This window comes from Cibotium barometz, chromosome 15, assembly GCF_041138505.1.
Source record: "Cibotium barometz isolate CiBa-2024 chromosome 15, ASM4113850v1, whole genome shotgun sequence".
Classification (NCBI taxonomy): Eukaryota; Viridiplantae; Streptophyta; class Polypodiopsida; order Cyatheales; family Cibotiaceae; genus Cibotium; species Cibotium barometz.
In genome coordinates this window covers 13032950-13162475 of record NC_141060.1, presented here as the reverse complement: position 1 = coordinate 13162475, position 129526 = coordinate 13032950, and the positions used below count along the sequence as shown (strand labels likewise).

General features: G+C 39.9%; 2 protein-coding genes across 3 annotated transcripts; one reads left to right on the top strand and one right to left on the bottom strand.

Moving 5' to 3' along the window:
* Positions 1–9539: 9539 nt before the first annotated feature.
* Positions 9540–11287, bottom strand: LOC147630983 (pentatricopeptide repeat-containing protein At4g33990-like). Its single transcript, XM_086809120.1, has 8 exons — positions 11188–11287; positions 11005–11076; positions 10820–10896; positions 10680–10773; positions 10459–10537; positions 10192–10304; positions 9756–10122; positions 9540–9654 (listed from the first exon to the last, which is right to left on the bottom strand). Exons 1-8 carry the CDS (start codon positions 11285–11287, stop codon positions 9540–9542), a joined length of 1017 nt encoding a protein of 338 aa, XP_086665246.1.
* A 26193-nt stretch (positions 11288–37480) lies between these two features.
* LOC147630982 (fe(II)/2-oxoglutarate-dependent dioxygenase 4-like) lies at positions 37481–67101 on the top strand. Of its 2 annotated transcripts, XM_086809324.1 has the most exons (4): positions 37481–37891; positions 38028–38272; positions 65471–65795; positions 66770–67101. In XM_086809324.1, the coding sequence occupies exons 1-4, from the start codon at positions 37592–37594 to the stop codon at positions 67019–67021; spliced, it is 1122 nt and encodes a 373-aa protein (XP_086665450.1). In that variant the 5' UTR covers positions 37481–37591; the 3' UTR covers positions 67022–67101. The 2 variants fall into 2 exon arrangements, with proteins under 2 accessions (XP_086665450.1, XP_086665451.1); XM_086809325.1 differs by lacking the exons at positions 65471–65795; positions 66770–67101 and adding an exon at positions 53180–53571 and having other exon boundaries at positions 37482–37891.
* The last annotated feature ends 62425 nt before the right edge of the window (positions 67102–129526 follow it).

Here is a 129526-nt window from a genome sequence, read left to right as displayed (position 1 = left end):
GAGCTACCGAGCATGAAACAAAAACCACTTGTGGACACTCTTGTGTCATAGCAACCAGCCCAATCTGAGTCCGAAAAAGCATGTAAATCTGGCGGCAACGATCCCCCCTTGGGATAAAACAACCCAAGATGTATGGTGCCACTCAAGTAGCGAAAGATGCATTTAACTGCCTTCCAATGCTGAGACCCTGGGCTATGCATAAACCTGCTCACCTGTGAGACTGCAAACTGAATGTCCGGCGGCCTCGTAATGCATACATAAATGAGGCAACCACTAATAGAGTGTGACATCAAAGTGATCTCCAGCATCATGAAGAGTCAACTTCAAACCTGTCTCCATTGGAGTAGCAATAGGCTTGCAGTCCTCAAGGCCAAATCTCCGCAACAATGTCTCAATATACTTTGTCTGACACAAAGCAATACCTCCATCACACTGCTTAAATTGTATCCCCAAATAATGATGCAAATGTCCCAAATCTGACATCTCAAAAGAGGCATTCAAATCAGCCTTAAAATCAGCAATATGACTCTCATTTGGTCCTGTGAGCAGCATGTCATCGACATAGAGAGCAATGATTAGATGTACACCATCCACACGTTTAACATACAAAGTGCTTTCTGTTGGACGATTCTGAAACCCATGTGCAGTCAAATATGCATGTATCTTTTCATACCAAGCTCGTGGAGCTTGCTTTAAAGCATATAAAGCCTTTTTCAACCTGCACACTTTGTTTTCCTGCCCTCTTTAAACAAAACCACAAGGCTGTGATACATACACCTCATGCAAATCTCCATTCAAGAAGGCAGTCTTTATGTCCAGCTGATGTACATTCCAACCATTATGAGCTGCCAATGCACAAATGCTACGAATGGTAGTCATACGACAAGTGGGAGCAAAGGTCTCATCAAAATCAATGCCCTTTTCTTAAGCATAACCCTTTGCAACAAGTCTAGCCTTATAGCGATCAACACTGCCATCTGGCTTTCGTTTCAATTTAAAAACCCACTTACATCCAATGGCCTTTTTACCAATAGGCAAATCACACAAAGACCATGTACCATTCTTCATTATAGCATCATTGCAGCCAACCAATTTTCTGATTTTTGTGCCTCATCAAATGAAAGAGGTTCTTCCTCTTCACACATACTAGACACAGCCAAAGCATAACAATCTGATGTATAAGAGGCATGCTGAAAACCTGAACGAGTATGACTAGTCATAGGTGCATCAATCTTACTATCACGCAAGGTTTGCACCAGCCATTTAGGCATATCTCTAGCCTGCTCATTTTCAGCCCTATCCTCAGAAATTACATCCTGTAAATCTGCATCAGAAATAGGCTGATCTATGATGTCGTTTGAAATCTGCATAGGCTGAATATTTGCCTCATTAGGACTTACATTTGAATTCCCACCTGTAAAGAGAGGCAACAACGTATCAAATACATCCCGTGAGCTCACACCTGTCTCTTTGGTACATGATAACAAGGGCTGCACAGCATCTTCCACAAAAACAACATCTCGACTAATCAAGATACGCTTTGACTGCAGATGATACAATCTATAACCCTTGCTTTCAGCACTGTAACCAACAAAAATGCATTTGACAGCCTTATCATCCAATTTTCTGCGTTGTTGCACAGGCACTAAAGCATAGGCCAAGTAACCAAAGACATGCAAGTGAACAATAGAAGGCTTCCTGCCATGCCAAGCTTCGTATGGAGTAATAGACTGCAAGGCCTTAGTGGGACACCTGTTGAGTACATATGCAGCACACATGACAGCCTCAAGCCAAAACGCATGTGGCAAAGCTTGGCTCTTGACCATACATCGTGCCATCTCCATAAGTGACCTGTTTTTCCTCTCAGCAACACCATTTTGCTGAGGGGTATATGGCACTGTACATTGGTGTTTTATCCCACGACTAGCCAGAAATGCATCAAACTCTTTAGACATGTACTCCCCCCCTCGATCAGTATGGAGGGTGCCCACAGTACAATTGGATACATTTTCAACCATAAGAAAAAACTGTTTGAAGCACAAAAACACTTCGGACTTTGCCTTTAGTGGATATACCCATGCATGCCTTGAGTAATCATCAATGAAAGTCACGAAGTACAAGTGTTTACCAAATGACGGAGTTTGCATAGGCCCACATACATCACTATGTACAAGCTGCAATTTGCGAGTGGCCCGCACAGAACCATTCTTTGGAAACGCAGAACGCTGCATTTTGCCCAAAATACAGCCTTCACAAACATGTTTCAATGGTGCCTCAAGAGGGGGCAATGAAGCAACCATATCAAATTTCTGCAAACGCAGCAAACTAGCAAAGTTCAGATGACCAAAACGAGCATGCCATAGTTTTGCATCTGAAACTGCCTTTTCATCAGAAATTGCATTTGCTGAATCTTCCACACACTTGTCATAAGAATTGAGCCTATATAGCCCACGAAACAAGGTGCCAGATACAATAATCGTATCACCAGAAGTCAAATCATGAACAGTACATCTGTCATCCACCAATTTGACTACAAGTCCAAGTCTAGCAAGCGCACAGACAGACAATAGATTCTTCTTTATCCCTGGCACATACAAAGCATCTGAAAGTGTGAAAGCGCTGCCATTTGCAGCAGTAAGCATAATTTTACCAATGCCCTTCACACTGGGTAAGAAGCATTATTGGCACATGTGACAGTATTCCCATTAGGGACAGCCTCAAGAGAAGTGAACATATCACGATGTGAGGTAATGTGCTTTGTAGCACCACTGTCAAAATACCATACATGAGAGTCAACAGAAACTGCCAAACATGCATCATGTACAGATGGGTCATACTGGCAATACACGCTAAACGCCCATTCTGTATCCTGCACAACATTTACAGAATCTGCATTTGTAGAAGCATCCGCTATTGTGGCTGCATTTGACTCTTTCTTCTTTGCCTCTTTAGCCTTTAGCTTAGGGCAATTCTTAATGACATGATCATTTGCCTTACAATAGTTGCACCTGGTCTTTTTCTTGCCTTTATCAAGAGCCTTCTCAGACTTATTGTTGCTACCTGTGGAAGGAGAAGAAGTTGCAGACCTACTACTAGGAGAAGAAACAGTGGAAGGGGCTGCCTTACCACTTCTTCTCTGCTCTACTGGGCAACAATAAATGCTTGATCAACTGCACGCTGCCTGGCCCTGTTTTGCCTGGACTGCGCTTCTTGCAAGAGCTTGTTGACTAAAGTATCATACTTGACAGCATCAGGTCTGTCCTCATTAAGAAGTCTCCACATGGAAGCAAAAGTCTGATATGTCTCAGGTAAAGCATCAAGAACAGTCTGCACAAGAGAATGATCAGGAATAATCTCACCTGCAGAAATCAACTGTTCTTTGAGATCTTTAATCTCAGCAAGAAAAACATTCATGTCATCATCTTCTTGCATAATCTTCAATTCTAGCTCTTTAAGCAGGTAAGCAATTTTTGCCTCGTTATGACCTGCATACAAACCAGCTAGAATATCCCAAGCCTGTTTTGCTGTTTTAGCTGAACGAATATGTGGGGTGATGTTACGTTTGACAGAAAGTGCAATCAAGGCATGAGCCTGCGCATCTTTACCATCCCAACGAGCTTGTTCAGCAGTGGGTAAAACAGCAGCAACAGTAGAGCTGCTAGAACCTGTAACATCCTCAACAGATCCTACATCCACAGAACCTGGACGTACATCCGTACCCTGCACAATGTTCCACACTCCTTTTGCAACCAAAACATGCTGCATCATGTATGCCCAAAGTGGGTAGTTGTTGTCTCCATCCAGTTTGTCATCAGCAGATAACATGCGAAATACATCATTGCTGTTATCAACCATGGCCACTGACTGAAACTGATGCAAAAGCTACCTGTAATGAAGCAAAGACTGAACAGAAAACAACTCGTGCTATGTAGCACGGTCCACAATAGAGTACGTATGCCTGTTTTGCAGAAAACTGCACTGTCAAAATTTCTGCAAAAAATGACGAAAACACCTGTGCAGAACTTGAAATGCAAAAACGGAGCCCGAAACGACCTCAGATGCAAATTTTGAGAACTGCAGAGTATAGGGACCTGCAAGCGCTCGTGAAAGCTCACCTCAATCGGAGAACGTGAGTCGGAGGGTGCCGGCGGCGTAGCCCTGGGAGCCGATGCCTGCTCTGATACCAATTGTTGGAATTAGGGTTGCAGGAAAGCACACAAAGCTTGGAGAAGAAGGAGCAAGAATGCACACAACACAAAGTGTATTAGATTGTGTCAATGTACAAAAGATAAGTTAGCCCTAGAAGGATGGGCGTATATACAAGCCGGGGGATAAAAACCTCCTAAAGAGGGAAAAAGTGCCCCGGCGGTCCTAAGTGTGTTCACACACATCACTACCTATATATATATGGCAACAATTAAGTCCGTCCGTGGAAAACATTTTCATCGACGGAATTTTTTTAGTTGATGAAAAAATTTTCATTCAGCGATGAGAAAAAAAATTTTCATCGAGCGATGAGAATTTGGATTCGAGAATCCACTTGGATTTTGGAATCCGAATTTCCGTTGATGGTTTAAAGTTTTTGTCGATGAAATTTTTTTCGTCAAAAATTTTGTTGATGGAAAAATTCGGTCGACGAAAAAAAAATTTCGTTGATGGAAAAAAAATTTCGTTGATGGAAAAAAAATTCCAACGAGAATTTCGTCGAAGGAATCCAAATTCTCATTAACAATTTTTTTTTTTTGTCGAAAATTCTGTCGACGAAAAAAATTTCCATAAAAAAATTCGTTGATGAAAATTTGGATTCTAGAATCCAAATTTTGGATTGTAGAATCCACTTGGAATGTAAATTGTATCGACGGGAAAAAAATTCGTCGATGAGAATTTGGATTCTAGAATCCAAGTTTCCATCAACAAATTGAAATTTACGTTGATGGAAATTTAGATTCCAGAATCCAAGTGACTTCTGGAATCCAAATTCTCATCAACGGAATTTTTGTTCCCATCGACGGCTTTTTTTCATCTCGACGAAAATTTTTCATCAACGAACTAAATTGTTCGTCCTATAAAAATGAAAATTTTGTTCATTATGGACCAAAATTTCTCTTTTTCGGATGGAAATTTCACGCTCATGATAGAAACGTCAATCTTTTGGATTCCAGTATCTACTTTGTCAACAAGGTGGATTCTATAATCCAAATTTCTATCAATTTTTCAAAACGACAACTGTTGTCATTTTCATGGTTCAAAATCTAAATGTTATAAACTAAAATTTGTGTTTTTGCAAAGACTATAACTCTAAATCGAACTACTGTATTAAATTAAAGTAAATTAATAAATTATAGTACTCACTACCATCTAAAATTTGATCGTTTGGATTTTCTTTTGAATCTAAAGAAATCGTTTCTTTGAATCTATGGCCATGGACTCCATGTACCTTCTTATCTTAATATCAAATATATGCTCTAATTCAATGATTGGGATAAAGTGCAATGATTGGGATGAAGTTAGTTAAATTCTTATAGAAGAAAAAGCACATTTTTGTAATTCTAAGTAAAGAATGTATTATAGATTACATAGACATGCGTGAATTATTAGTAGTTTTAAAGAATATTAGATCTTGTCATTGACCTTGTTTTTTCTATTTTGTTATTTGACATAAAAAGTGAAGAAAATTTCACCTTTAACTTAGCAATATGTACATATTTTAAAAGAAGTTTGAAACTATGCTTATTTTGCAAAAGTTATAAAAAAAGTTCTCTTTAAAGTCTCCAAAAGATTGTAAAATTGATCAATATTTAGGACTACTGAAAAATCAAGATAGCCTGTTGTTGCAAACACTCACTCACGACTCATGAACATTTTCACGACTTGTTGTTCTTCGCAAAACCCACTTAGAAAACAAGAGATGGAGCACCATATCTCACACCTGAACAAGGTGTGATGATGACCAAACTTTGCAAGTGTGTATAGGAGTAGGAGCATCCCCCACACACATGCAAAGTTTGGTCGCTAACATCGGATGTTTGAGTACGATAGGGTCGATAAAATTTATATTTTGGGAATTTGGGTCCTCTTGTTGATACTCGCATATACAAACCTTGAGATAGAGCACCATATCTGCTGACTTGAATGACGTGCGATGGTGAGTGAACAAACTTTATAAGTGTGTGGAGAGGGGTACTCCCTATATACTTGCAAAGTTTGGTCACCACCCATAAGGAGTCATTCAAGAATAATGGGGTCGAGAAAACCTGCATATTTGATATTTAGACTCTCTTGGGGGACACAACCCACATAGAAAATGTGAGATGGAGTACCATATCTCACCTGATGGTGGTCAAACTTTGAAAATATGTGGAGAGGGGTCTCACTACACACTTACTAAGTTTAGTCATCTCATGACCATTGATTTCTTGATCACAATAAGGTCGAAAAGTTTTCTCAATGAAGGTATATCTCATAAAAAATAAGCATCTTCACCAAGTATATCATAATGTGAGCTCACCAAGCTAGTTTTCTCAATGAAGGTATATCTCATAAAAAATAAGCATCTTGACCAAGTATATCATAATGTGAGATCACCAAGCTAGTCTTAGTTTGATGTGAGCTAAGCCAATCATAAACCATAAATATCAACCAAGTACATCATCAAGTGAACTAACCCAAGTACATCATAATGTGAGATAACCTAGTTAGTTTGAGTCTAGTCATTGTCTCACAATAGATCTCTCTAAGTACATATCTCATAAAACATAATCATCAACTACGTACATAATAATAATATGAGCTAACATAGCTACTATGAGTTTAATCACTATTAATATATATCTCCAAAGTACAAATCATTAGAGTGATAAGCCTGCTCCAAAGAACTTAGCCATCACCACCCTTGTGCTTTCAAATTATCTAATATGCCCTCATGATTGGCTATTGTAAGGTGACAATGTGGTCGAGATCCATGTTTAGTGTTGTGAACTCGATCAAGATTAATCTTGATCACAACCACTAAATGGGAAAGTGAAAGGCCTCTAAATCTCACTTCCAATATTGGGAGTGAATAGATCTCCCTATATAGTTACCTATGCATCTCATGAGATAATAATTGACCCCATCCTTGTTATCCTCATTAGCAACAATGAGTGCAAAAACCTCACCCTCCTAACATAAATCGATTAATGTGTCATTGTCTACCGAACAAATTGGGCATGTTCTATAGGTGCTAGGGGCGATACAGGATGTGGATTGGCATGGGAGTCAATACCTGCTCAAAACAATGATCACCCATGTTGACATAGTATAATATATGTAGTCACCTTCTATACATGCCATCCATGTATGCCCCCCAAAATATGCCCCATAAAAGCATACAAAATGTAGAGAAAAGATCCTAGGGTCTATCACCATCGTGCTCCTAATGCAATGGAGTCCAAGAATGCATACAATTGTCTCTCACAATCATGTGATGTGAGATCAATCATGGTATCATCCCCACACAACCAAAATGCCTCCTCTTAACCCTGGTCTCATAGTAGGGATATGAAGATGACATATTCCTTGCATGATCACAATCTGATGGGGGGCGAGCAGTGTGGGGAGGGTTGCAAATTAATCAATAATTACTAATATTATAATAAACAAATTTAAAAAAATTAAAAATTACTTTCTAATGCATAGAAGTAGTACCCCGTCCGAATCTCTTCATATGGTGTAGACGTGTAGTTCTCTAAAAATCCACTTTAGAGACAACTACACCGGGACAAAACTCTGTCTCGATAGCGGCTCAGAACTATCGGTCTTGCCACTTAGTAGTATATGTGTGTAGTATGTATGGATACACGTGCTCCTTGAAAGTGCGTGTGAATAGTACACATGGTGTATGATGATCCACAAGATTCTGGATCACCCACCACCCTATAGTATTTGTGATGCACACCATACTCATCGCATTACCTGGAAATGGAGGAGGTGGATTTAAATGTACTAAGAGGGAGAGAAAAATCTTGTTGAAATAATCATGGCTCTAGCTTCTCGAACAATGGATACTAATATAACAGTTATTATTATATTTATTATAATATAGTACTTAAGTTACTTAGTCTTTAGTAAAAAATAAAGACTAACTACCACTTTCAACATCTACCATATTTACATTGTTCATTGGAGAGATTTTCCTTGCCATGGGAATTTAAAAAGAAATGATACTATTAAGAACCTCTTCTAGCTCAACACAATATTACAAGAAACGATACTAGGAAACCTTTACCTAGTTCAACATAATTAATGACTAGAAAATAGTAAAACAAGAAATAACACTAGCAAGCTTTACTTGAGGAGGTTTAGAATTTGAGCTTGGCTTGCGAGCATATGGCCTTGGATTCGCTTTCACATCTCACATTAAGAATAGAGACAACTCACTTAGAGATCAACACTGCCTTATAATTTTTGATAATATTAGAATAATTACAAATTACCATCCAAAAACATACATAATTTCAGTATAATTACCATCCAAATAAAATAATGTTTTTCTCTCTTTTCAGTAAGTAGCTGGCCACGCACTGTCCGAATTGAAGAGAAGGGGGGGAGAATTTTGTGCTGCCCAAGTTAAAGAGAAAAGAAGGAGAAGCTTAATTAATTGAGCTTTAATAATAAAAAAATCAGTGTGTAAGCAATTAGCTCTTCTTCTTTTCATTTTCCCATCCACCCAATTGATTTGAAGATAAACAAGGGCCCTCCATAATGGATTTCTCTCGGGGGGTCCACCTTAAAAAATCACATGTATCACGTGCGTTCAAAGGCATATTTTAAAACCCCTCTGTAACCTCTTTTTCCCTATTTTATGTATACCTCCTGTTACTTTTGTGGTATATTATTATAACCCTCCTGTTTTTTTAAAATTTTAAGCTTATACATTTTTCTCCTCCATCCTGTAGATTTAAGATCTTCAAAACGTAAAGATTGGTATTATGGACTACGTCATAGGAAAAATTGATAAGACTTTGGTATCTTGCATAGGCTATTGCATTTCAAAGAATGCCCTCATGTTACGTGCATTCCAAAAAGTTTAGAGTTTGCTTATCTTGACCCTCTCATGCAGCGTACGGCTGCATGTTGGGTACGGCTGCGTACCCAACATTAGTGCATTCCAAGAGATATCTCCCTAAGAAGGGAGTTTTTGTGCCACAACACTGGTCCCTTTACCCTATGCCATGGTATATTTCATGTTTTGTTCCTATTTCTTAACTGCAATGTTTTCTGCTTTATATTGCATGCAAACTATATGTATATGTTTTCCATGAGGGCATAAATTGACCCATTGCTTTTATTCACTACCCATGTCCCATCTCCCTACATTAGCATCTCCCCATTTTCAACAAGCACCCAATTGGCAAGCCAAATTGCAGAATAATAAAAAGTGGCGCTTCTTGAACCATCAAGAAGCAACATTAATGCCTTTTCTTGATTCCCTAAATGCCAATGGTCAACCATGCTAGTATAAGACTCTACATTTGGCTTAACAACATATTTCACCCCTTTCAACTGCATATGAAGATCACTGCATCTGGAAGGATGCCCTCACGCTGCATCTCTTCAAAGCAGCCAAGTGCTTCCTCGGCGTGACCTTGTGCATATCTTGTCATCACTGCACTCCTAGAGACAACATCTCGAGAAGGCAGCACGTCAAGCACTTGTCACGCCTTTGAAACAGCACCGCACTTGGCATACATGTCCACTAGAGCACCGCCCAGTACAATTCGATCTTCAGCAACCCCTGCCTTGCAATGTCACCATGGATTTTATTCCCCTTGTCAGCTGCTCCGATCGTGGCACATGCTTTCAACAGGCATGCGTAGTTAACTGCATCTGGAAGGATGGCCTCATGCTGCATCTCTTCAAAGCAATAAGGTGCTTCCTTGGTGTGACCTTCTTGTGCATATCCTGCAACCAATGCACTCCAAGAGACAACGTCCTGAGAAGGCAGTCCGTCGAGCACTTGTCGCGCCTTTGACACCACACCACACTTGGCATACATGTCCACTAGAGCACCGCCTAGCACAATGTTGTTCTTCAGCAACCCCTGCCTTCCAATCTCTTCATGGATTTGTTTCTTCTTGTCATCTGCTCAGATCGTGGAACATGCTTTCAACATGCATATGAAGGTCACTACATCTGAAAGGATCCCCTCACACTGCATCTCTTCAAAGCAGTCAAGTGCTTGCTCAACGTGACCTTCTTGTGCATATCTTGCAATAAGTACACTCCAAGATACGACATCTCGAGAAAGCAGCCAGTTGTCGCACCTTTGAAACAGCACCGCACTTGGCATACATGTCCACTAGAGCACCGCTCAGCACAATGTCGTTCTGAGCCAAACCCTATCTCGGCATGGATTTGTTTCCTCATGTCAGCTGCTCCGATCGTGGCACATGCTTTCAAGACGCATATGAAGGTCACTGCATCTGGGAGGATGCCCTCATGCTCATCTCTTCAAGGTAGTCAAGTGCTCGCTTGGCGTGACCTTCTTGTGCATATCCTGAAATCAGCATACTCCAAGAGACATGATCCCAAGAAGGCAACCCATCGAGCACTTGTCACGCCTTTGAAACAACACCGCACTTGGCATGCATGTCCACTAGAGCACCACCCAGCACGAAGAGTTCTACAGCAACCCCTACCTTGCAATCTTGTCATGGATATGTTTTCCCTTGTCAGCTGCTCCGATCGTGGCACATGCTTCAATCTCTTCATGGATTTGTTTCCCTTTGTCAGCTGCTCAGATCGTGGAACATGCTTTCAACATGCATATGAAGGTCACTGCATCTGAAAGGATGCCCTCACACTGCATCTCTTCAAAGCAGTCAAGTGCATGCTCGACATGACCTTGTGCATATCCTGCAACCAATAAACTCCAAGAGACAACATCCCGAGAAGGCAGCCCGTCGAGCACTTGTCGCGCCTTTTACACCGCACCACACTTGGCATACATGTCCATTAGAGCACCGCCTAGCACAATGTTGTTCTTCAGCAACCCCTGCTTTCCATTCTCTTCATGGATTTGTTTCTCCTTGTCAGCTGCTCAGATCATGGAGCATGCTTTCAACATGCATATGAAGGTCACTGCATCGGAAAGGATCCCCTCACAATGCATCTCTTCAAAGCAGTCAAGTGCTTGCTCAACGTGACCTTCTTGTGCATATCCTGTAATCAGTACACTCCAAGATACGACATCTCCAGAAAGTAGCCAGTCGACTACTTGTCGCACCTTTGAAACAGCACTTGGCATACATGTCCACTAGAGCACCGCTCAGCACAATGTCGTTCTGAGCCAAACCCTGCCTTGCAATCTCGGCATGGATTTGTTTCCACTAGAGCACAATGTCGTTCTGAGCCAAACCCTACCTTGCAATCTCGGCACAATGTCGTTCTGAGCCAAACCCTACCTTGCAATCTCGGCATGGATTTGTTTCCACTAGAGCAGCACCGCTCATCACAATGTCAATCTGAGCCAAACCCTGCCTTGCAATCTCGGTATGGATTTGTTTCCACTAGAGCACCGCTCAGCACAATGTCGTTCTGAGCCAAACCCTGCCTTGCAATCTCGGCATGGATTTGTTTCCTCATGTCAGCTGCTCCGATCGTGGCACATGCTTTCAAGATGCATATGAAGGTCACTGCATCTGGAAGGGTGCCCTCATGCTCATCTCTTCAAGGTAGTCAAGTGCTTGCTTGGCGTGACCTTCTTGTGCATATCCTGCAATCAACATAGTCCAACAGACATGATCCCAAATGTCTAGAGCTGGCAGGACTCTGCTCCATTGCTGTTGACTTTCCTAAAATGGGAGTCGCTGCTGATTTACCAATGTATCTCAGACCATCTAAGTATCTGTTACATCCTAAGAATGGAGCTTATCAAGCATGTCTCGTGCCTTTGAAAGAGCACCACAACTGGCATACATGTCACCGAAGTTGGCTCGTCATCCCAAGTGTCTAGAACTAGCAAGACTCTGCTCCAATGTGCATGTCGTCTTTGCTGACATGTCACCGAAGATGGCTTGTCATTCCAATCTGCATGTCGTCTTTGCTGACATGTCACCAAATATGGGTATCATCCCAAGTGTCTAGAGCTTGCAAGATTTTGCTCCATTGCTGTTGACTTTCCTAAAACAGGAGTCGCTGCTGATTTACCGACGTATCTCAGACCATCTAAGTATCCAGATTTTATGGAAAAAACTGATACATCCTGAGAATGGAGCTTGTCAAGCATGTCTTGTGCCTTTGAAAGAGCACCACAGCTAGCATACTTGTGACCGAAGATGGCTAGTCATCCCAAGTGTCTAGAGCTAGCAAGACTCTGCTCCAATGTGCATGTCGTCTTTGCTGACATGTCACCGAAGATGGCTCGGCATAGGCAATCGACACCCAAGCCCCAACATAGAAAACACAACATTGTCCTCACACAAAGTTTTAGATAAAACTAGAAATTCATGCACATGCCAAAAAGCAATTAAGCAGCAAAGATTACGACAGAGGTGGTATGCATGCAAAAACTTGTAGGTTATCCATGACAAGAGACCGACAAAAGATGACATTTTTGAATTTTTGAAAATAGAGCTCATTACAATAATTATGATTACATCTTGCATAATGTCTCTGATCAAGACCATTCTTTTGAGGAAAAGACAATGGCTGGAAATTACATGTTCTTCAGAAGATCTTGCTAGCGTTTGTCCTCCTGCATACTACACTTGCATATGGCGAGTTCGTACATAGTCTCCGTATACAGGCGGATGTAGCATTTGTCTTCCTACATACTACACTTGCATATAGCGAGTTCATACGTAGTCTTTGCATAAGTTGTAGCCACCAAGTCTTGGAATCTCGACCAAAAAAACTTCAACCTTGCAAAAATTCAGCCCATGTCATTCAACTCCCAGCCTCTCTACAAGATCAAGGATGTGTTGCCTGCAAGTAGATCATAACCAAAAGACTTGTAGGTTATCCATGACAAGAGAGACAAAAGAAGACATTTTTGAATTTTTGAAAATTGAGTTGATTACAATAATTATGATTACATCTTGCATAATGTTTTTGATCAAAACCATTCTTCCAGGAAGAGACAATGGCTGGAAATTACTTGTCATCCGGATACTCTTGCTAGCATTTGTCTTCCTGCATACTACATTCGCATATAGCAAGTTCGTACATAGTCTTCGTATATAGGCGGATGTAGTATGGGTGCAAAAAGCATGAGCATGCATAAGTCGTAGCCACAAAGGCTTGGAATCTGGTCCAAAAAAACTGCAGCCTTGCAAAAATTCAGCCCATGTCACTCAACTCCCTGCCTCTCTCCCAAGGTGGAGGATGTGTTGCCTGTAAGTAGATGACAACAAAACAAATGAGGCCACAAGTGTTATAACATGACAAATAAACAACCAAATAGTTCCACACTTACATGAAGTATATGAACAACTAATCAGCAGACTTCACAAAATCGTTAAAAAGCCGGTAGTCATTTTGATCTAGTACATATCTATCACTAGCTTCATTGTATGTTAAATGTGCCAATGTGATAACCGACTCAATACCAATCATGTTTAAGTCTGTCACATCACAAGAGTATGTCTGGCGCCCTTTCACCTTTTGATACCAACCGAGTTGAACCTCCACCCCTTGTGGGCGATCTACCAAGTCAAAACCCCGCTTGTAATCTACATATTTGCCACCCACCTTCTTTCGCATCTTCTGGACTCTTCCAAGGTACCAAGTGCTATGAAGAGTTTGCATCTTCTTCAACGTTGTGTCTTTTCCAATTCTCTTTGAAATTGTGCCTCCTTCTTCATGTGTTTCATCATGGAAGTAAACCGCACAATCTGACCCTATTCCAAAGAAATTCCCATTACTTCTTAATGTTGACTTTGTTTCGTTGTTGAAATACACTCCTTGTCTTACCCTAGTCAACCTATCCTTTGACAGTGTTGAGTTTCCATTGAGTTGGCTCACCAATGTAGACTTGAAGATGAATTTCTTATCAACCTCCACCACGGGTGAGATAGTCTTCTTCCCGGCCTCACTACTTGCCTCGTCTAGTATCCCATCCACCTCATGTCGAATCTCACTCAAAGCGATAATCTCGTCATCTCCATCGCTGCCCTCACCAATGGGCCCGTCTTCGCCGCAAGGCTCCACAAAGTCATCATGTTCATCTGCCGCACCCATCTCAGCATCTATCCTTAACCACGTTGATTTTGTATCTATCCAAGGCTCTGTCCACCATTTAAGGCCTTCAATTGTGCTAGGTTTGAGGCCCAATGACTCACAAAGATCTTGTGCCTGCTTTAATCCCTCTTTTAATGCATCTATTACCTTTTCATCAGAGGAGACACTCTCATAGTTCCCAAGATCTATTTCCAAAACGCCTTCACGCTTGTTCAACTCCTTCCATATGTGTTCCTGTTTCTTATGTGCCCTTGAAAAAGTCACCCCATTTGAGTTACATTCATGCACGGCAATCTTGTTTAGACTTCCAACACAATGCAAAATATCTCCAAAATCAAATGCTCTTTCTTGCCCAACCATACCTCCGATCTTGCTGAAATAGATCTCTGCTGCATCAGATCCTGTGAGATGTAAAGGGCACTTGAGACTTGGGTAAAATTCTCGGAACATCTTTATAAGTAGAACCACAAAATGACAAGAAAGCTGGATATCTGTGTACGCCTCTTTGCTGATGAAGTTTTTCTTGAGAGTGTATGTAGGATGGTGATGAATCCACAATCTCCACAACTTGAAGAAGAAGACCACTTTAGCAGCAAGCACCACACGCTCTCCCAAGTCTAAATGTGGAGATAAAAAAATGTCTATGTAATCAGCAACAACCTGCAAATATGCCCCAGTCCCGTGCATGCTCCTCTCTTTCTTTTGCATTTCCCTCATACATTTTTGTACTTGTCTAGAGACAATCATTTGGGCCGCTCTCCAGTTCTGACATTCATTTCGTTGTATATCCCCTTCTCGTAACTTGTGTTGATCAACAGAGAAGGTATTATACACCATAGCAACATGATTGAGCGTAATCCATACTTGCCCAATTGCTAGTTGCCGAGTAGGACTATCAAGAGGGCTCACAAGCTTCTTTCCACAATGCACAAAATCTTGATCATGCAACCCATACACCTCGCCTCCTACCATTCTCCCTTTGAGCTTCCATCCACCCCATTTGATGTCAAATTGTCTATCACTCTTTTTTAGGTAGTCTTCAAGCATAAGCTTACGACGTCTACTATCACCATCTGAAGCATGTCCAATTATTGGCCCTAGGCTGTCCTTCCACTTTGCATTCCACATTTGCTCCACAAGAGTCCATTGAGTTCTGATGAAATCACTATCAAAGCGGTTACAAGTGCAATGCACAACTATAGCCAACCGCGGAAGACTCTCTTGAAGAGGGTTGACAATGAGGAGTCTTGCATAGTGCCCCACCACGTGGTTTTGGAAGGCATCCACTATGGTATCATATCCTTGAGCTCCATCGCCAACGATGATAGCATCATTTGAGGAGCATTCATGATCCTCTCCCTTTCTTCCACAAAACCCAATCAAAGTGTCATCCTTTGCATTCCACCTACATAACCATGAAGCTCCATTTTAACGTCTTTATTTCAACATAAATAAATTTCAGATTTGACACTAAAACAAAGAGAGAGAAAATCAACCGAGCTTTTACCTGATGCGGCGCTTGATGGTCGTTTCATCTTCAGCAATAATGAATGGCACCCGTGATGCTATTCCATGTTTGAACTTCGCATCTTTGTATATTTTACCAATATACTCATGCTCCCCCGATTGAAATTGAGTTGCCTTTCTTCCGTGCCTCCTTATGGTTGACATGGATGGCCCTCCAATGTTTACACTCAGGAAATCATGTAAGCGCGGCCCGCCCCATAGCTTTGCAACCTCAAAAATGGTCTTTGTGGATTCTGTAAATCTTTGCCCCCTTTTTGGATCTTAATGCATTATTTGCAATGTCTTGAAGAAAATCCCATATAGCTGGCTTGCCTCCAAACTTTCCTTGCTTGTGAGCCTCAATAATGTTATTGCAAAAACGCCGCACATCCCTCCTATTAATAGCTTCATAGTTTGCTTCTTTTTAAGGACCTGATTCTCACTGAAAGCACCACAATCTTTGCCTTCAACCACCATACCTTTCTCCCTACCTCTCGCAAGTTTTTCTTTGTCTCAACTGCGACACTTTTTAGCTCCTCACCGGAAAGGAAATCCAATCGCCTTCCTTGACCTGTTTGTCTCTCTCCCCTCTTCTTAATCGCAATACTCTCTCGATACACCCTCATGCGAAAATCATTGTAAGTTGGAATTTTCTTGCAATACTCGCATGTGAAACTTTCAAAGGGCATTCCAATTCTCACGATACGAAGACAACACACATGCCTAAAGCACCCATCTATCGTGTATTCTTTTTTTCCATCATACAAAGTAGCTTTTGTATGCGGCTCACAAAACCACTCTTTTCCCATCTTCAGGTCTTGTAGAAGAGGTTTTATATAAACCGAACTACCATTAACATCAAGTGTACATTGCCATAAGCCCCAGCACAACAGATTTAGACTTGATGAAGGCAAGCTTGAATCACCTGTGGGGACGGAAGCCTCCGTACGCATGGTTGATGTGAGGAATGCACCCAAAGTTTGTTGACGTGGATCCTTTTCAAAATGCTTTTTAGGCCGCCCACTAGCTCCTGTCAAGAGGGGAGATGCTTGATTTGGTGTGGTCTTGCTCCATGCATTGATGTGAGATTTTGCGTTGATATGTTCTGTTAGGATGGTATGTGTGAGGTGAAAAAAAGAAGAAAGAACCTGCCTCTATAGCTCTTCCACCTCCCAAACTTGGAAACACTACCACGAACGGGGCACCACCAGCCACCGACTGGAACACTCTCTCAACATTCGCCACCCACCCACACCATAAAGACAGCTCAGAACCACGAAGGACAGATGATCATTTAGTAAAAAACACAACACGATACACACTGTATAAACACAGCAAATACACCAAACACCAGGACTCTGGCCAGGATTTACTGCCAAGGGAATACACCCTTGCGTCTAACGACCAAGCCTCTGTCTCCCGGTCCCTGTAATCCCCAGAGGGCGCCCACACCAGCAACCCTTCTTCACTTCCTCTGTAGCCTGGCTACTCTCTGTCTGCTGCTACCTGCCAATTGTTGTAGGCGAGCCCCACTGTCTCCAGCCCACACATCAGCACCACTTCTGCATCCAACCCACACAAAAACCCAAGGCTCCCTCTCTGGTCAGCATCCACGCACTGCCTGCAATCATCGCCCACACAAGACCAGCTACTCTCACCAGAAGGCGCCCACACCAGCTAACCTTCACTCAGCAGCTCCCACTCTCTGTATGTCGTGACCAGCAGCTTCACCAACCACCAGAGCCTCGCAACAATCCTCAGCACCACAACCCACTGCTCACCGCAGCATCCTAGATACCTAGCCCAAAGCCACATCTCACCACTTCGATCTCACAGCAGCCCTCTCTGCTGCTTCAATCATCAACCCTCGACCCAACAACCAAGAGACCTGCAGCCTCTTTCTCTTGTTCACCCGGCTGTACTCCAGCCAACACACAAGCGCCCCCAGCTTTCAGTTACCAGGCGGCCATTTCCTTCTCTTCGATCACCTCCAATCCCTCACAATTCCCAGCAACAGTCGGCTCCCTTTCTAAGACCTGCGGCTGCTTCAGCCCTTGCACTTTGACGCCGGCACTGCACACACACAGCAGCCATTCGCCTCTCCCCTGCTTTCGAAACCACTGCGCCAGAGGGAGCCCCAGGCGACTCTCCTACACTGTCAGCCTGTCTGCCACTGTAGCAGCTCACCAACACCATATGAGGCCCCCACACACAAAGGGCAGCCACTTGCCTGCACCTCAGGCTCTTCACTGTCAGCAAGGCGACTCTCTCCTGGCGTTGCAGCCCACTCGCAAGGCGACTCTCTCCTCTCACGCCACAACACGGCCGCCTTCTCTTCCGTCTCTTTCCTGCAAAGCGACGACCCCCGCCTGGAGCTCCACTCTGGATGGCTGCACACGCCTCTCTCTCAAGGCGGCCTCTTGTACTCAGCTCCCAAGCTTCCCCAGTCGCCAGGCGGTCTCTCTTCTGCCTTCCGCAGCTACAGCCCTGAGCGAAGGCGATGACTCCCTGGCGTCTGCAGAACACTCTTCGCCTGAGAAGCCTCTCCTACAACAAGGCGACGACCTCTCTGTTGAGCAGCCCACTCACAAGGCGACTCTCCTGGCCTCGGTCACTTCTCTCTGGCGACTCCTCTGGCGACCTCCTTTCACACTTTCTGGCGATGCTGCAGGCGCCTCTCACTTAGCGGCTCCCAGGCCTCTTCTCCTCTGCAGCAACTGGCGACCTCTTCTACTCGTCAAAAGCGGCCCAAATTTTTTCCCCGGCTCTCCTCTTGCTACTACACCAACCCGTCACCTTCTAGATTACCAGCTGGCCGCCACCTTTACTCTTCCATGTGGCCTTCTAAATTGGCCATGTGGATTTATTAATATCATTTTTTTTAAAGGCCTCAAGCACAAAATGATGGCCACCCTCAAATATAAAAGAGCCCCTTTTCTCCTTTCATCTTCAGAAAATACGGTGCCAACCCTTCCAAAACCAGAGCTGCCTGCAGCTGCATCATTAACTTGCCAAACACGACGATCAAATTCCCAGTCGGTGCTCTGCTTAGTAACCATCTGCACACCGCACAATTGCCATAAAAACTCCAGATCTCCAGCATTTTCTCCAGAAAAAACACGTGCATGTACCCACTCACGACCAAACCGCTCGGCCTGTACACTTGCCAGGGCATTCAGGGCAAAATTTATTTGCAAACCACACGCACCATATGTACACTGATCCAAAATACCTCTCAGATTTTAGCCTGACATACTTTGCCCAACCCCTAGCCTGCTGAATCATTTATGATCAGCAGAAAGCATATGACCACGTTTCCCTCCGTCAATTCTCTGAGCATCATACAGTGTAACCAGCACATCTCTGTTCCAGGTAATCCAAGAAACTCTATCATCTTCCACAGGCATAATCTTCCTGTTACCATATTATAGTAGTGATGTGTGTGAACACACTTAGGACCGCCGGGGCACTTTTTCCCTCACTAGGAGGTTTTTTCCCCCGTGCATTGTATATACGCCCATTATCTTCTAGGGCTTGTAATCTTTCATTTTTGGCACTCATAATACACTACTGTGTTGTGCTCAAGCTTCCTCATCTTCTTGAAGTTGTGTGTGCATTCCTGCAACCCTAATTCCAACAATTGGTATCAGAGCAGGCTTCCTTCTCCCGGGCAGCATCACCGACACCTGCCGCTTCATCTCCTCCGATTGCAACGAGGTTTCACGAGCGTCTGCAGGTTAGTATATGCCGTGGGAGAGCCCGTAGGGCTTGGTCGTTTCAGAATTTTGATCTGAAGTCATTTCGCCCTCCGTTTTTGCATTCCAAGTACTGCGCAGGCAAAATCGTCCTACTGTGCAGATTTTCTGTCAAGATTAAAATCTGCAGGACAGGTGCCCATTCGTCTGTTTTGGGCTGTGCTATATAGCACAGGTCGATTTTATACAGGTTTACCTCTTGCAGACAGCATTTACATCTAGTAGTACAGTCATTGGCCATGGCTGACAACAATGATGTATTCCGCATGTTGGCTGCTGAGGATAAGTTGGATGGCACCAACTATCCATTGTGGGCATATATGATGCGACATGTATTGGTAGCAAAGGGGTTATGGAATATTGTGCAGGGTATTGATGCACGTCCTATTGTGGCTGGGAATGCTGCAAACACATCAGAAACAGGTACTGTTGATGATGGTGCAGGCACAAGTGCTGTAGCAGCTGTTCGAGAACCACCACTTTCAGCAGAGCAGATTCGTTGGGATGGTAGAGATGCGCAGGCTCATGCCTTGATTGCGCTGTCTGTCAAACGTACCATTATCCCACATATTCGCTCCTGCAGGACTTCTAAGGATGCTTGGGATGTACTTGCCACATTGTATCAGGCAAGAAATGAGGCTCGTGTTGCTTATCTCCGAAAACAGTTGGAGAATGAGCATATGAACGAAGGTGATTCTATGGATAGCTTTTTGACAAAGATCAAGGATTTCAAAGAGCAGCTCATTTCTGCAGATGAAATCCTGTCAGACAGTTCACTTGTGCAGACTGTTTTGAATGGTCTACCAGATTCTTATCAGGGTTTTGCTTCCACTCTTCGCTTGATGATGAAAGGCAATCCCAATGCCTTATCATTTGAGGAGTTAGTTTCTGTTTTGCTGCAAGAAGACCAGTCAAGGCAAAACAGGAATAGTATGCGTGTCGCAGATCAAGCTTTCGGTGCTAGTCAGAGAAGCGGGAAAGGTAAAGCTGGCTTTTCTTCTAGTAAGCAGAAATCTGCAAATGCTGCGCAACCAAAGAAGGAAGACAAAGATGAGAAGAAGGGTGACAAACAGAAGACATTTTGCAAGTACTGTAAGGGAAATGATCATGTCATCAAAGCGTGTCCTAAGCTGGCTGCGAAAGAGGCTAAGAAGAAAGAGGCTGGTATGGCTGTTGCAGATGCCTCTCCTTCTAACAATGAATCTGCTAATGTTGTGCTAGATACAGAATGGGCATTCAATGCGCAGTGCAGTTATGACCCATCTTTGCATGACACATGTATGTCTGCAGTAGATTCAGATGTATGGTACTTTGACAGTGGTGCCACTAAGCATATCACCTCGCAGCGCAGTTTATTCACTTTCCTTGAGTCTGCTCCCACAGGGAATACTGTCACTTGTGCCAATAACTCCTCTTATCCCGTTAAAGGAGTTGGACAGATTGTGCTGAATGTTGCAAATGGCAACACCTTTACACTTTTTGATGCATTGTATGTGCCAGGGATCAAAAAGAATCTGCTGTCAGTCTCCGCATTTGCCAAAACAGGTTTGGTTGTAAAATTTGTGGATGACAGATGTACTGTTCATGATCTCTCTTGTGGTGACATCATTGTAGCATCTGGTTCACTATGTCGAGGGCTGTATAAGCTCAATATGGATGGCAAATGTGTAGAGGATTCAGCATGTGCTATTATGGATACGCAGGCTATTTCAAATGCAAAACTGTGGCATGCACGTTTTGGTCATCTGAATTTTGCAAGTTTGCTGCGCCTGCAGAAATCTGAAATGGTGTCTTCTTTGCCTAAGCTTGAGGCACCTGTCAAGCATGTTTGTGAGGGCTGCATATTGGGTAAAATGCAGCGTGCTTCCTTTCCCAAAGATGGATCAGTGAGAGCTGAACGCAGATTGCAGCTTGTTCACAGTGATGTTTGTGGTCCCATGCAAACTCCATCATTTGGAAACTACCTTTACTTCGTGACTTTCATTGATGATTTTACCAGGCATGCATGGGTATATCCTTTGAAGGCAAAGTCCGAAGTGTTTTTGTGCTTCAAACAGTTTTTGGTTATGGCTGAAAATGTGTCAGAAAGTAAGATGGGCACCCTCCGTTCAGATCGAGGGGGGGAGTATATGTCTTCAGAATTTAATGCATTTCTGGCTGAGCGTGGGATAAAACACCAATGTACAGTGCCGTATACACCACAACAAAATGGTGTGGCTGAGAGAAAAAACAGGTCTCTCATGGAAATGGCAAGATGTATGGTTAAGAGTCAAAGTCTACCACATGGTTTTTGGCTTGAGGCTGTCATGTGTGCCACTTATGTACTAAACAGGTGTCCCACCAAAGCATTACAGGTTGTCACTCCATATGAGGCTTGGCATGGCCGCAAGCCATCTGTTGGCCATTTACGTGTTTTTGGTTGCCTGGCATATGCATTAGTGCCTGTGCAACATCGCAGAAAATTGGATGACAAAGCTGTCAAATGTATTTTTGTTGGATATAGTGCTGAGAGCAAAGGCTATCGTTTGTATCATCCACAGACAAAGCGCATTTTGGTTAGCCGTGATGTTGTATTTGTGGAAGATGCAGTTCAGCCCTTGGTTTCATGTACTAAGGAGACAGATATCAGCTCACGTGATGTCTATGATACATTGTTGCCTCTTTTCAGTGGTGCACAGTCAAGTGCAATACCTCATGAGGCAGTTTTTCAGCCTATGCAGGTTTTAAATGATGGCACAGATCAGCCTATATCTGATGCAGATGTGCATGATGCACTTGAGGATGAGAGACAAGAGATTGAGGGCTCTAGGAATATGCCTAGATGGCTGGTGCAGACTTTGCGTGACAGCAAGTTGGATGCCCCTTTGTCTAGTCGCACTCGTTCTGGCTCTCATGGTGCCTCTTATACGTCAGATTGTTATGCATTGGCTGTTTCTAGTATGTGCGATGAAAGTGAGCCTGTTTCATTTGATGAGGCACAAAGTTCAGAAAATTGGATGGCTGCTATGCAAGCAGAATACGATGCTATTATGAAGAATAGTACATGGTCTTTATGTGACTTGCCCCCTGGCAAGAAGGCCATTGGCACTAAGTGGGTATACAAATTGAAGCGTAAGCCTGATGGCACAGTGGATCGCCATAAGGCTAGGCTTGTTGCAAAAGGTTATGCTCAAGAGAAGGGCATTGATTTTGATGAGACTTTTGCTCCCACATGTCGTATGACCACTGTTCGTAGCATCTGTGCATTAGCAGCTCATAATGGTTGGAATGTACATCAGCTGGACATAAAGACTGCGTTCTTAAATGGAGATTTGCATGAGGAGGTGTATGTATCGCAGCCTCGTGGTTTTGTTCAAAGAGGGCAGGAAAACAAAGTGTGCAGGTTAAAAAAGGCTTTATATGGTTTAAAGCAAGCTCCACGAGCTTGGTATGAAAAAATACATGCATATTTGACTGCACATGGGTTTCAGAATAGTCCGACAGAAAGCACTTTGTATGTTAAACGTGTGGATGGTGTACATCTAATCATTGCTCTCTATGTCGATGACATGCTGCTCACAGGACCAAATGAGAGTCATATTGCTGATTTTAAGGCTGATTTGAATGCCTCTTTTGAGATGTCAGATTTGGGGCATTTGCATCATTATTTGGGGATACAATTTAAGCAGTGTGATGGAGGAATTGCTTTGTGTCAGACAAAGTATATTGAAACATTGTTGCGGAGATTTGGCCTTGAAGACTGCAAGCCTATTGCTACTCCAATGGAGACAGGTTTGAAGTTGAGTCTTCATGATGCTGGAGATCACTTTGATGTCACACTCTATCAGACAGCTGTTGGTTGCCTCATTTATGTATGCATTACGAGGCCAGACATTCAGTTTGCAGTCTCACAGGTGAGCAGATTTATGCATAGCCCAGGCATTAAGCATTGGCAGGCAGTGAAGCGTATCTTTCGCTATTTGAGTGGTACTCGGCATCTTGGGTTGTTTTATCCCAAGGGGGGATCATTGCCGCCAGATTTACATGCTTTTTCAGATTCTGACTGGGCTGGTTGTTATGACACACGCGTGTCCACGAGTGGTTTTTGCTTCATGCTTGGAAGCTCATGCATATCATGGTTGAGCAAGAAGCAGCCTACTGTGGCCACTTCTAGTTGTGAAGCTGAGTACAGGGCAGCTTTCACAGCTACGGTTGAGTGTGTGTGGCTCAGACGCCTTATGGCTGATTTGGGTGTTGGGCAGCCATCTGCCACCACCATCTTCACTGACAGTCAGAGCGCATTGGCAGTTGCGCGGAACCCAGTGTTCCATGCTCGTACGAAGCACATTGAGGTGCACTACCATTATGTCAGGGAGAGACTCTCTGCAGGAGAGATCAGTTTGGCTTATGTGCCAACACAGGATAACCTTGCAGACCTTTTCACAAAGGCTCTGCCTCGTGAGAAGTTCGAAGCTTTTCGCAAAGCTTTGGGCTTACTCCCTTTTGTGGATTCGTCCACATAGCTAGACACTTCCCTATACATGAGTGCTAGCTCTTGTTCACCGCATCACTCCAGGGGGGATTTGTTACCATATTATAGTAGTGATGTGTGTGAACACACTTAGGACCGCCGGGGCACTTTTTCCCTCACTAGGAGGTTTTTTCCCCCGTGCATTGTATATACGCCCATTATCTTCTAGGGCTTGTAATCTTTCATTTTTGGCACTCATAATACACTACTGTGTTGTGCTCAAGCTTCCTCATCTTCTTGAAGTTGTGTGTGCATTCCTGCAACCCTAATTCCAACACTTCCATCCCACATCCCACAACACAACACCAGAGCTTCTGGAGACAAAGCTCCTGAGATACACACTACCCCGTCTCATCTCAATCCCAATATCCCTGATACGATCAGCACCAATATCGGAGAACCAGTGCAGCAACTCCTGCTGAGGGTAAAAATTGATGAAAGCTTCATCAAGAAAAACCTGCTGTACCATAACACTTTCCTGTCCATCCACATAAGAAGCCTCACCATCAAAACTAGCCACCACAGGCAAAACAAACTCCTCTTCAACAGGCACCATTGCCAAAGCATCCACCTCAGTTCCTGTATCCTCACCTTCATCAAGGTCACCAAGAGATTCATCCATTACAGCATCCATAGACTCATCAATAACAGCAGCATCATTCAAAGTCTTCTGGTGTTTCTCTTTCTTCATAGCCTCAATTCTGGTCATGGCCTTTTTAACATTAATGCACATCTCATCATCCAGCTCCAATTCAGGCTCCTCATCCTGTAGACTGTCTATTTCCCATTCATCCCACACAGATTCATTATCCAAAGACTTAAAAGCAAGCTCTTTCACATCACAGGCATACCTTTGTTCAGGATTCACTTGTACCTCCTCGCATTCCTTATGTATGGCTTCTTCCTGTTCAGCAACCTCATCAGCAAGCACTTCCTCATCAATAACCACAGCATCCATCTCTGCATCCTCCTCACTCGATGAAGTATCCTCTGTTTCCTCACTAGTAGTGGTGCTGGTCGTATCATCACTCGAATCAGTTTCACTTTCCTCTTCATCATTGACAGGCTTCTGGTTATCCATATTAAACTTCTTTTTATCCCCTCTCCTGTCATACAGGGTAATGACCCCTTTCCTCCAGTCCTGAACAGCCTTTACTGCTCTCAGCCATGGTCTTCCCAAAATAATGGGGAATGCACCCATTCCTGCAGGCATAACATGACAATCTACAAGCACCTTCACATCAAAAGCTTCCAATTCTAATTCCTTAACCATACCTAAGCATTTGACTTTCTGATGATTAGCCAGCCGAATTCGAAATCCAGATGCTTCAGTAAAATCAAGACCAAGCCTCTCCACAGCTGCCAATGTGATCACACAAATCTGTGCTCCACCATCTATGTATGCCTCTCCGAGATTCTTCCCTTTATACCACACATTCACCACAGGACATATGTCACGTAACTCCTGGACAGATAGAATAGTCACTATCCCTTTGGCCGGCTCCTTCTCTCTCAGATTCACAAGTCTTTTCCACTGACGCTTCAAATTGGGAGCTAACTCTATCAATTGCCCAAAAGTAATGTTAGCCTTCCTTCCAGCCATGTCCTCTTGTAAACTGTAGCTATCCTGCCCACCCCCTAGTGGAAAATCAGTTACCTGAAACTTCCTACGAGACCTCCTCTTCTGCTTGACCTTCACATCTTCTCCTTCTTTCACTTTTCCTTTCTTCTTGCTGGGCCCTGCAGCATCCTTGCTTTCCCTTTCCTGTGGCATCCGTTTCTCTAAAGGCATCACATCAGCTTCTGCCTCTTCCATCTTTTCAAGGGTGACCACATCTATCACCTTAGTTTTTCCTTTCTCTTCAGCTGTAATTCCACTCGGACCTGCTTGATCCCTGATATCAATACCATAATCATTTGACCTATCCGGTAACTGTGAAGGTAGTGGGTACATGTCACCACCCATTCGTTGAGGCTTATCACAATCTGTACTCAGATGACCTAGCTCACCACAATTCCAGCATGTAGGAATGAAATGACGGCCCCTACCGCGACCACGTCCATATCCTGCTTGTCCATCTCCCCCTTCATAATTACCTCGGCCTCTACCACATCCACCACCTGTACTTCCCATTAAATTTAAGCTCAAATTCTTCATAAGATCAACCATCTGTTTCATATCCTGCCGCAATCCCTCATCAGAACCTACAGAAACCATAGGTACTCCCTGACTAGCTTGTGGCACCATCTGCATAGCTTGACCTTCAGTGGGCTTCATCCTCTCCATCACTACACTCATGGGTGTAGCCTCCACTCTATGAATCTCCGGCTGTGCTACAACTGGAATCATCCCCAGCTGATTCATCCGCTGCAGTTTCCAATCTTTTGACTTAGCAATCTCTACCACATCCTCAAAAGACCTGGGCTTCTTCAATTCCACTTTCCAGCGAATACTCCTCTTAAGCCCGGCTACAAACTTGTTTTTCTTCATCATATCAGGCGGTACCTGATCTTCTCCCAAAGCCCTGCATAGAGTCCCCCATAGCAAAGAAAATTTCTTCATATAATCATCTATTGATTCAAACTCACCTTGTGTCAGAGCTTGCACCTCATGCCAAACCTTGTCTGGGTCTTCCACCTTCTTGAACCTGTTGCTAAGTGCTGTCTTCAGTCCATCCTCAGTCATCTCAATGCGTGGAACAGCATCCCTTAACGACTCCTCATAAGCCCTGTACCAGCTCCTTGCATCCCCTTTCAAACAGATGCTCAATAGCCGCAACACCTGTATCGACTCGCTGATATGGTTGCTTATACATGCAACCTCCATCCTTTCCAAGAAGTCTGCCACATCCTCATTCGGACCACCATAAAACTCTGGATAAGACATCATCTTGATCCCCAAACTTCACTTCAATCCCAACAAAAACCCAAACACACTTTCCTTCAATCTCTCACTCTGGGGCATACACCCTCGTAAGAGAAATCCCTGAGCTATCCTCTGCTGTCAACTGAGCCACTCCTCAGTCACACAATGTCTGAGCAACTCCTCGCTGGGGGCACCAGAAGGATGTGAGGTGAAAAAAAGAAGAAAGAACCTGCCTCTATAGCTCTTCCACCTCCCAAACTTGGAAACACTACCACGAACGGGGCACCACCAGCCACCGGCTGGAACACTCTCTCAACATTCGCCACCCACCCACACCATAAAGACAGCTCAGAACCACGAAGGACAGATGATCATTTAGTAAAAAACACAACACCATACACACTGTATAAACACAGCAAATACACCAAACACCAGGACTCTGGCCAGGATTTACTGCCAAGGGAATACACCCTTGCGTCTGACGACCAAGCCTCTGTCTCCCGGTCCCTGTAATCCCCAGAGGGCGCCCACACCAGCAACCCTTCTTCACTTCCTCTGTAGCCTGGCTACTCTCTGTCTGCTGCTACCTGCCAATTGTTGTAGGCGAGCCCCATTGTCTCCAGCCCACACATCAGCACCACTTCTGCATCCAACCCACACAAAAACCCAAGGCTCCCTCTCTGGTCAGCATCCACGCACTGCCTGCAATCATCGCCCACACAAGACCAGCTACTCTCACCAGAAGGCGCCCACACCAGCTAACCTTCACTCAGCAGCTCCCACTCTCTGTATGTCGTGACCAGCAGCTTCACCAACCACCAGAGCCTCGCAACAATCCTCAGCACCACAACCCACTGCTCACCGCAGCATCCCAGATACCTAGCCCAAAGCCACATCTCACCACTTTGATCTCACAGCAGCCCTCTCTGCTGCTTCAATCATCAACCCTCGACCCAACAACCAAGAGACCTGCATCCTCTTTCTCTTGTTCACCCGGCTGTACTCCAGCCAACACACAAGCGCCCCCAGCTTTCAGTTACCAGGCAGCCATTTCCTTCTCTTCGATCACCTCCAATCCCTCACAATTCCCAGCAACAGTCGGCTCCCTTTCTAAGACCTGCGGGCTGCTTCAGCCCTTGCACTTTGACGCCGGCACTGCACACACACAGCAGCCATTCGCCTCTCCCCTGCTTTCGAAACCACTGCGCCAGAGGGAGCCCCAGGCGACTCTCCTACACTGTCAGCCTGTCTGCCACTGTAGCAGCTCACCAACACCATATGAGGCCCCCACACACAAAGGGCAGCCACTCGCCTGCACCTCAGGCTCTTCACTGTCAGCAAGGCGACTCTCTCCTGGCGTTGCAGCCCACTCGCAAGGCGACTCTCTCCTCTCACGCCACAACACGGCCGCCTTCTCTTCCGTCTCTTTCCTGCAAAGCGACGACCCCCGCCTGGAGCTCCACTCTGGATGGCTGCACACGCCTCTCTCTCAAGGCGGCCTCTTGTACTCAGCTCCCTGGCTTCCCCAGTCGCCAGGCGGTCTCTCTTCTGCCTTCCGCAGCTACAGCCCTGAGCGAAGGCGATGACTCCCTGGCGTCTGCAGAACACTCTTCGCCTGAGAAGCCTCTCCTACAACAAGGCGACGACCTCTCTGTTGAGCAGCCCACTCACAAGGCGACTCTCCTGGCCTCGGTCACTTCTCTCTGGCGACTCCTCTGGCGACCTCCTTTCACACTTTCTGGCGATGCTGCAGGCGCCTCTCACTTAGTGGCTCCCAGGCCTCTTCTCCTCTGCAGCAACTGGCGACCTCTTCTACTCGTCAAAAGCGGCCCAACTTTTTTCCCCGGCTCTCCTCTTGCTACTACACCAACCCGTCACCTTCTAGATTACCAGCTGGCCGCCACCTTTACTCTTCCATGTGGCCTTCTAAATTGGCCATGTGGATATATTAATATCATTTTTTTTAAAGGCCTCAAGCACAAAATGATGGCCACCCTCAAATATAAAAGAGCCCCTTTTCTCCTTTCATCTTCAGAAAATACGGTGCCAACCCTTCCAAAACCAGAGCTGCCCGCAGCTGCATCATTAACTTGCCAAACACGACGATCAAATTCCTAGTCGGTGCTCTGCTTAGTAACCATCTGCACACCGCACAATTGCCATAAAAACTCCAGATCTCCAGCATTTTCTCCGGAAAAAACACGTGCATGTACCCACTCACGACCAAACCGCTCGGCCTATACACTTGCCAGGGCATTCAGGGCAAAATTTATTTGCAAACCACACGCACCATATGTACACTGATCCAAAATACCTCTCAGATTTTAGCCTGACAGTATGCAAATCTGAACCTCGAGGGCATAGGTGCAACCACTTTCCATCATACTTACACACCACTCTGACAACATTTTTATCTTTGTAATCATGCAAGGTTGCTTCAATCAGCTGAAAATCAGCCCCTACACGAGGACAAAAAGAGCGTAAAAAATTAGCTGAAATTAAATCTGATATGCATAGGCAAAAGCCCTTAAAATAAGAACCAAAACAAGGGGCTGAAAATTCTGTCTTGCATGAATCTGTCATAAAAGGAGAGAATGGTTTAATTGTAAAGCACGAAGCAAGAAGTTGATGCTTACGTTCATGAGTGCTATTGAACTTAGTCATCTCCTCGATAGCCGCCAAGATCGTCACTGCATGATCATAATCATCCTCGTTGCCTTTTGTACTACTTCCACGAGTACCATGAGTAGGAAATGCATCAAACTTCAACCCTCGGTTGGATAGGTATCGTTTTTGATGTGCTTGACCATCTAGAATGTGAAATCTCATGAAGTTTGACAAGCATGAGTATGCTGATTGCTTGCCACCAATCACTCCCGATCCATAAGCACTTCCACATTCGTTGCACCACACTCAAATCAAAGAATGGTCATTGACATCTTCCGTGATAAGTTGAAACTTATCATCTCTTGGTGGCTTTCTCTCACTCAACTTCTTGCGAGTCTTCTCACATTGGAGCTCCCAAAGGTCGAGAGCTACTTTTGATACGAAAACACTCTTGAGCATGTTGACTTTCCCACCTTCAAGATTATATATCCTTTTATCACCCTCTTCCCTCGTTTCATCACCCTCTCCCCTTGCATCCATATCACTAGCTTCTATTGCAACATTCGAGCTTCTACAAACACGCTTCGAGGGCCCACCACCATCGACCGCAGCTGATATCCTTTTTATGCCAACACTTTTATTGTTCTCAACTTGCCAACGCTCTTCTTGTAATGCATTCAATATGCAAACTTCATCATCTTCTTCATCTTCAAGAACAAACTCGAATGCTTCACTTATAATGCCATCTTGCATGATCTCTTTGCGTATAGCACTCTAAGTGCAATCTCCCATCACTCTAACATAACCCAACAGCTTCTTCTCACTACTCCCATGATCGAGCACCTTGATACGAGCCTTAGATGCCATCAATGATCAACTCTCTATGAGCTCTCTATTCAAAATAAGCATATAAGAAAAAATATTACACGAATGTACATAACAAAACATGCATACAAATAGAAAAGTAAATGTGCAGAAGTAAATTATTCAATCAAAGGCTCAATAATATGGATGCTTAAGCAATGTGAAAATTCTTTTCTCTTAATCATATCAAAGAAACCATAAACATCATAAAGAACTCCAAAGCACACTCATCTTCTTAGCGACTAGTCATGAAACTTGAAATAAGAAAGTTATCTCAGCTTGTAGTTCCAAAGCTTGTAAATAAAAAGCATTAATCAGCCTGCGCAATAAGAGAATCAAGCTACGAGAATAAATATCAATACATACATAAATTAATGAGCTTATGTACTTGGTAAATCAATGAGAAATGGAAAGTAAAAGAAAGGACAAGGAAGAGGCTGCATAGTCATTGATTTAGTGACTTGCCAACATAGATGGGATCCCGTTGGAAACTTTTTTTACCTGTAGAGAAATGAAAGTAATCACTAATTGATCAACAAACATGCACACTGTATCTCTCATCTTTCATACCACTCACACAGATGCCTCCCTATCTTTGCCCCTCTCTCTCTCTCACATCAAAACACTAAAACTTGGTGTCTTCTTTTCGAATACGGCCTCTCTGTCACACACACCCTCTCTCTAATACACACACACAAACTCATGCATATGTACGTGGTGCACATGCACAATTTTGTCTCTCTCACATACACATACACACACGCACATACACACAAACATAAACACTTGTACATAGCTCGTATGCTCATATACACACACACACATATACACACAAACATAAACACTTGTACATAGCTCGTATGCTCACTGCACAACTCTCTCTCTCTCTCTCTCTCTCTCTCTCTCTCTCTCTCACTGAGACACACACCAACATACATGCACATATACACATCTCATATGCATATTGCATAACCTCTCTGCGGTGTATTCATATACACACACTCTCTCTCTATCGATCATTAACCTCCATCTTCCTAGATCCTTGCTATGATACCACTATCATAGATCTAGATTTCTAGGAAAATAGAATTAAAAGAAACGTGCAAGAATTTGATTAAACCAAATAATTCATGAAATACTACATGTTCAACATATTCAATATTTGAGTGAAAGACTACATGTTCAACATATTCAATATTTGAGTGAAAGACAAATAATACTTAGCTCACAAAGCATGACTCCAAGATTGGGTGCAATCATCCCCCCTCATGTGTGTGGCCTCTCCCCACACATGAGTATTTGTAAGATACTTTATTCCAAATTAGGCCATCGCCTCCAAAAATACAAAAAGGTGCTTTTCTTGAATGACACTCTCTTATATGCTCAAAGTAGAGTGCCCACAAAATGAGGCTAGGGTTTAAAGTGTATCACACTTTACAAAATATTAAAGTTCAAGTCTAGCTTTTCAAAAAAATCAAAATGTGCACAAGCTAGCACATGTATATACAAAGCTTGTTCACAAAAATGGTGTGCCAAAAGTAATAAATATGTTTAATCTTCAAAATCCCCTTTACCTATAAATAAAAATCAATTGGTTTAGATTTTTGAGTCTACGACTTTACATAATGTAGTTTATTATGACCCTACTACTTTACATACTTTAGTTTATTGGTTTGTAGACATTCAAGAAGTTTTACCTCATCTTTGTAGGAAGAACTTTCATTTCATATTATTTGTATCAAGGCTTTGCTATTTGAGTCCAGAAATAGATTCAAGCATGATTGTAGGGCCTTTTGTAAATTATAGATCTTATGATGTTATCTATTCTAATCTTTTTTATCACTTGTCAAATAATGTGTATATTTGTGTATAGTGGTAAACTTCCAAGAAAGTTAATTAAAAAGTCTATTTTATTCATGAAATTTATAAGATAAATTTTAATTTAAACAAATTTGGTATTTCTTTAAGTTGTGGGGACTTCTTCTATCCCATTTAAAAGTCAAGTTGTTTTTATGTCAAACATTATCAGTTTAAAAATCTATGGGGGTCACCACGTGTTCTCTCTTGAAAAAAGTGTCAAAATTCATGTAGTTTTTTAATGTACACATGGAATTCTAGATGTGCTTTTAAAAAAAGTGTGTTTTTAAGCTATTTTTGAGCTTTCATGCATTTTGAGAGGGAATCTTTTTAGGTAACCCTTGTGAGTTGCCTATTTTTCATGCAACAGTGTTGGGAGAGAGAAAAGCTTGTTGAAATAATCATGGCTCTAGCTTCTCGTTTGCTCTAGAAAAAATCAGGGTAAGAAAAACTCAAATTAAAACAATGGATACTAATAAAAAAATTATTATTATTTTAATTGTAATATAGTACTTAAGTTACTTAATAGTAAAGACTAACGACGACCACTTTTAATGTCTATTATTTTTATTGTAATATAGTACTTAAGTTACTTAGTCTTTAGTCAATAGTAAAGACTAACAACCGCTTTTAACGTCTACCATGTTGACATTGTTCATTGGAGAGATTTTCCTTGCCATGGGAATTTAAAAAGAATCGATACTATTAATAACCTCTTCTAGCTTAACACAATATTGCAAGAAATGATACTAGGAAACCTTTACGTAGTTCAACATAATCAATGACTAGAAAATAGTAAAACAAGAAATAACACTAGCAAGCTTTACGTGAGGATGTTTAGAATTTGAGCTTGGCCCTTGCGAGCATATGGCCTTGGATTCACTTTCACATCTCACGTTAAGAATAGAGACAACTCACTCCTAGATAATTTTTTTAAGAAATTAAAAACATCTTAATTAAAAGTAATTTAAACTATATCCTAATTACATTAAATACTTGACAGTAATTTAAACTATATCCTAATTACATTAAATACTTGAAATTAGGATCAAGATAAGTAATTATTATCATTTTTCTAGTCAATGATAATAATATAATTCCAAATCAATCTATAATCATAAAGACTAAATACCATAAAACATTATGCACTATTTCAAATGCTATATTAATTTTTTTTGATAATATTGGAATAAATACAAATTACCATCCAAAAATGTTCATAAATTTAGTATAATTACCATCCAAAAGTATATATAACTTTATCAGCATAAAACTTAATAATTAATTGAATTTCTAAAACCTTATAATTTTTTAGAAGGGGAGGAGAATTCTACGCTGCCCGAATTGAAGAGAAAAGAAGGAGAAGCTTAATTAATGAGCTTTAATTTCAAAAAAAGAAGAAGCCTATGATTAGTGCTTCTTCTTTGTATTTTCCCATCCACCCAATTGATTTGAAGATAAATAAGGGCCCTCCATAATGGATTTCTTCATCTTGAAGTGGTTTAGCAATGTGATTAAGGGATTCAAACCTCCTTGAGAACCTCATTCAATCCATGCGATTGGATCATTGAGAGGTTTTGAATTAGGGAAAACCACTTTTGAAGAAGAAGATGGTTTCACATTTTTTTGCAGAGTGGTTTGCCACCCTGTTTATCCTTTTGGTCTTTCACCGTGGATAATAGAGTGCAACTCTTCAAAAACCTTTGAATCAAGCTTTCAAGCCTTCAATTCTTGCCTCCATCTTCCTAGATCCTTTCTCTGATACCATTTTCATAGATCTAAACTTATAGGAAAATAGAATAAAAAGAACCTTGCAAGAATTTGATTAAACCAAATAATTCATCAAATACCACATGTTCAACATATTCAATATTTGAGTGAAAAACAAATAATACTTAGCTCACAAAGAATGACTCCAAGATTGGGTGCAATCATCCCCCCTCATGTGTGTGCCCTCTTCCCATACGTGAGCATTTGCGAGATACTTTATTCCAAATTAGGCCATCGCCTCCAAAAATACAAAAAGGTGCTCTTCTTGAACGATACTCTCTTATGCTCAAAATAGAGTGCCCATAAATTGAGGCTAGGGTTTAAAGCATATGACGCCTTACAAAATATTAAAGTTCAAGTCTATTCTTGATAAACTAAGGCTTTCCAAATAAATCAAAATTTGCACAAACTAGCACATGTATATACAAAGCTTGTTTATAAAAATGGTGTGCCAAGTAATAAATATGTGCAATTTCTCTCAATATTCAGAATCCTCTTCACCTATAAAAGAACCAACAATAAATTGGTAAACAAATATTCCATATGTATACAAACCACACACATCTTTGCTAGGCATAAGAAACCCCAAAATCACCCTTTCATACAAACCAATTGAAACAAGCATTGGAGGTCTCAAACATACGTCTATATCCACCAAACGTATTAATATTTATAATGGCATCACCCATGATATTAACATAATTTGGCTTGACGCAAAGATAATCCAAGCATCCTCGAATTATCTAAGAGAATAGAATAATATTTTTAATGGCATCACCCATAATATTAACATGATTTGGCTTGATGCTTGAAGATAATCCGAGCGTCCCTGAATTATCTGAGAAGGCTTAAATATATATTCCCATAACAAGTTAAGAGAAAGAGAAACTGCATTGCAATTGAAAAGGGTGAGAACCAAGTAGCCTTTATTCCTATGTGTATAAAGGGTGCTATATGGAACTACCAAATGAAGATCAAGAGGTGGGAGCGGTCTCCATTGATGCTAATGAGAAGTTCCAGTTAGCATCAAAAAAACCTATGCCTCCCCTCTCTGATGAGACTAGGGAAGTAGCATCTCTACTAGAAAATGCGAATCTTACTTTGATGCTTCCTAGTCCCCAAGGAGAAGAAAATAATGACTAATCCAATAAAGAAGAAGAGGAAGATCCAGATCAAGCACTAGATGTTTAGATTTTTGAGTCTACTACTTTACATAATTTAGTTTATCATGACTCTACTATTTTACATACTTTAGTTTTTTTGCTTTGGAAACATTCAAGAAGTTTTACCTCATCTTTGTAGAAAGAATTTTCATTTCATATTATTTGTATTGGCTTTGCTATTCGGGTTTGGAAATAGATTCAAGCATGATTGTAGGGTTTTTCGTAAATTATAGAGCTTATGATGTTATCTATTCTAATCTTTTTTTTTCACTTGTCAAATAATGTGTATATTTGTGTATAGTGGTGAATTTTGTTCCAAGAAAGTTAATTAAAAAAAGTTTCTTTCATTCATGAAATTTATAAAATAACTTTTAATTAAAACAAATTTGGTATTTCTTTAAGTTGTGTGGACTTCTTCTATCCCATTTAAAAGTCAAGTTGTTTTTATGTCAAACATTATCTATTTACAAATCTATGGGGGTTACCACATATTCTCTCTTGAAAAAAGTGTCAAAGTTCATCTAAATTTTTAATGTACACATGGAATTCTAGATGTGCTGTCAAAAAAGTGTGTTTTTAAGCTATTTTTGAGCTTTTATGCATTTTGGGAGGGAATCTTTTCAAGTAACCCTCGTTAGTTACCTATTTTGCCCGCAAATAGTGTTGGGAGAGAGAAAAGCTTGTTGAAATAATCATGGCTCTAGCTTCTCGTTTGCTTTAAAAAAATTAAGGGTAAGAAAAACTCAAATTCAAACAATGGATACTAACATAACAATTATTATTATATTTATTGTAATATAGTACTTAAGTTACTTAGTCTTTAGTTAATAATAAAGACTAACTACCACTTTTAACATCTACCATGATGACATCGTTCGTTGGAGATATTGTGTTTACTCCCATGGGAATTCTAAAAGAAACGATACTATTAAGAATCTCTTCTAGCTCAGCACAATATTGCAAGAAACGATACTAGGAGACCTTTACCTAGTTCAACATAATCAATGTCGAGAAAATAGTAAAACAAGAAAGAACACTAGCAAGCTTCACTTAGGGAGGTTAAGAACTTGAGCTTGGCCCTTGCAAGCATATGGCCTTGAATTTGCTTTCACATCTCATGTTAAGAATATAGACAACTCACTCATAGATATAGAAAAATATAAGAAATTAAAAATATCTTGATTAAAAGTAATTTGAATTACATCCTAATTATATTATATACTTGAAATCAAGATCAAGATAAGTAAATATATTATCTTTTTACTAGAGTCAATGATAATAATATAATTCTAAATAAATCTATAATCATAAAGACTCAATACCATAAAATATTATGCACTATTTCAAATGCTATATAGAATAATTTGTGATAATATTAGAATAAATACAAACTACCATCCAGAAATGTACATAGTTTCACTATAATTACCATCCAAAAGTATATATAACTTTATCAGCATAAAACTTAATAAGTACTTGAATTTATAATTATAGTAATTACATAACTTTTACTTGTTAACACTAGAATACATTTAACAATTAAAACAAAAAAGTTTCCTGTTATTGTAAATTTAAATAAATATTTTTATCTAAAATAAGCTAAATAGAATACTACATATTCCAAATATAATATGTAAGAATATGATTCACATTATTGAATATGATTTGCATTATTGAATATGATTCAAGCCAGCTCTTGCAATAGAGAGGGCTTCCAACTATCCACTTGATTTCATGCGCAATGCATGTGGTTCCTAGAGCCACCCTTGGAAATATTTTCTATGTCACCCCTTCAACAAGTACACGTGCATTTTCAATTACCTAGTGATCGATTAAAAGCAATGCATGTGGATTCAAAAGCTACCCAAATTTTCTCTACACCCCCACACTCAAGAAGCAAACAAAATAGCCTTAAATAAATACACACACAATTTATTATTCAAAGTTGAAAAAAAACCCATCAAGATGTTGACAATATGAGGGTTGATTGAACAAAGAAACTCACCTTACCCCACCCATTAAGAAACCCACTTTACCCCATTATCTTGCAAATGGACCAAAAAGTTAAAAGGATAATCTCCAAAACACACTCACACTCTCTCTCTCTCTCTATATATATATACTCTCTCTCTCTCTCTCTATATATATATATAGAGAGAGAGTGTGAGTAGTGTGGTTGGAACTTGGGGTAGCCAACATCGATAAAGACACAAATCTACGCTAGATAGGGATAGGAGAGAGAACTGACACAAAAGTATACCATCACATAAACAGTCGTCACGTGGGTCGCTAACCAACATCGAAAAGACACAACCTATAGATAATTTTGATAAGCTTTACTTTAAGCTTGGTAAAGTAGGACAAGCGTGGTATTATACGGTAGAGGATCAAGCTTCAGTCCATCTCTCCCCCTCTCTCTCTCTCTCACACACACACACACACAAAGGTGCGCACACTTCCTTCGATCAACACCATGGTAACCCTAGGTCGACCAGCCTCATCAGGTGATGATCATGACGAGTTGGATGGAGTGCAAGGAGTTAAAGAGCTGGTGGACTCAGGTGTCATTGCCCACCACAAGCCTATCCCTGCAAAATACGTCCGCTCACCCGCCGACAGGCCGTGCCTCGACCCAGCCCAACAACAAGCCGCACAGCTCCTTGATTGCAACTTAAAATTTCCCGTCATCAGTCTTGTCGGCTTGCTAGGCCTCGACAGGAAGAAAACGGTGGAAGAGATCGGCCGTGCATGCGAGGAGTGGGGCTTCTTCCAGGTATAAGGGCCTGCAGTCTGCAGCCTGCAGCCTAGCATGACATTTTGTGTGTGTGTGTGTGAGAGAGAGAGAGAGAGAGAGAAAGAGCGAAATTTCTTCTCTCTCTAAAGCATTTTATCGCGTGATGTTTCTGCAGGTGGTCGATCACGGCGTTTTGCCAGAGGTTCGTGAGAGGATGTGGAGAGCAGCCCGAGAGTTTTTCGATCAGCCAGCACAGGAGAGGATGCGGTGGCTCACCACCGACTTCAGCAATCCCGTGGGGTACTGTACCAGCTTCAATCCCAGTAAAGAGACTGTGCACGAATGGAGGGATAATCTTGTTTTAAGGCGGGGTCCAGGCTTCAGATTCGATGGTTTCAAGTATGCTCCTCATGTTGTGAGGTAAGAAAGGGTCATGATATGCAGGCGAGAGTTCAGATCTTTGAAATTCAAAAACTAACCCATATCCTGCAATTTATGTGATGCATCATCTTTCAAATCTTTAGCCAGAAGAAGACAATATATATATATATATATATAGAGAGAGAGAGAGAGAGAGAGAGAGATCAGTTGACTCTCTCTCTCTCTCTCTCTCTCTCTCTCTCTCTCTCTCAGTTGAGAAAGAGAAAGTCCGAGAGAGAGAGAGAGAGAGAGAGAGAGAGAGAGAGAGAGAGAGATGAAGATTTGCTCGTCGCCGCGATGAAGATCTGCTCGTCGCCGGGGATTGCCACGCCTCCTCTCTGTTTCATTACCAAATCTTCTCAGCACACATCTCAGGTCAGTGGACTCAGAATCACTAGCTCTTGATTGCTATGGCTTCTGCTGGCTCATTGCCCTCAGCTTTTAGGGTCAATCCTAGGGAAGAGGCTCAAAGCCTTCTGAATAATACATCTGACTCGTCTCCCGCTTTGAATACCTCCGTCTTGGCTGACATACTGCATAATTCTGTTTCGCCTGATGAATCTATTAAAGGAGAACATAAAGTAGTTTTGGACACTAATGTTGTATGGCAGCAAATCTCTGTGTTTAAAGCCCGGGCTGTTGTTATGCTATTCTCTAGTAGATTACCCCCAATAAAAGATATTGCATTAGCCATTGATAATGGATTTGGAATGCCTGTCATAGATAAAATTTTCTATGCTGGGCAAGGTCTTTATGAAGTGCTTTTTGCTAAGAATGAGAACAGGGATGCTTTCCTATCTCAACCTACTGTCATTTTATTTGGAGAAGTTGTCCATGTTCTTGACTGGCAACCCATAAAACAAATTAAAGAAGCATTGTTGTCACAGAGTCCTGTTTGGGTAGAATTCATTGACTTGCCTTCTTACCTGTGGCCATGTATTAAGGAGATAACTGGCTCCTTAGGTCAAGTGCTTTACTCTCCCACCATAAACTCCCCCAATAGGAACAAAGCCTGTTTGTTATGGAATACTGATAAGCCCTTTCCTGCTACAATTGAGTTGGACATTCCTCTCATTGGAAGTATTGTGCTGTACCTCAAATGGGGAAATCTCATTGGGGCTTGTTTCCACTGCAATAAAGTGGGGCACTTCTCAAGAAATTGTCCCACCATATCACCTCAAACTAACCTTATCCCATCCTACCCTGGTAGCAAAATTTTAGTTCCCAAAGAGCAGATATTTGGGAAATCTTCCTCAGCTCACCCATGGGGTGACAAGATAGCATCTACACCTACAGGGCAGTCTGCAATTCCTGTTGGAGGAGATGCTGTATCTCCTTCATATGCTCAACCTCCAGGTGTTAACAATGCTGCTAACAGAAATGTGCAAAGACCCTTGTTTAAACCTACACAAGGAATAGGGAATGCAGGAAACCAGGCAAACACCAATGCAGCACCTTCATCATCCAGGCCTCTCCCTGGGATCAGAGGTGGAGATAGAGGGAAAAGAGCCATTGATGCTGAAGGGTTTCAGCTGGTAGCTTCTAGGAAATCATTCAGAGCCAAGCAACAATCATCTGGGTATATTAGTCCTAATGTTTTTGATCTACTTAAAGAGATGCCATCACCTGAAACTTTGGCTGCACTTGAGGAAGCTTGTAATACAGCTAAAAAGCAAATACAGGATCCTAAAAATATAGATAATCTGGAAATTAACATGACAGATTCTGAGAAAAGTTCTCAGGGATTGAATTCCACTCAGGTGGTGCTTGATTCTCAGTAATGAAGATTGCCTCATATAATGTTAAAGGTCTAAATGACCCAACTAGACTAGGCATATTCAATAAATGGGTTCTACAAACTGATAGTGACATTGTGTTTGTCCAAGAGCATAAAATGCATTCTAGAGGTGGAGCCACTTTCCACTTTAAAGGCTATTCTTGTTTCTATGGAGGTAAAATGGGAGAGTACTCTGGAGTACTAACTCTCATTAAAAATTCTCTAAACCCACAATGGGTCACAGATCACAGATCTGGCAGAGCTTCTGTCTTCTTAGTAGATAGCCCATGGGGCAGATTAGACATTCTAAATATTTATGCAAGTAACAATTGGCAAGAGAGGGCAGATCTCTGGTCATGGCTTGAATCAGTGCCTGTGCAGCAAGGTATATGGGGGGGAGATTTTAACATGGTGCTCAACAGTCAAGATACTACTTCTATGCAATCTATCATATCCTCTCAAGAAAGCAGTAGTTGGCTACAGGTTGCAAATGAACACCATCTTGTAGATGCATGGAGCTCAGGCCAGAATTCCCCTGGCTATACTTTTCACTCTAAATCTCATCTCATGTCTTGGTCGAGGCTTGATAGAATCTATTTCATTAGGGACTCTTGGCTCCCTGCCAAATGCAAGATGCAAGTGCAAATTCAAATGGCTATGTCTGATCACTTTCCTCTCATATTGAAATTTTCTGATGCTGATGCACTCACTAAGCAAGTTGGTGATCACAGAGGGTTGATGGTTAATAACTCTTTATTAAATATTGTCTCCTTTCAAAATGATGTTAAAAAACTGATTAAAGCAGTGCTTGAAATGAACCTATCACATCTGGAAGCATGGGTCTCTATCTGTAAGGGTATGCAACAGTGTATCAGAAAGGTAGGCAAGTAGCATGCTCAGCAACAAAGAGTCAGACTTGTTAATCTACAAAATAAACTGGTTCCTCTGCTATCCTTGGTACATACAGGGCATGTTACTGTTCAGGTATGCAGGGAAATTGAAAACATAAGAGGATCATTGCTTGAGATTGCTCAGAGGGAAGTCTCTAAATCCAGACACAAATGCAGAATCAGAGAACTTGCAGATTGCAATGACACTAGCAAGGCATTCTACAAAAAACTCCAAGCAAAACATAGAAGGGAAGGGTTCAACATGCTCATCTCTGAGGATGGTTCTGAGAGCACAGATAGCCAGTACATTATGCAAGAAACAGTGTCATACTTTGAAAAAATCCTAAACCCCCCTGCTGATACATGTGCAGAAAGACAAGCTGCTATTGATATTTTGTTAGCAACAGTGGACACCTCCATTTCTGGAAGTGATGCCCAGAGAATGGAGATCCCCTTTTCTGCTAATGAAGTATTCTATGCTCTCAGTAAAATGGGAGTAGACAAGACTCCTGGATACTGTGGTCTCTCTAAAGAATTTCTGATCTGTTTTTGGCAAGAACTTGGTCCAACTGTGGTTTCTCTTATCAATGATATTTGGGCACAACAGTATATGCACCCAGATCTTAAGCAGGGGGTAATCAAATTGCTGCCTAAGCAAACCTTCTGTAATCAACTTCATCATTGGAGGCCCATAACTATGATGGGACTCTTATATAATGTAACGTACCCATCTTCACTAATAAAGAAATGTCCATGTAATTATGAGTTTTTATAGTATAAATATCAATAATTTTATTATTTGAGTCATTTCCAATTAGAATCTTCAAATTTTGAGCCCAAATTTAGAATCTGCGCGCGATTTTACCCTAATATAGGATTTTACAGCATCCAAAACGGACACCGGATCAAGCCTATACGCTAATTTCAATCATTTTAGTTATAAAACGGCGACCTTTAAACCTTAATAAATGCACGACCGCACGTCCGTTTGACGAACGGTCTGAACCCCTGCGACCAGGAGAACCTCCCGGACAAAAAAATTTTTCGCCCCCCGGGGCGGTCCGGCACGCAAATCGAGGCGGGCGCCCCAAATTTGGGTACCCCGCCCCAAAATTTGGTCCGTACACACTTACTAGGGCGCCCGTACAATGGCCGCCCAAGAACCAAAGGACGGCCGCCCACTGTTTGGTCCACGCGTACCTTTGGGCGGACACCCAGACCGGATAAGGTACATGCGTACCACTCCTTTCCTAGACAGCCAGCACCGTACCTTTCCCGTAGACCCATGCAGACCACTGGTCCAGAGCCTTTGAAGGTACACCGTCCTTTCGTCCCTGCTTTGCGCAGCGCCCGCACCCTCACCCCTCAGCTATATAAACCCCCGGGGTGCTCCTCAGTCGGCACGCACTTCTGTGTAGCGTATGCCCTGTTGTGCTGCTGTCCGTACCGTCGTAGCGTACTTGCTGCAAGTACAGCCGCCCTTGCAGCCACCCCTCTCACAGCCCCTCATTTGGCTCTTTTCAGATAAGCCAATTTTCCTCCATCCTCCTCTTGCCATGGACCAGTGTCCTTAACTCTTCTCCCCCCCCCCCCCCCCCCCCCCCGTGTGAATAGACTTACAGAGAGGCTTGCAGCCACCCCTCCCAGCCCTCTCCACGTTTTTACCTTTGCCCTTAAGGACACCCTCACAATTCCCCCCCCCCCCCCCCCATTTGCGTAGACTTTAGTAAGGGATTTTTTACTCAAGCGAGGGTTCGTGCGCCATTTTTCTTTTGCTCATACGGTGAGCAAACGAGCTCGGAATTCAGATCCGACTGAAGCGTTTCGATCGCAGCAGCGAGCTCTGCAAGGCGACACCTACGATGGCCTCATCCCGGAGACGGCAAAATATTACCTCAAGAGGCGCACGTAACAACGAGATGGAGGGAGATGCGCCCAACGCGGCTCCAGTCCCTTTTCAAGCCGCTCAAGGAAACGGTGGCCAGGTTAGATTGGTTAATTTTCAAAAGAAGAGATTTTTTTTCTTAAAATTAGTATTAATGAATGGTGTCTTTTCCTCTTAAAATGACGACATAAAAATTATATGAAATTATGAATTATGTGATGTTGTTTTCGATAAATTACGTTGAAATTGCTATCTTCATGAATTGTGAATGCTATACTTAGAAAATTGCATTGAAGTTGTTATCTTTGGAATTCAAGATTTTTTTTTGGCTTTAACGCTAACTCCGTTCCGTGCTTGTGTAGCCGGGCGGCGTCGTTAGTAAAGCCCGGTAATGGTCCAGGGTATCCCTCATACCTTTGGAGGAATAAGGATCGCCGATTGAGGCGAGAGATTATGAGGCTGCCTAGTTCTGAGGGCCCAGGCTAGTGCGGTAAATAAGCCCACCCTAGTGCGCAGACATCCCTCTGAGGGGCGGGAGGATCAAGCGATGGAGCCTGAGAGGGCGACAGGCCGGCTTGAGTCCTCGCCAGCGGCCGACGATGAGGTGTATGGTCCCGTAGGGTTTTGCCCAGCATGTAGAGGCTGGAAGGCCGAATTCTAGATCATCGACAGAATAAGAATAAGAGAGCCGGATTGGCTTGTATGGAAATGGATTCATGTATAAACTTTTTATATAATTGCATCTTGTCTTTGGTATGATTGTATTGTGTAAGAAGGCTGTTATAACGAACCTTGTGAAGAAGGGCCCTAATTAAGGAATATGCTTATTTATGTCAAACAGTGTGGTAGTATTAATTAGAAAACAAATTGATGCGTGAGTAGGGTGGAAAGTGGGAGGATGGAATGCCCTGACGGCACCATCCTACGGATGGGTGGACCCGATTAGTCGGGTAGCTTTCCAACAAATTAAGTGGAAGCCCTACGTTAGATAGTTAGGTTCTTGGGCAACTCTATTCAAGAGACTAGGTCAGCGGCTGTGCCTTGCATAAGATGAGGAAAAAAGCGTTGTCCCTAGAAATCAAGTCTAAGTAGTTGCCCAATTTTTGATCAATTGCCCTATGGGTGATTTGATGTTTAGGAAATCACGCTCCCCCTGCGGGATAGAGCTAGGTCATACCTATGAATCGTATCCTTGAATCTCTACAGGGTCAAGGTGTCGATGAATAGGAAATTTATCCTAAGATAAGACTTAGCGGACTATCTTAAGTGTTTCTCCCATTTTTAGAGGGAGGAACCTTACAATTGGTATCAGAGCAAGTTTGACTCCTAGGAATTGCAGTTTAAGGATTGTTTTGTAATAAACGTTTTACCTAACATAATGCTAATTAGTAAAGACATCCTACTAAAACAAATAAGATTGAAATGATGTTTGAATGCTTGTAGAAAGAGGAAGATGCCTACTCCAAATTTCTAGTTTTCCAATGCATCTTCGAGACTGCTAGTCACTCCTCGAATTTCGAGTTTCGCGACACCATGATGCAGATATTAAAGAAGATATCCCTCCCTCATTTCTCTCGTATTCAGAGAGGATGGGGCAGAGATTTCTGGAGTCGTGGGCCGAGATACTTCTTCATCCGAGCAGATCAGACTGGGAACCTCACCACCGACCTTAAGCGGATTCGTTGGATTGAGAAGCTGAAGATGGTCCGCTTATTTTGGTTCGTCGGTACCCCCAGGGATGACACCTCGGTGACTATAGATGGGGTTCGCATACCTCAGGATCGTTGGGTGTATGACAAAGTGATGCAGGTCTTACCTGCTGATAGAGTAGCAGTGTTAGGACCCACCCCAATCCAGAGTTTACCACCCTTACCATCAGTTTTTAGAGTCTTAGAAACTACAGCGGAACCCCCATATTTCACATATGTGGACCGCTCTACCCTTATGTCACAGTGAAGCCTAGGAATTTCCCTTGATGTCAAATAAGACTAATTATATTAGTCTCAGATCTTTGTAATAAAACTTGTCCTTGTAAATATTTGGAAATAAAATAATTTCAATGTTTTACTCTCCAAAAATTAAGCGTTGTGCAAATATGAATCTTGTAATCTTAAAAATTGTTTTTACGATGATGGCCATGATGACCACCCTCCTCTTCCCAATGCGCTTTATACCGATACCCAGGAAAAGAAGCTCCTGCTCAAGCAAATGCAACCTCCCTCCTTTAAAGGAGAAGGTTCAAAGGTTGAGAAGGATGCTGAAGTCTGGATTGAGGCGATGGACGATTATTTCTCTGCTGCCGGTACTGGAGTAGCAAATCAGTCTATGCTCGCACGGTTTCGCCTCACTGGAGATGCTAAACTCTGGTGGAAACAGTGGTGCCGTGACAAGGAGGTCACCGAGCATTCTCAAACGTGGGAAGACATCAAGCAGGCAGTGAAGGAAAGATATCTTCCTCCATCCCATGAATCCATAAAGATGAATGAGTTTTTTAGCCTTAGACAGTGCACCTTAACTCTTGAGGATTATTATTCCAAATTTATTACCCTTCGGAAGTATGCCCCAGCTATGACTACTTCCCAGCAAGTGGCTCGTTTCTGCCAAGGGCTAAATGAACCCCTAGATTCCCGCCTTGAAGCAATGAGGCCAACCACTTTACAGGATGCTCTAATACGGGCAAAGCCCCTTGTGAAAGAAATGAAGGCTAACAAACCGAAGAATCAAAAGAGATCTTACCCTGAGGCAAACCTTAGAGATCAACCCTACAAGAAACCTCAACAGAATTTCCCCTACTACAACAGAGGGCGACAAGGCAACTCTTTTGCCCCCCGCTCGTATGCTGCTTCTTCTAGAGAAGGCCCTCTGTGTTTTGAGTGCAATGAGCCGGGACACTTTAGAGCCAACTGTCCCAAGTTGGCAACATCATTCCCCCAAGGTAACAGAGGAAATCAAGGCCGTGGAACCCCTACCCACCAAGGTGCAAGAGGCAGTGGTCGTGGCAGAGGCCGCGGAGGAACAGTTGCTAGAACTGCCTGTGTTATAAGTGAAGAACCAACCTTGGAAGAGGCTGAAGAAGAGCGCGCCACCGTCCATGCGGCGGTAGAACACCAAGGTCCGAATAAACAATTTGGTGTAATCCAAACCCCCGCCACTCATCACGGTAAGCCATTTCAGCTTTTGATTGATTGTGGCAGTACCCATTCATTCCTTTCTCCTAGGTGCTTGCAAAAATTAAACTTGAGTCAAAAATCAGCTAGAAAAATGATTGTAGAGTTAGCCAGTGGGAAAGAAGTAATATCTCGCCACTCTATAGGAAACCTTGATTTTGAGCTGGGTAATGAGCAAACTCACGGTCACTTTAGAGTCTTGCCATTAGGAATTTATGATGGAATCCTTGGGATGGATTGGTTAATTGCAAACAAAGCTAGCATTCATTGTAACCAGGGGAGTATCACTTTTGAAAATGAGCATGGCCAAGTAATATCTGTTCAGGGGATCACAGGAAAACCTAAGTCTAGAGTAGTCAAGGCAAAACATCTTCTCAAGGGAACACGTAAGGGTCAGCAAGTTTTCTTAGTCAAACTCAACAAAGTCATTGAACCTAGTATGGAGACAGAACCCTCTTGGCTCCAAGAATTCTCTGACATCTTCCCTGACGAGCTTACAGGGTTACCGCCTCCTCGAGAAGTCGACCATGAAATCGAGGTGATCCCTGGAGCTCAACCCGTCTCAAAAACTCCCTATAAAATGTCCCTTCCTGAAGCCATTGAACTTAAGGAGCAACTTTCCCAACTCATTGAACAAGGATTTGTACGCCCCAGTAGCTCTCCTTGGGGAGCACCTGTTCTTTTCCAAAAAAAGAAGGACGGGACTCTCCGCCTCTGCATAGATTATCGAGGGCTAAATCAAGTCACTGTCAAGAATAAGTATCCTATCCCTCGCATCGATGAACTTCTTGATAGGCTTCATGGGGCCAAAGTCTTCTCAAAAATAGATTTGAGGTCTGGTTACTATCAGATCAAAGTCAAGGAAGCAGATATACCCAAAACAGCCTTCAATACCCGTTATGGCCACTATGAGTTTACTGTAATGTCATTCGGGTTAACCAATGCTCCTGCAACCTTCAACCGCCTAATGCAAGATATATTCCGCCCGTACTTGGATGAGTTTGTGCTTGTTTTCTTTGATGACATCCTAATCTACTCCAAATCAATGGAAGAGCATGAGGAGCATGTGCGTAGAGTTCTGCAATTGCTGCGCAGACACAAACTCTATGCCAAGAAGAGCAAATGTACCTTCTTTACTCAACAAATTGAGTATCTTGGATTCATCGTCTCCAAGGATGGCATCTCAGTAGACCCCGCCAAGGTCAAGGATATTCTAGAATGGCCACCCCCTAAATCAGTTCGTGAAGTTCGTGGATTCTTGGGAATCACGGGTTGGTATAGGATTTTTATCAAAGATTATGCCTTGGTAGCTGCACCCTTGACAGATCTTCTTAAGAAGGATTGCAAAATAGTGTGGCTGCCAATCCATCAAAACAGCTTTGATCAGCTGAAAGTCATTATTACTTCTGCCCCAGTCTTAAAGCTTCCTGATTTCTCCAAGGAATTTGAAGTGGTTACCGATGCTAGTAGTCTAGCACTTGGTGGTGTCTTAGGCCAAGAAGGAAGACCAGTCGCTTATACTTCCCGCAAGCTGAAGCAATATGAAGCAAACTATGCCACCCATGATTTGGAACTCTTAGCAGTTGTTCATTGCCTCAAATTATGGAGACATTATCTCTTGGGAGGCAAATTCCAGCTTGTAACTGACCACAAAAGTCTAAAGTGGATCTTCACCCAGCCTAACCTCAACATGCGGCAAAGGAGATGGATTGAAATTCTACAAGAATATGATTTCGACATCAAATTCCGCCCTGGGAAAGATAATGTGGTAGCTGATGCACTTAGCCGCAAATCTTTCTTGAATGCAATTTCAATGCCAAATAATCCCATACTGGTCAAGGTGGAAGAAGTCTCATCTCATGACCCAGATTATCAAAGGATGATAAAGTTAGTAGAAGAAGGGGGACATTCAGAGAAAGAGAAGAATCTAATCAAGGGATACTCCACTCATGAAGGAAGCCTCTACTTCAATCACAAGCTATGTATCCCTAAGGATCCTGCTTTAAAGAAACTAATCCTCCATGAAGCTCATGATAGCCCTGCTGCAGGACACCCAGGTTATGCAAAAACATTAAATGCAGTAAGAAGGAGCTTTCATTGGGCAGGCTTGAAAAATGATGTGCTTCGGTACTTGAAACAATGTCTCTCATGCCAAAGGATCAAGGCTGAAAGAGTCAAGATGCCTGGAAAGCTTCAACCCTTAGATATTCCCCAAATGAAGTGGGAGTGCATTAGTATGGATTTTGTCACAAGTCTCCCCACTGTTCAAGGAGGATATGACTCCATTCTAGTAGTAGTGGACTTACTTACCAAAGTAGCTCACCTTATACCAGCAAAGAAGACCTTCAAAGCTTCTGATGTTGCTCGTATATTCATCAAGGAAGTCTTCAAACTTCATGGTCTCCCAAAAAGAATAGTAAGTGATCGGGATTCTGACTTCACCTCAAAATTCTGGCAGTCTTTATTTCAAGCTCTGGGGACCCAACTTTGCTTTAGCACAGCTTATCACCCAGAGACCGATGGCCAGACTGAAAGAGTCAATCAAGTAATTGAAGACATTCTCAGAGCATACTGTGGACGGGAACCCAGAAGGTGGATTCAATACCTTCCTCTGGTGGAATTCGCCTACAATGCGTCTTATCATCAAAGCATAGGAATGTCACCATTCAAAGCACTCTATGGGCAAGAATGCTTGTCTCCTCTAAATTTCTCTGATCCGACCATAAGAGTTGAGGCATCCAGGAAAATGCTCGAAGAGATGGAGGAACAAACCAAAGCTATCCAAAGGGATATTAAAGCTGCCCAAGATCGACAAAAGCATTATGCTGACAACAAAAGGTCTGAAAGGATCTTCAAGGAAGGAGACAAAGTTCTTCTACGAGTGCGCCCCAAACGAAGTTCTCTATCACTTGGGAAATATAAGAAGCTCAGCCCTAGGTATTGTGGTCCTTATACAGTTATCAAGTGTCTAGGTAAAAGTGCCTATAAACTCCAACTTCCAGCCCATATCAAAGTCCATAATGTATTTCATGTAAGTCTGTTAAAGCCATATGTCCCCAGTCTCGATCATATTCTTGATGATGAACAAGTTGTAATCCCTACTCAAGGAGTCCTTGAATTACAGCCCAATAGCATCATAGATTCTAGGGAAAGGCAACTCCGAAATAGAACTCTTGTAGAACATCTAGTTCAGTGGAAAGATTACCCTGAAGAAGATGCAACTTGGGAAGATGAAGCTACACTCTTAAAGGATTATCCCCAATTCATGACGAGATGAGGACATCTCGATTTCTTTAAGGGGGGAAGGATGTAACGTACCCATCTTCACTAATAAAGAAATGTCCATGTAATTATGAGTTTTTATAGTATAAATATCAATAATTTTATTATTTGAGTCATTTCCAATTAGAATCTTCAAATTCTGAGCCCAAATTTGGAATCTGCGCGCGATTTTACCCTAATATAGGATTTTACAGCATCCAAAACGGACACCGGATCAAGCCTATACGCTAATTTCAATCATTTTAGTTATAAAACGGCGACCTTTAAACCTTAATAAATGCACGACCGCACGTCCGTTTGACGAACGGTCTGAACCCCTGCGACCAGGAGAACCTCCCGGACAAAAAAATTTTTCGCCCCTCGGGGCGGTCCGGCACGCAAATCGAGGCGGGCGCCCCAAATTTGGGTACCCCGCCCCAAAATTTGGTCCGTACACACTTACTAGGGCGCCCGTACAATGGCCGCCCAAGAACCAAAGGACGGCCGCCCACTGTTTGGTCCACGCGTACCTTTGGGCGGACACCCAGACCGGATAAGGTACATGCGTACCACTCCTTTCCCAGACAGCCAGCACCGTACCTTTCCCGTAGACCCATGCAGACCACTGGTCCAAAGCCTTTGAAGGTACACCGTCCTTTCGTCCCTGCTTTGCGCAGCGCCCGCACCCTCACCCCTCAGCTATATAAACCCCCGGGGTGCTCCTCAGTCGGCACGCACTTCTGTGTAGCGTATGCCCTGTTGTGCTGCTGTCCGTACCGTCGTAGCGTACTTGCTGCAAGTACAGCCGCCCTTGCAGCCACCCCTCTCACAGCCCCTCATTTGGCTCTTTTCAGATAAGCCAATTTTCCTCCATCCTCCTCTTGCCATGGACCAGTGTCCTTAACTCTTCTCCCCCCCCCCCCCCCCGTGTGAATAGACTTACAGAGAGGCTTGCAGCCACCCCTCCCAGCCCTCTCCACGTTTTTACCTTTGCCCTTAAGGACACCCTCACAATTCCCCCCCCCCCCATTTGCGTAGACTTTAGTAAGGGATTTTTTACTCAAGCGAGGGTTCGTGCGCCATTTTTCTTTTGCTCATACGGTGAGCAAACGAGCTCGGGATTCAGATCCGACTGAAGCGTTTCGATCGCAGCAGCGAGCTCTGCAAGGCGACACCTACGATGGCCTCATCCCGGAGACGGCAAAATATTACCTCAAGAGGCGCACGTAACAACGAGATGGAGGGAGATGCGCCCAACGCGGCTCCAGTCCCTTTTCAAGCCGCTCAAGGAAACGGTGGCCAGGTTAGATTGGTTAATTTTCAAAAGAAGAGATTTTTTTTCTTAAAATTAGTATTAATGAATGGTGTCTTTTCCTCTTAAAATGACGACATAAAAATTATATGAAATTATGAATTATGTGATGTTGTTTTCGATAAATTACGTTGAAATTGCTATCTTCATGAATTGTGAATGCTATACTTAGAAAATTGCATTGAAGTTGTTATCTTTGGAATTCAAGATTTTTTTTTGGCTTTAACGCTAACTCCGTTCCGTGCTTGTGTAGCCGGGCGGCGTCGTTAGTAAAGCCCGGTAATGGTCCAGGGTATCCCTCATACCTTTGGAGGAATAAGGATCGCCGATTGAGGCGAGAGATTATGAGGCTGCCTAGTTCTGAGGGCCCAGGCTAGTGCGGTAAATAAGCCCACCCTAGTGCGCAGACATCCCTCTGAGGGGCGGGAGGATCAAGCGATGGAGCCTGAGAGGGCGACAGGCCGGCTTGAGTCCTCGCCAGCGGCCGACGATGAGGTGTATGGTCCCGTAGGGTTTTGCCCAGCATGTAGAGGCTGGAAGGCCGAATTCTAGATCATCGGCAGAATAAGAATAAGAGAGCCGGATTGGCTTGTATGGAAATGGATTCATGTATAAACTTTTTATATAATTGCATCTTGTCTTTGGTATGATTGTATTGTGTAAGAAGGCTGTTATAACGAACCTTGTGAAGAAGGGCCCTAATTAAGGAATATGCTTATTTATGTCAAACAGTGTGGTAGTATTAATTAGAAAACAAATTGATGCGTGAGTAGGGTGGAAAGTGGGAGGATGGAATGCCCTGACGGCACCATCCTACGGATGGGTGGACCCGATTAGTCGGGTAGCTTTCCAACAAATTAAGTGGAAGCCCTACGTTAGATAGTTAGGTTCTTGGGCAACTCTATTCAAGAGACTAGGTCAGCGGCTGTGCCTTGCATAAGATGAGGAAAAAAGCGTTGTCCCTAGAAATCAAGTCTAAGTAGTTGCCCAATTTTTGATCAATTGCCCTATGGGTGATTTGATGTTTAGGAAATCACGCTCCCCCTGCGGGATAGAGCTAGGTCATACCTATGAATCGTATCCTTGAATCTCTACAGGGTCAAGGTGTCGATGAATAGGAAATTTATCCTAAGATAAGACTTAGCGGACTATCTTAAGTGTTTCTCCCATTTTTAGAGGGAGGAACCTTACATATAAAGTGCTGGCTAAATCTGTTGCTCTCAGAATTGCTCCTCAGTTGAGGAAACATGTACACAAAAACCAATCTGGGTTTATTGGGGGCAGGTCCATATTGGACAATATACTGTCAGTGCAACTGGGGATTGAACTTGCTCAAAAAACTGCTCAGAACATGGTTATGCTGCAGATAGATTATGCCAAAGCATTTGATATAGTTGCTTGGGATTTCATTGAACAGGTTCTTCAAAAGATGGGCTTTGGGAAGAAAATAAGCAGATGCATATATCTGTTAGGGGCTGCAGCATATTCTAGGGTTCTCATCAATGGCAGATTAAGTCCTCCAGTTTATATGAGCAGATCAGTCAGACAAGGATGCCCCTTGAGTCCCCTTTTTTTTGCAGTGGCCACACATCCCCTCTTTACTTTTTTGGAAACTCAAGCTGCTGCAGGCAATATTCAAGGGCTTCAACTTACCAGAGAGCAACTCTTAGCCTTGGGATTTGCAGATGATACCATCTTGTTTCTACAGGCTTCTAATAGGAACATTTTCAAATGCATGCAATATATATCTCTGTTCTCTTTGGCTGCTGGAATGAACCTGAATCTGCATAAATCTCACTTAATTGATATTACTGCAGAAAATTTTAATGCATTGATATGGGCTGGTAAGAGAGTGCATCAGGGTCACATTTTTAGACATCTGGGCTATCCTATTGGAGTCAATGTGACTAACAAACAGCTCACATCTTGGGTGACAGACAAAGTTCAGACCAAAATTGCTTCATGGTTCTGTGATGAATGGCCTCTACATGTTAGATTGAGGATTGTGCAATCTATCCTGCTTCCCTATCTGCTCTATTATATCCCTCTGTTGAACTGGAAACCTTCACACTTGAGTATTTTTGAAACTGCATTCAAAAGGTTCTTATGGGGGAACAAGGGGAAAACCTGTGCATTCATCAAATGGGATATGATCTGTCAACCCAAAGTGAGAGGGGGACTGGGAGTGCTAAATCTGGCTGCACATGCTCATGCAAGAAGAGCAACCATGATTAAACACATGTTTTCAAGAGATACTTTATGGGCTAGATGCATGTGGCAGATCATTGGCTATTCTGTTGTGTATTTCCATGGGGCTTGGGATTTATCTGATTGGGAGAAACTCTTTTCACATGCACCTTTGAAAACAGGTTGTCAAACTGCACAACTTTTTATTGACTCATGGAAACACATCTGCTCCTTTCTGATTTGGGATGGCAGAGTTAGATACACAGGGAACTCACTAGTAGGGGATGAAAATGTGTTTTGGAGTTTTTTGTTTAAAAAGGCACCCTGTTATAAATTGGGTAGGAAAGCTTTGACAATGTACAAGAAAGGGGTCAGGCACATCAAGCAGCTAATTGATTCTGATGGCAAGTTTGTTTTATTCTTGACAGCTAAGAGAAGGTTTAGATTAGGCTGCAATTTCAGACTTGCTTGGAATGAACTATGTACATACACATTCAATCTGCAGATTCCACCTAATACCAATTTGTGGGAAAGGTTCAGAGACTGGCAGCTTCCAGGGGAGGCAGTTTCTTGGTGGAAGTCCACAACCTCACAGTTTTATCAGGTTCTCTTGGCACAACAGAATATATCAGAAAGATGCAATAAATTGTGGAGAATGCATAGATCTCAGGATTGGTGGATTGCCAGATTATCATCAATATGGAGCTTACCCTGTTCACATAAGCACAAAGTGTTTGTTTGGAGACTCTTAGCAGGTGCCCTGCCTACTGGGGAGTTGCTTCACAAGAAAAACATTGGCAATGGGAAATGTGCCCTCTGTGGGAAAATGGAAAACATTAAACATGTATTTTGGTATTGTAAACCAGTCAAAGAATGGTGGCAATGGATTTTGTCTCACATTCAACAGTGTATGCCTGTTAAAATTACACAGTTTTCAGTAACCTTTGGTTTATGCCCTATGCCTACTGTTGCATTGCAGTTCTGTATGCAGTCAATAAGGATGTGGTTCTTATTCTATATCTGGAATGCTAGAAACTTTTGGTGCTTTGAAAAAGTTCAGCTTTGCAAGGTAACTGTTCCATGGAACATTATTAGAATTAAAGTGATGGAAGATTGTTACAGCATCACAAATGATCAGCTTAAAGCAGATTGTATGAGGATCATGACTCACCTATAACCCATGAGTCAGAGATGATAATGTAAATAGTAGAGTACATATTTCAAAAAAAAGAAAAGAAAAAAAGAGATCAGTTGATATATACGTTGTTTTTTTTCCTTGCTCCCACGTGGAGGCCTTAGTGAAGGGGAATGATAGATTTGAACAATAAAAAAACTAAATAAGTTATCCTATTGGTATAATGATTCAGACCCAATGAATGCAAGAGGCTTGTTTTGGGAGTCTAGACTCCAGAGATTGAATAGGGTACAGCCTTTTTTTTCTTTTCTTTTTGTAGTCTAATCTCTCGGCTCTAGAGATTGTCCATATCATTATACCTTAAGCATCTTTGTGCTTATGTATTCAACATCTTTGAGCTTTCATTGCTTTAAAAAAAAGAATGTACAACTCTACAAAAGTTGTGGCAAGCCTATAGTGTCTTTCTATGCTTGTTTTAAAAAAAAATACTGAAACACTCACGTGAGGACATGACACAGTACAATGAATTAGAGTTTGTTTTATCAATGAAAGAGGAGCCATGTTTACATATTGTTGTTGCCTATCATTTTGATTCTAGATAGTAGTTTGATGATAGATGAGTGTATGAGTGTTCAACAAATTTATAAACAATAATAACTCTTAGTGTGTAGGTGAGCTAACTCACTACCAGCCTACATGAAATACACACTAGTAGGGTATGTGAACCCATGGACATAGTGTTCCCATGATTTGAACACATATACAAGACCTCCCTTCTTCTGATAGCCCTAGGTTCAAGAGAGTGGATCAAAGCTTATGGGCATAGTGTTCCCATGATTTGTCTTGAGCATAGGCTCAAGCTCGGGGGGGGTGCACTACTAAGCAACCCTATGTATCATGTGTGTTAAAAAACCCCTTATGATTTTTTTATGGATAAAATGACCCTTTTTTTTACCTAACTTTTTTTTTAAAAATCGATTAAAAAAACCCTTCTTATAAATGTATTTCAAAATCGATTAAAAAAACCCTTCTTATAAATGTATTTCTATAATTTACATTAAAATTTTCAATTAAAAAACCCCTTCATTTGAACTCACGTGGTATACTTACATATTTTTAAGTGAACCCCCCGAGGGCTTAAGGTAGTGGATCAAAGCTTAGGGCATAGCATTCCTATGATTTGAACACATGTATCAGACCTCCCTTTTGAGCCCTAGGCTCAAGGCAATGGATCAAAGAAAGCTTATGGGCATAGTGTTCCCATGATTTGTCTTGAGCCTTATGCTTTGATCCACTATCTTGAATCAAAGCCTAGGGCATAGTGTTCCCATGATTTGAACACATGTATACTTTTTGAGAGTCCTAGGATCAAAGCCTACGAGCATAGTGTTTCCATGATTTGAACACATGTTTAAGACCTCCCTTCTTAGAGGCCTAGGCTCAAGACAATGAATCAAAGCCTATGGGACTAAACTTTGCATGATTGCTTGTATCTGATTAAAATGTTCATGTTTATTTTTCTAATCCACATAGTTTAGAATATGGCTTGAAGGTAAGACCCCCAATAATACTTGGGTAAGCTCTTTAATTGAACATATTTAACACTAGACTAGCTAAGGGCCTAGCTCCATTTCTTTTTCCATACTAAGTTATTAGGATTACCTAATATTATGCCTGATATTGATCAAGAGGTCATACTTTGAAAAAACATATAGTTTTGGGTGGTCACACTTCAAAAAACATACGGTTTTGGAGCTTTGGATATGTTAGTTTTGTTGTTTTTTATTTGGTTTTAGACCTTTTTTGCATTCTAGTTGTATATCCACTCTGAAAATATAAGCTTTGATATGAAAAGGGTGCGATTCCACTAGATGTCAGTCTAGAAGCGACATTAGTCTACATATATGAGTCTATGTGTTGAGAGGTGAGCCTAGTTAAAAAAAGGTTCAAAAGACCAAAAGACTCAAATTCTAAAAAACATTAATTTTTTATATCTTGAGGAGAAATCCTAACTAGAACACACATATTTGATTCCATTAATTCACACAAGCAAAAGTAAAGATTGTTTTAATTATAGAGTGAAACCCTCTTTGATGCAAACTCAATCTGAACTAATTGTTGAAAATGATAATATAATCAATTATAGTGCATTAAATGTTAGCTCACATAGAATGGAGCTAGAATCACACACACAATTCTCAAAGATAAGAACATAGAGGTCTAGAGTGTGAAAGAGAATAGTAAGCTCAAAGAAGAGAGATGAAGCTTTCTCTACAAGTACAGAGAGAAACTACAAATGCTCAAAGATAAGAACATAGAGGTGTAAAGTGTGAGAAAGAATGGAAAGCTCAAAGGAGAGAGATGAAGCTCTCTACAAGTACAAAGAGAAATTAAAAATAAGAAGCAACCCTAAACTATACTAGTTAACCATAAGGTGCATGAGTCACTTGAATGGCCATGGAAAAAACATAGTGAGACAAAAGTACCCATAGCATAAGTACATGTCCTCATAATGTAGTACTACCATATGCTAGCAAACCCTCATGTAAAATAAATGTGAGGGTTATAAAGTTTACATATTAGTCTCTAAAAGGGAAGAGGTCCAAATCTTTACAGAAGGCATCAAACTCTTCATGTGATAAGGCTATAATGAAAAGATTTGTCATATTGTCTTGTGTATTGCAATAGCTCAGCTTGATCTCTCTTGCATGGAGCCTCTCTCTCTCTCATGTAACATGATTCTTAACAACTATCATTATGCTCTAATTTTCACTGAGGACAGGAGTAGGGAATAGGAGTAGGGGTGTCTAAAGGGACACAAAGATCCTTCTCCATTAATCTTCTCAACGATACACATTTAATTGTCAATAAATATTGATCTTTGTATTCATCTTTATAGAATCATTGTTTCTTCAATTAGTTGCTTCTTGATTATCCAAGATATGCATGAATTTCTAAGAAATAAATAGTTGCTAAAAGTAGACTATTGTGTATCGTAATCACATGTCTAGTCGGAAAATCATTGAAGGCATGCAGCTCTAAATCACCCCCTTGGCATAGAACAATTTAAGATCTTGAGAGTCTTGTATTGAAGATACATTTAACTTCCTGCCAATGCTTAGTGCCTGGGCAATGCATAAAATTTAAAAGTTGGTTGGATATGTGACCATGAATTGCACACACACAAATAGATTAGGTATCGAATAGCTTGATCATAAGTGGTTATGTCAAATGGTTTATTGACATCATGTAGTCTAAGTTTTATTAGTATAGAGATTAGTTTACAACTTTCCATATTGAACCTCTTGAGCAGTGTCTTGATGTACTTTGAGTACTTAACTAGACCATCATTTTGCTATATAAACTGCATCCCCAAGTAGTAGTGCAAAAGGCCAAGATCTCACATCTCAGAATTAGGCAAGATCAACCTTAAAAGTTGTAACAATGAAATCCTTATTGGTGCCTATTACTAGCATGTTATCTACATAGAGAATGACAATAGGAAAACCTTGCTTATTCTTTTTCACATAGAAAGTGCTTTTCGACCGATGAGTAGATTCTAAATGTGCATTCTCCGTCAAATTTTGATTTGATTTGCAAAAAATTCACCATGAGCCCGTTTCTCTAGAGAAAGGAGGTGTGGAAATCCTAAAATGAGAGTCCATATTTCACCTAATGGGAGGCTTTTTTAGATCAAATTGAAGAGAAAGCTAAGAGCTATCAAAATCCTAAGATTAGGAGAAGAAATGACCACTCAATGATGAGCCCTAGCCATGGAGAGCTTGATGAAGAAAGAGGAAAATCAAAAAAATATGATTAATAGGTGATTAGTGCTAATTGTCTTTCAAAAATTAGTGCTAATTGTCTCTCAAAAATTAGTCTGGTCGTCCCAAAATTTGGTCCAAGGTCCAAAATTTGAACCTAGTAGATCAAAATGAGCCATAATATCTAAGTATCTAATGAGATCTCAATCAAAGCTCACTAATTCCTTGTAGATTAAGCACTCTTGAGCAAGATTAGGATCAAGAAAATTAAGAAAGTCCAAGAAAATGTGGAAAAATTTAAAAAATTTGGATCAAAGACATGGGCTCCGATACCAATGCAAGAAACTAGGGTTGGCCACTCAAGGCATGGAGTGAAAACATGGGTGTGGGTCACCATCCTCACATCTCATATGGGAGAAGTTCACCATGAAACCTTGGGCATGAGAGCTCCAAGAAAGATAATAGTCAAAATGATCCTTAATGTGTGTGTGTGTGTATAATGCCCATGAGCCCTATGTATAATATAGCCCAAGACCCCCAAAAGCACATATGTAAATGACCCTAAGCCCAAGTGCCTAGGGACCATCCCCCATGTACATGTGACACCATATCTACTTCATTACACAAGCTAGACAACAAGGAAAGAGAAAACTAGAGAATAATGGCCAAAGCAAGAGAAGAAACAAGAAAGAGGTAATGACATAGAGACAGAGAGAAAAGCACTAAGTGAATAGATGGAGCCAACATTTATATATATATATATATACACATACATATATACACACACACATGTATCTATATATGTATATATGTGTGTGTGTGTGTGTGTGTGTGTATACGTGTGCAAGAGAGAAAAAGGGGGGGTAATGATATAAAGAGAGAAAAACACCAAGCTAGACAATAAAGAAAGAGAAACCAAGACAATAATAACCAAAGCAAGAAAGAGGTAAGGACATAGAGAGAGAGAAAAGCACTAAGCTAGACAACAAGGAAAGAGAAACCCATCTGAAGAACGGCCAAAGCTAGAAAGGGGTAACTCAAGAGATGGGGAAAAGTTATAGAAGAAGGGAGAGATCAATAACAAAGGAGACGGTTGGGACCAAGAGAATGCCACAAGCCACATGAAGAATAGCACCAAGAAGGCGGCCAAGGGAAGAGCGATATAACAAAAAAAGCTAGGGATAATGAGCTAAAAGAAAATGGGAGAACCAAAAAGAGAAAATAAGCTTGGCATAACAAAGTGGAAAAGAAAATGTAATCGGCAAGGTAACACATGCAATTGGAAAGGTAGAAGATGAGGATAAAGAATCCGCAATCCAAAAAAGAAGCCGGAAAAAGATAAAGAACAAATTGACAAAGCAAAATGTAATTGGAATGGGACATCACAAGTACAGTCGGTCGAGAAGTAAGCAAAAGAAAGCACATGTCCATAAGCAAAAGTTAGGCCAGAAGCTAGTAAACCCAACAAATCCGAAGCACCCACCAATGACCTCGGCTAAAGCCAATCAGCCAAGAAAGAAAACCGCAAACAAGAGCTGGGAGAAAAGGACAAGATTTCTATAATAACAAATTTGCAAATCCACTTGTACCAAGTACACTTTTAAGCAACATCAATGTCAACTTCCATTAAAAATTTGGTTATCAGTCCTCCTTTTACTAATTATTTTGGCTCCCCACCACTGAGTGGGTAGAGTGCTCCGCATAGATGGTAGAGCTAGTGCAACTAGGTTTTTTTGTACGTATACTCTACCCACATTGAGTGGGTAGAGCGCTCCGCATAGATGGTAGAGCTAGTCATCACCTTGAAAGTCCAAATGCTAAACAACCAAAAAGTATAAAAGAAAATCTCCCTAAGCTCAAACCCAAATTAGCTTCCACTTAGAAAAAATCCTTGCAAAAGTTGTTGTTGGTTTACCTTGAACCCCTGATCAATATTGCCATCAACATTTATACCCATAGTAGATCTAGGCAATCTGATTGACCATGTGTCCCATCCGGTGCCAATCCACACACCCATGCCTCCTATCGATTGTGGCTCCCAATGGTCTCAACCACACGTTGATTTAGACACTCCAACATCGGATCCCATTCTTGCAAGCTACATCAATGCCCCATGTCAACACTTTGCATGATTGCCTTCAAATTTGACTCCAACATCGGATCCCATTCTTGCAAGCTACATTAATGCACCATTTCAACACTTTGCATGCTTGCCTTTAAATTTGTGTTGTCTTGTTTTTTTTAAAAAATTGAGTCTTGTTTTTTCTAAGTTCATCCCTCTTTCTAATTATAAATCACATTGTTTGTTTGCACATCTGCACACTCATAAGGGCTTCTAGCCTTCTATCCTAGAGGCTTCAAATCCATGCACCAACAGGAAGACCTTCGCACAAAGAGGTTATTTAAACCAAGTAAAAGTGTTGATTAGACATAGTACCACTTCAAAAAGAGACTTAATGACTTGCTTGAACTATTTGGATCTCCAAAGAGAAGAGCTTTAAAGAGTACAACCTCTTCTTTGACTCCAATTTAGCACAAGCATAACCATGCCCTAGCCAATGTATTAGAGCCAAGAAGAATCTTAATATCTAAGTGTTAAGTTGTGAGATATCTAGGAATAATATCTCATCATGCCAAGAAGGTCTAGACTACCATCTCCATGAAAATCATTCATGTGTGGCCCTCGCACTAATTTTTCCAATCTTTCATGTCACCTTGACAAGCCACTTACCACTAGGCCTACCTAAAGATTATCACCACCATGTCCTCCTAAATGTGCAAATGTACCACCACATAACCTCATACATGCCAACTTCATGGTGTATCCTCAACCATCCATATGGTTTCGAACCGATATCAAGATTATCACCACCATGTCCTCCTACATGTGCAAATGTACCACCACATAACCTCATACATGCCAACTTCATGGTGTATCCTCAACCATCCATATGGCTTCGAGCCGATATCAAGATTTACCAGCAACCTGAATGATGTAAGGACATTATCACTATTAGGAAGGGAGTGTATGTTAATGTCTTTGATTAACATGGTTTCCTTTACCCATCTTATCATAAGGTACTTTCTTATTTTACCCACTTGAATGGTATCTATCTTTTGTAAAGTAGCACTCAAACATATAAAGTGGCCTTACCATGAGCTTATTGTCACAAGTAGGAAAAGTTTAAGGACTTTATGTACATACTTTCTTAAGACTAGTAATAATGGCTAGATCATTTTTATGTTTAGGTTGGCCTAGTGTAAAAGGTAGTCACCTTGCACATAAGTCAATTTTGATAATAAGTAATACACATTCATTCCCGAATACATGTAAGCTCTTCTCTTGTCTACTCTAGCTTGCTTCTATGCTATTAGACTCCTACATGCTAGATGGATTACTTGTTAATTTGTTTTACTTGTAGGTTACTCCCTCTCATTAGCTCTGCTAGATGGACTACTTGTTAAATTGGTTTACTTGTAGGTTACTCCCTCTCATTAGCTTCTTGCATGTTAGATGGATTACTTGCTTTGAATTGATTTACTTTGTAGGTTACTCCCTCTCATTAGATTCTTCTTCATCTGCCTTTTGTAAGAAATAACCATCACGAGGGCCATTCTCTTTTTGCCTCCATCTAGGCAAACAGAGCTCTTCCTGCACCCTCACTGTAGCCAAGGAACATTGTGCTTTGATAATAGAGTGAGGACGTGACAGACAAGCTAGTGTATCCACATCATGGAATTGCAATCACGGCTTGAAGGCAAGATGCAATGACACTTGATTCAATGAGTCTCAGAGACTAAGGTAAGCCACTTGACTTAAGTTTTGAACGACTTGGAGTCCTCTCTCTATAATATTTTCATGGTGCTATTTAGGATTTCTTTTAGATGGCTTCTTTACCAAATTTTTGGCCTAATTTGGGTGTTTTTTAATCAATAATTTTCTCAAAAAACATCAAAGAATGAATTAAAGACGTGGGAATTGCCTTGTAGCTCCAGTCATATTGCTTCATGATAGCTCAAAATGTCGGCAACACACTTTTACTGACCGACCATCCCACCCAAATGTAGGGCTCAGAATCTACAAGATGAGGCCCATGCCCCGATGGTTGAGATATTGATACCAATGTTCCAGACACCATATATATCCATGCTGATATGATGCTCCAATCATGCTACTCCATGAAACCTTAAATTTTTGGCATCCTTCACCCACTAATCGCGTGTGAGGGATGAAGATATAGTGCAACTGGTTTGTCGGATTCACCCTTTATTGTACGAGAGCAAGTGAGATTTATATTAATATATAATTAAAATACAAAAGAGAAAATGCCAGGCTAATAAGGCATGATAGAGACTATTGTAAGCAGCTTAATCTGACCAGCATGGGAACTTTGACAGCAACATAAAACTAGGTGGTTCTAGGCTATCTATAGAGTGTTCAAAATGTAAATGTTGTAGCAGATTAAGGTCCAGAGGGTTGCTACAATAGGGTTTCAATTCTTATTTGTCACCAAGGAGGGCATTCCTCCAAGTTAATTGATATGCTTTTAGTCCCTCTAACATGGAGCCATTGGTGCAAACCTCTCCGTTGAGACTGAGAGCATATGGACAAGCCCATAAGAGGTGGAAGAAATGTTCTCCTTTGCATCTAGCAAAGTGGACAGAGGATAGAATTGTCTGGCCTATATGCAAGCCGGTCTCAAGGTTGGGATTTTTATGAGATAAAAAATCTTCAAGAGGAAGACATTAACCTTAAATTCTGGGGTAGCTTTCCATACCTCCATAGTACATCTGTTTAGGCTTCAAGAGGGTCCTGAGATCTCCATCGAGTAGTCAGTCAGGGATTCTAGTCTGGGAAGTAGGTTGGGACATCTGTAGCCTTCATTCGCAAGAGGGGCTTTACCGTGGTAGTGCTCTAGCTAGAGAGCTAGTTTGTCGAGGCTGGAGCCAAGGGGTAGGAACTGCGTCTATTGCTACTTTTGTAGCATTGTTAAGTGCTAGGGGGAGAGCCCATATGGCCTAGCAATATCTTCCCCCAGTCTTGCCACTGTGCAAGCCAAAAATCCCAGAGGTCATGCGAGTGCAGAGGATCACCTTGTGAATTTTATGGGCCTGGTGAATGTGCTTGAGAAATTGAGTCTTGCATCCAATCACTAGGCCTTGGAGAAGCAAGGAGCTCTTAATAGAGCTTTTTCTAGTAGTTGTAATCTTGTGGTGGTGCAATGTGAGATGCTGCCATTCTCTTGAGAGAGGCCCTTATTAGCAATGTCGTGTGATCGCATCCCAGTGTTTGTTAGTCTCAATTCTCCGCTGCAACCACTTAATGGCGAGGTTTGTTGCTCACATTGGTAATGCCTAACCCGCTTCTTTTCTTGGGTGAGCATACTTGTTCCCACGAGATGGAGTGCGAGTCTTTTCGCCTTGGGCCACCACATAGGAGGTTTCGGAATAAGTTCTCCACTTTTTTCTAGGTAGATTTACCGGAAACACAGTAGGTGGCAACGAACACAATATATGCTAGGAGGAGGATGTGTTTAAGAATCACTGATTTGTGAGCAAAGGATAGCTAGGTCTAGTTCTAGTGAGCCGTTTTCCTTTTGAGCTCTTAGTAAAGCTACTCAAATCTCTGCTTATTTCTGATGTCGTCGCCTACTAGGATCTGAAAAGAATGGCCATGAGGGATTCACTTGCTGCCGTGCTAGCTCTACTTGGCTCCTCTAGGGTAATATTTCACTGATCTTGACAACATAAATCATGCGCCATCTTTAAGAACGTGTCAACATTAGACTCTTCATAATCCATAATAGAGTTTTTTTCATCTGTAAAAAATGGGGTAATCATCTCTCGATCTCCCTCAAGAAGGGAAAGACCTTTAATAAGGCCTCTTTCTTGGAAGTACCAAACATTGGCCGTATGAGTTTCAGTTACAATAGAGAACAAGAGGGGGGGCTAAGGGACAACCCTCTTGGACTGAACACTTGAGGACAAATTCCCCAACCAAGGCTTGGAACATCCCTATAAAATCTTGGCCAAGCATAAAATCCCAAAAAAACCCGATCATAAGCCTTATTTAGGTCCAAGTTGAGGATCATGTAGGGGTGATTCACTACCAGGACATGATCAATCTTGCATACATTTAGAATGGCCTCATGAATCTGTCAACCATGCACAAATCCAAACTAGTTTGGCTCCACCATCATAGGGAGGATGAACTTGATGTACAGAAGAGCAATGGCTTTGGGGTAAAGATTTTGTAGAATGGTGAGGGTCCACCACTAGTGTCCCAACATAATATGGTTGGCGTGTTTAGGGATAAGATTTATTTTCCCTCTCCTAACTTTTGAGGCAAGTTCACCTGTGATTGTGTACTTCTTTGATCATGGTACACAGTTCCAAGTTTACCAAACGACCAAAAATGCTAGTGAAACTCTATAGAGAGCCCATCTTATTAGTTGCATATTGCAATTCCTCAGTACTACTGTAGGCTCTGCTAATAAGTACCGAGAGTGATGTTGTGTCAAAACAAGGTGAGTAATCCTTCAAATGAAGTTTTGTAGCTTATCCATGGTCACTCGAGGAGGGGAGAGAGGAAATATGAGTAGTAAAATGGGCTCCAATGTCTGCTTCATCTTCTATCATGGACCCATTTGAGAGTATTCACCCTTGAAAGTTCCCCATCCCCATCTAGACTTAGAAATTTCTTGAAAGGTTTGAGATATTTCTAAGAGGGGGTGGTTTGTCATATTCATACTTACAAGTCCCCTATCACCCTTGGAGTCTTTTTGGTAAAGTATCACTAGAGTAAAGTGAGCATAAGTGATCATATTATGTAAAGCTCTAGCTAGGAGTTCGAAACTTGGGATTGATGCTTCCTAGGACTTTCAACGATCTAGCTTGCCTAGCATGTAACACTAAAAATATAATTTCTTTAAAAATATGTTAAATTGACACTTCATGGTCAAAAAAAGTGGGGTTGTGGTACTCAATGTAGGTGCATATGTCAAAGCACCCTTGCAATTCTCCTCAAGCCATGTAAGTAGCCACATGCCACACATCCTTACGTTGCATACAATATCTTCCTCCTCCCTTTGAGGTAGACTTAGAGTGCTTCTCTCTCTCCTAACATAATGGCAACAATTGAAATAGATAGTGAGAAGTGCATTTCAATGAATTTTTATAGAATATATCACACACTTGGATATTAGAAATATAATCTTTTATTAACTTCCATTTGTCTTTTGTTGATAAAAAAGTTCATGTGTCATTATGGGGATTAACACCATTGCTTGAACCTTTAGGTACTTTAGTTGAACTTTTAACCATGTAAGAAATATTAGGGGTCATGGGAAAATATTTAACCATGTAAGAAATATTAGGGGTCATGGGAAAATATTTGATTGGTTCTAGCCCACTCTTCCTCCTCTCCAAATAGGGGTGAAAACAAATTGTGTTTGTACTCCTCACAAAAAAATCAAGAAGTACTAATAATGGACAAGGCAACTTGGTGCTTTTGCCCATGTTCTATGAAGCATACATGTATCCTTGGTTTGGTTTTATTGGATTTTATATTGAAGATTTGATGCATAGTCCTTTTTTATTTAAACTCTACAATTTTAAAAATCTCTCTCTCTCTCTCTCTCTCTCTCATCATATTTATCAATTATGGATAGCTCACTATTGAAAAAATACTGTTGTGCATGATGGTAAATATTCAAGTTTAAAAAAGGCACTATTAAAGTTTTGTCAAGATCTATTTTAAATGCTTTAATATGCCAAAAAGTATCTAATTTTTATTTATTGTTTGTGTTAAATCTTTAAAGGGGTCCCATATTGGCATACATGGATGGAATCAGAGCATTAGCAAGAAAATTATGGAAAGCTATTCTTGAAAGCTTGAATATAGATGCACCTTTAGCACTAAGTGAAGTGCCAAATATGGACAATGAAGCGATAGGAATAAACTATTACTCTCTTTGTCCAGATCCCAATCTTACAATGGGATTGAGTAGTCACTCTGACTTTGGACTTATAACAATCTTGATGCAAGATGAAGTACCAGGGTTGCAAATTTTCAAGAACCAAACATGGATGACAGTGGAGCCATTGCCAAACTCTTTTGTGGTGAACATTGGTGATCAAATTGAGGTATTTCTTTCTTGTCCTTTTTTATGCTTACACAAAATGCATACATGTGTGTGGGCATGCATGCACGTGCGCACACATGCATGTGTGTGTGTACATGTATTATTATGCTACACACAAAACTCATTAATGCATTTGTGTGTGTGTGTGTGTATATACATGTATGCTCTTATGTGTGTACATGTATTGTTGTGCTACACACAAAAATCATTAATGTGTTTGTGTTTGTGTGTGTATATGTGTGTATGTGTATCCTTATGCTGCACACAATTGTACACATAGGCATATATGTGTATCTCATGTACACATGTGTATGTGTGCATGCATGTGTTATATGTGACCATTTATGTGTACATCCATCCATACAATAGAACCACATGCATGTTCTGCATGTTACCATCTATACATGTGTACATCCATTCATACAAGAAATACATACACATTGGAGAATAAGCATGTGACCATCTATGTATGTGTACATCCGCTTATACAAGAAATACATACACATAATATAGACATACACATTGGAGCACAAGCATGCATGTATGCACACACATGCATGGCCTTGTGGGGCCAATAGATAAAAGGGTGGAGAAGATTTTGGAGTACACTTCAAAGTCCCACTTATGCTATGCACCCGAGCTCTTTAATCAATTGTCTCATGCTTATCGCATGGTTGTATGCATGTGTATTTATTAAACATGTTAGAATAATAAATAATTTGAGAAGTTGTAGAAGGAGAGAGAAAGATATTATTAAGGGTTAAAAAAACACGAGTAATTTCAAAGGTCTCAAGGGAGGGCATTCCAATATCTATTATCTATTAATAATATATGATTATTGGTGGGGCCAATGTTCTCCCTCACTTTGCTTACATTTTCTTATCTTTGATACACTTAAGCATTAAAAAAAGACTTGTTGGTAAAGTAAGAATGTTTATATACCTTTGTAATAAAACGGATTTATTTTTCTTCCAGATCCTTACAAATGGAACGTACAAGAGTGTGGAGCATAGAGTCATTACGAACTCTAAGAGGGCAAGGATGTCTATTCCTTGTTTTTTCCAGCCAAGCCATGATACTATTGTTTCTCCTCTCATGAAGTTAGTTAATACAAAGAATCCATTAATATATAAAGAGATTCTGTTTGGTGACTATGTAAAGAATGCCCAAAGTAAAGGATTGAATAGAAAGTCAAATATTGACTTTGCAAGGCTACCACCTCCTTGAATATCACCTCCTTGAATATCACCTTCTTAAAATGTAACTTTGGGTTCTTTTTATTAAATGATAACTTTAATTAGAAGCTATGAAAATCATGTCCTTCACGAGTTTTTTCTTTATTTTCCTTATTATTGATGTCATTATTTTGAACATAGTGTTCTCCCTAGTGTCTTCTTTTGTTTTTATGTATACAATTCATTATATTGTTTACTTCCTTAGCTATAAATCCTAAGCAGCTTTGTGTTAAATATTTATAGATCATGTGATATTACAAGGTGACTACAGCCTTTTGTAATGATTTGTAAATTAACTCTTAAAAGCTCAATGTGGCATCCCTTACACTTTGTTTAGGAATTATTAGATATAAAACAAAACTACAAATATGTTAAATTTAAGAATTGGGTGAAAACATGGTACTAAGGTGGATCCAAAACAGGGATTTCATTGATGTGATTACGCAAACAATAATATGTTAATAATGTATGTTATTAAAGTTTAAAATTTATTAACATTAGTATTTACATGTCAGTAATTGACTTGGTGTGCACGTTTACCTGTCAGGGTTCTTCACAAAATCCTGAAGAGCTTGTTGGGGTATGTTCAGACCCTAGTGGGGTCTTCAGTGTTAATGTTCTAAAAAGAAAATGCCTATTCAATGGTTATTTTATTATGTAGTAGGTGCTCTTCCTAGATAGTGTGCCCTTGTAAAGACTTAGGTAGGTGCTATTATTTAAGAAAGCTCGATGTTATCTTGTTGATTGGGCCATTAGTCCTATTATTGGGTTGTGTTGGCTCTTGATATTGGCATCACAGCCTATGTTGAATGGATATTGTAGCATGTATTGATAGGACTAATAGTCCTTGATATTGGCATCACAACCTATGTTGAGCAGATATTTTCATGTGTATTGATAGGACTAGTAATCCTTTATTAGGTTTTGGTTGTCCTTGTCGGCACCTTATCCGTGAATGCTTGAGCCTTATATCACATATCATTTAGGGTTTCATTAATCTATAGATTGGACTAGTTTTCCTTCATTGGGCAGTGTTAGTCCTTGACATAGTACAATAGGATTTCTTATGTCATTGATTGGAGAACTTGTCCTAATTTGGACAGTTATGGTCCTTTCTTATGTTTGATTACACATGTGATTGTTTGGAGACCACTTATCCTACTTTCAGCACTTATGGTCCTTTCTTATGTTTGATTACATATGTGATTATTTGGACCACTTATATTCATTTCTTGTGTTTGATTGCATTACGTGTTTTGGGTAGTTGTGTTCCTTTCTTGTGTCTGATTTCTTGGTATTGAGAGTGGATTAGCAAATCTAAGGAGGATCAAACATGGTTATAGTCATGGTTAGGTCATGATTAGAAACATGATTAAAAGTGGATTAGGAGATACTAATGAGACATGGCTTAGGCATAATCATGGAAACACACGAGTTGCTTTCTTCATTAGCAAGAGCCTCTTATATAGGCAAGTAGTACATGACCTCATGACATCACCTATGATGTCTTACAAGCATAAGATGCCATCTCCCCCATGTGGGTATGCCATAAATGAGCAAGATTCCCTCTAGGCTATATTTGAAGTAGGCGCCCATTTGAGGATGTGTCTTGAGTAAAGTAATCAAGGTTATATAGCCCCTTTCAACCTTTGAATGGATTTGGGTGATATATCCAACAAACCCTCCTTCAACCAAATCCATGACAATGCTACCTTTATGATGGCAATTCTAGGTTCTAGTTACAACATACAAAAACTAGTTATGATGACCATGCTGGTGCCCGTAGGTCTTATTCCAGTTAGGTTTACAATGCTAGCAATCATGGATGATGCTAGAATACCATAGTAAAGCTTACAATGAGATAGTTATGTTTAGGATGGAGAGGTTTTTAAACATGGTATGGGCTATCCCTTGATTTTACTCAAAAGGCCCATTCTTCTTCGATAAAATTGGCCTCTTCGGAGGCCTCTTCTTGAAGCTCTTCTTTGTCTTGACTTGCGAGAAATGCCTTTTGTGCCTTTTGTTTGAAGAAACAATTTTCTTCAATATGATTGTCCTTGCCACAGAATCCACAAGTCTTCTTCTTTCCTTTTGTGTCGATGAAGTTCTTCTTCTTGAAGTGTGACTTGTTGTTGGAGAAGTATGCCCCTTCCATTATCCCTATATTCTCTTGCTTCTTCTTGTACTCCTCAAGGAGTGCAGCTTCAATGGCTTCTAAAGTAGGATCCGGAAGATTCATGAGAGTTGACACTAAATGTCCATATTCATCATAAGGCATGCTTTTCAATAAAATTGCAAGTTGTGACATTAGGCTTTTCATATAATTAAGATGAGAAGGTAAAGACTCAGAAGCTTTCTTTTCAAGTTTAAAGAATTGGATTTTCAGCCCTATCTTGGAATGCTTCCCTTTTGCCCCAAATAATTTCTCTAGGATTTCCCATGCTTCAGCTGAGTTGTTTGCATTAGAGATATGATGTATGTAGTTGTCACTTAGACCTAATGCAATTATGGCAAAAGCTTTCTCATCCCTAGGTAACCATCCTTGCTCACCATCTCTAGTGGTAGGTTTTTTCTCCTTTCCACTAGCAACTCCCCACAGACCTTTCTTCATGAGAATAAATCTTACTCTAACTTGCCAGGTATGAAAGCCTACCCCATTAAACTTATCAACATGAAATGAGGATGTAGACATGATGATAAAGCAAGGTCTTACCACTTGAGTATCCCTCAAGGGCAGTGTCTAATGCTTTTACAAGATTAGATACCTTCACCAAATAGATGAAGGTTATTTATGAAAAATTCAGACCAGTCATGCCCTCCTAAAACATTGTTTGCTCTTGAGTTGTAGACATTGTTTCTTACCCGTCTCCTCGGCTTTCTGCTTTTCTTCTTAGGCCTCAAATGTTGAATGTTCGATGATTCAGCATCAGATGGTTCAGCCATTGTGATTCAAAAAATGATGTAAACAATATCATCATCACAATATAGTAATATCATCAAGTATATGGTGACCAATGTGATAAATGCTTTCAAAACAACTTCCAAAAATTGGGTCACTTGGAGTACTTGAAGGAAGTAGAGGCCTAGGTCAAAGCATCTAATGCTTTAAGTACTTTAAATATCAGTGATTTGAGACTATTTTAAGCACAAAACATTGGTGATTAAATTGAATAATCACCCATTCATTTACTGTTAAGAACTGAAGCTTCAGAAGCTCTGTCAGTCCTACAGCCACCAAACCACGCAGCCATTTGCAATTCTGACCAGATCAGCGTGTTCGCAGCCTACGAAAACCCTTGAGGCTCTGAGGAATTAGAGTTTGGTGACGCGATGGCGATGGGGCAGCGTTTTCCCCCAAATAAAAAGGTGCCGGTTTCTGTTGCAATGCCGTTGGCTCCAGGCGCTTTCTGGCTAATTCCGCCCGTCAGCAGCTTCGTGTTTGAGTTGAGAATGGCTGGCTGAGAGCTTGTGGTGAATCTTGAAGTGGGTAATGAGATATTGAAGCTCCATGGACTGCCTATCTTTCAGCCTAGATAATAGGAGAGGATAAGATATGATTAAGTTAATAAAGTGCTAATTAATCCCTAACAAGTGAGCTTTGGATGATGTAAAACCTGCTCTGATACCAATTCTTGGTATTGAGAGTGGATTAGCAAATCTAAGGAGGATCAAACATGGTTATAGTCATGGTTAGGTCATGATTAGAAACATGATTAAAAGTGGATTAGGAGATACTAATGAGACATGGCTTAGGCATAATCATGGAAACACACAAGTTGCTTTCTTCATTAGCAAGAGCCTCTTATATAGGCAAGTAGTACATGACCTCATGACATCACCTATGATGTCTTACAAGCATAAGATGCCATCTCCCCCATGTGGGTATGCCATCTCCCCCATGTGGGTATGCCATAAATGAGCTCTTTTCCCTCTAGGCTATATTTGAAGTAGGCGCCCATTTGAGGATGTGTCTTGAGTAAAGTAATCAAGGTTATATAGCCCCTTTCAACCTTTGAATGGATTTGGGTGATATATCCAACATGATTGCAATTCTTTAGTATAGCTTTGTCATCCTTTCATGTGTGTTCTTACTCTCTTCCATATAGTCTTCATCTTTGCAAAGCTATAACACATAGATTTGTCCCATCTTTTTGATCTCTCTCTTGAGTTGAGTGCCATTAATCAATGTCAATAGTGACTTGTAAAATCCATGCAAAGTGACACGCCATTGTCCATGCATAAGTTACCTCATGAAACCTTGTTATAAATTCATGGAGAAAAGTCCCAAGAGTGGACACAAACCCAAAACAATTTCAATTGGCACCATGTCCAATGGGAGCGAGTGTACTTTGCAAGTGCAATCCCTTGAGAGCATCATTACATACCATTGTATAATCCATAGCATGGGTGCAACATATGTTGTTCATATTGTGATGGAAAATGCCAAAAATTATAGATCTGCTTCATGCTTTTTAGGAGCTCATTATCCACACTTCTATGCATCTAGATGTAATACACACATTTTAAATCTTGTACTACATGATTGTTACAATAGTTCTAATACAATTTGGTTTAAAAACATTATAGATGACTGTTAAAAAGTTATTAAATTTGTGCTAAACCATCAAAGAGTCCTTGATGTCTTCAGAGTGCGCATGGTATGCATGCTAAAACTCCTTGTGTCCCAAAACTAGATTTTGTTCTCATTATTACACGTTAGAATCACTCATGAAAAATAGAGATGGAGTGGAAGAGACTTTTACATGCACTGCATTTCACAAGTGGGAAAGAAGTACAAACAGGAAAGGTTTGCAAAAAGGTAGAAGAACTTCATGGCATGCTTGAAAGAGTCACTTTTTGCATAGAGTGGAAGATTCATACCATGCTATGATACCTGTCATGTATGTAATTCATGCTCTTGATTCTAGAGAGTCTAATATGAGAAAAGTGTGGATAAGAAACCTAACGAGATCAAGGACTTAGTTGTAAAAATGATGGGGGTGACTACCACTGAATAATAAATAGTGGTTTATCATGTTTAAGCATTTTTTGCATTTTCTTCATTTAAATCATTTATCTAGTTGGTTGTGAAGATATGTTTCTTTTTTTTTTTGGGACCTCCAATTCATGTGCATCCAGTTCCAAGTTTGCTTCTATTTCTCTCTGCGTACATAAAGCAACACATGCATCAATGTCCTGATTATCATCTTTTGCAACAAGTGCATCCCCTTGTCCACACATTCATACATCCATATGGGCATTTCCTTGTCACAGTCATCACTTTCTTCAAGCCTCTTTAATATTTTCTCAATGCAATACATGTACACTAAAATTTTGGCCCTTTCTGTAAGAAGCAGATTTTAAATAATACAATGTACATACGTATAGCTACTCCTGTTTCTTTCAAAGCTAATTTTTTTTGCACACTGTGTGAGCAATTTCATTTTTTTGCACATTGTGTGAGGAATTTCATTACAAATGGTCTCAAATAATTGCATGATATTTTATTCAACATACACCATTTCAATATTACTGGTTGTTCCTTTGCCAAATTTAGAACAAAAGGATTATTGAACATGCCTTCCTTCAACTTGAACTTGAGAGAATATTCCGTGACACAACTTGTAGCAATACAAATTTAACAACAGAAGAAAAATCTTGTAAAACCTCTTCATTATTGTCATTATCCATAGCCCAAAACTTACACTACAAGGAAAAGCGACCATAGGTGCATTTATAGATGCGTTTTGACAACGTGCCTTAAAATGTTACGAGCGTGTTTATAATCGTGTCTAAAATCGTGTCTACACACACGTGTCTATACTGATACAAACGTGCTTATAGACGCGTGTATAGATGCGTAAATAGATGCCTTTATAGCCTTTGTTATAGATGCGCTTATAGATGCACTCTGGAATTAAAACAAATTCCAGAGAGCTACATGTGTAGATGTACAACTACATTTTCTACACATGTAGCTATATTTTCTGCACAGGCAGCTCTCTGGTTTAAGGTTTTGCTTACTTGTACATAGATGAATCAAGATCAGCAAAGATATCAACATAAAAACTTAAATTAAAGATAGATATGCACAAAAAGATTTGTGAACACACTTCGAATATTGATTAAAGAAGATGAGAAATCATATTTTATACCCAAAAATTTCTCCATACGTGATCGTAGCCACATAAGGCTTGAATAAAAACATAGATACATAAAGAAGATGAAAAATTTCATCTTATATCCAAGAAGTTTTCCATACATGATGGTAGCCACATGAGGCTTGAAAAAGAAACATAGTTGCATAAACCAAAACTATACATGAAGAAAAACTACAAGGAAAACTACTCAGAGGAGTCATCGCTCTCCGAGTCATCTTGTCCACCTTGTGCCTACACACAAAGTGAAGATATATATAAATAAAAATAGAAAGTATTATAAAGGTAGAAACATGTTTATTAAATAAAAATAAAAAGTTCTACCTGCATTGGTGTTCTCCTTGCTTGATTGTATTGTTCGTCAGAGATGATCCCTTCATCGTGAAGGCAATCCCATGTATCTCCTCTACAATGGTGGCGACAATCCCATGTATCTCCTCTACAATGGTGGCGACGATGGTAGCCAGTCTCTGCTGGGGTAGGATCTCTACCCACAATGTCATGCTATATCACAAGACAAACATTATAACATAACTCAAATAGAGAGAATACAAAGAAAAGACATGAAGTTGCACTATACATACAAACTCGATCTCCCATATGATGCCTGACCTCCAGATCCTAAGTGCAATGATTCATATCCCTCCATTTGTATTCGGTGCGCTTCTCTTTGTTGCTGGTTCACTACTCCTTCTAGGAGCTCCTTCTTGGCTTTCTTCCACTCGCCCCTACGAGAAGTAGATGGCTTGCCATGTCCATTTTGATCGGCATCTATTCGGGATTTCTCCTCCTTTGCATGGTTCCTTATTAGAGACCTCCTATTCTTAAGTATGTCTTTTATTTTGTGTTGTGCCCATCTCCTGTTAAACCTTTGATTTTGTGTTGTGTCCATCTCATGTTAAACCTTTGGTTGTGAGGATTAGGATACTTCTTGTGGACATTTTTAATGCAATCATCCTCTAGGCTCTCCCTTTGCTACTTAAAGTGTATAGAGAAGTTTTTATAGTGTGAAAAAACTACTTGGCGCAAGTAGTTTACCACCTCCTTCCGACGAGAGTCATCAACGACTATGCCGCCCACATTTGTGATATCATAATACGATATATAACCATGATGTGGTGGCTACTTTGAAGAACTATCCCCACCCCCAAAACACTGCCCTAGGCATCCTCTATCTCCTCTACCTTCACTCTCAGTGCTAGTGCGGTGTGAGGTATGACCGCCACTATCTCCACGACTACCCTCCCTATGACAATGGCTACCACTCTCATGAGAGCCATGATGACTGTGAGGTGTCACATCTCTTGAAGATGCAGGTGTACTGAGATGCTGTAGCACTAAACTGGGGCTGACGGATAAGGGAAGAATGTAAAGGCAGGTGAAGTGCCTAGCAAGGGTAAAGTTCTTGGGGCAAGGGGCTCTGTTGGGGGTGCCTGCTCTGGCATAGGGTGCCAACTGCTCGGGGGTGGGAGTATAGCCAAAGATGCCCTCTGCCTCACTAGCAAACCGTGGTTTGAGACTCGAGGAGAGCCTCAACCTATGGGTCTATGGAACAAGAGGACGAGGACCTATGCCACATCTATACAAACAAAGAAAATATTAAAAAAAATTTATGAAATGAAGACTTCCCGGTTCTTTAAGCTAATTGACCCCGGGAATCATCTCATTCTTCAAAACACAAAAAAAAACAAATATTAAGAAAGCATGCAAGTCGTTATGCAAGTCGGGAATCATCTCATTCCCGGTACTATGCGTTATGTAAGCTATTACGCAAGCCTTGCATAAAGCATTATGCATTAGGCCTTATACATAAAGCTTATGCATAAGGCCTTAAGCATGAGGCCTTATGCATAAAGCACTATACATAAGGCACTATACATAAGGCCTTAAGCATAAAGCTATGCATGAGGCCTTATGCATAAAGCTACGCATGAGGCCTTAAAGCTATGCATAAAGCCGTATGCATAAAGCTATGCAGCATGAGGCCTTAAGCATGAGGCTTATGCATAAAACTATGCATGAGGTCTTATTCATAAAGCTTATGCATGAGGCTTATGCATAAAGCACTATGCATAAGGCCTTAAGCATAAAGCTATGCATGAGGCCTTATGCATAAAGCTATGCATGAGGCTTTAAGCATAAAACTATGCATGAGGCTTATGTATAAAGCACTACGCATAAGGCCTTATGCATAAAGCACTATGCATAAGGCCTTAAGCACGAGGCCTTATGCATAAAGCACTATGAATAAGGCCTTAAGCATAAAGCACTATACATAAGACCTTAACTACAAAACCAACAAAAGGGTGAGCAAAAGATTAGTAAAGCTTATGCATAAAGCGATGCATGAGGCATTATGTTTAAAGTACTATGCCTTAAGCTTAAAGTACTATGCCTTAAGCATAAAGCTTATGCGTAAGGCCTTAAGAATGAAGCTTATGCATAAAGCATAAAGCACAAGGCTCATGCATAAAGCTTATGCATAAGGCTTATGCATAAAGCTATGCATGAGGCCTTAAGCACGAGGCCTTATGCATAAAGCACTATGAATAAGGCCTTAAGCATAAAGCACTATACATAAGATCTTAATTACAAAACCAATAAAAGGGTGAGCAAAAGATTAGTAAAGATTATGCATAAAGCGATGCATGAGGCATTATGTTTAAAGTACTATGCACATAAGCTTAAAGTACTATGCCTAAGCATAAAGCTTAAGGCATAAAGCTTATGCATAAGGCCTTAAGAATAAATCTTATGCATAAAGCATAAAGCTTATGCATAAGGCTTATGCATAAAGCTATACATGAGGCCTTAAGCATGAAGCCTTAAGCATAAAACTATGCATGAGACCTTATGCATGAGACCTTATGCATAAGGCTTATGCGCAAACCTATAAAACAAATCCCCAGCACCCAAGGGTGCAATAATAATAGAGAAAAGAGAGGAAAGATATGAAAGCACTTACCTCTTTTTTGTGATGTTTAAAGAGAGGATTGCAGGACCTGCAAAACCAACAAAAGGGTGAAAAAAAGATTAATAAAGCTTATGCATAAATTATAAAGCTTATATATAAGGCTTATGCATAAAGCATAAAGCTTAAGCAAATAAGGCCTTAAGCAAAGCATAAAGCTTATGCATAAAGCTATGCACGAGGTCTTATGCATAAAGCTATGCATGAGGCCTTATGCATAAAGCTTAGCATGAGGCCTTATGCATAAAGCTTAAAGCATAAGGAATAAAGCATAAAGCTTAATCATGAGACCTTAAGCATAAAGCTTATGCATAAGGCTTATGCATAAAGCTTAAAGCATAAGGCATAAAGCTTATGCATAAAGCTTAAAGCTTAAGCATATGGCCTTAAACATAAGGCATAAAGCTTATGCATAAGGCTTATGCATAAAGCATAAAGCTTATACATAAAGCATAAAGCTTATGCATAAAGCTTAAAGCATAAGGCTTATGCATAAATCTTATACATAAGGCTTATGCATAAAGCTATGCATGAGGCCTTAAGCATAAAACTATGCATGAGGCCTTATGCATGAGATCTTATGCATGAGGCCTTATGCATGAGGCCTATGCATAAAGCTTATGGATAGGCTTATGCGCAAACCTACAACAAAACCAATCCCTAGAATCCAAGGGTGCAATAATAATAGAGGAAAGATATGAAAACACTTATCTCTTTTTCTTGATATTGAAAGAGAGGATTAGAGGACTTACAAAACCAACAAAAGGGTGAGCAAAAGATTAGTAAAGCTTATGCATAAGGCTTATGCATAAAGCTTAAAGCATAAGGCATTAAGCTTATGCATAAAGCATGAGGCCTTATGCATAAAGCTTAGCACGAGGCTTATGCATAAAGCTTAAAGCATAAGGCATAACACTTATTAATAAAGCATAAAGTAAAAAATTTATTTTGAGGTATTTATCCATTTTTATGTCTTGGTATAGTGCACAATGTTTAATGCTTTGTGGTTGGAGGGTAAACATTTTCGCACACAAAGGATGGATGAGAAGAGGAAAACCCAAGATTGTGGGGTAATTGCAAGCTTTGAGGGAGCCAACGGAGCCATGGATGATTATTGTGGATTGATTCAAAATATCATTAGGCTTGATTTTGGAAGCTTCTTTGTATATATTTTGGATGTCAAGTGGTTTAAGGATGTAGTGGAAAGAGGTCCAAATGCAAAAATCAAGCGTCATGCAAGTGACTTTGTGACCATTGACTCTACAAAGTTTTGGCAAGGAAAGGATGGGACTCTAGTGCTACCTCAACATTATGAGCAGGTACATATAATTATTAGTAATTACAATATATGCATTTACAGATAGTAGATATTTAAATTTTTTTGTATAATGTATCTTTGTGCTTGAATAGGTTGTGTATCACCCAATAATTGACAATAAGAGATGGTGGCATATAATCCCAATCTCACCACATTTAAGAGCCATTTATAGTACATTCGCCCACATTGAGCATATGGAGGAGCATGTCAACTCAACTATGGAGGGAGATAGCTTGGAAAACATTGATGATATTCGTGCCATTGGAGATGATGATCGTGCTATTGGAGATGATGATCATGCTATTGGAGATGATGATATTGGCTCTCATAGTGATGATTCTAGTAGTGGGATGGATCTCTTTGTAGATTTGGATATAGGCATGGACATTGAGATAGATACTTTAGCAAGGGTTGATCTCATTGAAGATGAGGTTGAACTCTAGTTCTTTCATTGTACTTTTACTATGGCTATGGTCTTCCTTTTGGTTGTTTGTTATTAGTGATTGATTGATTGAGATTACATGTATAGATTCATGCCTTTTTGAGCTTACATGTATAGATTTATTGTGATATGTTGCTTTTCATGGCATTACTTAATCATTCACCTTTGGACTGCTTTTCATGGAGGTTCAATATTTTTTTTAAAAGCTTCACTTTGATGAAAAGATGTGGGGATTGAATCATTGTCCTTTGGATTGTTTTTCATGGCATTACTTGATATACCTAAGCCTTTGCATGTATCCATCCCTTTCACCACATTACTCGATTTATACCTATTTCTTTTCTCTTTTCTTAGCATATTTTTCCTTGTAAATATGCTTTCTAGAGATTCATTTGTATATAAATATAACAAAAAATCATGCATATTATCAAAATCTTGTACATATAGTTCAGCAAATGATATTTTGGAGATCAATTCAATCTAGATGGGAATTCAACTGACTGTTAGTTCAGAGTTATACCTTTGGGAGTTTTCGACGGGATCCTTGGAATGGATTGGCTCCACAAAAATCAAGCTGACATTCACTATCATAATGGAACCATTTCATTATGTGACCTTCACGGAAACAAAGTTCAAGGAACCGAAATTTCAGGATCCCCTAGTCTATAGTTAGTAAAAGCTTCTAAGTTACTAAAAGGACTTAGAAAGAAGCAGCGCATTTATCTTGTCAAAATGAATCCGGTAGACTTAAAGTTAAAAGCTAAAGAAACTTAATGGTTAAGTGAATATGAGGATTTATTCCCAACAGAATTAACAGAGATGCCCCCAATTCGGGAAGTAGATCATGTGATAGAATTGACCCCCGGAGCTCAGCCCCAGTAGCCTTGCGCACGTCAATCAGCTGACAGTTAAAAATAAGTATCCTATCCCCAGAATTGATGAGCTTCTGGACAGGCTAAGTGGAGCCCAAATCTTCACAAAGATATATCTTCACAAAGATAGATCTCAAATTAGGGTGGTATTATCAGATCAGGGTATTATCAGATTAGGGATTAATGAGCAAGATATCCCAAAGACAGCCCATCAATACTCGGTATGGGCATTATGAATTCACTATCATGCCATTTGGATTGACAAATGCCCTAGCTACATTCAATCGCTTAATGCAAGACATTCTCAGAGAATACTTGGATGATTTTGTTCTTGTTTTCTTTGATGATATTCTGATTTACTCAAAGAATGCAGCTGACCATGAAGCTCATGTCAGAAAAGTTCTTGAGATTCTAAGGAAGCACCAACTCTTTGCAAAAAAGAGCAAATGCACTTTCTCTACCGACCATGTTGAATACTTGGGCTTTCTGGTATCCAAAGATGGAATTTCTCCAGACTCCGCAAAAGTCCAAGCAGTCATAGATTGGCCTGAACCAAAGACAGTGAAAGAAGTCAGAGGATTCTTGAGATAGATTGGTTGGTATAGAATTTTTATACCAAAGTATGCTCTCATAGCTTTTCCCCTACCAAATCTAATGAAGAAGAATATTCCATTTCAATGGTCTACTAGGTACTAGAGTGCTTTTGATAAGCTGAAGACCGCCTTGGTAACCAATCCCGTTGTTCTGAAGCTGCCAGATTTCTCTCTACTCTTTTGAGGTAGTAAGTGATGCCAGTGGTTTTGCCCTGGGAGGTGCACTCATGCAGGAAGGTCATGCAGTGGCCTATGAATCCCGAAAACTCAGAATGCATGAGAGGAATTATGCTATCCACGACTTGGAACTACTTTCAGTAGTATATGCCCTGAAGTTGTGGAGACATTACCTACTGGGTCAAAGATTCACTTTGATGTGACATATCATCAAAGCTTAAAGTGGATCTTCACTCAGAAGGATCTCAACATGCGCGGAGAAGGTGGATGCAGACCCTGTAGGAATTTGATTTTGAAATCAAGTATCGCCCAGGCAAAGAAAATGTGGTGGGGGCAGATGCCCTCAGCAAAAAAGTCTCCTTGCTTGCAATTATTGTAGTGTTAAATCCTTTGATTATTGAAGCAAGAGAGAAGATCATGCAGGATAGATTCTTTGGCCCTATTGCTACCCTACTTATGCAAGAAAGCAAAACTCCACAGGAGTTGAACTGAGTTCAAGGGTACAACCTGGATGATGGAATTATGTATTATAATCGCAGGTTATGCATTCCCAAAATGATGAGGGAGCTAAGGGTCAAATTTTGAATGAAGCCCATGACAGCCTTATTGTTGCAGGACATCCAGGTTTCATCAAAACCTACATGTCTGCTGTGAAGAAAAGCTTCTTTTGGCCTGGTCTAAAAAAGGATGTGCTTAATCATGTACGTCAATGTCTAACCTATCAGAAAGTCAAGGCTGAGAGAGTAAAAATGCGTGGGAAATTACATCCATTAGACATCCCTCAGATGAAGTGGGAATGCATTAGTATAGATTTTATTACGGGATTACCTTCAGTGCAATCAGGTTACAACTCCATCTTCGTGGTAGTTGATAGACTAACCAAAGTTGCCCATCTGATTCCAGTAAAAGAAACCTACACACTGCAGTGGATGTGGCCAGAGTGTTCCTCAAGGAAATCTTCAGATTGCATGGCCTACCCTAGAAGAATAGTAAGTGATCGAGATCCCAAATTCACATCAAGATTCTGGACTGCATTTTTTGAAGCAGTAGGAACTTTCTTGGATCTCAGCACAGCTTACCACCCTGAGATCGATGGACAAACTGAAAGGGTAAACTAAGTAATCGAAGATATACTTTGGTCATGCTATGGCAGGGAACCCAAGAAGTGGCTAAGCTATCTGCACCTAGTCGAGTTCGCCTACAATGCTTCTTATCACAGAAGTGTTGGGATGAGCCCTTTCAAAGCTTTGTATGGACAAGATTGCTTAACTCCATTAACTTGGTCCGACCCATTGATTAGGGTCGAGATGTCCAGACAGATGCTTGATGACAGGGAGCAGCAAATGCAGTCAATTCGCAAAGATACAAAAGCTGCCCAGGATAGACACAAGCAGTATGCAGATAATAAGAGGACAAGCAGAGAATTCGAAGAAGCAAATATGGTCTTCATTCAAGTACGTCCCAAAAGAAGTTCGCTATCTCTTGGGAAGTACAAGAAGTTATCCCCTAGATATTGTGGGCCATATATGATTACAAAGAAAGTAGGTGACTTAGCCTACGAACTTCTTCTGCCTCCTCATCTCAAAGTACATAATGTATTTCATCTCAGCCTTCTTAAAAAGTATGTACCAAGCCCAAATAATGTGCTTGATGTGATGAAATCTTAACTTCTTCAACCCAAGGGCAGATGGAACTCCAACCTGAAGAAATCCTTGATGTTCGAGAAAAGGTTCTCAAGAACAGAATTTTGAGAGAATTATTGGTCAAATGGAAGTTCTATCCTTTTGAAGATGCCACCTGGGAGAAAGAAGCCAAACTGTTGTGGGATTACCCCCAGTTTGTGAGATGAGGACATCTCGCGTTTTTCAAGTGGGAGAGAATGTAAGATTCCTCCCTAGTCTCTCAAGATGTCCAGCATCTTCCCCTATAATCAATCCCCTCTTCACAAATATAAAAGATCTTGTTTCTACCTGTTTTGGTCTAGAGAGAGAAAATATTCTAGAGAGATATTATTCAGATTTTGAATATTTTTGGATGGAAAAATATCTCTTCTTATTAAAATAAGTTTCCTCAAAATAGAAGTTCAAAAAGATTTTCAGAAGGTGCATTAGAAATCAAGTATAATTTGTTTAAGAGGTCTTACCCTAGGGGTCCAGATTTTTGAAAAATTTTAAATTAAGGTTTTGAGGGGCCAATCAGATTCATCCAAATGTGTGAAGAAGATAAATAGAAGAAATAAAGAAAATCCCCCCAAAAAATGAGTAAATACTCACATAAGATGAAGAGTGGACTAAGAACCAAAGGAATTACAAAAAAAATAGATTTTTGACACCTCACAATAGGGATTCCCCTCTCATGAATGAGGCGCCTACTTCACATGTGTGGTGGAGTTTTAAATCATAAAAAATTGAGATATTTCATCTCTCCTCTCTCCTAATTCAAGTCTAGTTCCAAAAAGTAAGCTAAAGTGACCTAAAAATGGTTGAAAATTGACCAAATTGATCTGGAAAATTCTAGAATAAGCTTGCTTGGTTAGGAGCTCACTTTTTCCTACAAATACAAGCCTCCCCCTTTGTTTGAAGCTTAATAGTGTTTTATGCACTGTTACTCTACTCCTCCCAAGAGCCAAGAACTGTGAATTTCTTAATAATTCACTAGTTTTTGAACATTCCCTCTTCTAAAGAATTGGTGGCCACTCTTGTTGCAAACAAGAGTAGAACCCTCAAACCATCAAGCCAAAGGAAAGCTCCCAGAATTCATGTAAGTTAGAAATCTTATATTTTTCTTTATTCTTTTAATGGTTTTCTAAATTGTTTGTTATCTTAAAATGATAAACAGATGCTATGCCTTCTTGGAAAGGCTTTCCCCCTCTCTCATTCTTAAAATCAGCCCTTCTTTATCCTAGTTAAGTAATCTAATTGTTGAAATTAAACTTTTCATATTGTTTCTCTCTCTCAAAAGTGAAAATTGATTAATTTAGAATGCTTTAAACCAATTGGGGATAATTCCTAAGTAGATTAAGGTTAGAAAAAATGAAAAATGGTTAGCTATGCAAAGGAGGTTAAGGTAAAATTTTCTAAAAATTTGTAAAATAAATTTCATCTTTTATCAAAAAGAGTAATCCCCATCGTTAGTGTATTCTAAAAGTATCATTTTCATTCATGCATAGAAAGATGCATATTGATTTTTTCAAATAAAAGAGTGATTTTTAATAGAATTAAATTCTATGCATAGAAAGATGCATATTGATTATTATTTTATTATAAAAGAGTGATTTTCAATAGAATTAAATTCTATGCATAGAAAGATGCATATTTATTATTATTTTTATTATAAAAGAGTGATTTTCAATAGAATTAAATTCTATGCATAGAAAGATGCATATTGATTATTTTTTTATTACAAAAGTGTTAATTTCATCAAAACGAATTTTTATGCATAAATGGTTGCATAAAAGAATATTTTTTTAATAAAAGTGTTACTTTCATCAATATTGATTTTTATGCATAAATAGATGCATAAAAGAATATTTCTTATTATAAAAGTGTTACTTTCATCATTATGGATTTTTATGCATAAATAGTTGCATAAAAGAATATTTTTTAATTATAAAAGTGTTACTTTCATCAATATTGATTTTTATGCACAAATAGATGCATAAAAGAATATTTTTATTATTATAAAAGTGTTACTTCATCATTATGGATTTTTATGCATAAATAGTTGCATAAAAGAATATTTTTTTATTATAAAAAGGTTACTTTCCTTAATATGGATTCTTATGCATAAATAGTTGCATAAAAGATCATTTTTTTATTATAAAAGTGTTACTTTCATCAATATTGATTTTTATGCATAAATAGATGTATAAAAGAATATATTTTTATTATAAAAGTGTTACTTTCATCAATATTGATTTTTATGCATAAATAGATGCATAAAAGAATATTTTTTATTATAAAAGTGTTACTTTTATCATTATGGATTTTTATGCATAAATAGTTGCATAAAAGAATATTTTTTTATTATAAAAGTGTTACTATCATCAATATTGATTTTTATGCATAAATAGATGCATAAAAGAATATTTTTTTAATTATAAAAGTGTTACTTTTATCATTATAAATTTTTATGCATAAATAGTTGCATAAAAGAATATTTTGATTATTATAAAAGTGTTACTTTCATCAATATTGATTTTTATGCATAAATAGATGCATAAAAGAATATTTTTTTATTATAAAAGTGTTACTTTCATCAATATTGATTTTTATGCATAAATAGATTCATAAAAGTGTTGCCATATATATAGGCAGTGATGTGTGTGAACACACTTAGGACCGCCGGGGCACTTTTTCCCTCTTTATGAGGTTTTTTCCCCCGACTTGTATATACGCCCATTATTCTAGGGCTAACTAATCTTTGTACATTGACACAATCTAATACACTAGTGTTGTGTGCATTCTTGCTTCTTCTTCTCCAAGCTTTGTGTGCTTTCCTGCAACCCTAATTCCAACAATTGGTATTAAAGCAAGCATCGGCTCCCAGGGCTACGCCGCTAACACCCTCTGACTCACGTTCTTCGATTGAGGTGAGCTTTCACGAGTGCTTGCAAGTCCCTATACTCTAAAATTGAGAAATTTTGACAGTGCAGTTTTCTGCAAAACAGGCATACGTATTCTATTGTGGACCGTGCTCCATAGCACGAGTTGTTTTCTGTTCAGTCTTTGCTCCATTACAAGTAGCTTTTGCATCAGTTTTCAGTGGTGGGCATGGCTGCAATGATGTATTTCGCATGTTGTCTCTGCGCTGATGTGACAAACTAGATGGAGACAGCAACTACCCACTTTGGGCATACATGATGCAGCATGTTTTGGTTGCAAAAGGAGTGTGGAACATTGTGCAGGGTATGGATGTACGTCCAGGTTTTGTGGATGTAGGATCTGTTGAGGATGTTGCAGGTTCTAGCAGCTCTACTGTTTGCTACTGTTTTACCCATTGTTGAACAAGCTCGTTGGGATGGTAAGGATGCGCAGGCTCATGCCTTGATTACACTTTCTATCAAATGTAACATCACTCCACATATTCGTTCAGCTAAAACAACAAAACAGGCTTGGGATATTCTAGCTGGTTTGTATGCAGGTCGTAACGAGGCAAAAATCTCTTACCTGCGTAAAGAGCTAGAATCGAAGATTATGCAGGAAGATGACGACATGAATGTTTTTCTTGTTGAGATTAAAGATCTCAAGGAATAGTTGATTTCTGTAGGTGAGATTATTCTTGATCATTCTCTTGTGCAGACTGTTCTTGATGCTTTACCTGAGTCATATCAGACTTTTGCTTCCACGTGGAGACTTGTTTTACTGATGTTGTCAAGTATGATACTTTAGTCAACAAGATCTTGCAAGAAGCGCAGTCCAGGCAAAACAGGGCTAGGCAGCGTGTAGTTGATCAGGCATTTATTGCTGCCCAACAGAGAAGAAGTGGTAAGGCAGTCCCTTCCACTGTTTCTTCTCCTATTAGTAGGCCTACAACTTCTTGTAGCAACAATAGGTCTAAGAAGGCTCTTGATAAAGGCAAGAAAAAGATCAGGTATAACTATTGTAAGGCAACTGATCATGTCATTAAGAATTGCCCTAAGCTAAAGGCTAAAGAGGCAAAGAAGAAAGAGTCAAATGGAGCCACAATAGCGGATGCTTCTACAAATGCAGATTTTGCAAATGTTGTGCAAGATATAGAATGGGCATTTAGCGTGTATTGCCAGTATGACCCATCTGTACATGATGCATGTTTGGCAGTTTTTGTTGACCCTGATGTATGGTATTTTGACAGTGGTGCTACAAAGCACATTACCTCGCATCGTGATATGTTCACTTGTCTTGAGGCTGTCCCTAATGGGAATACTCTCACATGTGCCAATAATGCTTCTTACCCAATGAATACTGCAGCATTTTCACAATTTCAGATGCTTTGTATGTGCCACGGATAAAGAAGAATCTATTGTCTGTCTCTGCGCTTGCTAGACTTGGACTTGTAGTCAAATTTGTGGTGGATGACAGATGTACTGTTCATGATTTGACTCATGGTGATACAATTATTGCATCTTGCACCTTATTTCATGGGCTGTATAGGCTCAATTCTTATGACAAGTGTGTGGAAGATTCAACAAATGTAGTTTCTAGATGAAAAGGCAGTTTCAGATGCAAAACTATGGTGGCATGCTCGTTTTGGTCATCTGAACTTTGCTAGTTTGCTACGTTTGCAGAAATTTGACATGGGCCCCCTCTTGAGGCACCATTGAAACATATTTGTGAAGGCTGTATTTTGGGCAAAATGCAGCGTTTTGCATTTCCAAAGGATGGTTTTGTGCGGGCCACTCGCAAATTGCAACTTGTACATAGTGATGTATGTGGGCCTATGCAAACTCTGTCATTTGGTAAACACTTGTACTTCGTGACTTTCATTGTGATGATTACTCAAGGCATGCATGGGTATATCCACTGAAGGCAAAGTCTGAAGTGTTTTTGTGCTTCAAAAAGTTTTTGCTTATGGGGTTGAAAATGTATCCAATTGTACTGTGGGCACCCTCCGTTCTGATCGAGGGGGAGAGTACATGTCTAAAGAGTTTGATGCATTTCTGGCTAGTCATGGGATAAAACACCACTGTACAGTGCCGTATACCCCTCAGCAAAATGGTGTTACTGAGAGGAAAAACAGGTCACTTATGGAGATGGCACGATGTATGGTCAAGAGCCAAGCTTTGCCACATGCGTTTTGGCTTGAGGCTATCATGTGTACAGTGTGCTGCATATGTACTCAACAGGTGTCCCACTAAGGCCTTGAAGTCTGTTACTCCATACGAAGCTTGGCATGGCAAGAAGCCTTCTATTGGTCACTTGCATGTCTTTGGTTGCTTGGCCTATGCTTTAGTGCTTGTGCAACAACCACTACAAGACAATGCTGCCATACACGCGTTTCATACACGCGATAAATTACGAACGCGTGTATGGTCGCGCTTGTATTTGAATAGAATCGGGCGCGTGTATTTTAGCATTTAAGTTTGCGTGTATATTTGCATTTATCAACGCGTGTATAAACGCGTTTATATACACGCAGTAATACACGCATAAATACACGATAATATTCACGGGGTAATACTCGCTATTATACACGGATAAATACACGCTACTATACACGGATTAATACACGCATGGCAGAGAAAAACTGAAAAAAAACTGAATTCCTTTACAAAATTAAAAACTATTTTCCTTAAACCATCTCATAGTACATTACAGTATACATCATTACACAATCCCACTACATGCATTTACAACAATGAAATATATTCAAAAATAAATCATGCATATGAGATGATAGAAATGTCATCAATTTAGAACATACAGTGACGGATTGGTTAGGGTTCGATCTCATCTTCAATAAGATCCATCCTTGCCAAACGATCAACATCAATATCCATTTGATCAATTGGTAAGGCTACGTTTAATTTTATTCCACTATCGATATTCTGTACTCCATTGATAATGGTATCGATGTCCTGATCATCCTCATCAACATCACCATCATCCTCAATGGTAGGGTCATTCTCATGATCATGAGAAATGGCATGCTCATCCTCATTATCATGATCATCTCTTATTTCTTGATCATCGATCACAACATCTTCAATGTCAATGGCATGTTCGACGTCATCTTCATTGCGACTTGTTACATCCTCCATATGCTCCATATCAGTGAATGTATTATACATCACTTTGGAACGTGGTGCAATAGGGATGACGTACCACCATTTGATGTCATGCACCATTGGTAGATAGATAACCTACTCAAATACACACAGTACAGTAATTAATTAGCATATCAAAAGTCAAGGGGTACGCGAGCTTAGATATATATGTACATGAAACACATTAGTAAAAAAATGCATACCTGCTCACATTGTTGTGGCAATACGAGCCTATCTTTCTTTGTTTTCCAGAACTTTGTAGAGTCAATAGTTACATATCCACTTGCATGGCGTTTTATCGTTGCATCAGGCCCTTTTTCCACCACGTTCATTTGCCATTTGACATCCAAAACATACACAAAGAAGTGACGAAAGTCAAGCCTAAATATGTCTTGGATTATGCCACAATAATCATCCATTTTTCCATTAGCTCCCTCAAAGCTACTAATGACACCGCAATCTTGTGTATTTCTCTTTTCATCAATTCTTTGTGTTCGAAAATGCTTGCCTTCACACCATATAGCATTGAACATAGTGCACTGGACCAAAATAGAAGCAATATTTGTGTAAGCAATGTGAATAAATATTAAAAGCAAATCACTTACAACTAATGCAAAACATTAGTTCTATGTACCTTTGACATGCATCCTCGTGCATACTCCCATTCTTCCGTCGTGATATGCAGCCCCTCGTCGCTCTCTGCTCTCTCCATTTCCTCATGCAACCAATCAACATGGATATCATTCGGAAGTGTTGCTAGATGCTTAGGGTACGCCTTCCGAGAGCCATGTTGCCTCCGAAAGAGAGCTCTTTCTGCTTGCCTTTTTGTCTTTGCATCCTCATATCTTGTAACCCATCTGCTCATCACATCACTATTAAGGATACAAGTGAAATTGAGATCATCAATCAATGTTCTGTCAATTACTTTACTCTGTCCTTTTCCTTGAGGCACAATAGAGGTCATCCTCAAGTCCTCTTCATTGCTCCATAGTCGTGGCAAAGAGCTGTCCACCTGACCAAGAAATTCTGAAATATATACAAGAGACTCTTGTATCAACCAACCCTCGGCCATGCTTCCTTCAGGCCTTGCACTTTGCCTCACAAAGTCTTTTAAGGTCTTCATGAAGCGCTCTAGGAAGAACATCCAACGTGCATGCATAGTACCACATAAAGCAATTTCGTCCACTAAATGCACAATGAGATGTAGTTGACTTGTGAGAATGGTTCGCGGAAAAGTCTCCTCTACCAAACAAACCACCTCCACTGCCATAACACGCGCATCATCCAACGTGGCTGGATCAATTGCTTTGGAACTAACATATCTGAAAAATAAATAAATAGTACGTTATACCTCATGCACGTTCATTTTGCAAGGTATAATGAAGGGTGATCTGAGCATGGGTTTTACATACCTCACAAGCTCGCCCATCTTATAAATACATTTTTTCAAACTCTTATTCGCACAATGGTCGATGCTAGTAGGTAGTATGAACTGCGCACATAAGAGCACATTTATGGTTTATGGCATTACAAAATTTAATTTCAACGTACGTACAAGACTTGGAAAACACTTACTTGAAGCATCTTGTGCCAATCGTGGGACTTCAACCCATATAGTTGCTCAACGCCTCTTTTCTTAGTGGTTGTAAAGGCTCCCTTCAATGATCTCATGCATCCAGTGGGAGTACGCAAAGTGGTGATAGCCTGCTTTACCTGCTTCTCCTCTTTCTTTGATATAATCCATGGTGCAGGCGGAAGACGAACGTGCCCACCCACCTCTCGTGGCCAAGCTTGACGCATACGTCCTGCGACCCGCAAGTCCTCACGTACGCTAACATTGTCTCGTTTACCAGTAATATGTTCCCAAATACCAGATCCCACATTCTTGAAGATGTGCATGGGATCAAGAAGATGGTTGATCTTAAGATGGGTCCAATATGGCAGTCGGAAAAAAATGGAGTACCTGCACAAGGGATTGCTCTATGTGACCTTTAATCCAATTAGAGACTACACAAAACAAGATTGAAAAAATATCACTATACCTGTTCATGCCATCTGGAGGAAGAATAGTTGTAGACTCCCAAATACGCTTCCAATCTTTTGCACGAAGTGTTTGTGGAGGAATGTTACTCTTACTAGCAACATATTTAGGATGATCTGAGGGGAGAAATCGATGATGATTATCGAATATAGTCTTACACAAACCATCAGCATACTCATGTACTAACGAAGGGCCACAAACAGGACATGCATGTTTACCCGATGTTTTCAAACCTGTTAAAATATAAATAAAAGTTAGAATAATAAAGTCAAACCGTCTAATTAATATATATAGCCAATAGTAATAGAGTAGGGAGGTAATTAGAATTCTTACCAGAACAATCGCTGTATCCTGGAAAGTCATGCATTGTCCACATCAACACTGCTTTTAAGTCGAAGTGTCGAGAGGAGGGAGGCCTACTAATGTCCACCACCGCAACACCTCTCCATAGTTCCTCCAACTCATCAATCAGTGGTTCAAGATAAACATCCATATGCTTGACTTTATGTTTCCCTGGAATTAGAAGGGATAACATAAGATGTCCCTTCTTGATCGCCATTGATGGTGGAAGGTTGTAATTCACCAACACAACTGGCCACACGCTGTATGCGGTGCTTTTGAAACCAAATGGATTCACTCCATCCATACCCAGGCAAAGTCTCAAGTTTCTGGGCTCTGTTTTAAAGCTGGGCCACTCATCTTCAATATGCTTCCAAGCAGGAGTGTCTGCGGGAATTCTCCACATGCCATCATCCGATCGATGTGAGGAATGCCATGACATGAGCTCTGCTATGGATTTGCACTTGAACATGTGTTTGATGCGAGGAATTATAGGAAAGTGTCGCAAGACTTTACGAGGTACATCAAAACTCTTCATATCTGTTCTGTACCTTGCTTCACCACAAGTGGGACAATGTAGAGCCTCCTTATGCGTCCCACAAAAGAGAATGCAATCATTGACGCATGCATGTATTTTATCATAATCCAGTCCTCCAAGAGATGTCACATAGCGCCTCGCTATGTCTCTTGAGGTGGGTAGTCTATTTTCCTTTGGAAGCATGTTTGATAATAGCCTGCATCCAATATCATCAATTATAATTAGTCTTAAATCCTAAACCTTAAACCACTAATTCAAATTTGTAAGTTAGAATGCTTACTTCAACAATGCGTCAAGACTTGCATTGCTCCATCCATAAACTGTTTGTATATTAAGTAGTTCAAGTGAAGCACGTAAAACTGAGAATGTGCACCCTTCAAACACCGGTGTCGATGAAGCCTTATAAAGATGCTCTTGTTCCATATCATCGTCGTCCATACCTTTGGGATCATCCTTAAAAAGATTCCGCACCATATCATCAAGCACCTCCTCTTCCACAACTTCGTGGGGTGCAGGGCTATTGTCGTCCCTTTCCCACTCATCTCTGACAATAGATCCCGAAGCTCCAGCATCATCTCGTCGACGCTTTACGTGCTCTCGTCACGCGTAGGGTACCATGTTAGGGTGTTGTACTGCATCCTGCTTCAATTTATCAGATTATATGTTACAACTCTATTAATTTAATTTGGATACCATGAGTCATTTGAATACCATCAATTTACATCTACTCACCTCTAAACCTGTTTGATTCCATTCTCCATACATGGAGATGTGATTCAAGGTAATTCGACGTGCTCGTACAATGCATCCTTGACATCGATTACACATACATTTGATCCGTTGTCCCAACCACACATCGCGATTACGATGACGCATTGTCTCATCTTCCCCAGAACTGCTTGAAGAGGTTGATGACATCCTGTGTACAAATCAGAAAACACAAAATCATTATATGTTTTTAATGAAAGCACAAAATCGCGTGTATTGACGCGGCTATCTCCTAAAAATTGCGTGTATTAACGCGGCTACTTCCTAAAAATCGCGTGTATTCACGCGGCTAATTTCTGCAAAACGCGTGTACAAACGCAGCTAAAATCACATACACGCGAATATACCTGCGTTTATAAACGCGAATATAAACGCGGCGGTATGTTTAAACTAAAAATAGCCCGCCTTCCCCAAATATAGATTTTGAACTAAGAAATCAACAGTGCATGCATTTTCGCCTGTTTTCGCCTCTTCCAACAGCAAGGAGGGAGCAGAGAAAGGAGCACACACACGGGAGAAGGAGGGAGCAGAGAAGGAGCAGAGAAGACTCACTTTTTCAGAGGTGAGTCACTTTGTCCTGTGCCTTGTCTCTTTTGTCAGATTTGTTTACTTTGCTCTTTGCTCTTTGGGTTTGTCTTTTTGCACACGATTGGGTTACTGCATCCTGACAGGGGCGACAATGGCTGGTCCTTTTATAAGGACATTCTGTCTTTGTCGGGGGGTCGGTCTTTTCGAGAAAATTTTTTCGCAGGTCACGTGTACGAACGCGTGTAGAAGCGCGTGTAACCTGTCTGCAGAGTATGTTCACGCGCATATACACGCGTTTCTGGACGGGTGTATACACGCATTTTTTGACGGGTGTATACACGCGTTTCTGCAGACAGAAAACTGCGGCGTTTCAGATTTCATGATTTGCAGGCAACTGACTTGAATGATGATATTTGTGTGAGTCAAGAGACAGCCCATGATGTACATGAAGATGTTTGTTGCAGGTTCTTTATGGATATTCCAGGTTCTTCATCCGATCCATTTGCATACAGCAATTGGTTGATGGAGATGATGAATCACTTTGGGCGCCAACCTGGTCCGGTTGAGCTTACAGAGTATATGTATGCCCATCCCCCTCCTTCCCTGCGTGGTGTCTATACCCCTACCGCGAGTATCCAGGGCACTCCAGTGCCGTCTATTCCTCCGAGTTCGACGAGACGGCATGCAGCTTCTCCTCTTCCACGTCCACCGAGGAGACATACCTCGTCCCAGACACACTCACGTACACCCTCACAGCCACCATCACGTGCTCCCTCAGAGCCACCGTCACGTCAGGGCTCACAGCCACCGTCACGTAGACAATCCCCCAGTCGTGACTCCACCCGCAGCAGTAGGAAGAGTGGGAGTGGAGGATGCGGCGGGTGCTTTGGTGGGGGAGGTGGGGGAAGTGGGGGAGGTAGTAGGGCACGCGGTGAGAGAGGAGATAGAGAGAGAAGAGTTAGAGGAGACAGTTCGAAAGAGGAGGAGATGAGAGAGATAGAGAGAGTAGTCTGCTATGATGTGACGGATAGGGGCGGGATAGTGATGGATGCGAGGGGGAGGGAGGTAATGGAGTACATGCGTGGGGTAGTATCAAACTCATATAGAAATTGTTTTATTAAATTTAAAGATCAAAATAGCCGATTAGTTGGGGAGGTGATAGTCGGTACCCCAATCCCCCACATGCTACATTCTCGGATGTATGGGGAAGGACGCGAATAAGGGAGATCTTAAGCAATAAAAGATCTCACCTTAAAAAACTCGCGTACGATGACCGGCTAAATGTAGCTGCGGGTGGCTATCCTGCCGAGAAACCTGCCACTGCGCACAAACGCGAGTGGAAGGAGGCAAAGAAACGAGCAGAGGGTGGCGTGAAGAGCAGGCAGCATGTGGAGGCACGACGGATCCAGATGGAGACCATTGGATCTTCGCATTTCGGATCTGGCGGCGTCGAGTCATGGGAGGCAGAGTTCGTAAGTATCCTGCCACTTTATTTGATTGTTTACTTAATTCATTGATTCTATGATTGTTTTAATCTTACAAATTGTGTTGATTATGATACAGCGACGGGTTACGGGGAGGAAGCCCATAACCCACGATACTGCGTATGCTCGCCGGCATAGCAGACGTGACACGTGGGCCATCTTCAGAGCCGAGGGACGTATTACGGACGCGCAGTTTGAGATGGCCATGAGACCATACGGTCGACAGGTACTTGAAAATTCGTAACGAATGGTTTTGGTTTATTGAATTGCATATATATATACTTATATACTATATATTACTTGAACAGGCACAAGCTGCTGATGATCCACCGGCCGCCGCTGCAGAGGGTGGACGTGAGCACTACTCCTCGGACATTCCGACCGATGTGAGCTCATCTGAGCATGGGGGGAGCACCGAGTCATCATCTGGGTCTGAGTAGTACTCAGACTTGTAGTATCACATTCCATATTGAGGATGTGATTGTATATATTTTTTTGTAAACTCAAGCCATGGGCTACTTCGAGATATGGACTCCCTTGTATACATGTATGAAATTTTGATAGTAATATTGAATTGATTGATCGATAGTATTACATTCATGTCTGTCTTGAATCGTGTAATGACAATGTATGCATTCATGTCGTTCTTGTCTTAATCTCCCTCGTGCATATGTTCTTCGTGGATGGTCTAATGGGATGGTCTAATGCACCAAAAACCCTAAACCAGAGAGTGCTATTGGGTGCTGGAATGCTGGAATAGTATTTAGGCACCAAATAGCACTCTCTGGATTTTTTCTTTTGCTCTCTGTTCGCGTGTATAAACGCGTCAGAACTGCTAAAACTTGCGTGTATCTGCGCGGATACCCTGGAAATTACGCGTGTATTAATGCGTATAAACTGGCAATCACGCGTGTATAAGCGCATCTAAATTAAAGAAACGCGTGTATAGACGCAGGTATAAACGCGTCTGGGACATTGGAACTGAACAGGATGCGGCTATACACCCGTGTATAAGTGCGTCTAATATAAGAAAAAGCGTGTATAGCCGCGTGTATCAATGCGTCTGTGTAAAAAACGCGGCTACACACCCGTGTATACGCGCGTCTGAGTGGTACTATACACGCGGTTTTACACGCATGTCTCTGGCCGCGATGATACACGCGCTGATACACGGGCCCGCTACTTTTTCTCACAAGTCATTTTTAGCGGCTAAGAGCGCGGGTATGAGCCCGATCCCTTGTAGTGAACGTAGAAAATTGGATGATAAGGCTGTCAAATGCATTTTTGTTGGTTACAGTGCTGAGAGCAAGGGTGACAGATTGTATCATACCCAGTCAAAGCATATCTTGATTAGTCGAGATGTTGTTTTTGTGGAAGATGCTGTGCAGCCTTTGTTATCATGTACCAAAGAGATAAGTGTGAGCTCACGGGATGTATTTGATACATTGTTGCCTCTGTTTACAGGTGGGAATTCAAATGTAAGTCCTAATGAGGCAATTCAGCCTATGCAAATTTCAAACGCCATCATAGATCACCCTATTTCTGATGCAGATTTACAGGATGTAATTTATGAGGATAGGGCTAAGAATGAGGAGGCTAGAGGTATGCCTAAATGGCTGGTGTAAACCTTGTGTAATAGTAAAATTGATGCACCTATGTCTAGTCGTACTCGTTCAGGTTTTCAGCATGCCTCTTGCATCAGATTGTTATGCTTTGGCTGTGTGTAGTATGTGTGAAGAGGAAGAACCTCTTTCATTTGATGAGGCACAAAAATTAGAAAATTGGTTGGCTACAATGCAAAGTGAATATGATGCTATAATGAAGAATGGTACATGGTCTTTGTGTGATTTGCCTATTGGTAAAAAGGTCATTGGTGGATGTAAGTGGGTTTTTAAGTTGAAACGAAAGCCAAATGGGAGTGTTGATCGCTATAAGGCTAGACTTGTTGCAAAGGGTTATGCTCAAGAAAAGGGCATTGATTTTGATGAGACCTTTGCTCCCACTTGTCGTATGACTACCATTCGTAGCATTTGTGCATTGGCAGCTTATAATGGTTGGAATGTACATCAATTGGATATAAAGACTGCGTTCTTGAATGGAGATTTGCATGAGGAGGTGAATGTATCGCAGCCTTGTGGTTTTGTTCAAAGAGGGCATGAAAACAAAGTGTGCAGGTTGAAAAAGGCTTTATATGGTTCAAAGCAAGCTCCACGAGATTGGTATGAAAAGATACATGCATATTTGACTGCACATGGTTTTCAGAATAGTCCAATAGAAGCACTTTGTATATTAAACGTGTGGATGATGTACATCTAATCATTGCTCAGCATGTCGATGACATGCTGCTCATAGGACCAAATGAGAGTCATATTGTTGATTCTAAGGCTGGTTTGAATGCCTCTTTTGAGATATTAGATTTGGGACATTTGCATCATTATTTGGGGATACAATTTAAGCAGTGTGATGGAGGTATTGCTTTGTGTCAAACAAAGTATATTGAGACATTGTTGCGGAGATTTGGCCTTGAAGACTGCAAGCCTATTGCTACTCCAATGGAGACAGGTTTGAAGTTGAGTCTTCATGATGCTGGAGATAACTTTGATATCACACTCTATCAGACAGCTGTTGGTTGCCTCATTTATGTATGCATTACGAGGTCGGACATTCAGTTTGCAGTCTCACAAGTGAGCAGGTTTATGCATAGCCTAGGGTCTCAGCATTGGAAGGCAGTTAAATGCATCTTTCGCTACTTGAGTGGCACCATACATCTTGGGTTGTTTTATCCCAAGGGGGATCATTGCTGCCAGATTTACATGCTTTTTCGGACTCAGATTGGGCAGGTTGCTATGACACAAGAGTGTCCACAAGTGGTTTTTTTCATGCTCGGTAGCTCATGCATATCTTGGTTGAGCAAGAAGCAACCTACTGTGGCCACTTCTAGTTGTGAAGCTGAGTACAGGGGGAAGCTTTCACAGCTATGGTTGAGTGTGTGTGGCTCAGACGACTTATGGTGGTGGTTGACTTGGGTGTTGGACAGGAGTCTACCACCTCTATCTACACTGACAGTCAGAGCGCATTGGTAGTTGTGAGAAACCCAGTTTTTCATGCTCGCACAAAGCACATTGAGGTGCATTATCACTATGTCAGGGAGAGACTCTCAGCAGGAGAGATCAGCTTGGCCTATGTGCCAACATAGGACAACCTCGCCGATCTTTTCACAAAGGCGCTTCCTCGTGAGGAGAAGTTCAAAGCTTTCCGTAAAGCTTTGGGCTTGCTCTCCTTTGTGGAGTGATCTACTTCAGGCATGGCACTTCCCTATACATGAGTGCCAGCTCTTGTTCACACCATCACTCCCCAAGGGGGATTTGTTGCCATATATATAGGCAGTGATGTGTGTGAACACACTTAGGACCACCGGGGTACTTTTTTCCTCTTTAGGAGGTTTTTTTCCCTGGCTTATATATACGCCCATTATTCTAGGGCTAACTAATCTTTGTACATTGACACAATCTAATACACTAGTGTTGTGTGCATTCTTGCTTCTTCTTCTCCAAGCTTTGTGTGCTTTCCTGCAACCCTAATTCGAACAAAAAGAATATTTTTTTAATATAAAAGTGTTACTTTCATCATTATGGATTTTTATGCATAAAAGAATAATTTTTTTAAATAAAAGTGTTACTTTCATCATTATTGATTTTTATGCATAAAATGATGCATAAAAGAATATATTTTTATTATAAAAGTGTTACTTTCATCATTATTGATTTTCATGCATAAAACGATGCATAAAAGATTTTTTTTTATAAAAGTGTTCCTTTCATCATTATTGATTTTTATGCATGAAATAATGCATAAAAGATTATTTTTTTGGTAAAAGTGTTACTTTTACTGATATTAATTTTTATGCATAAAATGATGCATAAAATAATTTTTTATTACAAAAGTGTTGCTTTTTCCAATATTGATTTTTATGCATAAAATGATGCATAAAAGATATTTTTTTAAATCAAAATAAGAGTTCAATTTAATCCTATGTTTAAATCCCATGAATACTGGAAAAATGAATAAGTAAATACTCAGTGAAGAAAAATTATACCGTTTTATATTCTCTAGGATGGTAATGAGAAAATTTAGAAAAAACTATCAAAGTCAAAATTTAGATAATGACTAATTTATTCCTCATAGGAATTCGTGTTTAGTTTTGAATTCAGTAAAGTACTAATTGAAATATTTTTTTCGAGAAAGATAGTTCAGGGTGAATCTTTCCAGACTCAAACCCTGAATCAGACTATGACCAAGACGTAAATCCTTCGTCAGTTTCAAGAAATGACGATGTGACCAGTTCAGTAATCTACACTCAAATCACCCATCGAATCTGAAACTAAGTTGAGACCTTTGATTTTGATCTGAGGATCAAGAATTCAGAATTCAAGGAATGCTGCTTGGGAATCCAGACCTATGATCTAGAAGTCTTGGGATACGGAATTAAGATATACTCATTGTATTCAAAAGAAAATCAAAACTGAAAACTTGCATAGAAACCCTGTTTTCTTAAAGGACTGTCTTATGCCAAAATGCTGGAGGGAGCATTTGGTATATATGTGTTCTAGGGGAAGTTCGGTTGTTGCAACAACTGGCGGCGAGAAGTGTTCAAAGGATGCCTCACACGGCAAAGCCTGCCCAGGTCTTGACCAGCCTCGGTATGGTTAAAATGGTGCGCTTTCGGTACGATGGACAAGGGATGACAAAGCGGTCCCTGAGTGAAGTGCCAGGACACCTAAGGAGGATCCTAGAGGGTTCTGACTAGGCGATGCATGGGCTCGTGGTGCCGAGGACACCCATGTGTGTCGTGGAAGATATATATGTATGATGAATGAGAAACTTATTGTAATCTGTTATTGGATCTTGTTGCTGACGTGTTGGTCTCAGCTACGGAGAGTCCAGAGTGATACTGTTTTGTGAGAAACAAGGATTGAATGGAAATTTTGAGTTGTGACATCTGTACCTAGAAATTGTTTGTCAATGGATTGTTTTATAGATTAAAGTTTAAAGAGGAGTGTGTGAGTATCTGTATTCTAAAGCAAAAGTTAAGAAAGGCTTTCAATTATGAGTGGGTGAGTACTTGTATGGTTCTACTATTCAAGTGGTTGGGCGGTACCCATGGGCCGGATGGGGTAAGGTTGGAATCAGTAGAGTTTTAATAATAAAATTGATTAATAGGATTACGCTTAGAGCTTGAGTAGTTAATTAAAAGCTTGAAGACTTCTCAAATGAATAGATCAACAGCTCTGCCTAATTCAATTAGGAAAAAAAGTGTTGATTCCTTCAAGTTAAGTCTGTTATAGTTTCCCTTCTATCTCGTTTATTCAAATGAAGGTTAGATCAGTCTTGACTTTGTTAGAAAAAATCGTTAAGAAATTCAAAATGGTGGAATCGTCACCACTTTCTGGGCATGGGAAATATTCCCAGTTTCGGCTTTTGGAATGACCACCAGCTTAGTCTCGTGCCCGGACATTGGAGGGCGAGGCCCTGAGTAAGAAACCCTGCCCCGCACGCGCAAGAGGAAGCTACTTCCACTGCTATCGTCCGAAAATCCGGTGCACAGAGGGGGTAGTAGGATCTCACAGTGGTATCAGAGCGCTGTAAAATTACGTAACAATAGCAAAAATTGCTTAAAAGTTTTAAAGTAAATCTGGAAAATAATGTTTTTGCTTGTTAATATTATGTTGAAGGAAAAATTGAAAACTCATAAATTGAATTGGAATTTATAGATGGATACCCCGAATCTTTCTGGCATTCCTGAACTCTCCCAGAGTTAGGATATGATAGTCTTTGCATTCGAGCACCTCATCAACTCTACTATGACCCGAGTAAGTAGAGTGAGACTCGCACGTCATTTTGAGAGTCTTTACTTTCTTGATCCTCTTGAGCGATGTTTGTATATGTGGTTTTGTGGAGGACGATGTATTAATGTCAATACGAGTGAGTGTCAGAGGCTCAGGCAGAATATTTCCTTAGCCATGATTCCGATAAGGCTAGGGCTTGTTCAGCATGTGCAACTCTTTGATCATTCACCCAAGAACTTAAGAACTTCATGCCGAGTTTTTAGGCTTCTTAGCCATTTTATCCGTAGAGATAGAATTATAGCACCTCTTTTTGTAATGAATCGTGTGTACCATGGCATGACTCCTTCCCAATTTTGCTTCTTTATGCGTATACGATTGAGGCAGTGATTTTGGGGAGCCGTGATGCTCTATGTGTATATCGAAAACTTTTGATAATAAATGATGTTTTACAAAAAAAAATCTAAATTGTTTTCATGATTGTGAATATGGTTAATCTTGTTTCATGAAGTATGATGAAATAATTATCTATTTAAAGAATAAATCACAAAAATTAAATAATCACTAATCTGTTGTCAAAGTTAAGTTGACGAAAATCTCGTTTTGTCAGAGTCATGAGGCACGCGGCCCATGCAAGGTAGCCGGATCCTCTAACCAATGATGAAGAGTTAGATCTGGATGTTCGAAAAGCCCTGCACAGATCCCAACCTGGTCTCTTCAAGGGTGAAGGGGAACAATTAGGTGAAGTAGTGAAAAAGTGGATTGAAGCAATAGAGGAATACTTTGATGTAACTGGCTACAATGAGAGAAGCAATAGAGGAATACTTTGATGTAACTGGATTGAAGCAAGATGGCTCTCGCCAGGTAGATTGTGGAAATGGCCAGGGTCGCTTGGAGGAATCACTGCGAGACTAACCGTCTCGATCGGAATACCTAGACCTGGACCGATCTTAAAGCTTACCTCAGAAAGAGGTTTTATCCCTTAGGCTTCCTTGAAACTAAAATGAATGAATTCTTGGAATTAAAGCAGGATAGTCGGACAATTGAAGAGTAGCATCAAGCTTTTGCCCTTCTTCTCAAATATTCCCCTTAGTTGGATGAAGAGTAGCTGATGGCCACGTTCATTCGAGGAATGAACGAGCCATTGGACACCTTAGTAAAGAATGCCAAACCTATCTCAATAATGGCCGAAGTAGTAAGAATGGCAAAGGACTTTGCCAAAGCCTTTGTTGTTAAGGTCCCACCGCCAAAGCTTGCACCCTATAACTTTAAAAGATTCCAAACCCTGGGAAGTACTTCAAACTTTCCTTCCCCAAAGAGGTAACAAGGCCCAGTTCAAAATCAAGATGCGGGATTCAAAAGTGAAGGAAGACCCTTCCCCCTAAACACTTTCTCAGGAGCCCCACCTATTTCAAGGATTCACAGGGATGAGCTCAGAAGTGAGAACCGGTGTTTTGGATGCCAGGGTTTTGGTCACTAACTTAAAGACTGCCCGACTCTTGCTATGTCAAGGGGACATGGAAGCCAAAGACCAAGAGTGCAAAGACTAACCCCTTCCTATCACAGTCATCTTGCCCAAATCAAGGAAATCCCAAGAGAACTCTAGCTCAACCGTCTGCCTCTGTCCAGAGTAGCCTTAGAACTCCTTCCTAGAACTGGGGCAACCAAAGAGAAAGAGTTCCGCCTCAGACTGCAGACAGCAGCCAGAGCAGTCACAATTGCAAAAGTAGTGGAAGAGAAAAGAGGACAGATTTATGCTGCAATCAAAAACCAAGGGCCAAACCGTCAATTCTATGTCATTCATACTCCACCTGAGTATCAGGGTAAGCCTTTTACGCTTTTGATTGATTCAGGCAGTACTCATTCTTTCATTTTCCTTGGATGCTTGCGTAAGCTAATCTTATATCAGAAATCAGGGAAACCTATGCAAGTTGAATTGGCAAGTGGGAAGATTCTTTTCACTCACCTTGAGATAGATCGTATTCAGTTCAATCTAGATGGGAATTTAACTGGCCTGTCAGTTCAATCTTGATGGGAATTTAACTGACTGTCAGTTCAGAGTTATACCTTTGGGAGTTTTCGCGATGGGATCCTTCACAAAAATCAAGCTAACATTCATTATCATAATGGAACCATTTCCTTTTGCGACCTTCATGGAAACAAAGTTCAAGGAACCGAAATTTCAGGATCCCCTAGTCTATAGTTAGTAAAAGTTTCTAAGTTACAAAAAAAAAGAAGCAACGCATTTATCTTATCAAAAATGAATCTGGTAGACTCAAAGTTAAAAGCTAAAGAACCTAAATGGTTAAGTGAATATGATGATTTATTCCCAGCAGAATTAACAGAGATGCCCCCAATTCTGGAAGTAGATCATGTGATAGAATTGACCCCCAGAGCTCAACCACAGTAGCCCTGCACACGTACAAAATGCCAGTTCTTGAAGTCATCAAACTCAAGGAACAGCTTAGACAACTGTTCAAACAAGGGTTTGTAAGACCCAGAGTTTCACCTTGGGGTGTGCCAGTTCTCTTTCAGAAAAAGAAAGATGGAATGCTAAGACTCTGTGTGGACTACAGAGGTCTCAATCAGCTCTGACAGTGTATCCGATCCCCGGAATTGATGAGCTTCTCGACAAGCTAAGTGGAGCCCAGATCTTCACAAAGATAGATCTCAAATCAGGGTATTATCAGATCAAGGATTAATGAGCAAGATATTCCAAAGACAACCATCAATACTCGGTATGGGCATTATGAATTCATTGTCATGCCATTTGGATTGACAAATGCCCCAGCTACATTCAATCGTGATTTCTCTCTACCCTTTTGAGGTAGTGATGCCAGTGGTTTTGCCCTGGGAGGTGCTCTCATGCAGGAAGGTCATGTAGTGGCCTATGAATCCCGAAAACTCAGAACGCATGAGAGGAGTTATGCTGTCCACCACGACCTGGAAAGTTACTTTCAGTAGTATATGCCCTGAAGTTGTGGAGACATTACCTACTGGGTCAAAGATTCACTTTGATGACAGATCATCAGAGCTTAAAGTGGATCTTCACTCAGAAGGATCTCAAGATGCACTAGAGAAGGTGGATGCAGACCCTGCAAGAATTTGATTTTGAAATCAAGTACGGCCCAGGCAAAGAAAATGTGGTGGCAAATGCCCTCAGGCAGAAAAGCCTCCTTGCTTGCAATTACTGTAGTGTTAAATCCTTTGATTATTGAAGCAAGAGAGAAGATCATGCAGGATAGATTCTTTGGCCCTATTGCTACCCTACTTATGCAAGAAAGCAAAACTCCATAGGAGTTGAAGCGAGTTCAAGGGTACAGCCTGGATGATGGAATTATGTATTATAATCACAGGTTATGCATTCCCAAAATGATCAGGGAACTAAGAGTCAAATTCTGAATGAAGCCCATGACAGCCTTATTGTAGGACATCCAGGTTTCATCAAAACCTACATGTCTGTGAAGAAAGCTTCTTTTGGCCTGGTCTAAAAAAGGATGTGCTTAATCATGTACATCAATGCCTGACTTGTCAGAAAGTCAAGGCCGAGAGAGTAAAAATACCTCGGAAATCGCATCCATTAAACATCCCCCAGATGAAGTGGGAATGTAAGCAAGTATAAATATCTAGATATTATGTGAACAACTATAAGAGTGGGTTCACACCAAAACACACATAACACATAAGTAAGTGTTCACACCCTTTTGGGGGTGTACACCCACCAAAACACACATCACACATAAGTACACACACACATACTAGTGGACACACAAACATGGTTATACACAAATGATGATGGACACGTATACATACGACTCCAAACCCCAACATAACAAAGATGTCATCAATTTACGGATGCCACTATTATCTATTTTCCATTCATGATCACACTAGGAAGGTGTTTGATGAAAGAGAAAAGTGAAGTCTTTATTTACTTGTGATGATTGAGAAAGACAAAGGCATGCACATAAGATTCCTAAGATCAAATGGTAGGGGAGAATATTTCTCCAATAAATTTGGTGATTACCTAAGAGAGAATGGGATAAAGAAGTTGTTTACATGTAGGTACACCCTGCAAAAAAATGGGGTTGCAAAAAGGAAGAGTAGGTATATTGGATGAGTTGTCCATGCATGATGAATGAGGAAGGAATATCTCATTATTTTTGGGACTAAGCAATAGAAAACTATAATTTATACTATGAACATAACCCCCAATGAGACATTTCATGACACAACATATGAATAAAAGTTTCTTGGCAAAGAATCATATTTGGCACACTTGAAAGTGTAGGATTCCATAGAGGCTAATGTAAACAATAATGTGGGTAAGAAAATGGAGAGGAGCATTCATATGTACTTAGTGTCCTTTAGAAGTGGGTCTTTTATTAGACCTTTATCAAGAAGGTTAAGGTTGAATGCCAATATTTCTGACACATCATTTAGTGGTACTCCAAATGTAAAACATTCTATAAATTCACATGTATCACCCAAGGGAAAAGAGAAGGTGGATTAGCCTTTCATAATGTTTAATGTTTCATCATGCCATTCCTTTTATTGATGGGGATAGTGCATTAAAAAAGAGCTTTGGTGAGGAGTTTAGGATCCTCACTATTTTTACACCTAGTATACAAAGAGCCAAATAAATCTTCAGAACAACTAGCAGTGATCCAGGTGTATGCAAGTCTACAAAGGTGAGATATCCAATGAATAGGTTGAGATATGATGGCTATACATCTCATCATAATACATATATGGTCAAAGCAATACAAGAGATAGAGCTCACATATTTTAAGGAGTCACTTGGACATAAGCATTGGGAAGATGACATGGATGAAGAGATGGTTATATTGGATGAAAATGAGACAAGGGATTTGGTGTCTTTGCCTAAGAAGAAGAAGGCAATTGGATGCAAGAAGTTATATAAAGTAAAGCATAACTCAGAAGGGTCTTGAGCAGGTACAAGGAAAGATTGGTAGTTATGGGATGTGCATTGACTATGAGGAGATTTTTACCATAGTTTCTAGGATGGTAAACATGAGAGCAAAAATTTATATGGTTGCAGGCATGGTCTTTACATCAAATGGATGTAAATAATACATTTTTACATAGTGATTAACAAGAGTAAGTCTACATGGTGCAGGCACTAGGATATGAGGACCATTTAGACTCACATTTTGTTTATAAGTTGTTTAAATCCTTGTATGACTTGAAGTAAGCACCTCATTAGGAAGTGAATGGGGTCTTCTTGGGCCCTTTAATTTGCCCAAGCCTAATCAAGGTGATTAAGGAATAGCCAAATGGGGGTTGCCATGTGGACTAAAATGTTGGGTTTTTAAGAGAGGTGTAAGAGTGGTCAAAGGGTGCACTTTTTCCCCAAAAAGGGGGGAGGGGCAATTTTACAATTTTCGGATCTCCATAACTTCTACATACAAGCTCCGATTTGAGCGGAGATTATAGATCCGTGATCTACGCATCAAGAGCTTTCGATAGATATGTTACATGATATGGTTTTATCCGCTAGATTTTAAATTCTATTTTCCCCCCAAAATTCAAATTCAAATAAAGTAGCCATTTTGAAGCTTCTAATTAGAAAACGTTTGTTCTTAAGAGAAAAGGTTTGACTCCCTTAAACTGCCAAATAAAAGGGCCCAAGAAGCCTTCCATTGAGGTCCTAATGAGATCATATTAGACAAGATAGGAGAGTATGTTTTCATGATTAGATTTCAGATATCTACATCAAATTTTTCACTTTATGTAAAAAAGACTCATAAGGGCATTGTTCATATATGTTTGATGTAAGCATTCATGACGTGAGGACACTTCTAAAGAAGATGTTCAAAATAAAAGATATAGGTGAGCTGTGATACTTCCTAGGTATAGAAATGGTTAGATCATGTGATGGGTTTTTTTCTTTATAAAGTATGTTGTGGACATGCTATCCAAGTATGGGATGATAGGTTGTAAGATAATCCCATTGCCATTAAAGCATAACACAAATTTGGTTATGCATGTAGGTGACCTTTTTGAGGGCCCTTCTATGCACATGTGCAATGTAGAGATATTTATTTACATGAATATGACCATGCCTGATTTGATCTATGCTATTAAAATGGTGATTCAATTTATGGGGGCCCCAAGAAGGGAGCCACACTTGGATTGAACTAAGAGGATGATTGGGTACATAAAGTCTAAAATACACTATGAGTTTTTATGAGGCTAGATTACAGGTACAAGTATGTCAGTATATAGATTACAGATACAAGTATGTCAGTATATAGATTACAGATACAAGTATGTCAGTATATAGATTACAGATACAAGTATGTCTGCATACACTATGAGTTTTTATGAGGCTAGATTACAGGTACAAGTATGTCAGTATATAGATTATAGATACAAGTATGTCAGTATATAGATTACAGATACAAGTATGTCTGCATATAGATTATAGATATAACTATGTTAGTATATAGATTATAGATACAAGTATACCAATATATAGATGCAAATTGGTTTGGCAGTGAGATCTAAGCTATTTTATGTTTTTTTTTGGGGAACCATTACTATTAGCTAGAGAAACAAGAACTAAAGAATGGTTTCTTTATTCGTACACAGAGCCTCCATAGATATGTGTGAGCCCATGGATAGGGTAATTATAACAATAGATATGTTTGAGCCTCCATAGATATGTGTGAGCCTCCATAGATATGTGTGAGCCCATGGATAGGGTAATTATAACAATATGAGTAGCATACAGTTGGCTAGTAACCTAGTGTATCATGCTAGGATATGTTGGATATGATAATTCAACTATGAAGATTGATTAAAACATACTCAAGGTGGATCAAAGCTTGTACAAAACATCATGAATATGAGGGACAAAAACTGGTATATGCAGGAAATTGCTTTGAGATTAACACAAGAAGACACTAATTATGATTAGGCATGAACCAAACTTACATAATCACTTGATCACGACTTGTACCTTATTTAGAGACTCCTCTACCCTATTTTTAGCTGCATGAGTTGCATGAACCATATGCAGCACCAACCATTTGTAGGCTTTACACCAACCACCACTGACCACTAGCCTATCCACCACACATTAAATTGGACTAAGGAGTTGGGATTACATTTATCCAACAATCCCCCTTTAAGACCTTCTTACAAAAACATGAACAAGTCTAACATACCTCCTTGACACAATGATTAAGAGTCCCCCCTTAACAACAACATAGGGTGGTGTACTCTCCCCTACAACTCCTCAACTTGGAACAACATAAGTCTTGACTCAACCACATACATGACATAATTTAAAAAGCATAATCATCATCTACATCTTTTATACTAAGACTAGAACAAAGATTTGTTTCTTCCTGTTGGTTGACTTCTTCAAACACATGTGCCTTTGCTAGCTTTTTATCTTTTTGGTAGCACTTTGAGGATGGATGATTCGTCTTTCCACAATACTCACAAGGATGTTTGGAGAAACAATCCTTAGTAAGATGATTTGTACGACCACAAATAGTACACTTCTTCTTTGCCGATGTCGAAGTAATAGTATATGCATAAGGATCTATCACATCCTTTGTAATCTTCTTGTCTTCTTCCTACAAAGAATTTATGATACTTTCCAAGGAAGGGACTGGCTCCTTCTCTTTAAGTACCGTCACAATTTGCCTAAAGCTTGAAGGTAATCTTTTAAGCAAGATAGCAATAGCATCCTCTTCAGGAACAGGAGACTTAACATAAACCAATTGTGTCATTAAGCTCTTCAACCTGTTAATCATAGCTGTTAAATTTTCATTACTCTCTATGGTTAGATCAAAGAGTTGCATCTTCAAACTGATCTTGGAATGCTTTGCCTTTGCACCAAAAGTACGTTCTAATAATTCCCAAGCTTCCATAGCTGACTCAACATCATCAATATAATGAATAAAATCATCTTCTAAAGCAGTAATGATAATACCAAGTGCTTTCTCATCTTTTGCTTGAAGTGCAGCCGTTGTAGCTCTTGTAACTGCAGCAGAAATACCTGCTTCATCTTTAGTAAGTGGCTTGACCGTACTCCCACAGATATTTCTTCATGAGGTAGCCCTTCACCTTGATTTACTAGGTATGAAACCCAGTTCCGTTGAATTTGTTGCGGAATTTGGAGCTCATGATGATGAAATATGATGCTTGATGTTGATAACTTGCTCATATAGATGATTTAAGCCCAAATAATAAAAATATAATCAATATAGATCAAAATAATAATCACCATGTTGCGGGAGGAAGAGAAGTAGAAAACAGGCGACACGAAAAATGTGTCGTACAGTAGCTCTTATGGAACAAATGATTCAATATTTGGTATGCTGAATCCTCACATAATAGACTTGAAGCACCTAAGAGGAATTAGGCAAATTTGTAGAGACGACGCCGAATGAAGCCGATTAGCAGAAAATGGCCTGTTTGGATGGCGATGAGAAATTCGTGAAGATGCGACAAAATTGGCCTGTGAGCTACGTTTTAAGGCATGCGTGGGAGCAAAGCAACAAGCCTATAGAAAAAGATTTTGGTATAATCACCTCATATGCAAGCATGGAAGCAGTCTATAGCATGTGGTTCAAACAGAGAAAAACTAGCTATGGTGATTAAGAGAACGATTCAGGTTTTTTTTGCTAATAAACTAAACCTAATTGGGTCATGCTCTGATACCAAATGTTGGATATGATAATTCAACTATGAAGATTGATCAAAACATACTCAAGGTGGATCAAAGCTTGTACAAAACATCATGAATATGAGGGACAAAAATTGGTATATGCAGAAAATTGCTTTGAGATTAACACAAGAAGACACTAATTATAATTAGGCATGAACCAAACTTACATAATCACTTGATCATGACTTGTACCTTATTTAGAGACTCCTCTACCCTATTTTTAGTTGTATGAGTTGCATGAACCATATGCACCAACCATTTGTAGGCTTTACACCAACCACTGACCACTAGCCTATCCACCACACATTAAATTGGACTAAGGAGTTGGGATTACATTTATCCAACATGATAAAGCACATTGAGGTGCAATGTATTTTTGTTTATAGAAGAAGGTTCTAGTAGGTGATGTGGATTTGGTTTACATCAGATTAGGCATCTGACACCTTCATAAAGGCATTGTATTTTTATTTGTGGGAGAAAGTTCTAGAAGTAGGTGATGTGGATTTGGTTTATATATGATTAGGCATTTGTCATCTTCACAAATGCATTGTAATTTTATTAACGGGAGAATATTCTAGATGGTGATGTAAATTTTGTTTACATAAGATTAGGCATCTAACATCTTCACAAAGGCATTGGGTACAGAGAATCTCCAAAGGTTTAGGAACTTACTTAGAGTGCAATGTATGGAGTTCAGTTTGAGGAAGAATGTTGAAATATCAAACTCAACTAGTGTAGATATGTGGATGACATGCTAGGATGATAACTCCACACTTATGCCAATGGAATAGTTTGGTTAGATTATGGGTGATATGACAACAATGGTTTATAGTTTTGGTGAGATTTTGGGTGATATGTCATCAATGGTTTATAGGTTGTGAGACATCCACTTTCGTTCACTAGAGTTATGGCATAGTTATAGTGCCATCTCATGCTATGTATCAACCTTGTATGTTCTAGTTATGAGTACTTTCCCTTATAGCATGTACTCTTATCTTTATGTTATGGTGGTAGAGAAGATAAGAGAATTCATCCATTCACCATATCTTGTGTGTGTGTTTTCTCTTATGTGTGTGTTTGTTTACAAGGAGCTCAAGCTCACCCTCTCCCCTACATTCTTCTCATTATCATCAGGTTTTCATGGCCCAAATGGATGCTTGAGCAATCTTAGATGGGCTTAGAAGCTATGCCAAAACCCATAATCTCTTGTTTTGTATAATATTCTCCCAACTAAGTTATTTTATCAATTAAGTCCACCTAGATAAATCATAGGGTGGATATATAGACGGGCTTATCATCCTTTTACATCATATTCAGAACATAAATTTTTAGATTTACCTTAATTTTCCATGTGTGGACCCTTTCTAGAGCATGGCATTCTCTATATTAGAATCTACCTAGGTATCCATCAAAGCTCTCTGCCTTCATTACCATGTGTGGACCCTTTCGAGTACATGGCATTATCTATCTTAAAATCTACCTAGATATTCATCAAATCTCCTTACCACTAGAGTGCACGAGTGGGAAAACACTATCAATTTTTGTAATTCACTTTATATTAGTAATACATTATTGTTCTCCATCTCTCTTATTCTTTTGCTTTGTCTTATGGAAGATTTAGTTCTTTTTGTGCACACACAAGTCATATGTGTTTTCATATTACTTTTAATATCAATTGACCTTCTTGCGTCTGTAAATGCATATATGTTTGCACACTATGAGCTTTAGTTTTTGTTATCTCATGTCATGTTATTTCCAGGTAAAAGCATAGTGAGGTGGTGGCCTACTTTTTGTCCTTTTTAGTAAAATCAATAATAGCACTCACTATTTCTCGTAACATATTGAATGTTGTATGTTAAGTTTTTTTTAAACTGAAATAACATATGGCTAAAGGTTTAATTTTTAGTAGTTATAATAAAAGATGCCAATTTAGAGCGCTTTACTATCTAAAAAGTAGTAAATTCTAGGACATTGCTTTGGGGTCAAGGATTTATTATTTACGTAATTACATGAAATTTTTACATTCATAATTTACGTTAACAAGTTAATACTAGACATTGACAAGCAAAACAATACCATCTAGGTTGACTTGCTCAACCTATGAAACCCCAGTGGGTTTTTGAATAACCTCAGTGGGCCCATCGGTATAAAAGCCCGATGGGGTCTAATTTTTCTCTTATAAAAATCGCCTAGCCCATTGGGTCATTTTTCACATTTAGCTCTACTCGACTTGCTTCTCTACTTCTTTGATAGTATTATTCTCTTATTTTTATATCTTTATTTTCTAGTTAGGCATCAACGTTGTGTCATATTTTCAGTAGCATACTTGAACATCTGACTAGTTAACAAGTATTTGTTTTTTGACGTAGTGTCATACTTTCGACATGATACGTCATTTACCATCCAATATTTAATATCCACTATTTGGGCCATGCAATCGCATGATGAATATCTCTTGGAACTTGGTCATTCAGTTTGACTGTGTGTGTCATTAGATAGGTATGTCTACCATTTCACCACTTGGTTGTATTATTCAACTATCTTTGTCATTATGGATTTAACACCTTCCTCTTGTTTATTAATTTTGTTTGAGACTTGGTCGTATTATTCGGTTATGTGTGCCATTCATCAGCCTTATAAGATTCAACACTTAGTCATATTACTCACCTATATGTGTTGTTCCTTGCGTTAGAATTTATCATATACATTTTATATACTTCGGCACATTATCATATTATTCGATAATTTGTATCGTTGTGTTGCGTGATGCATGTATGTTTAATAACGATTGAATTCTTGTAATTTGTAAAAAAAATTATTGTATTATATGTCATTTGTAAATTACATATGCACTAGAGAATCAATATACTTCAAACATGTTGTCATATGATTCGATAATGCATGTCGTTGTATTACATGATTCAACTAGATTTAATGAGACTGAATTCTTGCTTTCTTAAAAACAAAGATTGTGTGTCATTTGTCAGTTGCATATGCATTCAAGAATCAATATACTTCAACATTTTATCATATGATTCAGAAATATTTATCATTGTATTGCATGATGCATTTAAAATTAACAAATATAACTCTTATGTGACATAAGAAATGATTGTATTACATACATACTATTTGTGTATTGTATGCATTCTTTCATTGGCACTATATTATATAGGTTAATATACCTTTCAAAAAAATTGATATAACTTTTTATAATGAATTTAGATGAATTTGGCACCATAGATTTAATATAGACTAATATAAGTGAGTACAAATATATTGAACTTTACAAACATAATGTTGAAAAATCGAATCTTCATGTGTGTGTCTGTCTTATGTGTACAAATGACCACTTATGTGTGAACACTCTCGTATTGAGTGTATATGTGAATGTGTGTGAATAGTCTCTTAACTTTTAATTACCCTAATACCAAGATGGCATTAGAGCATAGGATTGGTTATAGTACTTGATAGATGAAAGAGAAACAATCTGTTCTGAGTAAAGCAACCAACAACTATGGTTTGATGTCAATATAACCCACGCATAGACATCAGCACATGTGCACTCGTATGTTCTCGTACACTCGTATCTGCACACAAAATTTTTCATGGATTGGATAGCCGATCAATGCCTTTACTGCACCACTTTTCTTTCTCACCTGTCCGCAGCTACCTTGGCCTCGCTCTCTTGGGCCTCGCACATGACCTTTTATGTAGCTTCTAGGCCCTAGCCCATGAAAATAATGCTCCACTCCCACCTTGATCCTTGTTTAGGTTGAAGGGAGATTTATCGTAGTAAACCAATATAGATTGTCACTTTTGAGAACACTCTCTTATTGAGTTTGTATGTAAATGTGTGTGTGAATAGTCTCTTAAGAGACTAGATTCTTATGTGTGTGTAGTAAGCAATGATGTCATAGAGTGTGCTATGTATCATTGCTTTAGGGTATTTAAATCAGTCAAAGTATAAGGCTTAATTCTTATAAAAAAACTTTGTACTTGGGTGAAATTATTGAATCAATATAATGTATGTATACTGACCTTGTTTATGTATTGCACATGTCATGTGTGTTGTATATGCCATTAAAATATGTTGTAAATGTTGTATATTTCTATTGTTATTTGTATTGTCACTCAATGATGTCAACGTTTGTCTCTGGTCAGAAATCCTTCACTTCACAAATCACAATATAAATCCACACTAAAAAAAGGATATTTTGAAAGCTCTTAAAACAAGAGCTTTTCTCAAGAATTAGTAGATTGAACAATGACCAGATTACAAAGATAAATGCTTACGTGGTGGGTCACAATGCATTCACCATAATTGTCATAGTGTGGCATATTTGTTAGACCCTAACACTACAACATAAAGCAAGCATTGACGCACAAGTTACGGGGCATCTATACTCGTGTCTATAAAGGCATCTATAAGCATGTCTAGTTCCTTTGAAATTAGACGCTCTTATAGACGTGTAAGTTACGACTGTGTCTATACTAGTGTCTATAAATGCATCTATAAGCACGTCTAGTTCCTTTGAAATTAGACACGAGTATAGACACGCTTATAGATGCAGTCTGCAATTTCCTATGCGTCTATAAGCACGTCTAGTTCCTTTGAAATTAGACACAAGTATAGACACGCTTATAGATGCAGTCTGCAACAATTTCCTATGTAGTTGCAATTGTGGAACTTGCAAAGAAAAACAGAAATATGATCTGTCTCAAGGTGAGTGAAAAGAATCTTCCCACTTTCCAACTCAACTTGCATAGGTTTCCCTGATTTCTAATCTAAGACTAGCTTATGCAAGCATCTAGGGGAAATGAAAGAGAGAGTACTGCCTGAATCAATCATACTCAGCTGGAGTATGAATGATGGAGAATTGACGGTTTGGCCCTTGGTTTTCGATTACAGCATAAATCTGTCCTCTTTCCTCTTCCACTACTTCTGCAATTGTGACTACTCTGGCTGCTGCTGCAGTTTGAGGCAGAACTCTTTCTCTTTGGTTGCCCCAGTTCTGGGAAGGAGTTTTGACGCTACTCTGGACAGAGGCATACGGCTCAGTTGGAGTTCTCCTGGGATTTCCCCGATTTGGGTGAGATGGTGGACCTTGACTTGACTGGTAGTAGGAAGGGGTTGGTCTTTGCACTCTTGGTCCTTGGCTTTCGTGTCCCCTTGACATAGCAGGAGAGTCGGGCAACCTGTAAGCTGGTGACCAAAACCCTGGCATCCAAAACACCGATTCTCACTTATGAGCTCATCCCTCTGAATCCTTGAAATAGGTGGGGCTCCTAAGAAAGTGTTCTGGGGGGAAGGGTCTTCCTTCACTTCTAAATCTTCCCACATCCTGATTTTGAATTGGGCCTTGCTACCTCTTTGGGGGAGGAAAGTTTGAAGTACTTCCCCAAGTTTGGAATCTTTTAAAGTTAGAGAGTGCAGGCTTTGGGAGAGACCTTAACAACAAAGGCTTTGGCAAAGTCCTTTGCCATTCTTGCTGCTTCGACCATTGAGAGAGGTTTGGCATTCTTTACTAAGGTGTCCAATGGCTCGTTCATTCCTCGAATGAACCTAGCCATATCAGCTGCTCTTCATCCAATTGAGGGGAATATTTGAGAAGAAGGGCAAAAGCTTGATGGTACTCTTCATTTGTCTGGCTATCTTGCTTTAATTCCAAGAATTCATTCATTTTAGTTTCAAGGAAGCCCAAAGGACAAAACCTCTTTTTGAGGTAAGCTTTAAGATCGGTCCAGGTCTGGGTATTCCGGTCGAGACGGTTAGTCTCACAGTGATTCCTCCAAGTGACCCTAGCCGTTTCCACAATCTTTAACCTTGCGGCGAGAGCCATCTTGCTTCTCTCATTGTAGCCAGTTACATCAAAGTATTCCTCCATTGCTTCAATCCACTTTTCCACTACACCTAACTGTTCCCCTTCACCCTTGAAGGGACCAGGTTGGGATCTGTGCGCACGGCTTTTCAAACATCCAGATCTAACTCTTCATCATCGGTTAGAGGATCCGGTTGCCTTGCACGGGCTGCGCGCCTCATGACTCTGACAAAACGAGATTTTCATCAACTTAACTTTGACAACAGATTTATGATTATTTAATTTTTATAATTTATTCTTTAAAAATTTAATTATTTCATCATACTTAACACTAGTTCTGTAATTGGACACTAAAGTGTCCTGAAAGTTAGCATTTTTCTTGAATTTTTTTGGGCAATCTATTAAGAGTTTTGAAATGCTTAACATCCACAGATGTTCCTTAAGACCCAAAAAAAATTGAGATTTTTTAAATTGCACTTTTCTTAGCTTTTGCAAGGTAATATTTTAATTTTCTTAGACGCATGCTGATAAAACGCATGATTTTTGCTGTTTTCAAAATAGTAGTAATTTGTACATAACTTTTAGAAGAGACATAGTTTGATCATGAAACTTGGCTTGATGGAAAGCCCATGATGTAAACTAAATCTTGGAATCATCAAACGATAATTATTGGATAAATTTTTGACTCGCTAATATTGAAATGATGTTTTTTATACAGGTGGAGCATGAATTTTTCTCCTTCCATATGCAAGCTAATAATGTAAAGCTTGAGATGCACCCATGTTATATAGGGTAAATACTACTTTGTTTTGAATTTTCCAAAACTTTAGAGCCACTTTTTGGGCCTCTTCTCATACATGGCCTTTTGCGCAACCTGTTTTTAATACGTAAAATGTCTAATTATGAGCCTAATTTTGATTTTCATCAAAGGGAAAAGCTGTGTAAGTGCATTATTTGTTGTAACTATAGGTGTAGACTACTTGTGCAAGCATAGTTATGATTAGTTTTTGAAAAAAGATGATTAAATTTTATATTTTTGTTTTTTACAGTTTTTTTAGAACTAGGCGATAAGAACCTACTTAAGTGGAGGCTAAGTTAGTGTCATACACATCAAATTATGGCTTATTTATCTCATCTCAGGCATGAAAACCAATAATCAACATTCTCATTGATAGGGCTACAATTTTATTTAGTGGCGTTATTGAGTTTTGATAATACGCGTTACTTTTGCTGATTTTATACAACTTTTTTGGAAAAAATTCTAGGAAAGGAAAATGATTTTTTTGGTGAACTTCTACCTCCTTGGACTAATGTATGCTATCAAAATATCTTGGGAAAAATGCTATTGATATCATTGGATTTTTTTTTTGAGAAAATGATGCTTGCATATTTGAAAAAATCCTGAAAAATCCTAAAAAATGTTCATTTTCAAGACATATGCTACTTTGTTGCTTATGTACTTCCAAATAAAAAGGCATTTTATATGTTTAGCATTTTTTACATAAGCATAGGGTTATTTTCTACATGCCCAATGAAGCATTTTGGTTTTTAAAGCCTACATTAGGAGTTTGATTTTTTTTCGCAACCCCCAAAAAAGGACACTCAAGTGTCCTGTTTTGGTACCAAACTAGTGTTAATGAAACAAGATTAACCATATTCAACATAAAAATAATTTATATTTTTTTTACAAAATATCATTTATTATCAAAAGTTTTCGATATATACATAAAGCATCACGGCTCCCCAAAATCACTACCTCAATCGTGTACGCATAAAGAAGCAAAATTGCGAAGGAGACATGCCATGGTACACACGATTCATTACAGAAAGAGGTGCTGTAATTCTATCTCTAGGGATAAAATGGCTAAGAAGCCTAGAGGCTCGGCATGAAGTTCAAAAGTTCTTGGGTGAATGATCAAAGAGTTGCACATGCTAAACAAGCCGTAGCCTTATCAGAATCATGGCTAAGGAAATATTCTGCCTGAGCCTCTGACGCTGACTGGTACTGACATTAATACATCGTCCTCCTCAGAACCACATATACCGATGTCGCTCAAGAGGATCAGGAAAGTAAAGACTCTCAAAATGACGTGCGAGTCTCACTCTGCTTACTTGGGTCATAGCAGAGTTAATGAGGTGCTCGAATGCAAAGGCTATCATATCATGACTCTGGGAGAGTTCAAGAATGCCAAAAAGATTCGGGGTATCCATCTATAAATTCCAATTCAATTTATGAGTTTTCTATTTTTGAAGTTCCTTCAACATAATATTAGCAAGCGAAAACATTATTTTCCAGATTTACTTTAAATTTTTTAAGCAATTTCTGCTGCTGTTACGTAAATTTACAACAGTGCTCTGATACCACTGTGAGATCCCACTGCCCCCCCTGCGCACTGGTTGGATTCCCGGACGGTAGCCAGTGGAAGTAGCTTCCTCTTGCGTAGGGTAGGGTTTCTCACTCGGGGCCTCGGGGCCAAATGTCCGGGCACGAGACTAAAGCTGGTGGTCATTCCGAAAACCGAAACCGAGAAAATTTCCCATGCTCGAAAAGCGGTGATGATTCCACCATTTTGAATTTCTTAACGAATTTTTCTAATGAAGTCAAGACTGATCTAGCCTTCATCTGAATAAACCAAATAGAAGGGAAACTATTACAGACTTAACTTGAAGGAATCAACGCTTTTTTCCTAATTGAATTAGGCAGAGCTGTTGATCTACTCATTTGAGAAGTAATTAACTCTTCGAGTTCTAAGCGTAATCCTATTAATCAATTTTATTATTAAAACTCTACTGATTCTAGCCTAACCCCATCCGGCCCATGGGTTAGCCACCGCCCAACCACTGGAATAGTAGAACCATACAAGTACTCACCCACCCATAATTGAAAGCCTTTCTTAACTTTTGCTTTAGAATACAGATACTCACACACTCCTTTAATCTATAAAACAATCCATTGACAAACAATTTTTGGGTACAGATGTCACAACTCAAAATTTCCATTCAATCCTTGTTTCTCACAAAACAGTATCCTTTTGGACTCTCCGTTGAGACCAGCAGGTCAGCAATGAGATCCAGTAAACAGATTACAATAAGTTTCTCATCATCATACATATATATCTTCCACCACATACACATGGGTGTCCTCGGCACCCCCACGAGCCCGTGCATCGCCTGGTCAGAACCCTCCAGGATACTCCTTAGGTGTCCTGGCACTTCACTCAGGGACCACTTCGTGGGCCCTCATCCATCGTACCGGAAGCGCACCATTTTAACCATACCGAGGCTGGTCAAGACCTGGGCAGGCTTTGCTGCGTGAGCCGTCCCTTTGAACACTCCCCGCCAGCTGTTGCAACCAAACTTCCCTTAGAACACACATATACCAAATGCTCCCTCCAGCATTCTGGCTAGAACATTTTCTCTAGAATATTTTCTCTCTCCAGGGCAAAACAGGTAGAAACAAGATCTTTTATATTTCTAATATAACATCTCTGCTTAGCTTTGTTGGAGATGGCTATAATGGGCTCCTAGGATATACACATCATTTGGAATCAACAAGAAATGTTTTTAAATTAGAAAGAGATTTGTTTGAGAAGGACAATATTCATTTGAAGAAAACCATGGATCAGTGTGTGCAGAAGTTATTAAGCAATAAGGAAACCATTTTAGGGCTTGAAAAACTAATGTCTGAATTAAGACATAAGCAGACGTCATCAAGTCTCCGTAGATGACAAAAAAAACTAAGGGATATTGAGCAAATGAAGCTAGGAGGTGGTGTCGTCAAGAAGAGAATACATGCAATCAAGTAAGCTCCTTTCTATTAACTGGTTTATTGTTTCTATTGTGATATTTTATTATTGTTTCTATTGTGATATTTTATGAACAGCAATCATTATTGCATATGTTCATGTATATCGATTTCTGCATTTCAATATGATATCAGATCATTATTGCACCCTGATAAAGAATCAACGACAGAACCTTTTGGTGCACATTTAAGTCTTCTTTTTTTAGATCGCCAGTATGTAGAAGCACTGATGAACGAGAAGAAATATAAGAAGGTCTCAGAAAAGAAAATAGATGACTTTTTCAAAGAGAATCATGTCAATCCACAAGACATCCAAGCAATACTTGGATGAGGCTAGTATATCACACAAAGGGTACTCAACCATTTATAAGACTTTGCAAGAAACGATGAAGGATTCTAGTATGGAAGGATCATTATTGCCAAATCCATCTTTGGTAAAAAAAAATGCGTAAACAAGTAAATGAAGAGGTACTGCAAGCACTGGGAACTCCATTTCATATTGAAGACATCTATGCTGCACCCAACAGGAGATGTGATCTACAATAGATACAATAATATTTTCTATGACTTGGAGGCCTTATAAATCATATGCTATTCAATTGTTTGAAGCTACAATAGATACAATAATATTTTCTACGACTTGGAGGCCTTATAAATCATATGCTATTCAATTGTTTGAAGTTACAATAGATACAATAATATTTTCTACGACTTGGAGGCCTTATAATCATATGCAATTCAATTGTTTGAAGTTACTCTTGAAGAATGTGATAATGTCCTCAAATTTGTGCTAAAGCTTGATGAGTGTCAAATTATGAAGGAGAGAAAGTTAGAAAGGGTTACCATGACATTGATGAACAGGGCACTTGATACATGTATTCTAAAAGATGATCCTAGATGGTTTAATGTTCAATCTAAAAATAATATATTGTCTTTGGAATCCTTTGAGGTAAAATTTATTAGACTCGGATATGTTTTGTGAAAAAAGAATTACATATAAAAAAAACTGATGGGTGTTGCATTCCTATGTTTCTTATGTATTGCAGGAACACTATGTTTAAGTTTTGTGTTAAGAAAGTGTGGATAAAGAAGGACCATGAGATATTTTAAATAGTGCTAGATGAGTTCAAGAGATCAATGATTGATACATGGACGGATCAACACATCATCCACACTATATGGTATTAGATTGATTATGCATTGAATTAGTTTTTAAACTATATATTGAAAAATATACTAATTAATGCATTCTTTTATTCTCTTGCAGCATATTATATACAATCATACTTCTTGGTTTGCAAAGAAGTATGGTAGTTTATCAATATGGTCAACCCAGGGAATGGAGAAAACACATTATCAAGCACGCTCTGGGTATTTCAATCATACAAGACATGGTGGAGGAGAAGAAAAATCTAACAGTTTAGAGGAATCACATCAGTGGGACATATAGGAAGCTTGTACCCAAAGCTAAAAAGAAACAACAGTTCAAACTATCCAAAATTGTGACCAATTCCAATTCTTGACACAAAGAATAGACTACCGATGAATTAGCGTAATTTTTCCTTAATCGAAATCACCAAGAATCTAGTTGGCAATTCAGTGAAATGATGGGTATATTACCCTGATGAGAGATCAATGATTCTCATTAAGAAAATCTGGATTACGGGAAAAAGGTTTTGTAGAACCAATCTTGAACCGGGAATTCTACTTGTATAGAACCTCTGTTTTCTTTTAAAGGACTGTTTTATGCCAGAATGCTGGAGGAAGCATTTGGTATGTGATTAACTAAGGAGAGACTCGTTGTTGCAACAGCTAGCGGGGAGTCGTCAAGGGACATCGCTCGAGGCAAAACTTGCTGAGGTCTTGACCAGCCTCCTCGGTATGGTTAAAATGGTGCGCTTCTAGTAATAACGATGGGTTCATGTGCTCAGACTCCAACTGTTTGCATAGATATGCAACACGTGCTTCATTGTGCACCTCGTATAATGTAGCAACTGCATCCCATGCCTATTTTGAAGTCTTACATGACCGAATATGAGGAATAATGTTTTGCTTCATCATAAAAAGTGGAAGCAATGCATGTGCATGTGCATCTCTTCCATCCCATCTCGTTTTGAGCAGTAGTGAGAGGTACTTGTGGTGCATGTAGAGGAGCCACATCTGTATCGGATTCTACTTCAGATGTACCTGCAGCACTTGGTTGCACTGGTAGTTGTGAAACAAGACGAGTTTCACTATCATTGACCACATTCCAAAGGCCTTTAGCAACCAGTACATGCCTTATCATATAGGACCACAATGGGTAGTTAGTCCCATTATCTTTGTCCTCAACAAAAAACATGTTGAATAAATCAGTACTACCAGCCATGATTGTCTACCAAATGAAAAATCTTTCAACACGCTGTAAGTACTCAGTATTTACTGAATGCAACGCCGAATGGCCGCGCCAACTGACTGAATCACTTGAAAAGTGTATGGAAAATAACACAGAGTAGAGAATAGTATGTTACTAGCAAAATTATAATGGTCGATGTTGTTGAAGACATTGTAGATGCTGCTGTTGCACACCAAATCTTTGCCCACTACATATCCCAAACACCCAAAATTGAGAAGAACCAATGCAAAATGACGCTTCTCCAGAACGTCTGTAGAAACCTTACGGTGCCCAAAACACGCCCAAATCGCACTGCATACCCTAAAAATATGTATAATTTGTATACAAAACACAAAGTATATATCTTCTTCTCCTAAGAAGGTATCTTAATTAGAGACAAAAAAACAGGGTTGTCAGGAGGGAAGTAGACTACTAGATCAAGTGTCGAGGAAGCTAGCTCTGATACCAACTGTTGGAATTAGGGTCAGGGTTGCAACAATTCTCACACACAAGATAGAGAAGCTTGAGATCACACAAACTCCCTAGGTTAGAATAAACAAATGTGTGCCAAATACAAAAGATAAGTACACACCCCAAAATGAGTGTACATACACACGGGGGAAAAAACCTCCTAGTGAGGAAAAATTTACCCCGACGGTCCTAAGTGTGTTCACACATATCACTACCATCATATAATGCTAAATTCTGTAGCTTGCTTTACATCTGCTACTACACAGGGCCTATCTCTTTATATTTTTTAATGTCTTGGAAAAGAAAAGTTGCATTCTGTTTCATGTCATGGTACCATGAGCTCCATTCTTCAACATCTCTAGAAGCTCTTTTGAATTTTAAAAAGAGTCTTCTGCCCTTAAAATCCTAGCACCCAAATCCTCTAACACTTTCATTAACTCTTCCCCTTCTCAATCACCAGCACATCTATAAAACACATCTTTGACACATCCCAACAATTTTGATGTGTGTTTACACGATCTGCTCTGTAAAACCAAGGGCATCCTTGAACAAAGTACCCATGCCTATCTAGCCCACATGAATGGCACTCGATATTACTATGATTGGAGAACTAGACTCCTTTGCTTGTTACACAGGACATAGGGACTCGAGGGCATTCCCTCCATAAGGCTTTCTTCCCAAGCCTTCCATGTGCACCCTCATTAGTGCACCCAAAAGCGTGTCTTTATCATGAAGACATACACATGCTTTATCAATTGAGCATTCTAGAAAAAAACAAAATATTTTAGCATTGGGAGAACAACTCCTTACTTGGCAGCTTTGTTGATGTGATGACACCGTAATTGAAATATCCATTTTGTTGAAATATGTTGCAATGAGAGGCTTTCCAATATATAGAGCCTCAAGATCACCTTTATATATCATCATGCCATGTGGCATCCTTAATTCCACATCCTTACTTGTGGTTCTCCCTATTCCACATCATCTCTTGTAGTCCACATCTTGCCTTTGTAGTACTCCTCACATACACATAATATCATACACCTCTAAGGTGCTCACATGCCATCATATAAACCCCAAAAACTCGAGCTCACATATTTCAACACTCCCCCTTAAGCGAAGGGTGTGTAACTCTCCAACCATCGATTGACCACTCACCTCTCACCCCCAAACGATTTAGCATTGTGCCAAAACTCTCAACACTTAATCTTGCAGCAAGTTTCTAACCCTCTTAACACCATATGAGGGAATTTAGAAAAATCCACATACTTTGGGAATCTGAAATATAGAGCCTCCTAGTAAATTTGGTAATTTCATTAAATTTGAGATTTATTCATTCCAATGTGTCAAGAAGACTCTTACACAAGCATGACTTGAGTTATCGCTCAACGGGTCTATAATGTTTGTTACTTATAAACACTAATCATTGTAACATACATAGCATTGTTGATTGTTGATTAAAATCAATTTACAAGTGGTGTTCATAAACACCACTTAAGTCATTTGTAACATACATAGCATTGATGATCATTGATCTAAATTATTTTTTAGGTGGTGTTTATAAACACCATTTAATCGATTGCACTTGAACAATTCCACAACTGTTTGACAAAAAATGTGTAAAAGATATACAAAATAAAATAAAATAAACATTAGTATGGAGCCAAAATATTAAAAAGAAAAAGCATGACCATGTTCTCAATATTTACATGACAAAATAAGCTATGGAACCATAAATGCATCCTCATTCATTCTCCACATCGCAACCACGTAAGCTCTCAAGTGCCTTTGAGCAAATGTTTAGTGGTATTTTGATCCTTTGTGGAATCTTTTGTCCCTTTGTAACCCATGCAAACACTATTGAGTTAACATCTTCCCAACAAACACGATCTTTCCTATTGCACATCCAAAACTTATTCCAACAATTGGCATAAACCTTGGCATCACTTGCATTTCTTCGTTTACTAATTGGTGCCCAATACTCTATCAAAAATTTCTTGTAGCTCTTAGATGACCTGTTCACATCAATGTTACTTTGTGCTATGTGCCTAGCCAAATTGGGTAGACTGGATCTGCTAGCCGAATAAGTAAAAAATCTCCCTTCCTAACATCAACCATTGATTGAAATGCTTCCTTAGGCCTTTTACTAATTGGACCATAGGAGTGATCATCCAGTTCTTCCATTCCCAAGAAGTCATCATCAAGATTCTCCTCTAAATTCTCTTTATCTATCCTTTGTGTTCTTGGCCAGAAATCTGCATACGAACCAACTTGTTCTACATTAGGCTTTTGAACCTCTTGCATCATGGTTTTCCAATACTCAATCACAGGTTTGATGTACAACATGAAAGCCTCTTTTGGTCCTTGGTCATCTAACCATCTTTGCCAATATTTTATGTAATCCTTGATTCCCTTGACTACCTCTGATTGGTCTTTAATGTACTCAAACATTGTAAACAAACATGGCTCCCCTCTTGGCAATATATGCTTACCCTTAGTATCCTTTTTCCATAGCTCAATGCCACCTTATTTTTTGGCAGCCACTCAATTGATTTTGGGTGGACCTTGTATTACATGATTGGCACATTATCTTGCATGAAGAACCAAAACTGAAGTGGCTTTGAGTGTCCTATTAAGGCATCCTCGCCATCACATAAGTATCCATCAATGAAGGACTTGAAGTCTAGAACTTGTGTAATCAAGAATGGTGTTGGAGCTGAAATTTGAGATTACTTGTGAAAATTTACATCAAGTGTGGAAATGTGAATGTTTGGCTTGTCCTCAACCTTTCATAGAATCTGCTAAACATTGCATCAATATCCTCACCATTAGAAAACCCAATTGTATCATTTTTAAAGCTCCTCATTAATCAACAAAGAAAGATATGCAAACAAGTAATGATTCGTGTTCTTAGATGCACAATTATCCAATTGCAACATTAGTTTCTTTGGTAGCCTTTTGAAATCACCGTGTTGTGTGTTGTTTTGTATTTCCTCAGATGTAAATGCAAGATTTGGGTCAACAACTATATAAGAGGATTTCCCAGAGCTTGAGGTATTATGGTGATCAAGAGCCACTCGTGAGTTCAAGGTGTTAAATAATGTGCTACTCGATCTTGGCATTCCATCATAAGCAAGGTCCCCATAGTCATGTTTGTCACATCTCTCTAAGTTCCTTAAAACACAAGGCAAGAGAACCAATTGTGAAATTTGGATCTGATGGGCCATAAGCCGATAGAAAAGTTCCCATAATGCCCTTGACCATGTCCATGAGTTATCATGCCTATTAATGATATTGGTAGCTACATGGATTTATCTGTTTCCTTTGAGCGCACCTTCAATCTAGGGATTATTGTTTTCTTCTGGTGCATCTTATAGTGTATAATGCATAAGTGTTTTTGAGGATTCAATCGAGAGCTCAAACACCATGCATAATATAAATTTCTACAACTGAGCTGCTGTAACATGTGAAGTTTTTGGCGATGCATTAGCTTGTTTCTTTGATTCCACTACACGTAGCACATTTTGAAAACTCACTTTTCTTGACAAGGATCACATGCATAAACTCTTTACTCCAAATCCTATTAAAAGTAGACATGGACATCTCTTTTTGTTTCAAATGTTTCAATGTTAGATTCACCTCATTTAAAATGTCAACTTGTTCATACACATTTGGAATAACCAATTGGGTCTCTCTTGCTCCATCAGCTAAAGTCCTCCTTTTGTGGGGCATGCACTCCGAGTTATTCTACACAAAATCTCAAATTATTGCTCTACCCAACTCTGTATGATCCCATCCCTTTCTGACTATACCCTTGTTGCCATCCCTTTCTGACTATACCCTTGTTGCCATGCATAGCTCTTTGCATACAATTCTCGAATTTCCCCCTATACTCATAGAACGATGTCCTTGGAATACCATGCATCTCATACCATGCTCTAGAGCATATCTCCTCACCACCATTCATTGCAAACGTATATTGCCTTGTTCCTATAGCACATGCCATGCTGAGAGAGTCATACACATAGTTAGTTCTAGCTTGCAAGCATTGTCCCCAATAATGTTTACGTAAATTCAAGACCATTCCATGATCTACAAGTTGACAACATTTCTTTTCACAAAAATCTATGGTGGACAATAGGGATATTGTGTCCAATGATATCCTTGTAGAGGAACCTGCTATTGTGTCGACACCTCCTTACCCTTCCTTTTTACCATAAAGTATCTTCTCTTTTTGATAGGCAAGGAAGCAAGGCTCTCATTGAACCCATTGTTGGCTATATGCTTTGCTTGCATTTTTTCATCCAATAACAGTGATCCATCTTTGAAGATAAGTCTTTGTATAGGCCATCTCACAAGGTTAACACCTTCCATAGTAGGCAATGTTGAGGAGCTAGTTTCACATGCCTAAATAACCACACCCACATCTTCTTCTCCAAGCACTTCAAAGTTCACTGCCTCATATGGAAAGACCAAAAGAATCACTCCACTACCAATGCAATTAGTTTTGTCCTCAGACACTATAGAAAAACACTCTTCTCTCTCTAGCTTTCCTGAATATTAATATCATTATATGAAACCAAGCTCTTCTCATCTTCAAATTCCATGGTCTTTTCAAAATTTTTTGATGCATTTGGTGACTTTTGCAAGCATTGCTTATCCCACTTGACAATGCTACCAATTGCCTCACATATCCTGACTGCACCCATTGTAGGAAATGGTAGGGCCACATCCTTATTAAAGCATTTTTCTATAGAAACTGACACATTGCCATGACCAAGAAGCTCCCCTTGACAATAATCATTTGCTTCAATTGAAAGGACTCTCCCACTAGCTACTATATCTCCATTGATGAGCATATCAACACATTTTTTTCTTTGAAATTGAAGGGCCATTTCACCTGTCAGAATGGAAACCATTCTAAAAAATTAGTATTATTTTAGGATGGAGTTTCATACTCTTAATATATCCATAAATTATTAGCCAAATCTTATAGATTTGTTTGAGTACAAATTTACCATGTACAAATCCATAATTTTCCAATGGGAGGCTTAGAGATTTGGACTTTAGTCCAAATATCCTTGGGAGGCTTGGAGGTTTGTCTCTGTAAGGCTTAGAGATATAGACTTAAGAACAAATCTCGTCTTGGGAGGCTTAGAGATTTGGACTCAAGTCCAATTAGCTCTCCAATGCTTGGAGATTTGGAATTAAGTCTAAATATCCTCTCTATACTCAAAGATTTGGACTCAAGTCCAAATCTCCCTCCAATTGCTAGAGAATTGGAGTTAAGTTTAAATCTCCCTCAAATTCCGAGAGATTTGGACTCAAGTCCAAATCTCTCTCATGAATTTCTAGAGATTTAGGCTCAAGTCCGAATCTCCCCCCTACTATGCTTCGAGATTTGGACTCAAGTCTAAATCTCCCTCTAATTGCTAGAGATTTGGACTTGCGTCCAAATATCCTTCCAAATCCTAGACATGTAGACTCAGTCCAAATCTCCCTTGTATGTGTGGACGCAAGTCTAAATTTCTCTCCAACTCCTAGAGATGTAGACTCAAGTCCAAATCTCCCCTCCATGCTTCAAGATTCGGACTTGAGTCTAAATCTCTCTCCAACTCCTAGAGATGTAGACTCAAGTCCAAATCTCCCCTCCATGCTTCAAGATTTCGACTTGAGTCTAAATCTTCCTCCAATTCTTGGGGATTTGGACTCAAGTTCACATCTCCTCTCTATGCTTTGAGATGTGGGACTTGAGTCCGAATCTCCCTCCAATTCTTAGAGATTTGGATTCAAGTCCAAATCTCCCTCCAATTCCTGGAGATTCAGACTCAAGTTCAAATCTCCCATCCATGCTTTGAGATTTGGACTTGAGTCCAAATCTCCCTCCAATTCTTAGATATTGGCACTTAAGTCCAAATCTCCCCCCTAAACCCTAGAGATTTGGACTCAATTTCAAATTTCCCATCCATGCTTTGAGATTTGGACTTAGTCTAAATCTCCCTCCAATTCTTAGATATTTGGACTTAAGTCCAAATCTCCCCCCCTAAACCGTAGAGATTTGGACTCAATTTCAAATCTCCCCTCTATGCTTTGAGACTTATACTTGAGTCTAAATCTCCCTCCAATTCTTAGAGATTTGGATTCAAGTCCAAATCTCCATTGAATGTGTGGACTCAAGTCCAAATCTCTCTCTAATTCTTTGAGATTTGCACTGAAGTCCAAATCTCCCTCTAATTGCTAGAGATTTTGACTCAAGTCCAAATGTACCTTCTATGTCTAGAATCAAGTCCAAATCTTTCTCCAATACCTAAAGATTTGGATAGAAGTCCAAATATTTCCTCTATAGTTTTTAGAGATTTGGACTCCCTCCAATTCCTAGAGATTTGGACTTGAGTCCAGTCCAAATTTTCAAAATGAACCAAAATCCCTGGCTCCAATTGTTGCTCTCAACCTATTGTGAACCATATGTACCCAAGTGTACCAAAGAGACCTTTAACCTGGAATCCTACACTTGTATCCTTTCTAGTCTTGTTGAAGGAGAAAAAACTTATTCTCATGGGTGGATTGGTAGGTGCCACGCAAGGTGGGGGGTTCAAGGGGCCGCAACCCCCCGATAACGGGGGGTTCAAGGGACGGCAACCTCTCGATAGCAGGGGGTTCAAGGGGTGGTAGCTCCCTGATAGTGGGGGGTCCGGGGGGCGATAGCCACCGGAGGGGGTCTGGGGGAAATGCCCCCAAGCCCGGGGGCTGCGACCAATATGAGAGTCGATCACCTAATCGTCGCTGAAGAAATCGAGCATACTAGCAAGCGTACACGTTAAAAATGCACAAAATTTGTGCTCCTCCTTGCATATACCAAAATATGTATCTCACAAGAAGGCTATGCTATATGCTATATATATATATATATATATTATATACTAATTAATTAGTATACTAATTATCTACTATAGTGTATACTAATTAATTATTATTTTGATTAATTATTAAATATTTATTACACTAATAAATTATTATACCATATAATTTATAATATACTATACACTATGATATATTAACTAATTATACTATACTATATACTATATATATTATATATTAATTAAATACTAATTATTAGCTATATTATATACTAATTAATTAGTACTATAAATGTAAAAGAAAAGAGATGAACATAAAAAAACGGGCAGCAACAAAAACAAAACAAAACCCTATCACTTCACATAGAGAAAACAAGAGAACGAAAAGCAGCAAAACCCTAGTAGGAGGGAACACAGACGCATCGTGAAACCCTAGCAGGAGGGAACACAAACGTGCTACAAAACCCTAGTAGGTGCTTGCTATGTTGCCCATTGATCCAAATGTACCCACTTTGCATTAGGTTTCTCGCCAATCGACCTGAAATATTAATGATGAACAATAAAATCAACATAATAATTAGCTAAAATTAGCATAGTGAATCTGATAGATCAAAAAGCGAGGGTTTCCAGGGCAATAAACACACAGAGTTTGAGGACTGATCTCGACCTGCGAGGGTATCCAGAAGAGTTGATTGTTCGAATCCTGAAGGTCCCATGATTTCAAGAAGGCAAACTGACTCTGCGTAGTAGCAAATGACATTGTCCAGCAAGGTGAGCATTGACCCTTCGAGTTGGATACAAAAACCCTAATATTCTACCAAGCTAGATGGATAGCCGTGTTAATATTGCAATTATAATTATCATTATTGCCCACGGTAACATGATATTGCTCTCCGAATGCAACACCAGCGCCACCTGATGATCCGTTCGGCCACAACCTGCACTTCTACCGATCATCAACATGGGTGTTCAGATTTATTGTAGGGCTGAAGGTACGATTAATATTAGTATTGTTGCTCTGATTAAAGTTCTATCTCTTTCTCTCTTCTTCTTCTTCTTTTTCCCTTCTCTCTTCTTCTTCTTCTTTTTCCCTTCTCTCTTCTTCTTCTTCTTCCCCCCTCTTCTTCTTTTTCTTCTCTCTTTTTCTCTCCTCCTCTTCTTCCTTCTCCTCCTCCTTTTCGTCTCCTTCTCCCTCTTCTTCATTTCAATCCTTTTTTTCTATAAACCCTAAATTTAAAAAAATAAAAGGCAATGTTTTTTTTCTTTCTTCTTCTCTCTTTCTCTCCTCTTCTTTTCTTCTCCTTCTTCCTCTGCTCCTCTTAATCTAGTTGAACAAAACATAGCTTTTTAAACTGTTTTCTAATCTTCTAATAAAAATATTAAACATTATGTACTTATTAATCTAACTATCATGCTTCTTAATACCATAATTTTATTTCAAAACTTAATTTAACAATCTAATACATAATCTTAGCTATACTTACAAACCCCACTTCAAAGTCTAGATTAAATCAATAGTTTTCTATTTAATTTGAACAAAATTAAGAATCATGGATACAGAAATAAAAAAATCTTACCTGTTAAAATATGTTGAAACCTTGTTTTGCAACCAAGTAGATGAATAAAAATCTTGTTTTTCTGTTCGACCCTTTGGTATAATCCTTGCAGGTGAAGGGGTTGTGGATTCATGTTTGAAATTTTGGGGGGAAGATTAAAATTTTAAACTTTTGGAGGGAAAGTTTTGAATTTGAAATTTTTATAGAAAAAAGCCATAAACAATAAGTTGGGAGATTTGTACTTGAGTCCAAATCTCCATGTGAGGCTTGGAGATTTGGACTCAAGTCTAAATCTCCTTCCAATGCTATAGATTTGGAGTTGAGTCCAAATCTTCCCATGAGGCTTGGATATTTGGACTCAAGACAAAATCTCCTTCCAATGCTATAGATTTGGACTTGAGTCCAAATCTTCCCATGAGGCTTCATATTTGGACCTGGGTCCAAATCTCCCTACAATTCCTATGTAGATTTGTACTGTTGTCCAAATCTTCGGTGAGGGTTAAAAGATTTGGACTTGACTCCAAATCTGCCTCTAAGACTTGGAGATTTAGACTCTAGGCCAAATCACCTTTCGATGCCTAAAGATTTGGACTTGAATGGAAATCTTCCCATCATGCTTAAGAATTAGACTTGGGTCAAAATAGATTTGGATATGATAGGGATTTGGACTCAACTCCAAATATCCTTCCAATTTCTACAAACTGGGACTTAAGTCCAAATATCCTTCCAATTTCTATAGATTTGGACTTAAGTCCAAATCTTTCTATCTTCCCTAAAGATTTGGACTTAAGTCCAAATCTCTGCATCTTCCCTAAAGATTTGGACTTGAGTCTAAATCTTCCTACGGGACTTAAAGATTTTGATGCAAGGCCTACTCTTCCTTTAATGCCTAGGCATTGTTGTTGGGAGATTTGGACTTGAGTCCCAATCTCCTAGCCTCATTATTGGGACTCCAAATCTTTCTATCTTCCCTAAAGATTTGGACTTAAGTCCAAATCTTTCCATCTTCCCTAAAGATCTAGACTTAAGCCCAAATCTCGTTCCAAGGTTGGGAGATTGGGACCTAAGTTCAAATATCCCAACAATGCC

Coding starts and splice junctions, on each gene's coding strand:
- LOC147630983 (XM_086809120.1), bottom strand. CDS start 11,287: ATGCCAAGTGCTGTTTCAAAGGTGCGACAAGTAGTCGACTGGCTACTT. Junction 11,077..11,187: donor TACAGGATATGCACAAGAAG/GTCACGTTGAGC, acceptor TGATCTGAGCAG/CTGACAAGGAGAAACAAATC. Junction 10,123..10,191: donor CTGCTTTGAAGAGATGCAGT/GTGAGGGGATCC, acceptor CGATCTGAGCAG/ATGACAAGAAGAAACAAATC.
- LOC147630982 (XM_086809324.1), top strand. CDS start 37,592: ATGGTAACCCTAGGTCGACCAGCCTCATCAGGTGATGATCATGACGAG. Junction 37,892..38,027: donor AGGAGTGGGGCTTCTTCCAG/GTATAAGGGCCT, acceptor ATGTTTCTGCAG/GTGGTCGATCACGGCGTTTT. Junction 65,796..66,769: donor ACATTGGTGATCAAATTGAG/GTATTTCTTTCT, acceptor TTTTTCTTCCAG/ATCCTTACAAATGGAACGTA.